This window comes from Antechinus flavipes, chromosome 4 (genome assembly GCF_016432865.1).
Source record: "Antechinus flavipes isolate AdamAnt ecotype Samford, QLD, Australia chromosome 4, AdamAnt_v2, whole genome shotgun sequence".
In the NCBI taxonomy this organism is placed as follows: domain Eukaryota; kingdom Metazoa; phylum Chordata; class Mammalia; order Dasyuromorphia; family Dasyuridae; genus Antechinus; species Antechinus flavipes.
The window spans coordinates 210935717-211079895 of record NC_067401.1 but is presented as its reverse complement, the minus strand read 5'-3'; the positions used below and the strand labels follow the sequence as shown (position 1 = coordinate 211079895).

The 144179-nt window shown below is 35.4% G+C and overlaps 1 protein-coding gene across 2 annotated transcripts; it reads left to right on the top strand.

Annotated features, from left to right (window-relative positions):
• Nucleotides 1-39050: 39050 nt before the first annotated feature.
• Nucleotides 39051-134586, top strand: ADGRF5 (adhesion G protein-coupled receptor F5). Of its 2 annotated transcripts, XM_051997105.1 has the most exons (22): nt 39051-39622; nt 56245-56371; nt 72511-72577; nt 84757-84927; nt 89133-89312; nt 89554-89660; nt 91365-91423; nt 92435-92574; nt 94307-94525; nt 95632-95835; nt 100932-101096; nt 103133-103342; nt 106954-107166; nt 107769-107924; nt 111804-112012; nt 116361-116540; nt 118832-120226; nt 124954-124995; nt 125100-125159; nt 126050-126134; nt 127694-127760; nt 128421-128512. In XM_051997105.1, exons 2-21 carry the CDS (start codon nt 56267-56269, stop codon nt 127750-127752), a joined length of 4026 nt encoding a protein of 1341 aa, XP_051853065.1. In that variant the 5' UTR covers nt 39051-39622; nt 56245-56266; the 3' UTR covers nt 127753-127760; nt 128421-128512. The 2 variants fall into 2 exon arrangements, with proteins under 2 accessions (XP_051853065.1, XP_051853064.1); XM_051997104.1 differs by lacking the exon at nt 127694-127760 and having other exon boundaries at nt 39099-39622; nt 128421-134586.
• Nucleotides 134587-144179: the final 9593 nt, after the last annotated feature.

The window sequence follows — 144179 nt, the reverse complement described above, 5'->3', positions numbered from 1 at the left end:
CTGGGAAGAAAATGCTGTGTTACCTGTGATACAAAGACTCCTCTCCCGGCTTCAATAAGTGAGAGCCTAGACCAGATGTTCTCTAAGGCATATTCTAATATTCTGAGTCCATGATGGTTTTTCCCCTTTTGGTTTTACCTCCACATTTTTTAAACTACAAATTGCCTTGAAACTTAATTGGGCATACAAGGTGGAAAACATAAAAATCGGTTTATTTTTAGACATTCATAAGCCAACCAAAAATCTAAAAGCCACTGTCGAATGTCCGAACTGCAACCCTGAGAATTTCCTTCAACAATGTCTAGTTTCCTCTCATTGTTAAAATACAAAGGACATGCTGAAACACACTGGAGATCCCAGATTAACCCCTCCCACCTTGAAATCTAGGACTTGCCACTGGACTGGTATACACACAGGCTCAAGGTGGTAAGGGTCAATTTGTGGATGACCTGGGATGGCCCTGGTCAGCAGCAAATGGTTGTCTACTTCATCTAAAAATATGCTGAAAGCTAATGAAGAAATTTCAGAAGTAAAGGCTTGACTATTTTCTGCAGTTAAGCATCTGACCTTCACCCTTTGCTATATGAGCAACTTCCTACATAACACGGGAACAGGTCCATCCTAAATGATTCTCAAATGAGAAATTTAGTCTGTTTCCCAAGAATAAAAAATTGTAGAGATTCAGTATCATTAATAGGAAAACACAGATCCATATGCACAGATACACACACACACACACACACACACACACACACACACACACACACTCACTGACCAGGCATCAAGAAACGATTGCTGAGAAAAGATTGTTGCTATTTGTCCTTATTCTAAAAGAGGACCAATCAAATCAGGAAGGTGATGTCTTGGCTTACAAATGAATTGGATTTAAGTGAGGTAAATCTGTGCAAAGACATTAACCTCAATTTTTCCTCTGGAGCCATCTAGGTCCAGTGGCAAGATATAGATCAGGAGAACTGGAGGTGGTCCCCAGATGCAGTGGAGACCTTGCTCTTTTTAAGCTAAGATTTTTCCAAGATTTCAGTTTGTCTGATACAACACACATTCAGTTATTAGGACTAGGTAAGAAATGAGCCAAAAATGACTTCTTTTATCTAACCCCCCTCTTCCCCCAAATCAATCTGGGAGGGGAAAACCCTCAGGATTTCTGGTTAAAACAGAAACAATTGCTATTTACACTCACTTGGAGCCACCAAAACCCAAACAATGACCAATAGAAACTCCGTCTGGGGCATATTGGCCAACAATCCTTGTGCAATGAAAAAACATGATATTTGGAGGCAAAAGACTTGAATTAATTTCCCAGTTATATTATCTGTAAACTTTGTTGATATTCAGTTTTTTAAAGTCACTTTTAACTCTCCATGATCCCATTTAAGATTTTCTTAGAAGGATACTGGAGTAGTTTGCCCTGTCCTTCTCCAGTTCATTTTACAGATGAGGAAACTAAAGCAAACAGAGTTAAGTGACTTACCCAAGGTCCCATAACTAGGAAGTGTCTGAGGTCAGATTTAAACTCAGGAAGATGAATCTTCCTGACTCAAGACCACACTCTGTCCATCACACCACCTAAATGCCCTAGCTTTGACTTTAGGTCAATCATTTAGTCTCTCCAAGCTTTAATTTCTTCATCTGTACAATTAAATCATTAACCTGGATAACCTCTAAGTATCCATCTACTTCTGTCTTTGATGCTATAAAATATGATTTGCATAAAATATTGGAAAATGAGGGAATGCCTATTAATTATATGGATGGTTAAACAAATTGTGGTATATGATTATGATGGAATACTATTGTGCTATACGAAATGACAAAAGGATTATTTAAAAAAAAAACAACTCATATGAACTGATGCAAAGTGAAACAGAAATCAGAAAGCACTGTTCACAGTAACAGTAATATAGTAACAATGATCAACTGAGAAAAACTTGATTACTCTGATCAATACAGTGATCCAAGATTATTCCAAAAGACTCATGGTGAAAAATGCTATTTACCTCCAGAAAGAGAAATGATGACTTCTAAATGCAAATTGAGTAATTTTTTCTCATCTTTATTTTTCTTGCTTTTTGTTTTTTTTTGTTGTTTTTGAAATGTGGCTAATGCAGAAATGTGTTTTACTTGACTCAATAAGTATAATGAATATTGATGAAGTGTGAGAAAGTTGCAAGGCCTAAGAAACCCTAAGGCTATCTGGCCTAGGGAATGTCACAATCAATGCTGGCCAATAATACTAATTTAATACCGATTCTATTGGTCTGTAAGCTATAGGACTCAATGATGGGAACTACCCCATCCTATATGTTTCTAGCTCTTTGCTAAATTCCCTTGGAATTTTAGCTCACTTCAAGTGCTGTCACAATTATTTCCTTGATTGATTCTGTGCTAAATTCCACTGGAATTAGAACATGTCAAGCAGCATAATAAATCTTTGCTCCTTAACTTGGAGACTGAGTGTGCAGATTCTTTCACCAAACTCACCAACCAGGGGACCTTGATCTTGTTGATAATCAGCATTGTCATATTTCTTGCCTTCTCAATGGGTCAAGGAAGAAGTAGAGGGAGACAAAGTATTTGAAACTAAAAATAAAAATTTTATTGTCTTACACATAGGAGGTACTTAATGAATGCTCTCATTCTATAAAACAAGCATTACATGCATCTCCACTGTCTAGTCTTAGGCTCCTGGAAGGAAAGAGAGATTGAACAGTTAAGTACTTTGACCACATAATCATATTGCCAGCACAGACACAGGATTCAAACTAAGACTTTCCTGATTTCAAAACTTGTTCTCATCTCTCTCAAATGACTAGTCCATTTTTCATCTCTCTCCAATGACTATTAGAACACAGGAGCCACAATTGTAATTTGTGCCAGGAGGCATGAGCTGTCTTGGTAAATAGAATAATTTCATACACATATGGATAGCTCTATCTATCTATCTACATATGTACATATATATATACATATCTATTTGTGTCTTTTTTTTATAGTTTTTTATTTATAAGTTATATGTATGGGTAATTTTACAGCATTGACAATTGCCAAGCCTTTTGTTCCAATTTTTCCCCTCCATCCCTCCTCCTCCCTCCCCTAGATGGCAGGATGACCAGTAGATGTTAAATATATTAAAGTATAAATTAGATACACAATAAGTATACATGACCAAACCATTATTTTGCTGTACAAAAAGACTATTTGTGTCTAATAGTAGCCATCTCTAGGGTAGAGGAGGGAAGAAAAAAAAGAAATTTACATGACAACTTTATTATATATTTTTAAAAATTAGCAGGTTATACATAACAGATTTGCAGTTTCATGTGTAATCATCTTTTTATTATGTTATGGAAATGCTTATTTTATTTCATAAGTTAAAAATATAAAAATAAAAGAGGGAGCATACTAGAATAGATAGAATCAAGCTAGGAATCAGGAAGACTGGTTCAAAGTTTGCTTCTTGTAAGTACTGTTCATGTGACTTTGGATAAGCTGCTACATTTTTAGGTGACACAGTCTCCAAGAGAGAAATGTTACTCTTTCCTTCCATCCCATCCCACCTTTCCCATTTCCTTAAAACATTAACTCTCACTATGCAGTAAATGCAGCAATAAGCAGCAAAAAAAATTAAAAAATAAAAGAACATTGAACTTAGACATTCATAGACCTACCTGAGTTGGTTCTTAGTTATGATGCTTACTAGATGGAGTGTCCACAAGCAGCAAATCACTCAATTTCTCCAAGTCTCATTTTCCTCATCTATAAAATGGGAATGGTAATACTTGACTGACCTATCTCACAGGATTCCTATGAGAAAATTCTTTGTATCTTTTAAAGTACCCTATAAATGTGAATCATTGATATCTGCGTTCCCTTAACATAGCAGGTTGCCTCATAATTCCAGAGAAAGCCAGTTGATATGATTACCTCCAGGAGAGTATACTGACCTGCCTGGGATGATAAAATAAGTCATGGCAAAAGCAATGATTAGAACTTATGAGTAATTATATTGGGTAGATACAGATACAGCTGACTTGCAGATGAAAAAATAGCTCAAGAGAGGCAAAATGTTATTGGAGACAAAACAGATTTTGGTGCTAAAAGGTATCTTAGAGATAGTCTAGTCAGTCAATCGTTTGTTTTGTAGATGAAGAATCTGAGGTCCACAGTGTTTAAATGTCTTGCCCAAAGTGACATAGGTCATAAACCACAGATATAGAATCTAAATCCAAGAGGCTGACTATAAATTCAACACAATCACTCCATGACATTGACAAAATCATATAGGATTTAAAACTAAGTCTAATTTTCCAGGCAGCTAAGTGGCACAGACCTGGAGTCAGAATGACTCATCTTCAAGAGTTCAAATCTAGTCTCAAACACTTATTGGATGGGATCCTGGGCAAGTTACTTAATCCTTTTAACCTCAGTTTCCTCATCTCTAAAATAAACGGGAGAAGGAAATGGCAAACTATTACAGTATTTCTGTGAAAAAAAAAAAAAAAACAAAACTCACTATGTGATCATGAATAGTTGGACACAACTGAAAAACAAGTTAACAACAAACTGCTGTCTCCAAACCCAATACTCTGTTCACACTTCAATCAATCATGCAAATACCTGGTAATTCTCAGGATGGTGAATCCCATTTGCACATAGTTCCTTCCTTAGTCTTATGGGGAGGGGGTGGCAAAGGTTAGGAGTGAAATCAAAACTAAAATGGGCAGCATGAATGGATAAGAGGAAAATTTCTTTTTAACCAAAAGAGGATCTCAGGGTCCCTTTCACATTAATTAATGAAGGAAAACTAGTTCTGGTGAAAATGAAATCATAATCTTAAATGGGTGTTGGGGGAGGAGGGCGTCTTTATTGATTGTTTTGTTTTCCAGTGTTTATTATCAAACACCCCACAGGAGTTCACAGGGCACTTTTCTAATGTCCAAAGTCGGGTTCTGGGAATTTCCTTCCACAAAGGCAGAGCTTCCTCTCTTTGTTACCAGTCAAAGGACAAAACTGAAGCTTTACTAGAGATCCTTAACCCTTTATCCCATTCCTGCCACCACCATCCTCAAGTCCCTGGTTGCATCTGAGATGAGAAAATTGTTTCTCAGATTTCAAGACTCTTGTAACTGAATAGAAAGGGGCATTTCTACTAACAAACATGCCTACAAAGTGTCACATTCCATTTTGAGAATAGTCTCTGGCTTTTCTAGGACAGGAAATGAATTTGCTCATATCATACAGGTGAGAGAGAACATTTATAATTTTAGCCACACTATTCAAGACTGTATCCCGATTTAGCAACAGTAGCATTCCCTCCACTCCCAACTCCTAGACCTAATTCCTCAGGGAGATGGTATGATGTGTCCTTCCCAACTCCCAAACACACTCCACTCCTCTACATTGTATCATTGCTGGAGGAGGCTGATGAAGGAATTGAGATATCAACATAACAAATTAAAAAGATTTATTAAATACAAAAGAACAGTGAGGAATAATGGAAATAGCATGGGGGGGGAGGGCAGGCTGGAGCATGATTTTCATTGTGACTACAATAATATAAAGGAAGACCAGGTAAGTTTAAGGCCTTCAGAACTCAGATTTTTGCAATTATTGGTCAATAGTAACTTTGTTAAACTGCTGGTAAGGCATGCTTTCTACTGTCAACAGGGAGGAAAGGTTGTAGGTCCAAAATAAGAAGTTTTCTCTCTGCTACCTATATTCCAATCACCATTCACAGCTCCCCCGCATCAAAAACTTGGACTCTGTCCCTGACTCTCAGAGCAGAGCATTGACCTTATCTTGCCAAGAAAAAATTGTCCAAAATGCTTCCTAGCTATCCCGATCCCTATGCAGGGCCCATCTATCCTCTTCTTCTAGTTATCTTTTATGTGTTATCTTGGGGGTAGCTAGGTGGCATGCTGGATCTGAAGGCAGGAAGACCTAAATTCATAATTCTGGCCTCAGACACTAACTGTGTGACCCTATACAAGCCACTTAACCCTATTTGCCTCAGTTTCCTCATCTGTAAAATAAGCTGGAGAAAGAAATAACAGAGCACTCCAATGGCTTTGCCAAAAAATTTTTAAATGGGGTCATGAAGATGACTCATCATTAAAAATGTATTATCTTCCCTCATTAAAATATAAACTCCTTGAGGGCAAAGATTGACTTAAACCATCAGGATCATAGCAAGCACTTAATAAATGCTCACCCATTTGCTCTTTCTCCAGCTCTCTATCTTGGTTTCCTCATTTATCAGAAAGGGCTAATAGTCACACCAACTTCACCAGGCCATAGTGAAGCTCAAATGAGAGGAGAAATTCAAAGTTCTTTGAAAACCCTTAAATGCTCTATAACTGTTTGCTATTGAATGCTATGACTGATGCATTGATTTATTTGTTCAGCTTTATTTCTTTGTTGCAAAGAAAGCTCTACTGCAGCCAGGAGGAAGATTCATTGGGAACTGACAGGGATTTTTTTTTTCAAAATAAAAAATACCAACAAAACATTTACTTAATGCTTTATTTTTTTTTCCTTTCTAAAATAAATACAAGGTAATTTTGGCAGCTAGATATATTTATTTTCTATTTTGTTGTTGTGTGCACTTATATGTCAGAATCATGTTTCTCTCAAGAAAATGTAAGAGATTTGAAGATAGAGTCTGTTTTATTTTTGTCTTTATATAACAAGTGATTGGCATACAGTAGAAACTTAATAAATGGTTGTTAACTGGTTGATTGAGGGAATAAAGCATATGAAAAATTATTAGGGCAGAAAGGCATGTCACATTGGATCTGAAGGTTTGTATAGCAAAGGACAGTTAAGTCTGGGTAGGTGTTAATTGTATTTTTAACTGCTGTAAAGTAAAAAAGTGTGAGGATAGATGGAGAAGTTACTTTAAGAGAATTAATTTCTTAACTCACAAAAAGGATTTAATATATTCAAAGAATTGAAAGAATAGAAGTTATCCTTCTTACCTTAGTCTCTAGTTAATGTCTTATAAACTGATGCATGGGGATGCACTTCAGAGACTCTGAAGCATGTTAAGAAGAAGAAAAAATCTAGTGAATAGAGAGCCAGCTTGAGCTAGGAAGAAATGAGCTGAAATTCAACTCTTGACACATACTGCCTGAGTGACTCTAGGAAAGTCACCTTATTTCTTAGTGTTCCAGGCAATTCCAAGACTGTAAGTTGCAGAAGAGTTGCTGATTTGCCTTGGTAAAGGGGGTTTCCTCATTAGGAGTTACCCCAGACTGAGGAAATCTAATCTAAAAATATAAACCACCATTCCTGTCCTCAATCCTTTCCAGGAATGTGGCACTGTGGTAGAGCACTATTGGTTTCTATTGTCTTTTAGCTAAAACAAATAATTTTCCACGTGTTAGGAAGTTAAGAAGTATTATAGACAGAGTAACAGATATGTTGACAGATAAACAAACATCAAGAGACAGACTTATAGACAGTAATAGACAGATTGACAGACTGACAGACAGATAGGCAAGATTAATAGACAAACATTGACAGAATGACAGATTAATAGAGTAACAGACTCTGACAGATTGATGAACAGACTGACTGATGTAGATCCATACCTTTATCTCATATGGATCTATATAGAAATTTATTGTATATGCATGTATATGTATGTATATGTATGCATATATATGTGTGTATGTATGAATATATATTTGTGCATATATACATATACATATGGGACTATAACTTGGAAATAATGCATCAATTTCTAGTTTTAAAAATTTAGAATATTTTGGCTCTTTTTATAGGTTGATTGCCACTTATTTATAACCATCCACTTTATCACAGGGTCATAAATTTAGAATTACACTAGACCTCTGAGGCCTCTAGTCCAAACTTCCTCATTTTTCGAATTCTTATTGTTTTTGCATTTGTATCTGGGAGCATTTCATACGTGGTGCTCTGAATAGAGCACCCCTGGAGTGAGGAAGACCTGACTTCAAATCCAGCCTCAGATATTTTCTAGCTGTGTGACTCTAAGCAAGTCACTTAACCATGTTTGCCTCAGTTTCCTCATTTATAAAATCAGCTGGAGAAGAAAATGACAAATCACTCCAGTATCTTTGCCAAGAAAAACTCAAATGAGGTCACAGGAGAGATGAACACAACTGAAATGACCAACTAACCTCTGATTCCAGATTCATGGGTTTTCCATTGTACCACATTCTATCTACTATTTGTAAAGCATTGTGTATAAAAATGGCACTTCAAAGATTAAAGCATAACCTATCCCTTAATTTCAGAGGGAGAACACAACAGCTACACAAATAAATAAATATGATATAAGGACATGATGTAGCAAAGGAGCAGCTGAAACAAAATGCACTTAAAAATTAAGGAGAGAAAATTTGCTTTTAGCTGGGAAGATTAGGAAAGGTTTTTTGTAGGAGGTGATACTTGACTTGGACCCTGAAGAAAGGAAAGGAGACCATTAGGCCAATATGTTGTACTGTATTCAAATGAATGGAGATGAGAAAATACAAGGCACATTTAAAGCATGACTAGTTCCATTTTGACTGGATGCTACAAACAATTTGATGAATATGTAAAAAAGTAGAATATTTTAGAATGTAGGTTGGGGTCCAATTGTGGGATGCCTTAAGTGCCAATCTAAAAAAAAAAAATACCTATTTTGTATCATTGAATTCATTGTTGTTGTTCAGTCATTTTTCAGTTGTGCCTGACTCTTCATGACCTCATTTAGGGCTCTCTTGGCAAAGATACTGGAGTAGTTTTCAGTTTCCTTCACCATCTCATTTTATAGCTGAGGAAACTGAGGCAATCAAGGTTAAGTGACTTGCCCAGACTCTCACAATTAGTATCTGAGGTCACATTTGAATCCATGAAGAAGAATCTTCCTGATTTCAGGTTCAGCATTCTATCTACTGTGCCACCTACCTGTCATTTTGGCCTATTGAGATTCATGGAATATTTTTGAACAAAGGAGTAGCAACATGGTCAGTCCTGTACATTAGGAAGATTATTTGGTTATCTATACAAAGAATGGATTACAGATGGGTAAAGATTTGGATTTTTTGTTTGTTTTTTTACCCTTTCTCCAAACCAAAATGGATATAACATACAGTGCCCAAAATTTCCTGATTTTAAAGTCAAAGTCAGAGCATGATGACTATAAAACCAAATTGAACTTTAGATTCATGACTGTATTTAAATCTTTTTATCTTAGAGATTAACATGTAAGAAGCAATTCTTAGATTTTTTGCCAAAATCAGGTTTTCTTTTTTTCTTCTGAAAAATGTGGTTGCTAGGTGTAACAGAACTAATATTTTAGCAAGGAAACCACTTCACCATAGGGAACAGGGTCATAGAAATTGTGCACTGCTTCACCCACAGAACTCGCTCAAACCCTTTTTGATGCTACTCTCATCAATCTGCTAAACTCTCAGGAGAGTTTACAAACCAACCACTAAAAGAACGGATCTAAATCCTTGGGCCAGTTTTAGAATGCCTTCTGTCTCAGTTTCCTCACCTGTAAAATGGGGATAATAATAATAATAACACCAACTCCCAGTTTTATTGGAAGGATAAAATGAGCTGATGTATGTAAAGGCCTTTGCATACCTTAAAGTGGTATTCAAATGCTCGCTATCATTATCATCATCATCATCATTAATAATCTTCTAGAATCTGGAAAAGTAAAGTTGGATTCAACATGATTTAGGCCCTCTTTCCATTTTACCTCTGCCCATCTTATTCTTTTTTCTACTTTCTATTGCTTTGTGGCTCTTTGATAAGAGTATCTTATGCTAGCAAGATATTGGTTCACCCAAAGGTTGAGTAATGCCCTTTCCTTTCTAATTTTTTTTTTCCTGAGGTAATTGGGGTTAAGTGATTTTCCCAGGATGACACAGCTAAGAAGTGTTAAGCGTCTGAGACCACGTTTGAACTTAGGTCCTCCTGACTTCAGGGCTGGTGCTCTATGCACTGTGCCACCCAGCTGCTCCTCTTTCTTTCCTATTTAAAACAGAATATCTTTAAACTCTGTAGTAAAACTAGGAGAACATTATATACAATGACAATAAAACTATAAATTAAAACAATCAACAAACATTTATTAACAAACTTAACTGTATATGTCCAGCACTATTCTAAACACAGGAAAGACAAAGAGAAGGCAAAACTAACTGCTTGCTTGAATTCTAATGTGTGAGACGACATGTACATTTACAGTTATGGACAAGATATAAAATAGAAACAAGTAATTTCGGAGAAAAAGGCACTAGCAGTTGAGAAAACTAAGAAAATCCTTCCTATAGAAAGTGGCATTTGAATTAAGGTTTAAAAAAAGCCAGAGATCCTAAGAGGCAAAGGTGAGGAGAGAAAATATTCTCGAGATAGTGGATAACCAGTAGAAAGACATAAATATGGTATATTCCATATGGAACAGCAAGTAGACCTGTAGTGCATAGAGATGAATAATTTCAGAAGACTGGAAAAATAAGAATGGGCCAAACTGTGAGGAGCCTTGAATACCAAACATAGAAATTCAATATTTGATCTTTGAGGTAATAGGAAGCTACTAGAGTTATAGAGTTGGGAGAATGGCATCTAAAAGAAATCAGAAATTAAATTAAAGTGCAATGACCAATATTGGTTTCAGAAAACCCTCAATAAAACAATGGACTTTTCTAGATAGACAAGTGGGGATGGAAGAGAATGAAGAAAGAAGCAGCATAATATCACACATAATAATAAATAAGTCAGTTTTAGTTAACTGTTTTTCTTTGCTAATCAGGAAAAGTTGTGATGGGGACGAGGGGAGTGAGAAATAATCATTGTGTAAAAAAAAAAAAACATACTCAGAAACATCATTAAAACTTGAAAAAAAAAATTCAGCTCTATCATCAGATGGATGCATCGCATCCAATGCAATTATACTGTTCATTAGTAACTACCTAGGATTTCATTTTTGTTTTATTCAGCACATTAGGGGTACTCCATTAAGCAGCTAGAATACAAAATATTAGCTCATTCACTTCATAACCATAATATATATGTGTATACATATATACATACACTACCTTTTGTTCTCAAAGAGGACCATGACATGGGGAAGCTAAGTGGCACAGTGGATAGAGCACCACCCCTGAAGTCAAGAGGACCTGAGTTCAAATGTGCCCTCAGATGCTTAACACTTCCTAGCTGTGTGACCCTGGGCAAGTCACTTAACCCCAATTGTCTCAGAAAAAAAAAATCATGACATCAGGGAGGTGATGCCATGACATGCAAGTGAATTGGATTTAAGTGAGGAAGGAATGGGCAAGGTCACCTGACTTACTTTCTCCTCCAGGGCCATCTGGGTCCAGTGACCAGATATACAATACCACTGGAGATAACCCTGGATGAAATGGAAGAACATAGCCTTTTTAAGTTAAGGTCCATTGAGGCTGCATCCATTCAGTGATTAAGGCTAAGTATCAATTGAGGCAAGAATGAATCTAAGAAGGAAAGACCTTCAGGGTTTCTGACCAAAGCAGAAAAAAAAAAAAAAAACTGCTATTTACATTTAATCTCAATCAATGAAGACCCAAGCAATGACCCGATGCAGCTTGGCTCTCCTATTGCTAGCCAATTAAAATCAGATTGGTTTGAGTTTAAGTCCTGATCCTTAAGGAAAAAAATCTAGCCAATCAACCCCAAGACATCTTGGGAAGGTTCAGAGGTGCAAAAGATAAAAAAATTGCTTTTACGAATATCTTTAACTAATACCTTATGTGGACAGAAGAAGGAAAAGAGGGAAGGAGGAAAAAAGCAAAGGAGGGAAAGAGGGAAGGAAGGGGGGAAAATCTTTAACCATCTCTAGTCATCCCACCTTTTGTCCTGCTCTTGGATTTTGTTGACTCTGGAAGAGAAAGTCTGATGAATTCATGCTACTCTGATTTATGTAAATTCAATTCACTCTCAAGTCAATCATGATGTCATTGATTTTTTTTTTTTTTTTGAAAACTAAGGATGAACAAGACATACAGTGAGGGAGAGTAAGAAGTCTAAGATGACAATGAGGTTGCAAATCTGTGTGACTAGTAGGACAATCCTATCTTAAAGAGTAATAGAAAAGCTTGGAAAAGGAGTGAGTTTCCTTGAGTGGAACTGACCATTTGGATCTTCAGTGGGGCAGCTGCTATTAGTCACAAATTATTGTTGTCCTTCATTCCCAAAGAGGACCATGACATCAAGAAAGTAATGCCATGACTTGCAAGTGAATTATATGGAAGTGAAAGAGTGAAAGTCCACCAACCTCAATCTGTCATCTGGAATCATCTGGGTTCAGTGCCCAGATATAGATCAGGACAATAGGCAGATGATGGGAAAGAGGTTGTAAAGGGAGAAATAACAAAAAGCTGTAGTATGCACCATGACCATACTTTGATAGCACCATCTTGGCAGGTGGACTAAATGGCTTTGCGGGTAACTGACAAGCCTCAAACCAGTTGATAAATTAGGGTAATGTCTACAGCAAGCATCCAAAGAGGGGGTAAATGAGAATATTCTTTTTTTCTCAGTGGCCATGAAGGTAGAAGAAACTAGTGCCATGGAGCACTTAGAGTTTGGTCAGGCACAGAAGACACCAAGTTCATCTCTGCATCTTTAACCATCTCTAGTCATCCCACCTTTTGTCCTGCTCTTGGATTTTGCTGACTCTGGAAGAGAAAGTCTGATGAACTCATGTTACTCTGATTTATGTAAATTCAATTCACTCTCAAGTCAATCATGATGTCATTTTTTTTTTTTTTGAAAACTAAGGATGAACAAGACATACAGTGAGGGAGAGTAAGAAGTCTAAGATGACAATGAGGTTGCAAATCTGTGTGACTAGTGGGACAATCCTATTTTAAAGAGTAATAGAAAAGCTTGGAAAAGGAGTGAGTTTTGAGGGAAAGATAATGTAATGAGATCTGTTATGTAGATTTCAACTCATCAATGTCTGTTCATTCCATACTATGTACTCTGTTGTACTCAAAGTAAAAACAGAGAAGTAACTCTTGCTTAATGCAACCATGATGTTTCATATGCAGGAGGGGGATTTTCTTAGAGGCACCTACACAGTTACCATTATGAGTAACTGGTAGATAAGATTAGGTTCTAACTGCCCTGAGGGAGTCTTATATAAGAGAAATGAAACAGGAATAAAGAGAGAAGGAAGAAGGGTAGATGTATTTGTATTGGAGATAAGTTTCATAATTGGTTATTATGGGTGGTATAGAATATAATCTACATAAACTTTTACCCCAGATTAGTTGATCAAATTCTTTTTAGGGTCATATCAATGACCCCCAGAGAAGCACAAAGATTTCAGAACACCAAAGTGATCTCTTAGTTAGAAACTACTGCTTTAGGGATAAGGGATAGAGTTGATTGGTCAGCATATATAACAATGAAATACTTTATACATTCAGAAAAAGTTTTAAACAATTAAATTATGTCTAGAGTTTTAATTTTTGAATTTTAAGAAAATTTAGCAAAATTGTTTCCAGTTTTCCAATTTCAATTCATTTTAGGTTTCAAATGCTCTGATTTGACAGATTCTAGAAAGTTCTTTAATCAGCGCTTTTAAACTCTTACAGTTATTGTTTGTAAAGCAGGAAATCATGTTATCCACAGCACACACACTTGACCAGTCAAGGGCTCCTTCCCTGTGGGTACTTCAGGTGGGAATTCTTAACTCATTAGATCTTACTTCTCTTTTGAAATGAACCAGGAATCTGGAAACACAAGGCTTATGCCCCTTTCTACACAAATATAGTCAAATTGATAAACTAAAACATACTCAGAACTTGAACACTTTTAAAAAAATTATATGAGGGAGAAAATTCACACAGCATAATATGCAAGACAAGATTAGAGAAATAGAAATGCCTTAAAGATGATGTCTAATACTATGTCTCTGCTTTTTTGTAAAACCCAATAATCATCCTTCTATTTTTCATCTGACTCTTAACTCTATCTTTCACACTAAAATTACATACATATAAACCTGCCATTGAAATTGGCCTATAGTTTTTTTTTTTTTTTTTAAACAGATAACTTAGCCCAGGGATATAAGGTCATGCCTCAGTTAATCAGAAATCTAAGAAATAGAACCTTCAAATGACTGCAATTCTTTATAATATACCATTTTTGGAAAAATAAGATATATCTTGAAGAAACATGGTCCTATGTAGAATTGTTTTAAAATTCACCGATATGAATTTCTAATTTAGTACTAGCTCCTACGTCTTCTCCTTTGACATGCAATTACACAAAGAAACAGTATTACTTGGTTTGGCAGAATAAGGGCTACTTCAAATATATTTTGATGACACTAAATTAGACAAAAACAAGGAGATGTTTTGTTTCTGCCTAACTAGATTATCATGAAATTCCCTCAGTTCAGAATTGTTGTTGTTGTTGTTTTCTGGATATTCAGGTCCATGTTCAGTCCATCTGCAAATTGACAGATAGATTCTATCCATGGATTAAGGAATGCAATATTTAAAAGTCAATAAAATTCAGCAAGTATTCATTAAGTATCTTCTGGTATCAAATATGATGCCAAAATGAAAAACCAAAAATAAAACTGTCCCTGCCCTCAAGGAACTTGCCTTCTAATCAGGCAAACAAAATGGATATAGAGAAGTAAATATAAAGCATATGGAAAAATGTTTGGGGGAATATAGAAAAATGACAGTTTTAGGAATGATGAAAATCCAAAAGGATAAAGATTTTGGTGCATTGCGAGCTCAATATGAGTCAATAGAGTGATGTCACAACCAAGGGAGTTCATTTCATGTTGGGCTTCTTTAGGAAAGAAATATCTTCCAGTAAAAAGAAAGTAATGATCCTATTGTAGAATGAACTGATTAGACTACTCCTATTACTACTAATTCGACTACTACTACTGCTACTATTACTACTAGTAGTTTCTTCTTTTTCTTCTTCTTCTTCTTTTTCTTCTTCTTCTTCTTCTTCTTCTTCTTCTTCTTCTTCTTCTTCTTCTTCTTCTTCTTCTTCTTCTACTACTACTACTACTACTACTACTACTACTACTACTACTACTACCAATAATACTACTACTTGTTCAATTGTATCAGTCATAGCCATTTCTTCATGACCCCATTTGGGGTTTTCTTGACAAAGATACTGCAGTGATTTGTCATTTCCTTCTTCAACTCATTTTATAGATGAAGAAACTGAGGCAAGCAGGATTAAATGTCACACAATTTGTTTTTATTTTATTACTATTACTAAATAAAAACGAAACTATAAGGAAAAATGTATTAGATTCCTGAATTCATATTGTGTCCTAATAACTCATTATGGTTTCAAATGACTTTTGTGAACTGATATCACTCTAGTTTCAGCTAGAATAACCTCAGCCCTGCCTCAACTTATTATTCTTTTCAAGTGCCTTGACATTGGACAGACCCTCTTTGTTTAAAAGAAGTCTGGTGTCTCTTTCAGTTCCTCGGTGAAGGTTCTTGTAGGGATGCTAGCCAATTCCTGGAGTCAAAAAGGCCTAAATTCAAATGTGACTTTAGATACTAGCTGTGTAATCCTGGGCAAGTTCCTTAACCTCTGTTTACTTCTCTATAGAATATTGATAATAATAATACCTAGCTCACAGGGTTAATATGAGGATCAAATAAGATTATATTTGTGACACATTTAGCCGGGGGGCCTGGCACATAGTAGATGCTTAATAAATACTTATTCCCTCTTTCTTCTTGGGAATGTTATAGAGGAAATTTTTGTTCAGGTCTAGATTGGAATTAGTCTTTGAGATACCTTCCAACTTGAACATTCTGCAATTCAAAAGTATTGAGAGAGACAGACAGAGACAGAGAAACAGAAACAAAGAGAGAAACAGAGACAGAGAGATTGACAAAAAAGAGAGGGGGAGAAAAAGGAAGAGAGACAAATACACAGAGACAGAGGAGATGCAGAGACAGACAGAAACAGAGAGACAGTGGCAAAGGAAAAAGAAGAAAGAAAATTGGAAGAGCAAAGAAAAAGAGAAAGCTTTGGAGAGAAAGATATTATACTAGGCATTTTGCTGGATATAAGATCATAGCTTTGGTCCTCATCAATAAGACAGATAACCAATATTTTCCAGTTTAAAGTATTTAGAAAGCACTTTGAGGTTCTTAAATGCAAGGCATCATATATGCAAATCCCAGTGTGTTTATTAAATTTGTGGATACTATGGGTTTGAGAAGGAAAATCCATGAAGAAAATAGAAACTACAATCAGTGGAGGGAGAAGAAAAAGTAAATGTAGAAATGAAGAAAAAAAGAATATTGACTTTAGAGTCAGGAAATCTGTGTAAAAATCTTGGCTCTGACCCTTGTATAGTTGTTTTTCTGTCATATCAACTCTTTATGACTATTTGAGTTTTCTTGGCAAAGATACTGGTATAATTTTCCATTTCCTCTTTTAACTTATTTTACAGGGAAGAAAACTGAGGCCAATAGGGTTAAATGACTTGCACAGAGTCACACAGCTAGTGTTTGAAGCCAGATTTGAAGTCTAAAAGATGAGTTTTCCTAATTTCCTGCCTAGTGCTCTATCCACTACACCATTTAGCTGCCCCTCAAGATTCTGCCAGAAGTTATATAATCTTATATGAATAGGTTAATCTATCTGGACTTCAGTTTCTTCATTTATATAATAAAAATAGTGTAGATGATCTCTAAATTCCCTTCATCTTTAGTTCTTTAGTTAAGATAATGCTGGATTTGGAATTAGAGAGACATGAATTCAAATATTATGACCTTAGACATTAATTGAATGACTGAACAAAATACAATTTCTATCTACTTTAGTTTTCCTCATCTGTAAAATGAAGGTAATACTAGTGCCCACTTCCCAGGATTGTATTGAGTGTAAAATAAATGAATCTATATGAAGTACTGTTGCAAGCTTTAAAATTCTATATAAATATTATTCTTTTATTATTGTCCTATAATTCTAAGCAAGGAATATATTGAATTCTGCCAATTTCCTGGCAAAGAAATGAGATATAGTGTGCCCCAGTTTGTCTTTAGGTTCTCCAGGAACTAAAGAAAGTACATTCTAGCCACCAAACACACTTATAATGCAAACTGATTATTGCTCATTTGTGTAAATACATATAATTTATAAAATTATGTATTGAATTAGTTTTTAAACAATACTCTATAAATTACTATGGTTTTAAACACAACCAAATGATGAAGACTTTAATAGGTCTTTCCCTCTCTCCTCTATTTGTCTCTCTATTATTTTCTCTCTGTCTATTGTCTCTCTTGTCTTTTTGTCTTTGTCTCTCTCTTCTGTCTTTCCTCTCATCTCCTCCTCCACATCATCCTCTTCCTTCTTTTTCTCCTCCTCTTTCCTGTCTCTGTCTCTTTTCTCTCTGTCTCTGTCTTTCTATCTCTGTCTCTGTCTATCTCTCTCTGTCTGTTTCTCTCCCTCCTTCTCTCTCTCTGTCTGTTTCTCTGTCTTTGTCTCTCTGTATCTCTCTGTGTCTCTCTGTCTATCTCTTTGTCTCTCTCCCTCCCTTTCTCTTTCTGTCTCTCTGTCCCTGTGTCTCTGTTTCTCTGTCTCTGTCTCTGTCTCTCTCTGTTTCTCTCTCTCTCTGTGTCTGTCTTTCCTCTCTATTCTTCTTTCTTCTCCCTTTCCTCCCTCTCCCCCTCATCTTTCCCTTCCCTTTTCCTCTCCTTCCTTCCTTCCAACAGTATGATGTAGTGGACAGACAGACAGATCTGGAGTTAAGTGGCCTTCATTCAGATCCCCAACTCCCTTAAGAAATTAATTGAATAGCCTTAGACAAAGCATTTAACTTTCCTATATCTGTTTCCTCTTATGTAAAATGAGATGAATGGACTAGATGATCTCTTATGTCTTTCCTTAGCTGTCTATATTCAAAGGCTGGAAGAATTTGAAGACTAAAGATTCTACCTGTGCTGCTAAGCACAAGGGTCATCTCAACCACATAAGGAGACTATGCTGATCTATGGTTCTTTTTTGTGAAGCAGTAAATCCTTCTATTTTGTTTATGGTGAAAGTGGGATGAGAGGCATCTTAGGGCAACACACAAACTCAGTTACGTTCAAGCAGTCAAACCAAACAATTAAAAGTAGGTTAAATATACATTCCCAGACTATAATCCTCTTCCTTCCATACTACTCTTAGGCAGTCAGTATAGGGTGGGAGCCTGACATAGAACATTCCTCTAAAAGAAAGATCTAATGGATGCTGGGATAGGGATAGAATTTGATAATATGCCCAATAAGACCAATGAAACTAAACAAGATTTCCCAATGATTTGAAGTTTATATTCTTTTTTTTTCCAATAATATTTTATTTTTCCAAATACATGTAAAGATAGTTTTCAACATTCATTTTTGTAAAACTTTGTGTTTCAAATTTTTCTTCCTTCTACTCCTTTCACCAAGACAGCAGACAATTCAATACAGGTTAAACTGATAAAATTCTTTTAAAAATATTTCCATATTTGTCATATTACACAAGAAAAATTAGACCCAAAGGGGAAAAAATCATGAGAAAGAAAAACAAACAAAAGGTGAAAATACTATACTTCAATCCATATTCAGTCAGCATAGTTCTCTCGCCGGATGTGGATACATTTTCTATCCCAAGAATTAGAATTGTCTTGATTCATCACATTGTTGAGAAGAGCCAAGTCCATCACAGTTGCTCATTACCTAATGTTGTTACTGTATACAATGTTCTTTTGGTTGTGCTTAGTTCACTCAGCATTAGTTCATGTAAGTCTTCCCAGGCTTTTCTGAAATCAGCCTGCTCATTATTTCTTAAGAATAATAATATTCCATTACATTCACACACTCTAGCTTATTCAGCCAATTCACAGAGAGACATGCAGGCATCCACTCAATTTCCAGTTCCTTGCCACTACAAAGAAGCTGCTACAAATATTTTTGCACATATGGGTTCTTTCTCCTCTTTTATAATCTCTTTGAGATACAGATCCATAGTGACACACTATGTTATGTACAGTTTTATAGTCCTCTGGGCATATGGACTCCATATTCTTAAAATGCCATCTACTTCATGAAACTTTCTTTTGTTCTCATTCACTAGCCAAAAGTGATTCCCCCTTCTCACTTTGATAAAGAAACAGCATGGTTTAAGGAATTATATCAGAGACACTGAGAGATTCAAATTAATTAATTGATATAAAGCTTTGCAAAACTTAAAGTGCTATATAAATAGCAATGAGGTGGTGATAATGATGATGATGTACTGCATAGTCACTAGGCCTCCTTGTAACTTCTTTCCCTGAGCCTTTTATAACACTCCTGCTGAATTCAAGCCAAATTTACAGAGGCTTATGGAGTGGCCAGAAAAAAAATGCATGTGCGCACATCTTTATAGTTTAATTTGGATTATTTATACTTTCTTAAATTGAGACAATTGGCAAAATAAAAAATGAAGTCCTGATTTGAAGCAACAGAATGAAGTTCTGAGATGGGTAGACTCACACTGAAAATTTTATAGTGAGTTGTCCCAACTCAGGCACAGTTGATTCCAAAATAGGTTTGGATTAGCTTGAAGTCAAGAAGAACTGAGTTCATATTTCAGAACTCAGTTTCCTCTTCTGTAAAATGGAAATAAAAATAGTTTCTGTCTTGCAGAGAAAATTCACAACAAAACAACCCTTTTAAAACTCTTTGTGTATCTTAAAATATCATACAAATGAAAGCTTTTATTCTTTGACTTCCAAAGTACTTTGAATCTCTTGTGTACCATTCTATCTTTTATTATATTTATTTGTGTGTGCAAATTTAAAGTGCAAATACAGTAAATGTTCAATGAATATTTCATGAATAAATTAAATGACATTAATGTCTCTCTTCTCAGTATTATTAATAACCAATGATTTGGGAAGATACAGAGCTCTCCATTTTTCTGAAGTCTTATTTCAAAAGTTCAGTCTCAGAAGAATCTTGAAGGTAATGAGATTGGATTAACTTTGTAAACAATCTTGTTCAGACCCTACTGAGGTGGAGAAGTCCATTGTGCTCTGCTCAGGTTTGGGTGGAGACAAATTATTTAATTAGATTATCAAAATAATTTGTGTTACAAATGTTTCTCCCTCTTCCCTTCCTCCCCCACCAACCAGCAAGCAATCCAATATAGGTTAAACATATGCAATCCTTTTGAATATGTTTACATATTTGTTATGTTGTGCAAGAAAAATTAGACCCCAAATGAGGAAGGGGAAACATGAGAAAGAAAAACAGACAAACAAAAGGTGAATATACTATGCTTCAATCCACTTCAGTCTCCATAGTTCTCTCTCTGGATGTGGATGAATTTTCTATCCCAAGTCTATTGGAATTGCCTTGGGTATTGTCTGGGAGTAATTCAGAAAGAAATGACATAATCAAAGGTCATTACATTAGCTCATATAATATTCATTCATCATTGATTGTTAACCAATCAGAGTTGATTGCTACCCCTCTTTCAAGTGCATATAATCATCCCACCATAAAGGTCTTTGACGTTTGAGAATGCCACTGACTTCTTTAATTAATAATATGCTAGTTTTACTAATAAAATGATTAAATTACCAGAAATTATATTTATTGAACTTTTTAAACATAATATTTTGTACAGTGCTTTGTACTTTGTAACTGTTTGTTGATAAATTAACTGAAAGAAAAAAAATCCTATGAGAACCCAACAGAAAGACCCCTGATTTCTTCAGGAAGTTATTCCCTTTGTGCTCCCCTCTACATAGAGGTTCTATTTGCAAAACACCTTGTTCCCATTCTGGGATCCTTTTCATACAACTCTCTAACCAAGAAGTAGACCAACAGGTGTTGTCAAAAAACCAATCCCAGACTGCAGCTTCCCCCTGTTGAGGCATTTCCTGCTTCCTTCCTTCAAGGCTGAGTGTAGTCAAGGCACGTTTCCCTTCTGACCTAGGGTCAACCCACCATACTACATGCTCATTATAAGGAACAGAGGACTCATGGGCTCTAAAATATGCTGAAGGAAAAGAACTTGCTTTTCACCTTGAAGAGTTCTTCCTTTGTTGGGGACTGAGAGGTGTGCCCAGATGCTGAAGACAAAAGTGCACGTGGGGAAGTTGGGGGAGGAGGAGACAGACTTTAGTTTTCTGTGTTTTTTAATAGTATTTTATTTTTCCAAATACTTGCAAAGATACTTAAATTAACATTCATTTTTGCAAAACTTTGTGTTCCAAATATTTTCCCCTCTCTCTCCAAGACAGTAAGCATGTTAAACATGCATAATTCTTCTAGACATCTACATTTCGCATGTTGTGCAAGAAAAATCAGATCAAAAGGGAAAAAAAATGAGAAAGAAAAAACTAACAAGCAAACAAACAACAACAATAAAAAAGGTAACAGTCCTTTGCATTAATCTGCATTCAGTCTCCATAGTTCTCTCTGGATGCAGATGGTACTTTCCATCACAAGTCTATTAGAATTCAAGCATTATTTGTCTCTAAAGAAAATGAAGATTGAGTCAATGATTTTTATATTTAATAAAATGAATTTGACTCCTATTCCTTAGATTTTTTTCTCTTTTCATTCCAAAGAAATGCCCACCTTCCTGAGGATTTTTCTCTATCTAGAATTACACTAAATAGGAAATGGCCACTTCAGTGAGATCAAAAAATAGATCCATGTCAATTGAGGAACTTCCTAGGAAAATGATATACAGGAATTTGAGCTTTTGCTAAACAGATATGTGTATGTGGGTTTATGAGACATTTATGGCATATTAAGTGTGATTCTAGATGAGAAAAATCCTCTAGAAGGTGCACGTCTTGCCCCAAGAAAACATGATAGTAACATCCTAAACAACGCTACAATGTAGTCTCAGAGTAGGGCTTCTTAATGTTAGTCAAATCTATAAATTTAATGGACCATCCTATTGATCACAAAGAACACTACACATAGTCAGATTTTTTTCAATATATTAATTTGTTTTTGCCAATTTTTTTTTTTTCTGTTTTTCTTGTTGAAATAGCTCAAGGAGCTTTCTGGGAGCTTTCTGGGAGAAAGAAGAATACATGAGGAAATGTAGGCAATGTTAAAACAAATGATATTGCTTTCCTTTTTCCCTTCCCCTTATCAATAATTTTGTTTCAATTTTTTTTAAAAAAGTGAGTCACCTTGCAATATTTGTCATGGACCATATAGATATAATTGGGCAGTCAGGTAGTACAGTGGGTAGAATACTGATTTGGAGTCAGGAAAGCTCATCTTCCTGAGTTCAAAACTAGCCTCAGACACTTACTAGCTCTGTGATGCTGGACAAGTCTCTTCACCCTGTTTTCCTCAGTTCCCTTCTATGTAAAATGAGCTGTAGAAGAAAATGACAAATCACTCCAGCATCTTGGCCAAGAAAACTCCAAGTGGAGTCATAGAGAGTTTGGTAGAACTGAAACACTTGAATAATAATATAGAAAATATCTGAGTTTGAAATCTCTCACTAGTTAATACAAAAAGCATCAAAAACACATTCCCTCCTTTCTTTGTCCATTGCCACCACTATTGTACAGGATCTGATCACCACATTTCTTGGACTGTCTAAGCCTTGTAGAGTCTCTGGAGTAATTTTCCTTATGCATAGGTCTAATCCGGGCACTTCTTGGCTCCAAAAACCTGTGATTTCAGGGAGAGTGTTAATCTGTTAATTACCTTTTAATTAATTTTAATTAGTCAGTGAACAAAAATATGTTAAATATCTATTATGCACAAGGGGAAGGTTAGTTGGTACATGCACAGAGTGCTAGGTCTGAGATCAGGAAGCCTCATCTTAATGAGTTCAAATCTGGCTTCAGACATTTATTAATTGTGTGACCCTGAGTAAGTCAGTTAATCCTGTTTGTCTAAATTTCTTCATCTGTCAATGCTGGAGAAGGAAATGGCAAACATCTCCAGTATCTTTGCCAAGAAAACCTTAAATGGGGTCATGAAGATTTGAATGTAACTTAAATGACTCAACAACAATAACAACACAGCTTCCAAAAAAAATTTACTGAGAAGTGCCCATGGTGGCAATAACTTCACTTTCTAAAGGTTCAAATAAAGAGTCCCAGGTAGAGGGATGTCTAGAGACAGATTATATGCCCACTGTATTTGCCTCCCCCAATTAAAATGTGACCAAAGTCTGTTTCCCTTTTCTGTTTGTATCTTCAGTACAAGCTTAGCAAGTAGTAAGAAATTAATAAATGCTTTTTCCATTTCATTCCATTTCTATTTTATGTACTTTCTTAGGATGTGAAGACTTGCTAATTGTAATTCTGGGCAATTTCTTAATCCATCTGTACCTCAGTTTCCACATCTATGAAGTGGAATAATATCACCTCTCTCAGTCTTATAATAAGGATTAAAATGAGATAATGTTTTTAATTGTTTTGCAAATCATACTACTCTACCTGTAGCTATTATTATTATAATATCTCTTATCACTAATAAAATGCAAAAAGAGGGAAATAAATACACAGATCACTCACCTGGTACGTGCCATCCATTACTAATACTGTCTCCAGATTGGTTGGACAACCAATGGAAATAATAGATCTAGATTTATTGATCCAGAATAATGAAAATAATAGATCAATCATCAATATTGAAATAAACTATTAACATGGATTATTAACATTATTAATAAATAGTAATTTCTATAACAATTCAAGGTGCCTTCCACTTGTGGTATCAAACTCCAACAAAAATGGAGGTGGCTGATCCACATATAAGGGATAGAGCACCAAGCTTAGTATCCAGAAGACTTGAGTTCAAATCTGAACTCAGACACTTGCTGACTTTGGGCAAGTCACTTAACCCTGTTTGCCTCAGTTTCCACATGTGTAAAATGAGTTAGAGAAGAAAATGGAAACCTACTCTAGTATCTTTGCTAAGAACCAAATGAGGTCACAGAGAGCCAGATGTGACTAAAGTGACTGAAAAACAGATCCATATATAAGGATATCTGTAGCCTCATAATAACAGCTTTCAAAAAATATTATCTATGTTTCTATTATTTTTATTTTATTATATAAATATGTATTTTGTTATTTATAACATATATATTTATATGTATTTTTATTTTGTTAATATCTTACAATTACATTTTAATCTGGTTCAGACTGAATGGGAGTATTTTAATCCTAACAACAACTCTGGGAGGTAACTGCTAGAGTTATTACAATCCTCATTTTACAGCTAAAACTGAGGGAGATTAACAAGGAAGAAAAATTGAATATAGGATATGAAACCATCTTTTTGATCTGATTCTAACACACTAACTTCTATATTAAACTAGATGTAGATTGAATAATGGCATATGTGAGAGAACTATACAGTAGCATAGAACTGTTCTGAGAAGTCTTCTATTCAGTGAAAAATCAACCAATCAACCAACAAGAATTTATTAAATCTATATTATATGCCAAGGCAATATGCTAGGCTTTGGGCATGCAAAATGATTCCTAATCAAGGGTGGGATAACTGAATGAAACAATGAAGGATTTTTTTTTTTCAGTATTGAAAGGAACAGTTAGTGCTTTGGGGGTAAAATCCCAGGATTGTAGTTCTAGAAAGAACTTTAAAGGCCTCTGATCCAACCCCATCATTTTATAGATGAGACACATAAAGAGGAAATATCTTGCCTGAGGTTACACATTTGATATGAAGTGCTTTCCTTTGGGATAATAAAATAATGTCTCTAAAACACATCATTGGCCAGCAGTAAGAGTTCAATGCTGTTTATCTAAAAGGGATATGGGGGTTCTGCCTCAGCAATATTGATTTCCTTTTTTAAAAAATTCTGACTGCTTTTTTAAAATAGTATTTTGTTTTTCCAAATGCATGCAAAAATAGTTTTCAACATTTACCTTTGTAAAACCTTGTGTTCCAAATTTTTCTCCCTTTACTCCTCTTCTCTCTCCCCAAGACAGCAAGCAATCTGATGTAGATTAAACATATGCAGTTCTTCTAAACATATTTCCATATTCACCAACACAGAATTCATTAAAAGCTCATGTATATTCATGTATTTTCTCAGGATGAATCTTTGTCTCTCTGTGCTACTAAAGGCATTTTCACTCTTCCTTTCCTACAAGTTGAATTTTAGGGTTTTTGATTAATTTTCATTTGTGTTGTGATTTTCCCCTCATCTCAACCACTCCTCATTTTACAATGTGCTCATAAATCTTATATTGAATCCTCTGAGTACTGGTTTCATCTCATAGTGCACTTTCAAAGGCTTTGTTCCTCCATAGTGATGTGAGCATCATCAAGTTGGTCATTAACTTCATCCTGAAGCAAAGATTATCCTTGTCCCTGAATACTATGTACTCTTGAAAGGTCATGTTTTTTCTACAATTCCTCAATCCATAATAAAGAGGCATGTGTGTGTTTGTGTGAGTGGGTGGTTGTAAGTGTGGGTAGGTATCTGTGTATGTCTATGTTCTCTGTGTTCCACATATATGTATTTGACATGCAAAAAAGTCATCCTGAATGAGAATCTGGCTGGTAGTTGGAAGAATTGAAGAATAAATGAAAATGAATTTAAAAATTACTAAAATTTGACTTCTATAAAGAAAGAAGTAGGAAACTTTTTCAATAACTTTCAAATAGAAAAAGAGATTTGTTATGAGAAAATATTACAAGTACTTAATCCAAGAACTTTTGGAAAATGAAATATTGAACCAGTTGCTACTTTGTCTTCTCCTGCTCTAGATGCTGATCCTAATAATTTACACTGTATAAATACAAGAATTTATGAATGGGTATGTGGAGGGGAGTGGGGGGGTGTATTGATGATGATGATGATGATATGATACCAATAGATCACTGGACTAGAAATTGTTTTAGGTATGAGGAAATCTGAACCTAATCCTTCAGGTCTACCATTAACCTGTAAATAGCAGAAACTGTATTCTCATCTAGAACCTCTGACTGCATGTTCTTCACTATGCCACAAATATATTACTAATAAGAAATTTGAAGTAATGAGACCATCTTTCAAGGGATATCAGAAGCCATCTCATTTACCTTCTCATTATTCAGTGAAAACATTAAGGCCCAAGGAGATTAAATGATTTGTCACAAGTCAAATGGATAATGACTATCAGAGGAAGAACTTGAACTCAGTGCCTTTGATTCAGAGCCAATACTCTTTGTCCTGCATTATGCACCAGAGGAAGCTAGATGACATCGTGAATAGAGCACCAAGTCTGAAAATAATGAAGACTCATCTTTCTGAATTCAAATCTGACCTCAAACACTTAGTGGTATATGACCCTGAATAAGTCACTTAACCTGCTTGCCTCAATTTCCTCATCTGTAAAATGAGCTGAAGAAGGAAATGGCAAACCGCTCTAGTGTCTTTGCCAAAGAAACCAAAATTGGTATTATGAAGAGTCAGACTTAATTGAACAACAACATACTCCCAAGAACTGGAAGTCAAGTTCTATTGCCTCTTGTCTGGGGGACATTGGACAAATCATTTCATTTCTCTAGTTTTTAGTTTCATCATCTGGTAAATGATAACATAACCTCCTAGAGTCTTTCCTGTTCTAGTTCTAGGGTTCTATGGAAGCCAAAGGGAAAAGGGTCAAAGAGTAAACAAATACTGATGAAATGAAACCAAAGAGCACAGACTTTTTTTCTAGAAGTTTGATGAAGGAAAGGATAGCTAAAGGTCATTAGTTTGAGAGGATGTCAGTGAAAGGTTCTTCTTTTTGTTTTTTAATTATATGGAGAAGCTTAGCAGAAGCACTCTGTGGTAAGGAGTAAGTTGAAGATTCATAGAGACAGAAAAATATCATTAAAGCAAGATTTAAGAGTTCTGCAGGAATCCTTAACCCTGAATCCAAAGCTTAGTCCTAGTCTCCTACCCAGTTCCTTCCTACTCTCGCTTGCCCTACCCCCCATTCTTCAGCTCCAGCATCACCTCATGTCCTGGTTTCTGTTTGTTCCTATGGCTAACTGAGGTTTTTCCCATCATAGCTCATGATGCTATTTCATCTGGTAGAGTAGGAAACACACACCAAAGAGGGGCGGGGAGAGGAAGGAGAAGGAGGGGGAAGGAGGGTTTGCTCCTTGAACATGTAGCTATGATGGGAATGCTCGTTGTTTGTTGACATGTTGAGAGGGAGCAATGACTAAAGTTTGTTTATGGGTGTAGGCTATTGAAAAGGAAGCTACAATCCACCACCACCCATCATGGGGCTCTGCTGACCTAAGGATTCCATACAAGTCCATCCCAGTGGAGGGGTGGTGTCTTTAACCTAGAGCTTGCTGAAAAGAACTCTGTATTCCTTACAAGAAGAGACAGCATTCAGGGAAACAAATATTGATTTGCCACCGACTTAGATTATTGACTAGATATAGATATAGACTTAGATCCTTGACTCTTAAAAAAAATTTTGGAGGCAATTAGATGTTAAGTGATAAATAAAGGTTAAGTTGGTCCTCTTTGAAAATGAAGGATAAACACAACAATTCTGTACAAGTATCTTTATCCTCATTTTATAGATAAGGAAAATGAATCTTAGAAATCATAAGCTAAGCTCATTTATTTGAAGTTCAAAAGGGTTCATTAAGGATTCTATCTACCACCAATGCCTAGTAATTATCAGAAATAGGACTCATATGTAAATGAAGGGGTTCAACTAGATGATTCAGAAGGTCTCTTCTAGCTTCTGAATCTCTAAGGTTTTCTAGAAAATCTTATGAAAGGCCTTTATGTTAAATTTTCCTCACCTTCCTCTTCCCTGACCCATAAACCACTCCAATGTTTTAAATCTTTTAAGTCAAGTTCTTCCTTTCATCCTGTGGGACTCAGAAATCAGGCCTTTTCCCATTATATCCTGTTTCCTCAATAAAACAACGAGGTTAAAGTTGACATATATTTGAATAATATTATTCTCAGTTTAGACATAAGTTTTATGAGGGCTCAGAATTTGGTTTTGAATCTTCAACCAAGTCATCAAATATCTTTTTACCTCAACCTTCTCATTTATTAAATGGGGATAATAATGCTTATGCTATGCATTACACAATTGCCATGAGGCTCAAAATGCTGTGAGCTTGGATTTAGCAATATCAGGGTTCAAGGGGCAATTAGATGGTTCAGTAACTATCTGACCAGAACAGACCAGAGTCAGAAAGACTCATAAAAAAAAATCTAACCTCAGATCCTTATTAGCTATGTAACCCTGGAAAAGTCACTTAAACCTGTTTACCTCAGTTTCCTCATCTATAAAATGAGCTGGAGAAGGAAATGGCAAACCACTCTGATATCTTTGCCAATAAAACCCCAAATGGGTCATAAAGAATTAGACATGACTCAACAACAACAAAGCTGAAATCCCATCTCAGCCACTTACTGATTGTGTAACCTTAGGCAAGTCACTAAATTTTCTCAGTCTCATTTTTTTTCATCAGTAAGTGAGGATAAAAATAGTACCTACATCACAGGGTTATTGTGAGATTCCAATGATATAATATCTGTAAATATCTTTGTAAATCTTAAAGTATTATTTAAATGTTAGTAATTGTTATTAATGAATGTGGAGTCCATGAATTTAAATAAAAATTCATTCATATTCAAAAAATAGAATATTTCTATTCTTCTGACTAGTCTGTTAGAAAGTGAACCATATTTCCCTACCAGAAGTTAGGGAGGAAATATGATATAAACATAGACTTATGTAACAGTGGATCCAGGAATACCCTAACACTGATTACTCCACCATCTTGGTTCCCAAAATTGAAAGTATTGTTGTTAAGTCATTTCAGTCAGTTCTTCTTCCAGTTCATTTTAAAGATGAGGAAGCTGAGTCAGACAGGAGTAAGTGTCTTGCCAGGGTTACACAGCTAGTAAGTGTCTGAGGTCAGATTTGACGAGTTAGTCTGACTTCAGACTTAACAGTATCCATTGCACCATCAAGCTGCCCATTTCTTCTCACTGAAGATCTTCAAGTAGAATCTGTATGACCAATTGTTAGGTATATTGTAGTGAGAAATTCATTTTCTCATCTGGTTTGATTAAATGGCTGTTAGCACTTCTTTCTCACTCTAAAATTCTGTAATTTTAGGTTTCACTGATCCTAACAAAAGCAAGATTCAAACCTTTGAGATCCAGAGATCCTTAGAATGAAATTGAAGGTTTCCATCTTTTCAGATATTCTTTCCCACTTGACAAAGATTAAAAGGAAGAATGAGAAACATGATCTGATCATCAATGCTGATGCCGGCATCTCTATATACTCTAAGAAAAATCTATATAAACAACACACCACTAGATAGGGGACATCAATAACATCTTGATGATTAATGGATAGATTGACTAACCCATGCCCAGTTCCTAGTTATGAGTAACTAGAGTGTTCCTCATTGACTATTTGTAGTTCTGAGATGAATAAGATGAATAATAATTTAGACCTGAGCATTTTTCAGCCACAGATCAGGTGGAAGCAGCATTTCAAAAGTAAAGTTTCAAATTAGCCCCATTTTCCTGGTGTGCCCTATAAGCTGGAGGAAGTTTTAGAATTCACTAGCAACAACTCCACATGGTAGGAGGTAGCCATGGTAGCTAACATTAGGTAGAATCCTTATTGATTGGTTTCATCTATAGGAAGACATAATTCAAATTGATGTAATCTCTTCTGTAGCCCTTTCTTTTTCCATAATAATAGGATATAGAATTAGAATCATTCTAGAACCTTAAGGAATTATCTAGTTCAATTTTTACCTAGTTCAGTTCATTTCAAATAAGTTCACTTCATTTTATAGAGAGACGATACCTAACACATAGTAGCTTTTTTTTTTTTTTTTTTTGATATGACAACTTGGAAGCAACCAAGTCCCAAAGGAATAAAGTGACTTTCCCAATGCTATATATGTAGCAAGTGACAGGTCTAGTTGAGGATTAGATGAGTGAATAAAAATCCTTTGATTCCAGCTTTTAGACTCTTTCCATGTTAGCATGCTAAGAAAAGGTATAAATGATGACATTGGAAGTATAGTAAAAATTTTTATTAGTCATATTATGACTTTCTACTAGGTATAAAGTCTTAATTTCCTCCCTCCTATACATCTTTACTAATGTGTATATGTGCCTCCATATATAAATACATTCCAGTCACACTAGAAAAACAGCTTAAATGTAGTGGGGAAAGCTCTGGATTTGAAATCTAAGGACCTTGAGATTCTACTTCCAGGAATCAAGGTGATGGAGTAAACATTGAATCCCTGCTATCTTTAGTACCAGACAACATAAAATAGTTTCCCAAGTCAGGTACTGAAGCAGTAGAACCAGCAAAAAGACTGGATGAACCAATATTTTAGCACAGAACATTTGGAGAATCAGCAGGAAGGTTCAGCTCATCTGAGGAAGATACACAGACCAAATCAGGAAGTTTCCCAATGAATGGGCAGCAAATCCTACCTCAGCTTACCAGTAGGTGATCCTGAACTCCATTGTGGTTGGAGCAGGCAAATGCCATCATTAGGATCCCAACCCCAGGACCCCACCATATACCTTTTTACATTGCCAGAGAAACCAGTGGACTCCAGCTTCTGGAACCAGCATGTGTTTTGGTGTAGCCCCTGCTAAACAGGTATCCTCCAGAGAACAGACCTCCACATGCCTCAGCACAGTTCCAAGCAAACAAACTTCCTCCAGACCACCATATAATTCAGCATAGTCCCCAAAAACCTTTCACATGGTCTCAGCGCATGCCAGACATTATCACTAGGACCCCAGCTCAGTACCAGGTAAACTGACAGATCCCTCACCAATAGCACATTAGTGTTTTACTTTTCCCATATCCTCTCAAACATTTGTAATTTTCCTTTTCTGCCAAATGTAAGGTAGTAGCTCAGACTTGTTTTAATATTCATTTCTTTCATCAATAGTGATTTAGAACATATTTATATGACTATAGATAGCTTTGATTACCTTGTCTGAAAACTAACTTTTCATATCCTTTGACCATTTCTCAATTAAAGAATGACTCTCATTTCTAGTAATTTGACTCAATTTTATATATGTTTGAGAAATTAAGTCTTTATCAGAGAAACTCACTGTAAAAACTTTTTTCTACAGTAATGTCTACCAACTATGTATTTCCCTCCATCCTATTTCCTCCCTTCCTACTCTTTCTCTCTCCTTTTATTCTGCACATTTTCAAGTGTTTTGCTTCTTACTTTGCCTTCCTCAAACTATTTTCTCTTCTATCAGCTCCCCTAACTCTTCTGTTATATCATTTCCTTCCTACTTTACTGTATGACAAAATAAATTTCTACTCCTAAATGAGAGTAGGTATTATTCTCTCTGAGCCAATTCTGTTGAGAGTAAGGTTCATGTACTCATTCCCCTCATTTTCTTCTCTACTCTAAAATCTCTTCCAGGACTCTTTAATGTCAGATAATTTAACCAATTTTACCTCTCCCTTTCCCCTTCTCCCAATGCATTCTTCCTCCCCATCTCTTAATTTAATTTTTTAGAAAATCATAGCATCGCATTCAACTCACATCTCTGGTTTTCTCTCTATGCATACTCCTTCTAATTTCATTAATGAGAAACTTTTTAGGAATTGTAAATATCATTTTCCCAGGTAGGAATATAAATAGTTCAACTTTATTGAATCTTTTAGCTTCTTTTTTTTCTAGTTTACCTTTTTGTGGTTTTTTTTTTGCATCTTGTATTTGAAAATCAAATTTTCCATTCTATTTTGGTTTTATCATCAGGAATACTTGAAAGTCCTCTATTTCATTGAATACTCACTTTTTATTCTGAAGGATTATACTCAGTTTTGCTGGATAGGTGACTCTTGGTTACAATCCTAGCTGCCCCTCCAGAAAATCATATTCTAAACCCTCTGATTCTTTAATATAGAAGTTATTAAATCTTGTAAATTATGATAGTGTTTTCACTATATTTGAATTGTTTCTTTTTGGCTGCATGCAGTAATTTCTCCTTGACCTGGGAAATCTGAAATTTGGCTACAATATTCTTGGGAGTTTTCATTTTGGTATCTCTTTCAGTGTTAGTGGATTCTTTCAAGTTCTTTTTTATCCTCTGGGTTCTAGGATGTCAGGAAGTTTCTCTTGATATTTTTTTTTCTTTTTATTTTTAAAATATATGCACAGATAGTTTTAATACTCACCCTTGAAAAACCTTGTATTCCAAATATTTTTCTCCCCCTTCCCTTCACCCCTTATTCTGATGAGCATTTCTTATAGAAATATAGCCCTCCCCTAGACAACAAGTACTGAACTGGATTTTTTTCTAAATTATCTTAAGCTGGAAAATTATTCCACTCTGTCTTTTTGTGGATTCTGCCACTCTAGAATTTATTTAGAATTATTATTTAAAGGGATTTGAAGGGATTTGGGGGAGAGCTCAGACAAGACCTGCCTCTACTCTGCCATCTTGGCCCTGACTGACCATTGCTATATTAACTTAGGAGTGATCCAAGTTTTGAAGAGGTAGAGAAGGGGAGAAGAAAAGATTAGAGGCAAAAAGGCAAAAAGGAAATTAAATGTTGGAGAGAATAAAAAAGAAAGAATAGGAGAGAACAAAGAAGGAAAGGGGAAAAAAGGAAAGGAAAGGAAAGGAAAGGAAAGGAGAGGAAAGGAGAGGAAAGGAAAGGAAAAGGAAGGAAAGGAAAGGAGAGGAAAGGAGAGGAGAGGAGAGGAGAGGAGAAGAGAGGAGAGGAGAGGAAAAAGGAAAGGAAAGGAAAAAGGAAAGGAAAGGAAAGGAAAAAGGAAAGGAAAGGAAAGGAAAGGAGTGGAGCCTCTTCTGGGTCTCAGTTTCCTTTTATGTAAAATGAGGGAGTTGCATTAGATCCTTTAGAGGCCCCTTTCTATACATATGATCCTCTGAAAATGAAGTTCCAGAGAAACACATACACTCTCAGAACAATGTGCAGCCTATGTCAATGGCACTCATCCAGGAACGGTGTGTCCAAGTCAAACCTAGGCTGTTGCAGCCTCATAGAAATATGACTGATTCCTATTAACAGAGGCTTTTTGCCAAAATATACACATGAAAGATAAGAACAAGACTGGATACTGTAAAAATTGCTAAATTATTCGCTGGTTCCTTCCTTATGTAAAGTCAGTTCGGTGCCAGATGAGAGCTTTCCAGGCCTCAATATGGCAACATCAAAATAGAGCTAACCAAAGGTCTTTGTTCCATAAAGATTATCAGCATCCATCCATGTACTCATCCAGGCCAAGTTGGCTTATTGGCCGAGTAGAGGTTTGGGAGGGTTAGAGATCTCCCCTATTTAAAGGATTATATATTCTTCATAGACACTCTTCACAGGCTATTATTATCTTTCATATCTATGCAGATGTATACCTGTTTTTGTAATTAACTATGATTTTATAATTAACTTTGATTTAATGCTCAAAAGACATTGCAGAAGAAAAGATTTAAAATATTGAGAAAGGCAGAAAAGTGTACTCATAAGAATATTAAGGTTCAGAAGCAGTAGACCTGGCTTTGAGCCCCAGTTCTACCACTTACCAACACTATGACTTTAGGAAGTCACTTCCCCTATTTTGAGACTTACTGGTAAAAGGAGGTTAAAAAAATCATTAAGGCCCTTTTCAAAGTTGAAATTCTATAAATCCATGGAATTCAATTCAAGTCAATGAATGCCTAATAAATTTTTGTATATTAGGCACTATACCAGACCCTGGAGATATAAAGACAAAAAACCAAAGTTATGTCTTCCCTAAAAGAGATGACCTTGTACTAGATAGAAACAACATATGCATGAATTAATAAAACAAAGTAAATATGAACTAACTCTGATGAGTGGAGGGAATGCTAACTTCTGAGGAGTTCTGGAAGGGTTAAATGGGTTGCACTTGATCTGAATCTTAAAGGGACCCAGGGATTCCCAGAGAGTGAGGTCACTCAGTCAAGTCATTTGTTAAGCATTTATTATGTACTATGTGCCCTATGCTGCGCAAGAACTGGGGATACAAAGAAAGGCAGGCAAACACCAATCTTTGCTTTTAAGGAACTGATATTCTAAAAGGGGAGACAGCAAGTAATTATGTGCAAATAAGCAACAAATAGGATCAACTGAAAATAATTAGTGGAGATGAGGCACTAGTATTAGAAAGGACTGGGAAAGCCTTCTTACAGAAGAAAGGGAGAGGGAGTATTGAGGCACACCTTTGCCAAGGAGATATGTCACGTACAGAACATAATATGTAACTCATTTTGTTTGGAATATAGAATACATGAGGGAGAGTATTTGGCATAATCAATCTGGAAAAGCACATTGTAGCCAAACTCAGGTGGGCTTTAAAGGTAAAAATTGAGGAATGCATATTTTTTCCTAGAAGCACTTAGGATAATGTCTGTATGCATTATTATTATTATTTATTAATTATTTTTCACTAATATATTACCTCATGGATTATGAGTAGGAACATAGTGGAAGTATTTTATAATTATAAAATACTATTTAAAAACAAAATATCAAATGTTTCAAATGACATGATAGTAAATAAACATTTATTAGGCAACTGTTCTATATACTGTGAAGAGCACTAAGGACACAAATAGAAATAAACACAGTCACTGCCTTAGAGGAGTTTATAATTTAATGGGAGGAGACAGCATACAAAAGGAAAAAGGGGAAAGAGTGGGGAGTGAGGAAAGGAAGAAACTGGCAGAGGAGTATGATGGAGAGGTCCAAAGAAGTCTAAAAGCAGTGTAACTGGTAGGAAATGGAGAGAAAAGTTTTGCTAACCCTGCCTTAAAATAGAGATCCAAAAGCCCATTGTGCTGCTTTCTAAGCAAAGAATCCAATCAGAGGGAGGTCCTGATGAGATGTGAATGCAAGGCAGATTCAATCTTACAGCACAATTCTTGGTGCATAGTAGGTGCTTAATAAATGTTCAAACTCTCTTTTCATAAGACATTTTTAAAATCATACAAGATATTTGGAATTTCCTGTATTACACTCATACTTTTCATGATAAATAAGATTTATTTTTAAATCTTTCTGGGGAAGGCTGATTTTAATATATTTCAATATCCAGGAATAATATCTACTTAGGTAAGCTATATAATAATAGAGAAAGAACTATTCTTGGAACAGGAAAAAAAATTCTCAAATGGATATCAGTTTGAAGTTGCTATTTAGGACCAACTTTAAAGATGACATAGATATTGATTGCTTTTGTCCTTGTATTTTTTTTTATTTCAACTTGGCCTGAGGTTAAAAATAATTATTAAATCTTCTTTTGCTATTGAATATGGTTTCTCCCAAAAGAAGTAAATACCCTGACAGCAATTGACTGAAAGATTGGGATCCTCTTGAAGTCCAAACTTCTCATTCTTAAATGGAGATTGGGAGAGGTGCCATAAAAGAAATATCAACCAATAACTTATTCTCATTTAAAATATTTTTGGGTTTTTCATTTGTGTAAGATACAATTAATAATGAAATGAATAATTATTCATTTTCAGGGATCTTCTTTTTCTTTTTCATAAACAATTCTCTCATCCCATCATTTCCAATTTAAATTTGTTGGGCACCTTCTATGAAGCACCATTTGGTACAACTTTCCAAATATTTCCAATTAAAAAAAAAACAACTTAAACATGACTACAGGATTGAATTTGTCTCTTTCATCTATTTATCTATCTATTATCTATCTATATCTCTCTATATTTATTATATATAGATACACGTATGTATATATGTATTCCCAATCTCTTCTTACCAAAGAACAATTCTTTAAAATAAGGAATAAAAAAGATGGGGTAGGGGAGAAATCAGTTCAACACAAGTAACCAATACATAAACTAAGTTAACTAGTACATGCAATATTCCACATATAATGTTTCACCTTTGCTAAGAAGGTAGTGGGGAGCATTTTCAACTCTCTTCTTTAAGGTCTACCTTCTTCATTATAATTTCACAGTATTCCATTTCCAATTTGATATTCCATTTGATATTTGTATAGTTTCAGTCCTATATTTTTCCTTTTTGCACTTAACTTTGAATCAATTCATTTAATACTTCTCATGTTTCTCTATATTCCTCATATTAATGTTTCTTACAAAACAGCAGTATTACATTATATTCATGTAGTAATTTATTTGGTCATATTTTAATCGATAATTAACTACTTTGTTTTTATCTCCTCAGCACTACAAAAAACACTGATATAAATACATATTGCATGCATATGGATTCTTTTTTTTATCATTGACCTCTTTGGGTCAATACTTAGCAATGGGATCTGAACAATATACATAATGCCAAAATGCTCTGCATAATGCTTATATCAATTCATAAATCTTGCAAAGGTATATTAGTGTACTTGTCTTCCCACAACTCCTCCAAAATTAATCTTTTTTTCCATCTTTGCCAGTTTACTGAGATATGAATGAAACCTCAGAGTAGTTTTGAATTCCATGCCTCTTATTATTAATGATTTGTAACATTTTAGCATGCTTTTTACTAGTTTATAATTCTTTTTAGAACTTATTTTCATAAGCTTTAATCCTTTTTCTATTGTGGAATGGATTTTGGTTATATAGTTTTGCATTGTAGTATTGTATATATATTTTTGTAAATTATATATCTATATATCTCATATTGTATATATCTTGGAATCATATTGATATCAAAGAAATGTGATGCAAATATTTTCCCTTATCATTCTGGTATGCTGATTATTTTATTTGATCAAAAGTTTATCAATTTCAGTCACTACAATTAACTTTAACTGTTTATCCTTTGTTTGGTCAATGATTTTCTTCTACACATGCTTGTGAATGGTACTGCATTCAATTCTTTTAATTGTTGCAATCTTTACTATTCAGATCAAACATCTGTCCGTGTTTATTGTGCTATATGGTTTGAGACTAGAATAAACTTGTTTTGTTTTTTTTGTCAAACTGCTTTCCATTTTTCCCAGCAAGTAATTTGTTTTGAGAATTACTTTTCAAATTTACCTATCCAGAATTTACATGTGCAGTGAAAAAAGCCTTAGATTTGTAATCAAAGGTTTCAAAATCCTTCCTATACTATTTACTAGTAGTGTGTTCTTGGGAAGTGTGTTCCTCTCTGAGACTCATCTGTAAAATGTGGGATTTGGGTTAAATGATGTCCTAAGTCTTCTGAATTTTCAATTTAAAAACCCATGATCACGCGCATGCTTAAAGTCCAGTGATAGAAGGCAAAGGTGGAGAATACAAAACATTACTAGCAGACTGGGAAAACCCCAAAGTCAGAAAACTCCAGAAGGTAGTGCGATAAAGCTTTTTGCAGTAACATTGACATCTAGTTAAGTTTGTAAAAAGCAAAGGATTTTAAATACACACTTGAAAGACTTTTACCTGGTTCTACTTGATTGTCTCATTGATTGTGCCAAATATTTATGGTGATTCTAATTTAGATTAAGCAGTGATTGATAACAGTTGTCTCAATAAGAGAGCTGATTGACTAAACCTAATTGTTAAGTGTGTTTCAACTAGGAACTCTCTTTTTATGTCAACAAGCATATGTTAAGCACCACAATGTAACAGACACTGTACTTTACCCTGACAAAAATCGAAATTGGCAAAAAACCATAAAATCCAAGCCATAAGCAGCTCAGTCAGTGCCTCTAAATGCATTTTAATAGTGGTTGCTAATATTGGCTAATGTTTGCAGTAAGTTGCCATAATATTTATCTATCTAAACCACATTCTATATGCAATTACCTTAAATCAAGGCATTTTACAATTTTGAAGTCAAGAAGACCTCAGTTTAAATCTAATTTCTGTATGACCCGGAGCAGGTCACCAAATGTCTCCCTAAAATTGTTCTACTCTAAGTCATAGACTTGGTAAAGGAATTTCCCTGAAATCCACAATTCATAAGTTTTTTCCCCCTCAAGTAGTCACATACTAATAATTCTCATTTATAGAAGATGTCCCAAAAGCTTTAGTTCATTTTAAGGACATTTAAACTTAATTATAATTAACTTGTTTAATACTTTAAGAATAAAAAAATTCTCACAATAATCTTGTAAGATAGGCAAACATAAATATTAATATTCCCATTTTACAGATGAGAAATCTGAAATACAGAAAAGTTAAGTAACTTGGCCAAAATAACTAATACAGATGGTGAAGAAGAGGAGACTGTAATAAACTCCTTCCTCATATAGACTTAAGAAAGTGATGAAAAAAAATATTAATGACAAAGATGAAATTTTAGAATGTGTCTAATGTACATTTTTCCCAACCTAGAGAGTCGGTTGTTAAACATTTACCAGCATGCCTCTAGTTCTTTTTCTGGCTCTAATAGCTTTAATGGTATCATTCTGGGCAAATCATTTCCTCTCTTCTAGCCTCAACTTTCTTCTTTGTAAAATGAGGAAGTTGAATCAGACAACCTTTAAGACCTCTTTGCTTTCTAAAATTCTAGTCCTCTGACTGGAAAATGGCATTTTCTTGCCTTTCCAAATATATGCTCTTGTGTCAGGAGTCTCACTTCTGGAATTATGTCTCATCTTACAAACTGTCTAAAGCACCAGAAAGCAACTTGGCCATGACTTTTGAGTAACCTTGTATTTCTCATCTATAAATAAGAATGGGTTGAGAATTTGGACTTAACTTCCTTAAAAACAACAAAAAACACAAATAGATGGAAGATTACCAACTCTTTATGATGATACTTCCTTATCTTTTAGTATCAGTGATAAGAAATTAGTCTTTAAAATGTGGATAGTTTCCAGTCTCTTCCCCAGAGACCTCAAAGAAAAGGCCCTCCTCCTCTGGTCCAATTTAAGGACCACTCTACCTAGAGATAAGGGACAAGACTAAATGATCCCTGGGTATTTCCTCATAGATCTTACATTCATTTATTCTGTGTTATCCTGCAGAATGAATAAATTTATGTGTGAGCATAGGGCAGCCAGCCAGCTTTGCCTTCTCATTGTTTTTTCCTTTTTCTACCTCCTGGAAATCCGAGTCAAAGTTAGGAGGTATCACTTGACTTAAAGCATTCTCCACTGAACCTCTCTGCCATAGCCCAGCCCTCTTTTGGGGGGTTGGTCTGGGTTACATTCTTCTGACATTTTACTTGGAGAGAAGAAAAGTAAAGAAAGGGGCATCGGCTGAACAAGTTGAACCACTCAGTGGAAGAGGCATTGCAGATAAGAAGAAACTGAAGGACTTCTCATAGGCGTGAGGGAAATTGCATACGCCATCCGGAGAAGGGGGCCAGGAAATGGCTTCTTGTTTTCCAGACAGCTCCTGATCTCCCTTCTATGGCACTGTGAAAGCCAGAGGGCTGGCTGCACAGCCAGGGGAGACACCCAGTTCGAAACTGGTCTTTTGCCGGAGGAGATTTTTACTGCTGAAAATTGTAGCCATGAGCCCTACAAGGAATTCTTATTGTCAGTGATTTCCTCTGAGGAGGAAACAGAGCAAATGACATCTTAGTTGAAAACAGGACTTAGATCAACACCAACGAAGATTAAGAATCTCATTTTGGCCCAGCAACAGTGTTGGACAGGTAAAGTGAATTCCTGTTATTTGTCTTTTTCTTCTCAAGAGAACCTAAGAATTACAATATTTGATGGATCATAGGATATAGATCTCAAAGGGTTATTAGAGAGCATTTAATAAAATGCCTTCATTTTATGGTGGAGAAAACTGAGGCAAGAGGAAGAAAATGATTTCTCCATGATCTTGCAGCTTTTAATAAAAGTAGAGGATTCAGCAGAAAGCTAAGCAGAAAGACTCACTCATTTTAGAATTATTTTCCCTTTGATTTGCCTATTTGTCTCAATTAATTTTGTTAGGAATTTTATGGAAGGAATGCAAATTATTTGAGTCTAATATACTGTATAGAAACCAGCACAATATAATGAATAAAGTGATGTGCCTGGAATTAGGAGCTGAGATCTTACTTCAGATCTATAATGGCTATGAGATCATAGGCAAATCATTTAGTAAAAGAATTAAGCAGCTCTATAAGATTATTAGACATGAACAAGATTACTCATCTGCAGCTTCAACACTAGGAAATCCTTATACCGATGAAATCATACATCTAGAGTGCATTGCATTTCCTGTCTGTGAGATTGTACTTGTGGTGACTTATTCTTTTGGGATTTTCTTTACTCTGACCAAATTGTCACAAGTGAATAGATAATAAAGGGGTTGGGATCCAAGTATTATAGACTTAGAATTGGGAGGGACCTCAAGGTCAATCTAGCCCAACTCTCTCCTTTTACAGATGAGGAAATTGAGGTCTAGGGAGATTAATGACTTGTCCAAGATCACCCAGCGGAAAGTAGCAGGGGTAGGATTTGAAACTCTGATTGTCTGATTCTGGAATCAGGGTGAATTCTCTTGTATCACCTTGATGTTGAGGGTTGCTCAGCAGGTCACTGGCATGACAACCATGCCACTGACTGGGTACAGAGGAAGAAGAAGTACTTGCAGAAGCAGAATGTCTGTTCTGCAATTCAGATTTGAGACAAAACATGAGATGGGTTGAAAGTTTTATCTTAAAAAAAATGGTTGTCTAAAAATGTTAAAACCAGTTTGAAGCTATTCACATTTGGCAAAGTGAAGAAGGCATGTGTAAATTACAGAAAAAAAGGGGCTAGGAATTTTTGAAAACCTGTGAGAGTTGCCTCTGGTAGAATTAGCACATTTTCCACATTGTTCTTTTTGCTGTCCTTTTCTTGCTTTTTGAAAGATTTGACTAAGTTCTTTAAAGGAATGCTGAACTTGGAGTCAAAGGATGTGAATTTAAATTCTCTCTGTCATTTAAGTTAGTTACTTCAGCTCTGTCTATCTCATTATCTATCATCTATAAAATGAGAATATGCTACATCATCTTAAAGGTCATTTCCAACTTTAGGTTCTGGCGTATGCATGTATGAGTGTGTGTTTGATGCACATGTGAGCATGTATATATCCTACATAATACTTGTATGTATCATTCCTATATACATGAATGTATATTTGTTCTTAAAGAGGTCCAATGATATCAAGAGGGTGATATCTTGACTTGAATGGAAATGGAAATTGGATTTAAGTGAGGCAGAATAGTGCAATATCATTAGGATCACTTTCTCCTCCAGAGGTATCAGAAATCCAGTGGTAAGACATAGGTCAAGATAACAAGTGATGGTTCCAGATTCACTGGGAGACCTTGGCTTTTTTCAGCTAAGATCTTTCCCAAGTTTCATTTTGTCTAAGGCAACATCCTTTGAGTGATTAAAGGCTACATAAGAATTGAGACAAAAAATGGCCTAGTTTGCTCTCACAAAAGAAGACAAGGCTGTTGTAGTCTGATTTTTACCAGAACAGAAACAAAATCACCTCCTAATATAGATATGATTAAAAAAGATACTGGACAAAGGGGCCTCCTTCAAGGTTAAGCCATAATCCTTTTTTTGATATGATTTTACTCACTTGCTGCTATCCAATGAACTGTGTATTAACCTGGATCACCTGCTCCATAATTTTACCATGGGCCACCAAAACAGCAGTTGCAAACTTTTGCAAGAGCTATTTGGTGAAGGACAGCCCAAACAGGAAGAAAGTCTTTTCAACCCCACCCAGGACTAATACTGTTGGTAGCTTTTTAAAAGGAAAGAGAGCCCTATGTCCTGCACTGACTTCATGCTTGGTGCTTTGGATTTGTTACTTGCAGATTTTACCAAATCAGATTAAATGTTCTTTGTAAACAGGATATGATCCAAAAGTGCCAAATGATTCTTGTGAAACAAATTAAACTCAAGTTCATCCTTAATATCTTTACTTCCCATTTCCTGGGAAAAGGAGAGCCCTAATCTATGAGAAGGGAACAGAATAAAGCAAGAAAAGTTTTAATCTAAAGTCAGAGGAACTGAGTTTGCATCTTGACTCTTCTAACAACTGCCTTTGTGACCTGGGCAAGTCACCATCTTTCAGGGACTTGATTTTCATACCTGCAAAATGAAGGCACTGAATTAGATGATCTCTGAAGCACTTTTTAGTTCTAAATCAATGACCCTATAATTTATGAATCTTTCTGGTGCTGGAAGGAATACATGTGGAAGCATTTTTAACTATAGTATGTCTTGAATTCTTTAACTTAATGGTAGCTCATCACTTATTATCCCACTGCATAGACTTGCCCTTGTGAAAAATATTGGAGATGGTGATTTGTTCATTCCCCTAATAAGCACTTACTGAGTGCCTACGGTTTATAAAACTCCATATAGAGGAATGCAAAAGGTGTAGAATCATAGGCTTCCACAACTAAAAGAGTACTTACACATCATCACCTGCTCTAATCCTTTCATTTTCCAGATGAAGAAACTGAGGCCGGGAGAGGTTGAAAAATTGCTCAAGGTCGAACAGTTAGTAAGTGTCAGAGAAGGGACTTAGAGCAAAGTCTTCTGACTCCAAGTCTGAACTTTCTTTAATATCACATCTTATGTCCCCAGGATAGATTGTACATAAATTTAGCTTGAGATGTATGCAAGGGAGAAATAAAAAATTAACTTGGAAAAGAATGTTGGGGCTAGATTGTGGAGTACTTTAAATACTAATCTAGACTTTATGCAATGGATATGGGGGGGAGACATTAAAAGTTTTTGAGAAGTTTTTAGAAAGGGTATTTTAGAAACTTTAACCTGTTGAACAATATTCAGGTAGGATTTGAAGTGAAAAGACACTGGAGATAGGATGATCAATTAGGAAGCGATTGTATCTTATAGCAATTGGAATGAAAAGGAAGCAGGATATTATAAAATAGGAATTGACATAATTTGTTGACTAATTAGATTTGGGAAACAAGGGAAATGGGGAAATAAAGAGGAATTCTAGACATTCAGAAGCTAGATAACTGGGGAAATGATGGTGCTTTTGACAGGACTTTTGAAATTTGAAGAAACCAGTTTGAGAGGAAAGATGATGACTTGAGTTTTAGACATGTTGAGTCTGTGGCTGATAGAGGAACATTTAAGGAGAAAGATCTAGCATATCCTTGCATATACAAGTTATAACTTGGAAGAGTTATATATAGCTGAAGATATAAATATGGGGATAATTCTCATTGAAGTTATAGAGGAAACCATGGGAATGGATGATTTTCCAAAGGAAAGGGTATTAAGATAGTAACCAGGTTAACCACAGTTTGGAAATGAGACTAAGCCAAGGAAAGAAATAGATAATCTTAGAGACATGGAGAAAAAACAAACTATTGTAAAAGGAAGAAATAATTCAAGAAGTAAAGGGGAGAATTGCCAGTAGGAATCCTGACTTTTGGGGCAAATTCATTTGTGAATGGAAATGAGGGGCAGGGTTTAATGCTTGTTGGCAGGTGCCATAGATAAAATAGTACTAAGAGGGGGTGACATAGCTTTCAAAGTCTTTATTCCTTGCTGTTATAGTGATTAGAAGAGAAAGGGGCCCTAAAGAGAATGTGCTTTGTTTATAGGATTCTAGTGTTATCCTAGAAGATAGTCATGCTTTATAATAATGCAAACCAGTTGAGAACCACAAAAAGTCAGCAGTCACCAAGGAAGGAAGTAAAGGTGCCCATGGGAATATTTCTTTTTTATTCCCAATACTGGATCTTTGGACAAAGTTCCATTCACCCTGCAAATTTAGGAGAGGGTTAAAAATGAGGGTTGAGAAGAGATCACTGGATTTGACAATCACCATTTATATTCTTTGAGAGTTTTGTTTCGAGTGTACTAAAGACAGTAGACAAATATATCTTTTTTTTTTTTAAGGTAAAATGCATCTGTATGCCTCCTTTTGAACAAGATTAAGGGAAACCTACCAAAGGGTATAGTCAAGTACAGAGATTGATTGATAAGAGTAGATTTAAGAACTTTCTGTTTTTATGAAGATGGAAATCTCTTGTGAAAAGGTTAAAAGTCCCCAGAGAATTACAGTGGGAGAAAGGAGGATAAAATGTTATCAAACTAGCACACATGTTGGATCTGTTTTGGAAAATGTGACTCCATTGTGTACAAATAAATGTTCTGCAGTAATCTGATAAGACTGGGATACCCTGACACAATATGAGGCTAAATGCTATTTCAAGGCCTATGAAAATTAAATAGGAGGAGTGTAGGAAAATTTGTAAAATTAGTATTGTGTTTCTTGTGTGTTTCAAATAAACACAAAGTTTGTTATGCCACATGTGCTAGTGTCACATTATTTAATTGAAAGCAGCAAAATTAAGTGTTCCCCCTATGTCTTCCACCAATGTAGGGGGAGGTTTGAGATTTTTAGGCTGTACATCTGGGAGCCAGGACTTTATGTCATTAATGATGAAACCTTTTCCTCATGTAACACTCTATCTTGTAAGATTGAGAGGAAAATAGAGACATTGTTCTTATTTTTTATTTATTTTTATTTCATTGAATATTTCCCAATTATAAGCACATTCTTCTTATTGGAAGGAATTGTAAGCTAGTCCCTGAATAGAATATGGGTCAAGTTCACTTTCCAAATATAGAATTGGTATTGCCATTCAGTCAGTCTGGCAATTAATTGGTCAATAAGCACTTACTAAATACCTGCTATTTGCCAAGCACTGAGCTAAATACTAGAGAGACAAGGAAAGGCAAAAGATCTGGTTTTCTCATTTATTTCCTAATAATCATAACAATAGAGTAAGTCTCACTCTTGCTCTAGGGTTGTCTATATAGTGCTTTTGCTTATATAATTTTATGTAATCTCAGAACAATCTTGTGATAAAGACAGCCATTATTATCCCATTTTACAGAAAAGGAAATTGACTCTTTGAGGACACTGATATTGTATGTGGAGCTTCTAATTATTTTGTATCTTTCTGCGTCTTTTCAGAAAAAAAAATACTTGAACTCTTACTAAACACGGAGAAATACATGAGGATAAGTGAGTACAAAGAAAGACAAACTAGAGAGGCAAGAGACACAGAGAGATGGCAGTCTTTCTAAACTATTATGATTTTGGTTTTTCCCAAGTCTAGTCCTCCATCCAAAAATAGCTTAGTCAGAAAGGTAATAGAACATAGGTAGACCCAAATGATGCACTTTGAGATGAGATTTAGCACTTGGCTAAAAGCACATCTTTGAGATGAGATGAGATGAGATTTAGCACGTGGCTAAAATCCAAAAAACAAAACTAACAAAAAAAAAAAAAAAACTCCTCATGTTGCATCATTAAATTCAATCCTCAAATTGAAGATGCCTGTTAAAGGATAACTACTTTGACTGAAAAGATGGCAGGAGACCTAGAAATGCTTCATTATTTGCACAAATTAACTTGTCAGATTAACTAATTATCAGTACCAGAGATAGAAGAGAGACAAGTTGAGGGTGGAGAACTTTGGATCTGTAGTCACAAAGTCTTGACTTTACAAGTTTGTATCTATCTATGTGACCTTGTAACAATAATTTCCTCACTCTAAGAATCAGTTTCTCCATATGTAAAAAGAGGAATTGTACTAGATAACTTCTGACTTCCCTTCCAGATTTAGATCTATGATGCTCTGGCTCTTATGGTGTCCAAGGTCTTTTCCAGCTCTCACATTCTATGATTTATTCTCAATCCTACACAGACTGTTTTCATTTCTCTAATGATAAACCCACATAAAAATGTTCAATGAAAACTAGAGAGACATCATAGCAAAGTAGCTAGAGATTTTGACCTTGAGTCAGAAAGACCTGGATTCAATTCTCAAGTCAGGCACTTATCAATAGTAAGACACTTAAAATCTCCATGTCTCATTTTCTTCATCTATGGTAGTGGGGGAAGGGCATGTTATTAGCTTCCAAGTAAGTTCTCTTTTTGCTCTAAATCTATAAACCCATGAACTAGTTGAATTGAATGAAATGGAGTGACTTAAAAAAAAAAAACTCAGCCCATGCTCATTTTTCATTCTAAAGATAGAAACCAGGGACTGCCACATATGTCATTTCAATTTTTTTTTCCTTTCCCAAAACAAGGTAAAAATAGTTCTTACTTCTTTGGTGGCACAGAGGAAAGGTTTCAGGATATGAAGGAAGTTTTCCTTCCAGACTGATCCCCAGGGATATCATGGAGAACAATTCTTTTCCCTAGTACCATTATATGGAATGACTGAAACTTGGGCTGTTCCCTAACAGAGAATGTTAGAGGTTATACAGCAGGTAGGGGATTGGTAGATAAAGTGGGATTTCAAGTCCTTTTTCCATTGTTAAAATTGTCTTTGCCCTGATGGCCTCTTATAATGAAAGAAAACTGCCTAAAATGTCTTGTGCCCATCCCAATATTGCCTCGTACTTCAATGTTCTGTTTCCCCTCCTCCATGTAATGTTGCCTACTCACTCCACTCCACACAGGATAGTCCCACTTCTCTAAACTTCTACAGCATTTAATGCCTAAAATACATAATTTCCAACATGGAATAATGGAGAGAGAGAGCTGGCTGATCTCAGAGTTAGGAAGACTTGGATTCAAATACCATCTTTAATATATATTTCACTTCAATTCAACAAATATTGTCAACTCTATGCCAAGCATGATGCTAGATACTGGAAGTACCAAGAAAACTGAAATAATCTTTGCTCTGAAGGAGCTTAAATTGTTTGAGGACAACAGTATGTTGAACATTTTTTTCTTCAATTGCATTCTTTGATTACAATATAGTCTGTGTGACTCTAAACAAATCACCTAACTTCTCAGTATGCTAGGTAACTTTGTAGGATTACAAATTGCTATAAAGGGGTATTCTCCTTTGAAAATGTTCTATATCAACAAAATCAGAGAAGCAATCCTATCCTTTATATACACATTTTAGCAATGGAAGTGATCTGTTAAACTTGAAGTCAAGAGGTAAACTTGACTTTTTTAAACACAAGCTTTGACCCAACTAAACAAATCACCTGAAATTTCTGATCCATTCTGCTTCCTTCCTTCCCTTCATTCCTTCCTTTCCTTCCTTCCTTCTTTCCTTCCTTTCCTTCCTTCCTTTCCTTCCTTCCTTCTTTCCTTCCTTTCCTTCCTTCCTTTCCTTTCCTTCCTTTCCTTCCTTTCTTTCCTTTCCTTCCTTCCTTCCTTTCCTTCCTTCCTTCCTTCCTTCTTTCCTTCCTTCCTTCCTTCCTTCCTTCCTTCCTTCCTTCCTTCCTTCCTTCCTTCCTTCCTTCCTTCCTTTGTCCCTTTCTCCATCCCTTCCTCTCTCTCTCTCCCTCCCTCCCTCCTACTCTTCCTCTCTCCCAAGATTCTGCAAAAAGCAATGTAGTAAACAAAAAGACAGAACACTGCAATGACCTCCAAGAATATTATAGGAAATGCTCTAAGTGCTAAGTGTTTAGCAAAGTGCCAGGTATATAGTAGGTATCTAATAAATGCTTATTGATTTAACTTGGCTTCACTTCTGCTATAGCATTCCTGGGCTTTGGAGTCCATATAGGTCAATATACATTGATGCTGAAAGCTGCAAATCTGTTAGTCACCCATAGCATTGCTAGTTCTCAGAGCCTATACTTGACCTTATTCTCTATTTTCCAGACTCACTGGAAACTGGGGAAGCCAGAGTTCAAAGTCTAAAATCAGAGGAGATAATAGTGTTAAGCAAAAAAAGAGAGGGTAGAAAAGTGCTTATTTCTATCCTTCCCTATTTAAAGATAAATTATAAAAGAGAAAGAGACAGAGATAGATTGAGGCAGAGACAGAGAGACAGAGGCAGAGAGAGACAGAGATGGAGAAAGAGACAAAGAAATGGAAAAATGGACAAACAGGAAGACAGGCAGATAGATGATAGATACATAGATACATAGATACATAGAAACTGAGGAAAACAGGGTAAAATGACATGCTTTAGGATCGCACAACTAGTAAATGTCTCAGATAGATAGATAGCTGTGTTCAAATTCAGCTTCAAACACTAGCTATGTGACCCTCAGCAAGTCATTTAAATTCTCAACATACTTTCACCTCTAAAATGAAGATATTAATAGCACCTACCTCCCAAGGTTGTTGTAAGGCTCAAGATAATATTTGTGAAGTATTTTGAAAACCTAAAAATGCTACATAATATAATTGTGATGGTGATGATGATAATCACTCACTATATGCCAGGTTCTTTGCTAAATATCTGAGTTGAAAATTCAAGCAAGCAAGCCTTTGCCTTTTTTGAAGCAGATTACATTTTAAAACATGAGGGCCATAAATTGGTGGATTTTGGAAAGGGGCACATATGGTCAGAAGACCATTGGGAAGTGATATTAAGGCAGGAGAAGGCAAGAACTTGGGTCTCAGAGCCTGAAGCCCAGGGAGGAATGTAAGGTTAACATGAGAGGGGAGAAGGATGACAGGCTTAGAGTCATAGTCAAATCTATATTCCTTTTCTCACAATCTTTTTCAAATTCATAAGGAAATATTGAATTTCTATTAGAGAATAGTACAATTAAAGATGTCTTTTTTTCTCAGTCAAGTTGACTAAGAAATAACTAAATATAAACAAAGGGGGATTTGGCATTTCTATATTCAAGACAACAACATCCACCACAGGCAATATCAAATATTTATCAGAATTTTAAGGTTTAAGATTGATTATAACAATACTGTGGGATAGTTACTACCTCTACTATGGCCATTTTATAGATAAGGTAACTGAGGCTCAAAGAGGAAACAGATCCTGCCTATAGTTTGACAGTTAGCAAATAGGACAGTCAGTCTTTGATTATTATTTTTGTAATTGTTGTGCCATTTCAATCAAGTTTGCTTCTTTGTGATCTCATTTGGGCTTTTCTTGGCAAAAATATTAGAGTGTTTTGCCATTTCCTTCTCCAGCTCATTTTATAGATAAGGAAACTGAGGAAAACAGGGTAAAATGACGTGCTTTAGGATCACACAACTAGTAAATGTCTCAGGTTAGATTTGAACTCAGGAAAGTGAGTCTTTCTGACATCAAATCCAGTACTCTATCCACTGTGCTACCTGGCAAGTCACTGTTTTGTTGTCCTGAAATCTTTCCATTTCACTCAGTGGGCCAGAGGAGCTCCAAGAAAGAACTCAGAATAGGTATATAGTGTTTATCCCATATCTCCACCTAAAAACCTCAAGAGGATCTGTATATATGTATGTATGTGTGTGTGTGCACATGTACACACGTGCACCTTCCCCCTGTTCAAATAATTAGGTTTAATTGGAATAAAGTGGATGATTTAGAGCCAAAAGGAATCTTAGAGCTCATTTAGTTCAATCCCTTAATTTTACAGATAAGGATCTAAGTTGTAAAGAGTTCAATTGACTTGCTTGGGGTCACACAACTAGTAAGTGTCAGAGTCAGGAAAAGTCTTGTGCAGAAGGTGAGAATTCTAGCCCACTTATCTCCTTCCTGGAATCTTCTCCTCACTTCCCCCGCATTCCCAGACCCTTATTTTTTTAACTCATCTATTCTCGAACCAACTCTTATTTTTAGTTGACATTAATCTCTTTCAACGCATTAATGGGTAACCAAGAGTAGATATTATTTGAGGCTTAGGATGTACAATACCATAATAGGTTCCTATTAACTGACCAACCTCTCCCAGGTGATAACTGAATTTTAAAAGAGATTCTTGAAAGCTAAAAAGCCATCATTCCCCCAAGGGAGGCTGGTAGAGTGACATAGAGTCAATTTATATTCTAGACATATTTTTCTCACTGATCAATGGCTCATCGATTGAGAATTAGATAGGAACTCAGAAGTAATCCTTAATCCCTTCTTTTTGTGGATGAAGGACCTAAGACACAGGAATGAAGGATATTTCTTCACTAAAAAAGAGAGGAAGTAAGTAACTAGAAGAAGTTATTTGAACCTAGTAACTCTTCGTGATTCAGAATTCTTTCCACTGTACTGCAATGTACTTTTTACAGCATGACTATTATAAATATTGGCTCCCAAATAAATTACTTTGAAGAATGAGCCATGTATTGGTGCAAGATTTCTAGTATATTTGGGGAAATGACCAACCCTTTGTTTTATATCCATGCCTGGTAATTAGCTATCTCTATATTTACAAAGCAGACAGCATGACATAGTGGATAGTTAGGATGATCCTCCTGAAACATTTACTACCTATGTAAACCTGGGCTGGTTTCTTCTTTTTTTTCCTGGGCCAGTTTCTTAATCTCATTTTCTTCATTTGTAAAATTAAGATAATAATAGTATCTACCTCAAAGAGTTATTGTGAGAATCAAATTAGATAATATTTATAAAGTACTATATTTATATTTATATTTATAACGTGCCTGAAACATAGTAGGTACAATATAAATGCTTTTCTTCATTTCCCTTTGTTTTCCAGGGATCCTAGATTCATACATCTAAAGCTAGAAAGGGTCTGAGAGGCCATCAAATCCAACTTTCTCATTTGACAAGTGTAGAAACTGAGGACCGGAGATTAAGGGGTTTGATCAAGATCACACAGTAATCAGCAGAAGTGTTACTTGAATCTAGGTCCTGTGACTTTGAAGTCTAGACTTTTTCCACCCTTACACAATGATGATACAAGTATGCAAAACTGACTTTGCAAATCCTGTCCCTAAGTAAATATAGTACTTTCTGTGACTTTAGTGGCAGAGTACATATGAGTGTCATTACTGAATGGATCAAGAAACAATAACATTTATCACCAAAATATGACGAGACAGAGCATTCCTGCTCATTCCTAGCTTATGATGTCAATATATTCTTCACTTTCCTTTCCTTTCCTTCTTAATTCCCAGACAGGAAAATGAAATCAGAAAAAAATAAGGAAGTTTCTCAGTTACAGACAGACAGGTTCTTAAATCAAGGATGAGAAAACTTATTTCTCTGCTCTGTCTGAGGAATTGTTGGTGCTTTGAGGTTGCTGGGGTTCAAGGTCACTATTTTCCTGTTTATAAAATGGCAAATAGCTGAAAATTTCAGAAGAGTTGTCTTTGAAAAGATCCTTGCCTTTGATAATAATGTATCCTGTTGATCTGAATAACAGAGTAGTGGGTCCACAATGATTTATGCATAATTGACCCCATTTCATTCAACAGATCTATCCCCAGAGCCTTTTATGCTCAGATTCTGACAAAGCTGTAACTAGGACAGAAAAATGGGTTTTGCCAAAATATGGAGCACACAAAAATCTAAAATAATGATTTTAAATGAGTGATTTTGTTACATTTCTATTTTGTTAAAACTTGCAATTGTTGCTTGTTTGCTTGTTTGTTTGTTTTTTTTTTTCATTTCTCATGTTTTTTTTTTTTTCCTTTTGATCTGATATTTTTGGCACAGCATGAGAAATATGGAAATACATTTATAAAAATTGTATATTTAACTTATATTGAATTTCTTGTTGTCTTGGGAAGGGAAGAGAGAAGGAGAGGGAGAAAATTTGGAACACAAGGTTTTGCAAAGGTGAATACTGAAGCAGGGTCACATAGCCAGTAAGTGTCTGAGGTCAGATTTGACTCAGGAAGAGAAGTCTTCTTGATTCCGGGCCTGAAACACTATCCACTTTACTAGCTGGCTGCCCAAATACCAACACACATCTATCTCTAAATAAAAATGGAATGATTACTTCTCTAGTTCATGTATTGCTTGGACTAGATGGCATCTGAGGTCTCATCCAGTTTGACGCTTCTATGATTCTACAAAAATACCATGGTCCACTAAATATGTGCTAGGCTACTCAGAGAAGAAGAAATAGGAATTTGTGGTTAACAGAAATTGGTGCAATGGGAAGAGTACTGACCTTGGAGTAAAAAGATCTAGACTTGAATTCTGACTACTACTTATTAGGAAGCTAATAAATAGCTTTTGGGTCTCAGTTTGAGACCCAAAGTTATAATGTTTACATTAATTATCTCAGTTGTTGAGTATCAAAGGAGATAATAAGAGTGAAAGGGCTTCATAATGATTAAGTGCTATCTAAATGTTAGTTTTCAGTTTTTGAATGAGAAATATTTTAATTTTAAGTCTTGGTGAGAAAAATAAAAATTTAAAATAATTATTAACTTTCTTGCCAATGTAAGTACAATACACTGAACATAATGAGATCATTGTTTGATGAATGGGGATTTTTAAATGACAATAGAGTAATAATTCTGAAATCATTTATCATGGAAAGCTGGTAGAAGAGAATTAGGGAAGTCATCCAGGATGATTAATTTGGCTGAAACATTAAATCTGGTGAGGTATTAGCCAAATACAATATAGATATGGATTAATTTGTTTAATAGAAACTATGTTGATAAAAGAAATTTTATGGATAGTTCCTAAGAAAGAAAGAGGACACAAAAGTTTTTGGTTTCAGAACTTTGAGTTATCCTAAGTACATTGGTTTTCTTCACTCTTTTCATGTATCTCTTTGGAAGATTTCTATATGTGTATGGGCACTGTCCTCAACAGATACTGAATTGCATTAGTGAGAAAGTATGACCCAAATTTATTGTTAATTTTTTATTATGTTAATGATTTGATTATGATTATGTGTGGGTTTTAAGATAGCTATCATTCTGTCATTTGTTTTAATCTATATATACTTATAATATTATTATTAATTCTTATGTCTTATTTTTAAGGAAATGGTAATGTTTAAAGTTTAAATATGTCATCATTCTGAGTAACTGGTTTGTATTAGAGGAATTACATTGTTGGGGACTTGAGAGTCAGCAACATGGTGATTAGGGAGAGTGGTATTTCCCCATAATATTATTATTCAGATGATCTTGGTGACCACTTGGTAGTGATCCTTTTTTAAGAACCTGGCCCTGTCACTTGAGATGGTAGGACAAAATTAGAGGGTCAACCTAGAGTTGAATATTTATGAGTATTGAGTACTAATGAGTAGTCCAAAAGCTGACTGAGAGAAACATAAGTTTCTCATGTCTGACTACCTCCATATATTATTATGCAAAGGAAAAATTAAACAAATTTCTTTATTGATACATTAATATTTTAAGAGAAATTTATGAATTCCTGTTAAACCTAACTGATTCTCTATAGTGTCTCCCTTTGCACCCTACCAAACTTCTCTTCTCAAGTCTCTGACTCAGCTTTCTGATCCTTCCTCTAAGAAAACCATTCTTTATAGTTAACTGAAAAAATAGAAGCCATTAACCTCTTTTTTTTCCTCCATTTCAAAATCCCCTTGACATTATTTCCATTGTTTCTCATTTACTGTAGTCTATGATGAAATAGTGGACTTTTTTCTCAATAAGGCCAATCCTACTTGTACTCCAAGTCTTTCCTCTTTCATCTCTTTTGATAACGTATCTCCATTTTTATTATCTTCTCTAATCTTCAATCTCCCCATCAAGTGTTTCATTTCTTCCTATCTACAAATGGATCTAAGTTTCTACAATCTTTAAAAAAATGTTCACTTGATTCTACTATCTTCTTTCTTTTCCCCTTTAAATAACTAAACCAGCATAGTAAAGTAGCAAGAATTCTGGGTCTAGAATCAAGTGATCTGTGTTCAAATTTCAGCTCTGTTATTTGTTAATTATATTACCTTTGTCATTTCATTTAACTGCTTTGTGCCTTAGTTTCTTTATCTGCAAAATGAAAATGTTGGGCTTGAAGCCCATTAAAGCTGTTTCTCCTATATCTATAAACTGGGAACCTTAGGGGGACAAAAAACTTTTTTTATTCCCAATCTCTACTTTCTCTCCTGCCCATAATATCTGCATCTTTTTGAAGTGTATAGAGTCATGGTTCATAGGAGAATTGCTTTGAATTCTTTTAAACTAAGGTTACAAAAGTGTTTATGCCATAGTTGGTGAACTAGTCTCTAAAAGAAGCAACAGATAAGAAGTCTTAATTGCTCAACATTGCTTAGCAAGATATATAGTTTTTATTGCTCCACATTAATCAGCTAGGTATGCTGTATTGAGTAGACCCTGGGCTGTGACCTCCTTACTCTTTTTTGTAAATATGATGGTCTTTCTCAGTCCCCGTCATTATTGACCTCACTATAACATTTGATAGTTAACTTTAATTTTGATATTTGATGTTGATTCTTTCCACTCTTGAATTCTCTCTCTTTTCTAGGACTTCCTATTTCTACTTTTTTATTCTATTGTTGTTTATTGTCCTTTATTCTTGAAGAGAATCAATGACATTGTGAATTTATGTCTTGATTTTCCCATGAATTGGATTTAAGTGGGGCAGAGTTGCATAAAGTCGTCAGCTTCTTTTCTCCTCCAAAGTCATTAAAGGCCAGTGGCAAGACAAAGGTTAAGATGACTGGCAATAACACAGGATGCAGTGGGTGACAGACCACTCATTTTCAGTCTTTGCTGGGTTATCACCCTCTAGCTGCAGATGTACTACAAGCCTCTGTTGTCCCTCTTTGCTTGTATTTCTCCAATTTCTCTTTTGATGACTTCATCAGTTTTCTTGGGTTCAACTATCATGTTTACAGAGATGACATGCAGGTCTATTTACTGAATTTTCATCTTTCTCATAAACTCTTTGGCCATATCCTCAACTGCCAACTGGAAATTTAAAACTGGCTACCCAGCAGCTATCTTAAACTCAACATGTTCAAAATAATACTCATTTTCTAGCCTCAAAATTCCCACCCCTCTTCCAGACTTCCTTATTTATGCCAAAGGCAAGAGGCAATTGATATACATGTTTGAATGTGCACATATTATTTTCCCTGGTAAAAATATAAATTCTGTAGAACTCAGGAGAGATTGTTTCATTCTTGTTTTCATGTCCCCAGCATCTGACACAGTGTCTAATGTGTGTGTGTGTGTGTGTGTGTGTGTGTGTGTGTGTGTGTGTGTTTAGGTTAATAAAAACTTTTTGATTGATTGGCTTGCCTAAAAAAAAAGTCTGAGAGTTTTAGAAATCCATATTGAGCATTATTGTTTTTGTTGTTTACTTATTTTTCAGTTGTGTCTGGCTTTTCCTGAACCCTTTTGGGGTTTTCTTGGCAAAGATTTTGGAGTGGTTTGCCATTTATTTCTCCAGCTCATTTTATAGATGAGAAACTGAGAAAAACAGAATTAAGTGTGATGCTTGCCCAGGATCACACAGCTAAGAAGTATCTGAGGCCAGATTTCAATTCAGATCTTCCTGATTCCAGGCCTAGTACTCTATTCACTGTGCCCCAATACTGAGCATTAGGGGGGAGTGAAAAGTTGGCGTGAAGGCAGTTTGTCCCTGTGCTCAAATCTCTCCTCGATGGCAAATTAGGATGGTTTAACACTCCTTCAGGTCAGTGGTTCTCAAACTTTTCTTCTCAGTATCTTCATGTTGTTAAAAAAATTATCAAGGATCTGTTCAAAGAGTTTTTGTTCACATTGGGTTATATTTATAGCTATTTACTATGTTAGAAATAAAAAAAATCATTTTGAATTTGTAGACCCTCTGAAAGGGCTTCAGAGACCCCAACAATTCTTTGGACTATACTTTGAGGACCACTGCCCAGGTCTTCAGACTGGATCTCATTTCAGTTCTGCAGAATGACTTATCATGATAGAGTAGACCAAGTTAAAGGATTGAAAAAAATTGAATCACTACCCTAACCTCCCAGGGATTCATTCCCAGGGAGAATCATCCTGAGAGAGCCACAGGGAAAGAGAATTGGGCTCTAATAAAGAAGCAATGTTACCACTTTTTAGATGCAATAGAGATTAATCTGGCCACAAAAATGTGTTCCCTCAATCAAGCATTGCAAAGAGTTTCCAAAAATCACTAGACTGCCAAAAAGATGTATTCAGTTTCTAAAACTACTCTAATATTAATGTCTTTTAGCATGGAGCAATGGAAAGAATTTGGGATTTGAGGTCAGAGAATGTTTCAATCCCATAATGGCCTCTTCTCCACTATATGTATCAGTGTCCTCATATGTCAAATTAGGGGCTTGTACTAAATTTTCTCTCAGGATTTTTTCTTCTCCAAATCTGTCCATGATTGTGTCCTGTCCTGTCTTCTCTTACTTCGTCCTACATTCTCAAATGTTCTATTTCTCTCTATTTCACCAGATGAATTTACAAGGCAAGAATCTAGGAGCCTAGGGAGATATGATTTTTGAGACTTTTCTTTTTTCCATTCCACTTGAAGAAGTCCTTCACAATCATTGTTTTTCAAATAAGATTTGTTAATTTTTCCATGCTATAAATAAGTAACAATTTTATCAATTTACTGCTCTATAAATCATGTTATTCCCATTTTAGGCCATACCACAAACCTGAAGACATGAATTCCCCAGGGGGATCAATTTTCTGTTTTGTGTTCCTGATTGTGACTTACTCTTCTCAAGCTGCACTGAACTTGAATCTTGAATCCATTGTCCATTCTTTGGTGAGTAAACCTAACCCCAGTCCTTCCCTCCCTTGTTTTTGCCTGTTTTTCCGGGAACTTGATGTATTATAAATCTACTCTTATACAAGTTTCAAAGGCACCAAGGGGGCATTCGGAGGGTAGAGTTTGTTGCTCTTAGGAGAGAAGGGTAAGATAAGGGGAAAGTGATATAAGCACATTAGATGGGATATTGTTAGGAGTGTTTTAATGTCAACAATAACTAAAAATAGAATACATTCCAAGCATGGAGTAAAGTGGTCACTATAAACTTAACTCACCAAGAGCAAAAAGAAAACAGAACTAAGTGCTTCCTCAAAGGACAAATTATTACTGATGGCTAAGCTGTGTTAGAGTGTGGACCCAGGAGGTACTTTTGAAGCTCTGAACAATTTTTAGCCCCTTACATAAAGACTCTATATTTCTGGAATTCATTGTGAGGGTATTGATATCCCTATTGAAGATGCTAGGTCATAGTGGGTTAGTATTAAAAAGGAACTTAACAATCAGTTGTTCAGAATTTTAACAAACTGATTCATTCATCCTAATATATTAACTTTTATTCTGAAAAAAGCTTCATTCCTTAAAAACTAAAGCCTTTTAATAGAATATAAGTTCATTGAGACTAGGGTTTATTTTTTATTTTCATTTTTGTATATTCAACACCATCATAATGCAACCAGTACTGGATAAATACTGAGATATTATTAGGTGTTTTTTGATAAATTTGATTCAGTCAAATATTTGATTCATCCAGCATTTCATAATGTTGATTGAATTGAACGGGATGGAATCAAATCAATAAAACCTAATTTAAACTTGTTTCAAGTCACAGTTCAAAATTTGAAGTGACCTTTTAATTCAAATAATGTTGGTGGGAGGTGAGGGAGAATGTCTGTTTTACATAGTTTTTGTTGGAAGGCCTCTAATGAGGAGGATATAAATCAATAAACATTTATTAAAAACCTACTATGTGACAAGCACTGTTGTAAATACAACCTCCTGAGACAGCTCATTCTTTTTCAAGATAGTTCTGGTTGTCATTTCTTCTGCATCATCTTACCATATCTTAACAAAGAGTGGTGAGCTCTCCTTCCTTGCACAAATTTTTCAGAACTCTCCTATGCCCTCATCTCATAACCATTGTCATTAAAGACATTTGTGCATATATCTTATCTTTCAAAGAGATAGCAAGCTTCTTGAGGGCAGGAACTGTGTTCATTCATCCTTAAAATGATAGGCACAGTACCTTACATAAAATAAAAGTCCATTTAATAGAAATTAAAGTGCTTCTTTGCTCACTGCCCTTCACTTACTTCTTCCACCCTTATTTCAGTTACTGTTTCCTAAGCTACCAGAAACTACTGCACTGAGACATTTATATTCTAGAACCCAAATTCTTTGTCTCCCAATTTAATGCACTTTCTAATGCTTTTTGTTACTCATTAGAAAATTAAACTGAAATCTCTGCTTATAAGACAGGCAGTATATTTTTTCCAAAATTCCTGAAAAACTTTTCCCTTGCTCTTTTCATGTCAAAAATTTCTAATAAATCATAACATATTTTGCTGAAAATAAATATTTTCTAAAGTCATTACGAAAAATTTCCTGAGAAAAAGCATATAAAATTTAGTTAGACATCTATATGGAGAAAACTTGATGGTTCTAGACTTAAAGTTGGTTATTTTAATTATGTAATAAAATTTTAAAGCTTGAAATGTTAACTACATTTAGTTAATGTAGCTTAGCTACTGCTTCCAAAGCTATTGAGAGGCAGGCTAGTTTAATGAATAAAGAGCTATATTAGAGGTAAGAAAACTTGATAAGGAACTTGATAAGAGTAGAAGAGTTGAAAGACATGCTTGAGGTAACACATTGCAAATGGAAGAGCAGAGATTTGCCCATTTCTTATAAGATGGGGGGTCAAGTGTAAAATCAAATATAGTATAACATCTATAGAGGTATGGGATATGAGGGATAATCTGATAGTAGATGGTATTTAGGGTTTGAAAATGTTTTATTTCATTCGATTACCATAATTATCTTTTGAGGTAGATGATTTGCCTAGGGTCATATAGCTACTAAGTTTCTGAGACGGGATTTGAAGTCAGGCATTCATACTTAAAGTCTAACACTTTGACCAATATGCCAAATAGCTGCCTCCATACTAAAAACCAGAGTGAATTAATGTGTCTCTCTTTATATTGGCCTAGGTATTTCTCATTATACAAAATCCATTTATCATAAAGTTTTGTTCTAGATAACTTTTAGGCCAAAATATTTTATTTTATTTTTTTTGTGATCACATCATTTGCAAAGTTTTTACATAACTTTTTTGGGTCAGCTAGGTAAACAATTGTGAATTTGATGTACAGTTTATAAATGAGCATCATGCCTTTTTCAGGACTTCTAAGTTGAAGTGCTGCTCTGTTGTGAACTACTTTTTCATCAAAATCTATGGAACAAAAGATTGTACCATGACTCAGCATCAATAATGCACTTACTAGTACAGTGCTCAGGAACTGGTATTTTGCACTCATTGTTGACTGTAAATTAAAAAAAAAAACTTAGTCATAGACCATTTGAGCTTCTTGGAGGTCACGTAGTCCTAACACCTCACCCTCTCTTTATTATAGAGGGTAAAATGAGATCATGTTAAAAGTACAGTGGCTAAGGTCATTTAGCAAGTAAATGGCAAAATGCCAATTTGAACCCTGTTCTCTAGACTCTTGGTCTAGGGGCTCTTTCTATCATCCTATTTTGTTGAATCTTTAAATTACATTTCAAATAACTACAAAATGATGAGAGAATTTATACAATTGTACATGCATTTATTGAGTATCTAAAATATTCTCAGTACTATGTTAGGTACAATAGATACAGAAGGGGATTTTAGAACCCATGACTTTAGTTGTTAACACCAGGTATTTGGATTTCAGTCCATCCATGCTTGCCCATTCTATGTAATTCTTGCCTATGATCTTCCCTAAATTTATCACAGAAAGTCAAACCAACAATCTAGAAGTTTTTCTCAACATCTCCTTATATCACAAACATACCAGTGAAACATTCAGCATGCTTACTTATTTAACAGTAAAGCATTTACAAAAGGAATATTTAATGCAAAACATATAATCACAAAAATAGAAATTTACTCCTCCAACTTATAAAAGGCCTAACCCTCTTTCTCCCCAGTCCCTGAGGAGAAAAAAAATTAGGTCCATCTACATCTCAGCTTACTTGCCATAGAATGCAGTTCTAGTTTCAATGCCAAACCCCACCTCAATTTCACGTCCCAAGCTTTCTGGATTTGCAGTTTCCATACTGTGTCTTTCTGAATGTACTATCTTGCTATGGCTTGAACTTTTAGTCCCATGGAGATCACTTCTGGAACCTGAAAGTGAGGAAACAGAGAGAAACACCCCGAAATCCATTTCTAACATTTGGGGTAAAAGAGCAAGAATAGGGAAAGCATTCCTTCTGTTCTTGTTAATTCAGTTCATTGTGCCCATACCTATGACCATTGTACATAGCTGAAAGATGGTAGAAAAGAGTATGGCCAAAAAAAGAGAGAGAGAAAAAATAGCTGAGTCTTGACAGTTTTAAAGATGTAGACAGACAATCAAAGGCAGCCATCCACATATATGATAAGGGCCACTCTATCTCCAAACTATGTGTGCTCAAAGGTTCCTCAATGGCACCTCCTTGAAAGAGCCAAACTCACTGAGAAACCCTGACTCCATCTGTCTCTCATCTATATCCCTCATTCCTGATGCATTGTCTGCCCTTTTCCCCACTCATACATTTTCTCTAATGAAATTTTTCTTCAAGTTCCTATTTATTGTATCGTTATTGCTGTTGCTGTTTTTCAAATGTTCCTGAGTCTTTGTGACCCCATTTGGGGTTTTCTTGGCAAAAATACTAGAGTAGTCGTCACTTCCTTTTCTGTTCATTTAACAGATGAGACATTTGAGGCAAACAGGGTTAAGTGACTTGTCTAGGATCACACAGCTAGTAAGAAAAGAATGAGTAATCCTCATTTGTCTGAGGCCAGATTTGAACTCTCTATAGCAATTTATCCATTGAGTCACCTAGCTGCTGTCTATTCCTTGGATACTGCAGCCTATTCTTATCTCCTATAAACCTGTTCAATGCCTTACTAACAGTACTCATTTTCAATTCCCCACATTGGAATGTTCCATTTTTTATGACCAAACAATAACAGGGTTAAAAGAGGGTATAAAATACATGAGATTTTATTTATAGGAGAAGTTTAAGGCGGCATTAAAGAAATTTTGCAATTTCTCAAGGGCAATCCAGATTGTTCTTCTGTTTAATTCTGGCCTAACTTGACAAAATGAAAAACTGATTATGTCCTCAAAGAACAAAGAATTTTGAAAATGTATATTACCTAAGACATAAATCCTGAAAGTCAGAATATTACCTTTAAAGTAAAGATATAGGTCAAATTCTTAAGTAAAATTTTCCTTAAAATATCTGAAATACTTATTTCCAAGCAATTAAAAAAAACTTAACAATTTTACAAATATTATTTCACTCTTCCTTTTAGTATACCCCTGAGCTGAACCAAGGTCATTAGTGTTTCATCTATATTTGAAATGTATAAACAAAATAACCGAAAACTTCAGTGACTCATTCAGTTAGTCACCTGTATAGGCAGAAATAGAATTCCTGAATCTTAAAGTAGTGCTTTCCCCATGAGACTATTTCCTTCTCCAAACTAGGAAAAAGGCCTAGGTCAGTAAGTAACATGAGAACTTTCATTAATCAGGATCCTGCTCAGTACAATTTGGAATTTTTGTGACTTGTGACAACCAGGACTTTATTTAAATCTCTCAATCTCTCTAAATTTTATTATACTCTCTTAATATGTAAATGATTTTAAAAATGCTTCCTATTTTCAGGGTTAATATTGGGATAAATTAGAATATGGATGGGGGACACTGCACGATTCCATTGTCTTTACATTCTCACAAAAGACAGATATGGTTAAGTAGCTACTCAGAATAGACCATATTGATCTGATCAGCCACAGTTGACTAACAGTGGTATTATTTTGGTTCTCTTCAAAAACAGAGGGTAACCAACCAACCATTTATGCAAGCCACCAGGGCCTGGGTTATAAACTCAATTAACTGCCTACACGGGTAAGGCCTCCATTGTCTGGTCTCCTAAAGTTTTCCCCTTACAGTCCTACTCTGGATTCCTATTTAGTGTAAAGGTATGATAATTCCCATCAACAATTCATAATTTATCAAATAGTTCTAACTCTCATTCCAACAAGATTTTCATTTTTTCCAGAACTTTGCATGACTCCCATAGTTATTTACTTACTAATGTGTAGATGTATTTATTTACTAAAAGAAAATCAAAATGAACAAAAGTATTGCTTTTTTAAAAAGAATTATAGAAGCAGTGTAGTTCTGTCAAATCCTCCCACTCTCTTCTTAGATATGCTGCATTGCTTTGTTGCTGTCATTGGGAAGGGGTAGAAGAAAACTTCTAAATATCAATTGCAGATAAGAAGGAAAATTCAGTTCACTGCCCTCAACTCTCATAAGGACTGATCTCTATTTCTGAGATAACCAGTCAGCTGCTCAGGGAACACAGATGCAGTATCTTTTGTTGCTTTTCTTTAAAGGGTCTCAATGCGATTCCCCAGGTGACTCAAACTTAAACACATAAAAGGAGCTCTGTGCTCAGTGTCTTCATGGACTGGCCAGCTTTCTACCTAATCTTTAGTCCACAAGGATGACCACATTTGGAGCACAAGCTGCCAGTTGGAACTCCTGGAAGAGCAAGAAACAAAGTCACCTGAGAGATAGGTAGATTGTCCCCACTGAATGATATAAAGCATTTTCTCTATCTTTTTTAAAAAAAATTCTTCTATCTCAGGAAATCTTCAGTGACTATTTTCCTTACATTTACTGTTAACACTCTAAGGCTATATGGCCCCATATTTCCCATCTCTTTATAGCTTCCAGATCTTGCTAATGTAGGGTGACCAAGCAAGCAAGAATTTATTAAGCATTGTCTATGTACCAGATAATATACTAAGCATTGGGGATATAGTTAGGTAAAAATGGTTTCTTCCCTCAAGGAATTTATATTTTAATTGAAACACCCAAATAAGATAGTTTATCCATCTCTGTTAGGGCCTATGCATCTTTAGAAATTCTTTCTTCATAGAAGTACCAATCCAAAGACTTTCTCTACACACTGAGAAGGGATATCTCTCTTTAACTGAATGCTAAGGTCACTCTATAAGATCTTTAGCACATTAGACACTATTCAAAATTGAGAAATGTGAGAAGTTTGGTCTTCAACATCCTTCCCTTCTTGCTCAGGGTCCGAGATTCCTACTTGGGTGTTTTCACCATCCTTTCTCACCCACTCTCATCCAAATACACTTTTTCCTATCCTCAAACTGATCCATCACCTCTAATCAGCTTACTCTGCCCTTTCATGTTGTTCTCTGCTCAAGATATTATAATGTTCTAAAGGGTATTAGTTTGGTGCCTAATGCAATGTATGACATGTAGAACCTGGTGGGGAAAGCACTGTTTATGTCACTTATTATCTGAGTGATTTTAGTCAAACCATTTTACCTTTCTGAGATTTAATTTCCTCACCCTTGAAATGATAAGATTAAGCTAGACATGCTTTAAGGAAGGCCCCTTCTTATTCTTAACCTATGATCCTATGAACAGAAGTAATTTTTCCCAGCCCCACCACTTTTTTTTAATTCCCTTGCATTCCTTTGATTTGATTTATCTTTGTCTTCCTTCTTCTGGGACTTCAACTATGGCAATTAATGTGATCAACTAAAAAAGATTTGGCTCTTAGCAATTAGAATAATTTAACATGGAATTGGGTTACTCTCCTATAGTAGTTAGTTATTACTGGAGATATCCAATGTCATTATAAAAAGGAGAGTGGAAAAGTAGGAAGGGAACAAGCATTTATAAATTCTGTGCTAGGCACTGTGTTTTGACTTTTACAGATATTACCTCATTTAATATTCACAAAACCCTGGAACATGTTCAGAGTCACACAGATAATATAATGGGGGAGGAGGGAAGGGAACTGGATATGAACTCACAAATTCCTCATTCTAGAAACAGGGCTCTATCCAATGTGCTATCTTGCTGTAGGCAAGGATTGGACTAAATTACCTCTATAGTCCCTTATATCTATAAGATCCTATGATGCTAGTCTATCAATCACCTAGGAATGTCCTTCTGGAGACAATTGTCCAACACAGATGTGTATAAATGAATAAAATATGAATTTCAAACCACATGGAACAGGTGCTACCATAACAGGTGGGAGAAGAGAAAAAGAGCATATTGGGAGAACTGATGGGTCTTTTGGGTATAAGCCACTGTCACACATTTGAGGGTATCACTGTTCTGATACCTCCATTTCAAGGGTGGAACTAAGGGATTTTTCTCCATGCTTTCACTACTTTTGTCCCCCTACAATTTGTAGAAGCCATAATGTCCAATAGGTGGGACATTTCCAGGAATTGAAGACCTTGTCTCTTCCAGCTGATACTCTGCCATCAGGAAATCCCCACCCCTAAGCTGGACATTGTCACTTGAGATATTCATCTAGTCCAATCTACATGAGACATGTCAAGGGAAACCTAGGCTGGAGGCACAACTTTATTGGCTGCAGTCCATGAACCAAAGAGTATTATGAGCTCACCAGCAAGGAATGGTGTGTCCCTGTATGTTATGTTCAAAAACACTAGGCACAAAACAAGTTGCTGGTGTGCCCCACCAAGAAGAATAAGCATCCCAATTCCCAGAAATCTGAACTGACATCCCATGTTCTCTAAGGCTATCAGAAGCAGCATGAGGCTTATCATGGCAGGGCATTCTTAGTAACTGATTGGTCCTGAAAAATAATCATCGGTCCCATCCCAACTCCCATTTCTTTTATCAAATGCCATGAAGTTCCATCTGATTCTGTGGCTCTGGTCCAATCAAAGCCTATAAGTATTTTTTGTGAATAGTAGTTTGCGCCATAAATGTTGATGTACATTTATAGTCCTCTGCTATTGGGAAGGTTGAGGCTGGTGGATTTCTTAAGCTCAAGGGTTTTAAGATGTGATAGTGATGAGCTGATCAAATGACCGCACTAATTTTCATGTTCCTATAGTTAGCTCTTGGGAGCAGGATGCCTAAGAAGAGCCAGCCTCAATCAGAAAGAGAACAGGTTTAAGTTTTCATTCTAATCCCCAGTGGGATGAGGCTCAAGAGTGACCATTGCATTTCTAGATTGCATGAGATGGAGAAGTAATAACAAATTAAATAAAATAGTAGCTGTTAATTTTGATTCTATTTTAGTAAACAGTTATATGTGAATGAGAAATCATTTTGAAGTTATACAAAATTCAGAAAACATTAAAATCTAATGAGAATAGGGACTGGAATAATTTAATTCAATAATTCATATTTAATTTAAATAAATATGAATTATTGATGGGAACTAATCATACCCTGAAGGATAGATGGGAGTCCAGAGTATTACCAAGACTGAGAAAAGTTGAGAAGACCTGGCAGGAAAGAGATTCTATCCATTCAGGAACTGAGCTGATAACTTGGTTCATAGCATACCATTCCATGATTTGCGTAGAAAATGGAATCTTAGAATTTGAATCCTTATTCAACCCACTCACAATATAAATCCCCATTATTGGTTGGTGGTTGTCCTTCATGCTCAAAGTGGACCAAACATTGGAGTCAAGATACAGTGTGTCTAACTGTGGATGGTCAAAGATGAGACTTGAAAGCTCTACCACAAATCAGGCACACATGGTCCTTATGAACATTGCCTCTAAAATTGTGCAATTCTGCTGTGCTCATAGAGCACAGTGCCTTCATTGATGTGGGCACGCCATGTTGAGCTGTCCTGTGCCAGTGTCTCCTGTATCATGTAATTGATTCTTGGGAAATGTCCTTGTACTGCTTCTTCTGATCTCCATTTTAAAGGCTTGCCTTGTTTGAGTTCTCCATAAAATAGTCTTCTAGGTAAATGTACATTGGCATCTGAACAATATGATTAGCCCATCAAAGTTGTGTTCTCTGCGATAAAGTTTGAAGGTTTAGCAGCTGAGTTTGAGAAAGGACCTCAGTGTTGAGTACCTTATCTTGTCAGGTGATCTTTAGAGTCTTCTTGAGACAACTGAAATGGAAGTGATTCAGTTTCCCGGCATGGTGTTGGTATACTGGCCAGGTTTCATAGATATACAACAATGAGATTAGCAGATTGGCTTTGTAGACCTTCAGTTTGGTAGGAATTCTAATACTTCCCTCCCATATTTTCTTCCCAAACACTAAACCAGCTCTAACAATGCATGTAGCAAACCTCATCACCTATGTGTAGATTACTAGACCAAGGTAAAGAAACGTATCCATAGCATCCAGAATTTCTCCATTTGATGGTTCTACATATAGATGGTATGGTGCTGGCGAACCTCTGTTTTATTGGTATTCATTGTTAGGCCAAAATTAGCACAAGTGACAGAAAATTGATCGATACTTTCTCACACTCAGTCTGAGAGGCTGACAACAAGTAGTCATCTCTGCTTAAATCTCTCCAAAGGTGGAGGCAAGAGGAACAATCCATCACCTCTTGAGGCAAATCACATTCTATTTTTAGATGGCTCTAATGATTAAAAAGTTTTATACATCCAAAATGGAATGAGAGTGTGGGTTCCCACTCTACCAGACTACCAAATATAAAGGCAATGTTCCTAAATAACAGCCTATGATCCTTTAAATAATATACAAGCAAGTATTAGGCACCAGAAATAGAAAGAAACAAAACTACCTGATTTCAAGGAGTTTACATTCTCTGGGGTAGTGGGAAGGGAATACAAGTAAAGTGTTAAGTATATATGTAATAATTTGAGAAGGAAGAAAATGCTGACAAGTAGGAAGATCAGGGAAAGCTTACCAAAAATTAAAACTTGTCATCAGCTAGCACCAAGGAATGGAAGACTTTCCAGAAGTGGAGAGTAGCCTGTAAAAATATGGATGCAAGAGATCATTTCTAAATTATGGAGTATAGCAAATAGGCCAATTTGCCCAAAATGTAATAAGCTTTAAAAAGTAGGCCATTGGCTGATTGTGAATGACTTTAAATGATAAGTTGAAGAGTCTCTTTTATTCTAGAGGCAATAGGGAGCCATTGAGGTTTCTTGAGCAAGTCAGCAATACAATCATATGAGTTTTAGGCAGATATATGAAAGATGAATAATAGCTTACTCTTCAACCTATTCCCCTTACCTGGGAAGCCTTCCCCTTCTTCTGCATCTTTCCAAATCTTATTTATATTTCTGATCTTATCTCTTCCTTTAAAGCCTCACCTGACTATTCCAACTCACACTTATCTTTATTAATACATGTATTATTATTATTATTGTTATCACTCTGCACCTGCTAATTATTATCTTATAAATTATCTTATAATATCTTCTGGATTATCTCATAAATTATTATCTTATTATCTTATAAAATTATGGTGATTAAAGCAGGAAAAGACCCTAGAGATCATTTAGTCCAACCTCATTTTACAGATGAGAAAACTGAATTTCTAAGTGGAGAAAAGATTTGTCCAAAGTCAGACATGTAATAAGTGGCAGAATCTTTTTATTGTTTATTTATATCTGTTAGTAGTTCCTCCCTAACTTAATTGTAAGAGCCTTAATGGTGAGAATTTTGTTTTATTTTACTTGTATTTCTCAAAGCACATAGGTAGATAATTCTCTCTCATTTTACAGAAAAAGAAAATAAGGTTCAGAAAGGGAAGGCAATATAGTTTAGTGGAAAGAGCTCTAACTTTTTGAAGCTGAGGGCCTGAGTTTAAGTCCTATTTTTAACACTTGTTTCCTATGTGATAAACAGCAAGTTATTTAATCTACCTAAACCTCAGTTTCTTTATGTGTAAAATGTTGAGAAGGGTTAGATGAGATGGCCACTGAAATCTTTTCCACATCTAAAACTGTGTTCCTTATATCCTATGAAGCATTTTAACGAGAAGAACATAGCTAGCAAATGACAGAAGGAGGGTTAAAACTTAGGTTCCTTCCGGAGATATTGTACAGCCACTTGGGACCACTTTGTAGTTGACAGTTAAATTTTCAGTATAATCATTTACACCTCAGAAATAGCCAAATACTATAAATTAAGGTTTGATTTATGATTTCATTGAAGATTGAGAAGAAACATTAGAGAAATTACTAGTAATGCAGATTAATTTAAAAAAAAATATGTCAGGTGTACACCAGGACAGCTATTGGTAGATAGAATACCAGGCCTGGATTCAAGAAGACCTAAGTTAAAATCTGACCCCAGATACTTACAAGCTGTGTGGCTTTGGGCAAGTCACTTAACCCTGCTTGTTTCAGAAATAGCAAATCACTACGGTATCCCAAATGGGTTTCACAAAGAGTTGGTCACAACTGAAAAGACACAACAAGCGTGCATTATTTATTCATTGATTTAGAGAGACAGTTATTAAATATTTAACTAGGTTACCACTGCTAACCTGGCCTTTTTCTCTAAGACCTATGACCTATGACCTATGACCAAGAGAAGAATATTAAATGAATCTTTAGTTTTAGGAAAGGAAGTTTATTCTTGCCTGCGAGGACTGCACCAAATGTTAATTATCAGGAAGCAACATTCCTTTATGATGTCTCTCTTCTCTATCCTAAAGGACCATAACTATATGTTTCCATTCTTAAAACTAGGAAGAGGAACCAGAGACAGGGAGCAGAATGAATAAGAGAGGGGGAGACAGAGACAGACAGACAGACAGACTTAGAGGAAGACAGAGAGAGGAAGAGAGAGAGAAACACACAGAGACAGAGAGACAGAGAGGCACACAGAGAGAGACAGAGGGACAAAGACAGAAACAAAAAGAAAGAAAGAAAGGGAGAGAGAACAAAAAAAAACATAGAGATGGACAGAGACAAAGACAGAAACAGAGACAGAGACAAAAAGACAGAGACAGAGAGACAGCAATAGTGACTGAGACAGAAAGACAGACTGAGACAGAGAGACAGACAGGAACAGAGAGGGACACAGACACAGAGAGAAACAGGGACAGAGACAGACAGATAGAGAGAGAGATAGAAACAGAGTCAGAGAAGACAGACACAGAGAGGCAGAAAGACAAAGATAGAGACAGAGATAGAAACAGCGTGAGATAGAGAGACAGAGACAGAAAGACAGACAGATAGGCACGCACACATAAACAGAGAGACAGAGACAGAGAGCTTCCCATTTCCTATACTTCTCCCACTGCTTACCCAGAAGAATCAGAGAAAGGAATTCAAAGCAGCCTTGTGTTCTGTTCTGCATGAGAATTGGAGCCCCAGAAGGATAGGATTTAGAAAATTAATAGCAGTATATATTGTTTCTTTACTTTCTTTGGCTCCTAAGAATATAAATAAAAATCCAACATGGGGACAATAGCAGAGTTGTGAAAAACATATGATACTATGAAAAGTAGGCATTTGACTGTGTGCCTAAGTGTTCCAGATCCAAGAAAGAAAGAATAGAGGAATGCTGATAAAAAGAAAATACCTTTTCTATCCTATATCTGAAATTCATTTAATGCAGAAGGTTTCTTAATTGTGTGTGTGTGTGTGTGTGTGTGTGTGTGTGTGTGTGTGTGTGTGTGTATAAGAGAGAGAGAGAGAGAGAGAGAGAGAGAGAGACTCTTTCTACAATCTGCTAAAGAAGGCTAAAGACCCTTTCCAGAATAATGTTAATAAAAAATAATTCTGCTCTTGCCTCTTCTCATCTCTTCACAAGTGTAAGAGAACAATCTTAAAATGGTGAGGAAGATCATGCATCATATCTCTCCTAGGAAGGAGATAACATAAAAATCACATTGAGATGATAATCAGGTTCCTTCTAAGTAGAGTTATACTTTGGAGAAAGGAAAGGGAGACAGATTTAAAGGAAGAAGAAAGACTAGATAACTAACCAAAGCAAAAATTCATTAAGTTTTATTATTTGTCTCGGGATCAGACCTAAACTAATTGAAATAAATAAAAATAATTCTAGGCAATTTGTAAGTGATAAATGCTGTGGTATGAACTGAAAATATAAGGAATTCAGAGTTAAAAAAAGTTTTTGTTTTGTTTTGTTTTTTAAGTGGATTTTGTATTTGATCCTGAGGTAATAGGGAATTAGTTGAAGTTTAGGTAGTAACTGAAGTTTATTGAGTAGGACAGAATGACATGTGACATGCACAGATTTGCATTTTAGGAAAATCAATTTTGGCAGCTGGTGAATGACAGGAGCATGGATTAATGTGTAGAAAGCCTTGAGATAGGGAAACTAATCTGTCGTAGGTCAGGTGAGATATGATGCAGGCTTGTACCAGAATGAGAGAGGCTGATACCTTATGAGAATCTGTACCAGACTGAATATCAGAGAGGAATGGTATTTAAGGAAGGTTAATTTAATAGTGGAATTCAGCGTCAAGTCTACCAGTAAAAGACTAGGCCCAGGAAGAAAAATTAGGAGACTATTGAAATTTTCCATATATGAGATAAAAGGAATAAAGACCAGTTTCTTGTACCTATTACTCTGCTATCTACATGGTAGGTATTCAACAAATATTTACTGTTTAAACATTGGCACAGTGGCAGTGAGGCTAGAGAAATAAATGGGAACATCAGAAAGACATTCTGAAGTATGGATCAAGAAAGCTTGGTGATTGATTGAAAGAAGAAAAAGTTTCAAGCCTAGAGAACTAGGGGAAATGTTTGTTCCATTAATATAAAAGTCAGAGTTGATAACATATTTGAGAGGGAGACATTAAAGCTCAGCAATTTGGTTATATTTTGAATTAACATATGACACTCTATAGCTAGCAATTATACAGTGTTCTGGGGTTTTGCAAAATGCTTTATAAATATTATCTCATTTTGTCCTCACAACCATTCTGGAAGATAAATGCTGTTATTATCTGCATTTTACAGAGCAGGAAACTTGAGGCAAATAAGAGGTTAAAGAACTTGCCCAGATGGTTAAGTGTCTGAGTCTACATTTGAACTCATTTTCCCATCTCTGGCTTCAATTATCCACAGAGTTATCTAGGTAACTAAAGATATATGGAATAATAATGGAGAGTGAAATAAGCAGAATCAAGAGAACATTATAGTCACTAACAACAATGACTCTGTAATGGAACATTGTAATCAGGAACAGCAAAGACTTAAAATGACTTTGAGCAAATAAGTTATCTTTCCTATTATAAAGACTCTAACTATAAAGGGCACATGAAGAAAGATGTAGAGAAAGAATTAATAAGTAGAAGTATGTATAGAATAATTTTACGCACACATATATGTATATATGTATATTTATATACATATACACACATGTGTGTGTCTAATGGTACCCATATCTAGGGTAAGATAGGTGGAAGAGAAGAAAAAGGGGGGGATTAACATGATAACCTTTTTGTATATTTAAAAGGAATAGTAAGTTACATAATAGATATTAAATTTCATCAGTAATTATCATTTTTTATTATACTATGTTATGGCTATGCTTGCTTTATTCCATGAAAAAATAATTTTAAAAAAGATATATGAGAAACCTAGAATTCAGGAAAGGGGTCAAAGAATGACTAAAGATACACGTTGAGTTTCATCTACATAGAGGTTTTAGTTAAAGTCTTAGAGTAGATTAGCTTTCCAAACAAGTGAAAGAGAAAGAAGAGTGTGAGGATTGACTCTTGAGGGACATCATTGGGGAAGGAAAAGAGTCACAGAAAGAACAATCAAAGAAAAGGAGATTACAAAGAGGACAACTTTATAAAGTTTAAGGGACAGTGAATGAAAAAATTAGTCTCAAACCAGCCATGTGACCCTGGGCAAGTTATTTAACTCGGTTTGCTTCCATTTTGTTATCAGTAAAATGAGCTGGATAAGGAAATTGCAAACCACTCCAGTGTCTTTGTGAAGAAAACCCCAAAATGGATCATAAAGAGTCTGACATGACTAAAAGAATTGAACACAACTATGCAAGTCAAACCAAAGGATAGAAAAAAATGAGATACTGTTATTAAGTAGCCCTTATTCTAGGCAGCATTATAAATATAGTTTTAAATCTAGAGTCAGGAATACCTGAGTTTAAATCTGGCTTCAAGCATTTACTAACAGTGTGACCAAGGGAAAGTCACTTTACTTTTTATTTGCCTCAGTTTCCTCATCTGTAGGACTGAGAATATAATGAGATAATATTTGTAAAGCACTTTGCAAAGTTTAAATGTTATAAATGCTGTTATTAATGTGGGGAGACTATATCTATATGAAGCTTTAGCTGCAGGTCTTGTGATGCATAAGATAAAGTAGCAAAAGAGATGTCAAGAGCCATGGGTGCTTAGAATACATCTGCACCCTAAGGCCAGATGGCAACGTCTAGGGAGTCTGGAAGGCACAGAAGCAGGATAAATGATAAATGATCTTCCACCTTATTGGAATAATCATAACTATGGCTCCCAGCTCATTCAAACTATGATTGCATCCAGTGGGGTTAAATGGGCCTTTGGTAAGGAAAAAAATGAATCTAAAGGTCAAAATGGAGTGGGAAGTCAGAAATGGAAAAAAAAAAAAAGGAAATTGGGTATTGGTAAGAAAGCAGCTAATAGATAGAGTGCCAGACCTGGAGTTAGAAAGACTCATCTTTTTGAATTCAAATCTGACTTTAGACATTCACTATCTATGATCCAAGGCAAATCACAAAGCCCTGATTTCCTCAGTTTTCTCCTCTGTAAAAAGAGCTGGTGAAGGAAATAGCAAATCATTTCAATATTTCAGCCAAGAAAACTCCAAATGGGGTCATGAAGAGTTGGACAGAAATCACTGAACAGAAACAATGAATAAAAATTACTTTGTAATTGTAACTCACATTTATGTATAATTCAACTAACATTTGATAAATGTATCTAAGTGCCAAACATGCCTTAGTATTCCAGACAGCAGGTACTCTGGAACTTGAGTAGCCAAGTGGGAAGCCAATGGGAAGAAGAAATTTCTGACTCTGTTTTTTTTTTTTTTTATTAATTCTCCATTCTTCTTTCAGATCCACCAAGGCCATGGACTAGAAGGCGAGAACTATAGGGAGGAGTCACTAAGACAGAAACGACATGGTAAATAAGCTTTCAAAGATACACATCCCATAATTCTAATAAAGCATTTGGAATTAGTGAATACTTATTGATCAACTATGATAATATGTGGTAAAGCAGCATGATACAGTGCATAGAGTCCAGAACTGTTATAGTTAGCCTTTATAAAGCACTTCGGTGTAGGAAGCACTTTACAAATATTATCTCATCTAATCTTCACATCAACCTTGAAAAGTCGGTGCTAATATCATCCCAGTTTACAGGTTAGGAAATTGAGACAAACAGGGGTTAAGTCATTTTTCCAGCTAATAAATTTTGGAGACTGGGTTTGAACTTGACTTTTCCTGACTCCAGGTCCCACTCACGAACTCACTGTCCTACTTAATTGCCTAAGGGTTCACGTTTTCCCTCTGATATGTATACTAGTTATGTGACTCCGGTAAAGTCATTTAAACTCTATGACATGTACAGATTCATATAGAATTAGTGCAAACATTGGTGAAACTATAGTTTTGAAACCTGGAGATCCCTAAATTCATGGAATACACGATATACCATGCTACATCCTATATATAGACTATAAATGTGATGCTCTGGGGAGCTCTCTGAATCTTTTCAAGAGATTGAACACTCTAAAACTTTTACCTAGGACAGGTCAAGAGGTGAGGGGGAAGTATACATTTAGTGCAGAGAAGGGAGTGAGGAACGAGAAGAGGAAGGCTACTGAGGGGAGACAGTATCCTGTGGAATAGACACAGATTTCTATTTTTCTCCAAGTGTTTTTGCCAAAAGATCAGATATTATAGGTCTAAAGCTATCAGGGACCTTGGGAATCACCTGGGAGTAATATTGCTTGTGCTATCTGCCAATGGGCACTTAAGTGGTACAGTGGATATAATGGTGGTTTTGGAGTCAGAAAGACTCATCTTCCCTAACTCAAATCCTGCCTCAGATACTTACTAGCTACATGACTGTGGGCAATTCACTTCACCCTATTTGCCTCAGTTTCATCATCTATAAAATTAGCTGGAGAAGGAAATGGCAAAACACTTTAGTATCTTTTCCCAAAAAACTTCAAATGGGATCCCAAAGGGTCAGACATAAAACAATAACAAATCTGCAGAAGTTCAAAAAGCTCACCATTTTATATGAGGATCATAGACCTAGTAAGCATTTAATATGAGATTTGAATTTAGAGCCAATGATTCCTAATTCAGCAGCCTTTTTATAGTTATTAGAGAACAGAGGTAGGCCAATGGAAGAACATGAATGGAGAAGCTCAGCCAAGGATGGCACTACTATTGTCAGGAATGGGGTAGATAGGCCAAGAAAGACAAGCCAAAGTTAAGTGTGCTCTGTGATTGAAACATTTTTTCAACATGAAACAAAGCTCCATTTGCCTCACCCTACTTACAGTTCTACCTTTTAGGTCAATAAGGGTGTATTCAGTCTCACTCTCTTTTCCACCATTTATTCTACAAAAAATATAATTTCTAATGCTCTGAATGGGATATTCCATATTTGCTCAGGCTTGTTACATCCAATACTATTTCAGGCTTAGTGACCTCAAAGTGCCAACTGAACTGTCAAAAGTATACAATGGGTTTAGAGTCTGGTCTGCAGGTCTCTGTCATTAACCTTGAAGTAATGAAGGACAGGCTATATAGACCCTAGAGACTGGAAGGAGTTCATGGAATTCCAGAGAACAGTGCCAGGGGTCCTCAAACTTTTTAAATAGGGGCCAGTTCACTGTACCTCAGACTGTTGGAGGGCCGGACTAGAGTAAAAACAAAAACTTTGTTTTGTGGGCCTTTAAATAAAGAAACTTCGTAGCCCTGGGTGAGGGAGATAAACGTCCTCAGCTGCTGCATCTGGCCACAGGCAGTAGTTTGAGGACCCCTGGACTATTAGCTATGGTAGTTATTGCTGTTGACTCATTTCAGTCATGTCCATTTCTTTGTGACCCTCATTTGGGGTTTTCTTGATGAAGATACAGGAATAATTTGCCATTTCCTTCTCCAGCTCATTTTATAGATAAGGAAACTGAGGCAAATAGGGTTAAATGACTTGCCCAGGGTCACACAGCTAGTGTCTGAGACCACATTTCAACTCATGAAGATGAATCTTCCTATTTCCAAGCCCAGTGCACTATCCTTAGCTGCTTCTGAAGGTATGGCAGAAATCTGTCCAAATATTCTCATGTGCCTAAATGCATTATATTAGGCTACAGTGGTTATATCTCTTTGTGAGCTTTCATTTTGTTCTTTCATTGTCTTACCTCCCCAAGGCACTTAAACCAAAACATGGTTGTCGTCCAGTCTTCTGCCTTTAAAAATAAAACTTCTCCTCCCCAACTTCATCCCACGACCTGACTATCCCATGACAGGAAAAGGATAAGAGATGGGGCCAACCTGGTATTTTCAAACATCTTTGCTTTCCAAATCAAAATATTTGAAGATGAGTTCCTGCTTCAGGTCCCTGCCAAGGCCTTCTTGGGCTCAGGATCCCTGCTTCCTCTAAAGCAATTGGTGACCTTACAGCTGTGAAAGTAATGTTTTCCTGAACTTCCTGTTGAGAGTAGGTTTTCTTTTTTCTTTTTTTTTTTCCTCCTGACTGACACTGTCAATGAAAAAAGTTAGTTCTCCCCATGGAAGGGAAACAGCTTTTTAAGTTGAGAAGTTGACATTCCCAAAGTTTTCCTGGAGTGTTGTTATCAAAAACAGTAATTGTAATGATTAAGAAAAACTATATACATACATACATATATATATATATATATATTTATATATACCCCTTTGCTCTTGAAGTTTTGAGTGGATTAGATGGGTGGCAACAACTCTAGGAAAAAAAATAGCTTTGTTGGATTTAGTATTTTCATGAGATCCCAGGAGTCATATGAAGGTCAGATATTTCCCCCAAGTTAGGTAACACCTTAAAAATAGTCAGGCCTAGGGCAAAGGCATGACTTCAAAAAATGGGACAAAACTTTGAGATATTTCATTTACTAGGGTCCCAGAAAAAGTTTTCTGGGATTGATGTAAGACACTATTTTACATTTACAAAATTACAAAATTTACAAAATTACAGTTTTGCGAAGGGTTCTGATGCACCCTAAATCTGGAGCCATATGTACACATCCCTACCAGATCTCTGATTACACCAGGCTTAGGTTTCCTAATCTATAAAAAATGAGGAAGTTGAATTATGCCAATCAATTAATCAGGAATTGATATTAAGTACCTACTATATGCCAAGCCCTGTATTAAGTCATGGGAATTTAAGAACAAAACTTGGGTCCTTTCAAGAAGGTTGCATCTAATATATACATTATTTTTTATAAATACATAAATTTACATACATACATCAAGTAGAGATTATATACAAAATAGAGGCTCTTAAGAGACACAGTGGATATAGCAAGAGATCTAGAATCAGAAAGCCCTGAGTTCATATCCAACATCAGATATTTATTAGTTATATGACTCTGAGAAAGTCACTTAACTTCTGCTTACTCTTGATTCATTGGAGAAGGAAGTAGAAAATGTGACAAGAAAATCTCACAAACGTTGTTGGCATGCCATGATGGTGTTACAAAGAATTGGACATGACTGAATAAAAGCAGAAATATGTAAAAACATTATGAGGTAGTTTGGGGAGGTTGACTACAATGGATGGGGAACAGGATCAAAAAAGACTTCATGAGAACATTGTACATAGCAACAACAAGATTATGTGGTGATCAACTGTGATGGACTTGGAACAATGAGGTGATTCAAAGCAATTCCAATAGATTTATGATGGAGAGAGCTATCTTCATTCAGAGAGAGGACTATAGGGACCGAATGTGGATCACAGCATAGTATTTTCATCTTTTTGTTGTTGTTTGCTTACTTGCCTTTCTTTTCTTTCTCATTTTCCCCGTTTTGATCTGATTTTTCTTGTGCAGCATGGTAAATGTGGAAATGTGTTTAGAAGGATTTCATATATTAAATTTATATTAGATTACTTGCTGTTTAAGGAAAGGAAGTGGGCAGGGAGGGAGAAAATTTGGAATACAATGTTTTGCAAAGGGGAATGTTGAATACTATCTACTATGAAAAATAAAAAGCTATTATTATTATAAAAAAGACCAGACAGAAGGTAGTATACTGAAGCTAAATTATAAAGAAAACCAAGGATTTTAAGAGAAGAAGATGAGAGGAGAGAGGAAAGGGGGAAATCCTGGAGTCTGGAAGATTACTCAGGAGGATGTTCTAGTAATTCAGATACAAAGTTAGGAGAGTGGAGAAGAAGGGAAAAAGGTAGTAGCAGTGAGAATGAAGAGAGGGAGAAATGGATGGATATAAGAGACATCTTGAAGAATAATGAACAGGATTCAGTGCCTTGTTAGTTGTGAGACATGAAATGAGCCAAGGTTTCAAGCCTGAATGATTGAGAGAATCATGGTCTCCTTGACAGGTGATTCTAGATAGAGATCAATCATAGAATGATGGACTTGGTGTACAGAAAATGTAGATTCAAACTCAGCTTAAAACCAGGAATATCTGAGTTTGAATCCAGACTCAAACATTTATTAGCGATGTGAACCTGGGCAAGTCACTTAATTTCCATTTGCCTCAGTTCCTCATATGTAAATAGGAACACACTGGAGAAGGGAATGGCACACCATTTCAGTATCTTTGTCAAGCAAATCCCCTAGAAAAATCCATGGGATTACACACATGACTAAACAGTGGAACAACAATAACAAATGTGCCAGTCTGTGCTGAGCATTAGGGATAAAAAAAGATACAAGACAGTCCCTGACCTCAAGGAGAAAATAATCTAGTAGTTGAGACAACATGCAAACAAATATATAAATAAAACTATATGCGGCATGTTTAACATGGATTTACTTGGATTACTTCCTACCTAGGCAAAGGGGTAGAGGGAAAAGAGGGAAAAAAATTTGGAACACAAGGTTTTATGAAGGTGAATATTGAAAACTATGTTTGTATGTATTTTGAAAATAAAAAGTTATTATTGAAAAAACTATATGCAAGATAAGTAGAAAATAATTAACAGAAGAACTGCACTAAAATTAAGAAATGTTGGGGGAAAGGCTTCAGGTAAAATATAGGATTTTAGTTGGATTTTAAAAGAAGCCAGAAAAGTCAATGGGCAGAGTTGAAGGACAGAGGTACAGGCATGGGGACAGTAATTTTAGAAATAGGGTTCTTAACTTGGAGTCCATAGAACTTTAAGGGGGATGTGTTTCAGAGGGTCTGCAAAGTTGGAGCGAAAAAATCATATATATATATATATATATATATATATATATATGTGTGTGTGTGTGTGTGTGTGTGTGTGTGTATCATGAGGCTTAGAGTATATATATATATATATGCATATATATATTTGATTTCCTTTGTAATATGATCTTTTTTTCATTTTATGCATTTGAAACATCATTTGAAGAAGGGAGTCTAGAAGCCTCAATAGATTATCAGTGGGTTCCATGACACAAAGGAGGTTTAAAAATTCAATTACTTTAGACAATGCTTGAATACTGATTTTCCTGAATCTCAGCCCCCTATTCTAAGCCTCATAATTATTTAGATCATGCTATTTTGAACAATATCTTCTTTAATGTGGCATGTGGATACAACACTGGACCTAGAATTAGAAGGACTTCTGAGTTGAAGAGCTGCCTCAGACACTTAACTGGCTATGTGTCACTGGCAAATCACTTAACCTGGGTCTGCTTTCTTTTCCTCATCTGTAAAATGGGGATAATAATAGTACTGACTGCTTAGGATTGTTATGAGGATCAAAGAAGATATTATTTACTTTTGCAAATCTCAAAGCTCTCTTTAAATGCTAGCTGTTATTAGAAAAAGATTACTATTATTATAATAAATTGCTATTTAAATACTTATTATATTAACTTATATTTATTATTATAGTTATAATTATCATAAAGAGGATCTCTAGCATATTGTTGTTGTTGTTATTTGTCCTTTGTTCTCAAAGAGGATCATGACATCAGGGAGGTGATGCCATGATGAATGCAAATGAATTAAATTTAAGGAAGGGAGGGCTGTGCAAGATCCAGAGTCATCTGGGCCAAGTGGCAAGGAACAGATTAAGATATGCATAAAGTAGAGAAAGCAGGATGCTTTAATAGAAAATACTTGATCTGAAGTCAAAGAATCTGAGTTTGATTCTCACCTCTAATACTTACTATCTATGTGAATTTGGTCCATTTAATTAACCTCCCTAAGTTTCAGTTTCCCACTCTGTAAATGGAAAGAATTGGGTCTGGGGCCCCAAATATGGGACCCTATTTGTACCAGGTAGAGTTACTGTTTAATATCTTTTCAAATAAGGGCAAGATTCATACCAATCTGAAGTGCCGTACAACAAACTGAATTCCAAGCCCTTTCTGCAAATCTGGCAACCAACGGACTCCAGTCCAGGAAATGTGATCTGTTTATGAGACTGCCAAGAGAATCATTGTGTTCTCATGGTTATAATCTTTGTTACAATGAAATGCAGTGCTTACTGTTGTCCTTGAGGCCGTGGATGATGAAGGGGGTTTGGAGGGAGGGGAGTGCAATGGCTTGATGTTCTCTAGACTTGTTTCTAGGCTTGCAGTCTGTGTTCGAAGAGGTCTATAATGTAGTCACTTGTTCCTTTACTTTTCCAAAGGAGAGAACTTAAGTAGCAATGAAGAGACTAAGAGCTTTCATCCCCCCTAGTGGCCATAACAGTGGCTCAAAAGAAATAATCCCCCTTGTCATTATCCCCTTTCATTCTCATAGATCTTGGGTTCAAATCCCATCTTAAATGTTTTCTACCAGAAGAATTTTGTTTTTTGTTTTGGGAGGTTTTTTACAGGTTAAATATGTGCAGTACTTTTAAACATATTTCCATATTTGTCATGTTATACAAGAAAAATCAGAACAAAAGGGGAAAAATATGAGAAAGGAAAAAAAATAAACAAACAGAAAGGTGAAAATACTTTGCTTTGATCCACATTCATTCTCCACAGGCATTCATCTCTCTGGATGCTGATAGCATTTTCCATTCCAAATCTATTGGAATTGTCCTAAATCACTGTATTGTTGTCAAGAGCCAAGTCCATCACAGCTGATCATCACACAATATTTTTGTCACTGTGTACAATGTTCTCCTGTTTCTGTTTGTTTCATTCAGCATCATTTCACACTAGTGGAATTGTGAACAAATTCTTGGGCTTGTTCCATTAAAATGGATAATTTGACCAAATAGAGCTCCCTCAGCTCCATGAAGCTCTAAAAGGAACCTTAGAGAATACCTAACACAGTCCTTCTCCTACCCCATTTTACAGATGAAAAAACTAAAAACCAGAATAGTTAAATGATTTAGGATTATACTGGTAGGAAATCTCAGCCGGAGGCAGCTTGATACTCTGGAAAGAACACTGCGCTTAGAATTAGAGCACTTGGGTTTAAATTCCATTTATGTTACTTACTATGAGACTTTTACTTTTTTTTTTAAAAAACTTCTCTAGACTTTGATTTCCTTATATGCAAAATAAATGGGATGAATTAATGATCTCTAAGAACCCCAGGTCCTATAATTTCTAATTCAGTACTTTTTCCTCACGACATTGCCATATGAGATGAAAAGTATTATTCTAATTTTACAGATGAGAAAACTGCAATTAAAAGATATTAGGTAAGATATGCCAGAGATCTGTGATGTTTAAAAAGTTTAAGAGACCTAATTTCTGCGTAATTTAATCATTTTATTATTTATCTTTTATTTATTTATATAATCAGTTTATTAATAAGGCTTGCATGTTTACTAATAAATAAAAAGATAACCGACACTCTTAAATGCCAAAGGTCTCTCATGGCAGTAGAATCACAGTTTATCTGTCTTTGGAAGAGCAGATGTTCCTGAGGATGGCAATCAACATTTATTGGTTAATCAGTTAATGAGAAGGTGAATATGACATTGAGATGTGGGCTATCCAGGATTACCCATGTTTTTACCAAGATTTTTCTTTACTACAATTTTTACCACTACCAATAAGGATCTTAAAGTATGTACCTTGGATCACCCAAATCTTGGTCAGAGAGACATCAATTTCCATATCACCTGTCTGACAAAAGGAAGAATCCGCATTTTCCCAGTTTGTGTTTACTCAATGAACAAGAATTCATAGCCTTTGCCCAAGATTTCCCACATTGGTTGATTCTGGCTATGGAAATAAAAAAGGGAAAAATCTTGTTCCTAATTCAATAATTAGTTATTAGTACAAAAAGAGAGAAATAATCGTTTTTCTCTGGTCACATAAGCAGCCATTGTCATTGGAATCAAAACAGTTCCATGAAGTTATCTAGCCTAATTCCACACTTTACAAACAAGTGCTTCATAAAAATTTTTTGACTTGAAAAAAATATATTAAAGATAGGGCTTAGACCTGGCTCTGAGGTCAGCTTTCTACCCATTGATTAAAATTGTTTGTTTTCCTTAAATCATATCAATGAAGTAACTGATAGGATTGGAATCCATCCAAATAAGAGATCAGTTTTGATAAGTTCCTTCCACTGAGAATGGTTTCCATAAGGGAACATGGAAACATTTCTGTTTGGTTGGATATTCACCTGATTTGGGACCAAAGGAAGAACAGAAAAGAAAAAAAGTAATGTTGATAAAGAATTATCTCCTTCTCTCTCCCCACCCTCCAGAGTACTAGGACATCATCTACTAGATGAAGTCAACATGTTTATGTTTGATTCGGTTGGGGAGTGGAAGTTTAATTTATGCCTACTTTTACTGGATGGGACTGGAAGCAGTGGCCCTTCTCAGGACCGCCTGGCAGAATAGTTTTGTTTGCTTAATCCTTTACAACCCAGAAGCCAACATCACTAATTACAGTTTGGGGCCAACTTTCCAGAAATGTTCCTTCAAGATAAGTATGATAGAGCAGGGATTCATGAGAAAGAAGAAGGGAAGTCATTGTTTGCTTATGCCTTCTGGGCCCAGTGATAGATCCACCCTCTCTGGTACTGATGATTATTGGAAGGGACCACATTCCAGATAGGGCATCAAAGTCAGAAAAATTCAAAGAATAGTAATAATTAAAAGGTTACGTGGTCTCTGACTCTGTTTACTCACTTGTAAAAGGAGGAAGTTTGACTAACTTACCTCTGAGTTCAATTTTCAGCTCTGCATCTATGACTCCAAATCTAGTCCTGGCTCTCTTTGGCAAATCAATGAAACTCAGTTTACTCATATGTAAAATGGGGATAATAATGCCATCTACTTTCCAGTTTCATTTATCTGAAAAATGAGGATTTTGAACTAAATGATTTATAAAGTCTCTTTCAATTCTCAGTCCTATGATCCTTTCAACATTGACTTGGTTATCTTCAGTCTCAGTAAAGCAGATGTCCTTGATCATAGAGCATTTATAAAGGTGATTAAGTGGGTAATATTTACTGAATAACTATTGGCACCTTTGCTTCCTGGGGTCTAAAATTGATATAGTAATGACCGTATGCAATCAGAGATCCAATCATTCCTAACTCAATTAAAAATTAAATTAATTAAATCAATTAAAAATATTCTTGCAAGGGTTAACTACAAACTAGGTACTGGAAGTGAAAGACAATTCTGAAATACTAATCAGCAAAGAACTCTTCTGACTAATTTTTTCAAACATCTAGGTCAAATAAAAGTAGAGAATCAAGAGGAGATTCTCCTGTGTGGAATCTGTAGTAATGAGATTGAATCACGTGGGACATCTAGGTGACTCAGTAGGTACAGTGCTTAGCCTGGGGCCAGGAAGACCTGAGTTCAAATTCTGTTTCAGACACTTCCTAACTGTGAGATGTTGGGCAAGTCATTTAATTTCTGTTTGCCTCAGTTTCCTCATCTCTAAAATGGGCATAATAATAATATTTCCAGAGTTATTTTGAGATAATGTTTCCAAAGGGCTTAGTAAAGTAAATAAATATTACCTATTACTATCATTGGGACTTTTCACTTTAGCACTGGGCTCTCCTACCCTTATGTAAAATGTTCTTTCCTTACTTAGAGGAGTTTACCAGTATAATCCCAAATGCTGACTTCTCTCTGTTCTTATTAGATTGGTAAAGGGGCAATGAAGAAAGAGAATGTTTTGTTCCAGGTTACACAAGCAGGGCTAGGATTTAAATCCATTTCCTTTGACTCCTATGTTCCAATGAATCATGTTTGCTCTGTGAAGAAAAATCACTGTTATTTTTCAGAAATAAATGCTTAAAAATAGTAAGATAGACTTTCATGCCACATGTCTCGTCCTTCCAAATGTACTTAGTTCACAAAGTAAAGTTGTTCAATTATTTTAATCATACTCGATTTTTTGTGACCAACTCTTCTTGGCAAATATACTGGGGTGGTTTGCCATTTTCCTTCTCCTGCTTTTTTTACATATCACGAAACTGAGGTCAACAGGGTTAAATGATTTGCCCAGTCACAGATCCAGTATATGAATTTAGATTTGAACTCAGAAAGATGGCTCTTTTTGACTCCAAGTCTGATACTCTATCCACTGTGCCACTTAGTTGCCCATAGGTAGATAGGATTCTGCTTAACAATGCCTGATAGGTATGATTTCAGGCGATCCATAATGCAATGTACTTCCTGTTTCTTGATGGAGAGTAATGGGCTACAGATGCACAATTCTCAGATATGGCCATCAGATTAATTTATTTTACTGGATATTTGTTACAAAGAAGGGCTTGGGATGGGGTAGGGTGAGGATTAGTAGTTTATTATAGATGAATCAAACAAAAAACAAAATATATATATATATTTTAAAATAACTTTTTATTGATAGAACCCATGCCAGGGTAATTTTTTACAGCATTATCCCTTGCATTCACTTCTGTTCTGATTTTTCCCCTCCCTCCCTCCACCCCCTCCCCCAGATGGCAAGCAGTCCTTTACATGTTGAATAGGTTACAGTATATCCTAGATACAATATATGTGTGCAGAACTGAACAGTTTTGTTGTTGCACAGGGAGAATTGAATTCAAAAAAAAAATTTTAGTACACAGAAGAAAAACTATATAAAATGCAATGGGTACAAATGGACATTTATCAAAATATATAGATGATAAGAAAGCTAAAAAGAGTAGTTTCAGTAATATGCCACATATCAGAATCAGGATCCCCCCAAAATTTGCTACTGTCAGAAAGAGAAGGATTTTGGGAAGTGATGGTTAGAGAGGAATACCTCTGAGGCATAAAGGACAGTCTTTACAAATGCATAGAGACAGAAGTGTATAAGGAAAAGAGAGGACTTTGTATCTACATTGTCAAGTGTAGGATGGAAAATATACAATGAAGCTAGAAAGCTAATTAGAAACAAAGTTGTAAAGGCTTTAAAAGCTATGTAGATAACTGCATATTTTATCTTAAAGATGGTAGGGAATCACTGAATTTTATTAACTATGGGTGTGACATGATCAGACCTGTATTTAAGAAAAAAATCACTTTGTCAGTTGGATAAAATGATGAACTGCTGTAGGGAAACATGAGTCATGGAGATCAATTAGGCAGCTCTTGCTTTGGTCTTAAGGAGAGATGATAAAAGCTTGCATTAAGATGATAGTTGAATAAGTACAGAGAATAGGCTGGGGGTGAGAAATGTGGAAACAGAAATAGCAAGATTTGGTGACTGATTAAATGTGAGACAAGGAAAAATGATGACCATCTAGGTGGTGCCATCATACATGGAGTGTCAGTCCTGGAATCAGAAAGATTTATCTTCCTGAGGTCAAATTTGACCTCAGACACTATTGTGTGACTCTAGATAAGTCACTTAACCCAGTTTGCCTCAATTTCCTCATATGCAAAATGAGGTAGAGAAGACAATGGAAAACCATTCCAATATCTCTATCATCCTAAAATGGCATTGCAAAGAATCAGACATGACTGAAATGACTGAGCAACAACATATACATATATGTAAATAGATATGTAGATACATAAATTAGGCTTCTACTAGAAATCCATACTTTTATTTTTCTTGGTAAAAGCCTTATTCAAAGTCACTGATGCAGAATTACACAGCAGCAGTTACCAACTCATTTCATTAGTATCTGTTGACCATGAATAATATTCCATCCATCATTCCCTTTTCCCTTCCTGATGTGTTTCTTCTCATATTTTATTTTCAGTGGCCACAAGCAGCCCTGCACCACAAGAATATGATATTGAAATTGAGATAAGTTTTGAAAATGCATCCTTCCTGGAGTCTTTCAAATCTTACTTAAAACACCTCAGTTTTCCAATTCCGGGGATAAATGCCAACCTGAGCACTGACATTTTAAGCATGAAAGTTACAACAGGTAAGTACCAAGCCATCACTGCATCCTTTGAGGAAGTATATATTAGGATACTAATTCTCAAGAGCTCTTTCGTTTGAGAAAAAAACCATTTAATAAGCAAGTTTTCCCCAGTGACTAAGAAAAGACATAGTTCACATTCTCAGAACTCAGTTCAAGTAGCATAAGACATGTTCTCAAATCAACTTTTTTTAAAAGTTCAATTCTGGTGGGGGGGAGATCTGGAAATGCAAGGGACTATGTGGGAAGAGATCCCAAAATACTACAATCCAAGGGCCATCAGTTTCTAGGGGCAGAAAACTCAGGAACCCACAAAGCTGCTTCCTGGGAATCTGTTTCAGAGTAAAAGTGAAGAAGAGGAGGGCTGGATCAGAGTCCAAAAAAACAAAGTTCAGTAGCTTTTGAGTTTTAGTAAATATTGTTTGTCCGTTGTTCTTGAGGCAGACCATTTCATCAGAGAGGTGGTGCCATAACTTACAAATTAATTGGTTTTAAATAATGGTTATGGGGAGGGGCATCATTGAGGGGAAAATTATGCAAAGTCATCAATCTCATTTTCTCCTCCAGAGAGCTAACCTTGAAATCAATAAGACAAAGATTCAAATTTTGTCCCTGACGTAGAGGCTATACAAGCCTGGAAAATTACTTTATCTCCTAAGGTTCTAGGAAGTTTTCTAAGACTCAAAGTTTCAAGGCAGATGTCAATATACATTGAGAGAAAATGTTTTTCACTAGGAGCTTTCCTAGTCTGGAAACTATATTGCTGAAGGAGGACAATTGTTATCAATATCTAGAAATTCCAAAACCCTATTTCTCCCCCTTCCCTCATCAATTATAGTACTAAATTTAAGATTGTTGTTATTCAGCCATTTCATTCATAATCCCATTTGGGATTTTCTTGGCAAAAATACTGGAGTGACCTGCCATTTCCTTCTCCAGATCATTTTGCAAATGAGGAAATTGAGACAAACAGGGTCAAGTGACTTGTCCAGGTCACACAGCTAGTGAATGTCTGAGGCCAGTTTTGAACTCATTCTAAAATATCCTAAAACCATGCTAAACCTGACCACAGACAGTTACTAGTTGTGTGACTCTGGATAAGTTATTTTACCTTGTTTGCCTTAGTTTCCTTCTCTGTGAAATAAGCTGAAAAGAGAAATGGCAAACCACTCCAATACCCCTGCAAGAAAACCCCAATGGATAGGAAGGGTCAGATGTGACTAAAATGACTCAACAACCAAAAAAAGTTTTGTTTTGTTTTGTTTTTTTAAGCACTCATCACATTTTACATGGTAGTCCCAACTTTCCCCTTCTTTGTCCTCTTTTGAATACTCAGGCTACTTTTTATTGTTCTGAGTTAGCTCCTTCAGTATAGAAGACTCCTCTTTATTACCTTAAAGCACAATACAAACAACATGGGATAGAGCATTTTCATAGATAGATGGGGAATTCTCCACCCAACTACCATTCTGTGAATTACTACATTTACACAGAGAAAGAGAAAGTGTGGGTAATGGATGGTATATACACATAAAAAGACCTAAATTTAAATTCCACACTTTCTAGCTTCTTGGCCCAGAACAAAGTACTTCAACTTTTACATGCTTCAGGCAATTCCAAAGTAATGATTGACCAAGTCAAAGATGGGTTCTGATAGCAGATAAAGTTTCAACATGTTGCTAAATTCCACATTCTTTGCATCTGCTTATATACAGTGGATACCACTACATTTCTGAACATATTTTAACCAATTAATTTTTTTCTTTTTTATTATACTATTTTCTTTTTCCAAATACATGCAAAGATAATTTTCAACATTCTCCTTTGCAAAAACTTGTATTCTTTTTTTTTTCCTTCTGTACTCTCTCTCTCCCTCATCAGACATCAAGTAATCTGACAAAGGTTAAACATATGCAATTCTACTAAACATTTCTGTGTTCTTCATGCTGTGCAAGAAAAATCAGATTAAAAGTGAAAAAAACACAAGCAAACAAAAACAATAATAAAAAAGTGAAAATACTATGCTTTGGTCTGCATTCAGTCTCCATAGTTCTCTCTCTGCATGCAGATGACACTTTCCATCACAAATCTAACCAATTACATTTTAAAAAAATATATATCTTTGCTTTTTTATTACCTTCATTTCCATTCACCCTCTTTCCCCCACCACTTCCCAAAAGAATCATTCCTTGTATTAAAGAATTAAAAAAGGAAAAATAATTCAACAAATTTTACAAACATGTTAACCAAGTCTGAAAGAATGTGCAATGTTCCACACTTATGATACCCCTATGACTGCAAAAAAGAAAAAGAGGCATTTTTTTTCCTTTGAAGCCACACTTGATACTCCTAATTATTTTTATTCAACTTTGGTTGTTTGTAACAATTTCTAATGATGAAATTTCAGGGCAGAGGAGAGGCATTTTTGAACACAGGAAGAGAGCCTAGGCATTGCCTCTCAAGTTACTTTGGACAGGCATTTCTATTCAAGTTGTATATAAAGCCAACACAGTCTATTTCCCTTCCAAAACACAGATCTGATTTTCCTGGCTTGGTTTACTCAGTGATCATGTAAAGCCTAAATACATCTTCTGCACCACAATCTGAAAGTCTAATCAAGAGCCTGGTTATTTTTTTCTCTTTCACTGAAAGTTTTAAGAAATCATTTTTTTCTGGATACCAGTCCTAGGAAAAATCTAACCAGCTTTTGTTTGCAAGGCTCCTTCAGTACTCTTCCAGTACAACCCGGTTTCAAAGAACTGGCCAAGTTTGACTTGAAATGTGCATAGCCTAAACCTATTTACACTTGCATGCAGAAAGACATTTATTGTATTAATTAGGTCAGGCAGCCGGGAGAAAGGATCACAGCATGATATTTTAGCTAATAGTATATGATGCTGTACCAGTATGTTTTTGTGGCTATAGAAAGTATAGTATTAAGACAAATTAAAAACATTTTTGGCTAAAGTCCAGTTTGGATTTCCTACAATGCTGGGGAAATTATATGTAATTAATCAATGAATCAGCAAGCATATATTAAGTACCTGCTATATTCCAGGCACTTTCCAGGTAGGTGCTGGATAGGAAGGAAAGAAGGAAGGAAGGAAGGAAGGAAGGAAGGAAGGAAGGAAGGAAGAAAAAAGAGGGAAAAAAGGAAAAAAAAGAAAAGAGAGGAGGAAGGGAGAAAGAGGAAGAGAAAGAAAGGAAAGAAATAAAGGATAAAGGAAAAGGAAGGAAGGAAGGAAGAAAAAGGAAAGAAGGATGGAAGGAAAGAAGGAAGCAAGGAAGGAAGGAAGGAAGGAAAAAAGGAAGAAAGGAAGGAAGGAAAGAAGGAATAAAGGAAGGAAGGAAGGAAGGAAGGAAGGACGGAAGGAAAAAGAAGGAAGAAAGGGAAGGAGAGAGAAAGGGAGAGAGGCAGGGAAGAAGGGAGGGAGAAAGAGATGGAGGAAGGAAAGAAAGGATGCAGGAAAGGAAGGGCAGAAGGAAGGAAAGCAGGAAGGAAGGAAAGAAGGAAGTATGTGGGACACCAACCCTTACCCAAATTAAAATAAAAAATTCTTAAGGTAAAAAGCAAAAAAAAAAAATATTACTATCTTATGAGAAAAGGCAACTCCCAACAGACAAGGTGTCAATAGAGTAGTGTAAAGCACAAACTGCAAAACACAAGATTATATAGACCCTGAACACAGAAGCGCCCCCCCCCACTTTTCTCCAATTGTCTGGGGGAGTCCAGACTCACACACTAGTAAATAACAAACTATTTTTAGTTTAGAGTTTAGTTTAGTTTAGAGTTTAGTTTTAGTTTAGAGAGATTTAGTACTTAAATGCTAATTAAGAGGTAGGGAGAAACAGGAGGGGAAATAGTCATCCAAAACAATCTGACCACCTGTAGCTTTTTAGCTATAGTTCAGCTTGTTATTGCAAAGTCTCAAGTCACAATTAGGGCATAGGTAAAAGACATCCTTCTGAGAGGTCTTCACTCAGTTTATCCCATTCATAAGGAGACAGGAGAGAGGAAGGGAGGGAGGAAGAAAGGAAGGAAGAAGGAATGAAATCCTTGTGTTCAGGGGACATATAAGATACAGTATCTATACTTTTCATAGATACCTTATTTATACTTGGGTTTGTACTTGGATAACCTATTGAAATGCTTGTGCTACTCCAAAAAAATCACAACTCCCTACCTTTTGTTTTTTGCCTGATGCCAGTATGCAGGCCCAATGGAAATGAGACTTTTTGTTCCTGTGAAAGTGGATATAAGTGGCTCCCCGAAGTGTGCCTCAGTAACCTTACTTGTCAAAGCTATCACAACTCAACCCCAGAAGACTGTAGCTGCCTCAAGGAAATGCCTGCCAAGGGACCCTATTGTCAGCAAGTCATTCTAAAAGGTTAGCAGCAACTCCATTTGTGTCTTTGCTGTTTCTTTGTTTTGCCTAACATTAGCCTGAGGAACTCTCTAGACTATTTAGCATTCTCTATTCTGGTACTGCAGACAATTCTCTTGAGATTTAAAAATGCCCCTCATTCTCACACCTTTTTCATCCCACTCCCCCCACCCCCACCCCCGTTTCTGCTTTATTCATTTTAGTGTAATTTTTATGCTATTTTATTTTTTTCTTCAATTAAAAGATATTACACTAAGGATGTCAGTCGTACTCAAGATGGACTTTCAGGATGACCTCAAGAACTCCTCCTCTGCCCTGTATAGGTCATACAAAACAGATTTGGAAAGAACGGTATGTGCCCACCATGGGAGCCTTTAAAACAGCAAATTTTCTCTCTTTGCCTCACTTTCCAATCTCAGTGAGCAGCGTTAAGGATACATTCAGTAACTTTGCCTTAAGCTGAGCCTGCCCACTCTCCGTTTGTTAAAGTCATTTTCAAATTCTTCTCAAATAGAGAGCAGGTTGAGGTTTTGCTTACACAGATTAAGGCTCAGGAGATAAGCTCCTCTAGACTGTGTAGCTATTAATAGGAATATAGACTATATGGCAGAGTCATAGGAAAAGGTGGAAGGAAAACTGATGCAGACAAAAGTTAGTGATTCTAACTTACTTCATTAAAGCTACATGCAGGTATAAAATGACAGGTTATCAAGCTGACCCCTGACACTTACTAAGCAACAATTAGCAGAGCCAGAGCTAGCAATTCTAATGCTCAGGGCCACAACTACAGAAGGTATTCCAACATCACCTTTTAAGGACAAATTTATTTGCAAATAAGATGAAAACATCAGAAAAGAGCTTGTTCCTTGGGATGGGATTCCCATAAGGCGTATGATCCCATGACACAACCATATCCTGTTCTCCCACTGCCCAACTCCAGAGAAAGACAGAGAGACAGGACAGAGAGAAAAAGAGAGAGACATAGAGACAGAGAGAGAGACAGAGAGAGAGAGAGAGAGAGAGAGAGAGAGAGAGAGAGAGAGAGAGAGAGAGAGAGAGAGAGAGAGAGAGAGAGAGAGAGAGAGAGAGAGAGAGAGATGCATACTAGAGAGATATCCAGTGAGGAAAGTACAAAATGGAAGGCAGATGGATAAGCACTTACCTGGGGATGAAGCTTCCATCTAGCAGCCTTCTAACTCAAAAAATTGTTTTTACTACATGCTAAGTAGTTACTTTGCCCTGGTAAAGAAACACAAACATTGCAAGGATGCTCTAAATTTCAATACTCTAGCAGGGGTCCTCAAACTTTTTAAATAGTTCACTGTCCCTCAGACTGTTGGAGGGCCGGACAATAGTAAAAACAAAAACTTTGTTTTGTGGGCCTTTAAATAAAGAAACTTCATAGCCCTGGGTGAGGGGGATAATCATCCTCAGCTGCCACATCTGGCCAAGGCTCTATTTTGAGGACCCCCAAGTCTAGGGCATGGTTGTATGTGGTTGTCTCACCAAAGTTGTAACTTCCTAAACCCTGAAAAGTGAATTCACAAAATCCTTTGGTTAGAACATTTCCACATCATTGATCCTAATATTACCTCATCCCGGTCCATAGTTAAGATTAGTGTCTTTGGGCATATTCACTCAAGCAAGGGGGAAAGTTACTCCATTGATAGAAAGGTTTGTCAGAGCTCAATGGGCAGACTCGGGCCTTTTCTAGGAAAATGAACTGGTATTCAGAGAAAGAGAGGCTCTCCAGAGGCATATGTAACACAAAGACTTTTCCGGCTCCTTCAGATCTTCAGACCTTCTTAATGAGATGTCAGGCAGTTGGAAACTCTTAGTTATGTCATTAAACAAAGCCTTTTAAATCTCACAGCAGGGCTATCCTCATTAAAGGGGAAATCCCCTTACTATTGACGATGAAAATCAGAGATTACTGACATTAGGCTTTAAAATTTTATGGAATTTCTCCAATTTGAAGTTGCTATATCCAAAACTATATTCCTTGTTGGGAAAAAAATGCAATCTAACTTCTCTTCTAATTTTTTTGTTTTTCAGTTCCGGGAAGGTTACAGTATTTTACCAGGCTTCAAATCAGTGGTGATTACAGGCTTCAGGTAAGCATATTATTATTCTTATTAATAAGAAGAACACTGGATTTAAACATGACACAGCAAGGATTGAATCTGAGTTCCAGAATCCTTAATTGTATGTCTCTAGACAAGGCATTTAATTATTTCAGTCTTGCTTATAAAATGGGGAGAATAACTGGAAACCATGGGACAGTGTAGAGCACACTGAATCTTTTGTTAGGAAGCTTGAAATTTGAATTCTGGCTCAAACTCTTCCTAGCTGTATAACCATAGGCAACTATTTATTCATCTGAACCTCTATTTCTATCTTACAAATATAAGATAGGTAGATTAGCTAGGTAGATACATAGATATATAGGCAGATAGATAAATAAATAAATAGGTAGATACATAGGTGATAGACAAATAGAAAGTTAAGTAGATAAGTGAACAGAAAGATAGACAAATAGAAAGGCAGCTGGATAGGAAAGTAGGTAGGTAGACTGATAGAAAGAAAGATACCTAAACAAATAGGAAGGTAGCTAGATAAATAAATAAATAAATAGGTAGGTAGGTAGGTAGGTAGGTAGTGGGTAGATGGATAAATACATAGAAAGATAGATGAAGAGGTACATAGATACATAGATATTTAGATAAATAGGTAGGTGATAAATATAAATAGACGATTAGAAAGGTAGATAAATAGGCAGATAGATGTATAGATGAAAGAAAAAGAAAGAAAGAGGGGAGGGGAAGGAAAGAGGGGGAGACAGAGAGACACACAGAAAGAGAGAGATGATTGATAGATAGACTTGGCATGAAAGGAGCTGAGGTTTAGACTCAAATAGTCACTTACTTTGTGACCTTGGGCAATTTTGTTCATTTTCCTTGGGTGTCAATTTGACATCTGTAAAATAGGGTTAATAATATTCCCAATAACCCACAGAGTTATGTGAGTCAAGTCAGGTGAGATGATATATATACAATGCTCTTGACTCTCAAGTGCTATATCATTTTCAACTATTATTATTATTTATTATTTTGATGTTTGTACAGGCCTGGGAGTATTGTTATTGACTACAATATCAACACATCAAAACCAACACCAACACAAATGAATGAAGCAAATGAACGAGTCAAGACACTGATCAATTCAACGTATAGAATGGAAGCCCTCTCCTTTGAAGAAACTCATAGTAAGAACTTCAATTCTTTACATTTTCTTGTAAACAGAATAAAATTCACTCCAAAATACAAAATTATATAGATCAAGACTTGGAGAAGTTCTCTATAGGAAGCTTCCCATTCCAAATCCAGCTCTAGCTCTGTGATCCTTGGATCCTAAAAACGATTCAAATTGAATATAATTTCATGTAGAAATATCTTCATCATCGTTCCCCTTTATATAGTAAATTTCCATTGATTTGAAAGTCAAATCACCAGTAAACTCAGATCACTGAAATTCAAATCTCTGCTCTATTGCCTTGAGAAAATCAAATGTGTGGGGTTTATTTTTTTTCAAAACTAATATAAAGAATTTATTTACAAAAGGACATTTTGTCTCCTATACTTTCCTTATCAACAGTACTATGTTGAATTAATATTCAAAATGAGGAATCCCTTCCTCATAGCACTATGAAGTCCTAAAAGCTATACTGAATCATTGGGGAAAAAAAGAGAGATTATTTTGTTTAGAAAAAATGTTTATATTAAGCATATATTTATCATATCCTTATTCTCTTCACATTGACAATCTACATATGATAACTCAATTATCTAGAGCAGCCATTCTCTCAATTATTCCTGATAGTGACTGTTTGCTAAAATCAGAATTGTACCAGTTTTCATTTTCTTGACTATAATATGATAATAACAATAATCATGAGTGGTATCCAAATATAGTCTCTTACTTAAGTAACTAAAAGTCTAATTTTAAATGTATTTTTCATTGTTGTATAAAAGAACATTTAATAATATTTGTAAAGCTATTATAGAGTGAATATTAGATCATTTTGCTGTTTTAAGATGTGCCACAACTCATCGCCAGAAGTATAAGGGTGGAGGATGATATTAAGAAGAAAAGAGATTAGATTTCTTTGGGGTGTTTCTAAAAGCAAAATGTTGAAATGTGTACACTACATACATGCACACGCCATGATACATACATGTACATATATCTAAGCACATGTGTGTCCATATATACATACACATCTATAAGTATGTCTATCTATTAACCTTGTAACAATTATAACTATCCAAAAATGAAATGGGCATACCTAATTAAGTAGGGAGCTCTTCATTGCTGAAAGTACTTGAACAGAATTTGATTGAAGTCCATCAAGAGGCATTAGAAATTCCTATATTGGCTAGGAAGTTGAAGTAAATTAATTCTAAAGTTTATCCTAACATTATTTTTTAAAATTAATTTTTAATGATTTTGTTTAGAATTTATCCTTGCAAGATGATCAGTGATGAGTAGTTTAATCTAAAGGCCTGATAATATTAGAAAAATATCCATTACCTGGCCCTTTGTCTTATACTGAATTCAAAACTCAAGAACAGAATAAAAGGCATAAAAAAAAGAAAAGCTATATAAAGGAACATTAAGTAGGAGGAAAAAAAACAGAATAAATCAATTAGTAACTGATTTTACCCGTGGAAAAACGTTGATGTATATATCTTCTTACTACTTTTAACTATATGTATTTTGATTCAAAGCTTCAATTATCGCAGATAAAATGAAGAATATATATCAAATTTGCCTCATCTTTTACATCTGCAATGTGCCAAAACATTACTAGATAGGCCTTTTAGTAGTTTTGACAGCAATGAGATCCTAGGCAGAGGCTTGCTATTATATAGATATCCACCCAGCATCCTTATTTTTCTTTGTGTTTTGATTGTGACATCTTTCTTTTGGATTTTCAGATGAAACAAAATTCTCCATTGACCCAGAAATCATATATGAAGGGGATAAAGTGATGATGAAGTGTGAAAATGAAGTGCAATCAACAAACGTAACTTGGCGCCATCTTGAAAGGGCTACAGAAATCCAGAACAGCAGTGGATTCTCAATTTACACTTATCTGAACCACCAAGTTTCAATATCAATTCTCACTATTTATAATATTTCTTTAATTGATGCTGGTATGTTTGTTTTCTTCTAGATGTATAAGTTGATTGGGGTGAGAATGTGTTATAAAAATTGATAAACAAAAACATTCTTTAAGCCATCAAAACTGAATTGAAAATTAAGGTGGAATCTGTAGAAGTCACGCAGATCTCTTGGAGACCACAAAGATTTTCTGTGGGTTAGGTTATTTTGACTTGGTTGGTTGATGGTTTGCTTATTTTTGGATAGAGCTTTAAAGTTAACTTCCAGAAATAATACTTTCATTTCATAATTTAAGATACAAAACAAAAAATTTGTAGTAAATGTTGTATGTTGTAATTCCATGATCCCATATGGTGATTAGAGCCAAGAATTATAAACTATAGCAGGGGTTCTTAATCAATTTTGTGCTTCATGGACCACTTTGGCAAGTGACTTGGCCAGGGTCACACAGACTATGTCAGTGGAATCCACCTGGCTTTAAGGATGACTCTCTGTGCTACTATGTTTAGATTCTGCCCAATATATTCTGGCAAATATGCCAAAGAAGATTTATCTGCCATGTCAGGACTCTCTTCATGTTTTCCTAACATAGGGATGAGGGCTTTGGTATCAGTGGTTCATCTGATTTCTGTCAACTCTCCCTCAATCTTACTAAATGATTGCATTATCTCCCCACCCACCCTTATTTCCTGACCCGGATTATTTATTCTTGTGATGATAACCTTTATTCCATTTCTCTGGTCTAACTCCTTATTTGTAATGGTGTGTAACTTAAGCTCATTGATCCTGAATCTGCCATGTAAATATAAAGCTTTTTCCCCAAAGTTTTCTATTTCCCCAATTTTACAACTTGTACCTATTTGCCCCCTTTACTGAACATTGATTCCTATTGCTCACTTGATTTGCTTCCTTTCCCCTACCTTTTTACTTTTGGCATTCAAAGGACCCAAATTGCCCATCTATACCATCCAAAATTTTCCCCAAACTGAGAAGCCCTTTCATTTTTGTTTCTAAAAATTCAACCAAAGATTTCAAATTATTTTAATATTTAAGTATCCACATAGTGATCACAATTACTTTAAAGGCTTTTATTCACATAATAATAACCAATAAGATAATATGTTTTGGATTTTTTCAGGTGAATATGTCTGTACTCTAACATATGACATTTTTGAATATGAGGGCCAGAAAAAAGTCAAAGTAATTTCCACAGAAATTGAAGCATCAGAAGACCTGAAAGTAATGTGTGATAATAATCCTGTATCTTTGAGTTGTTGCACAATGAAAGATTTTAATTTGAGTAATATTGAATGGAATCACAAGGGACTGATAAGCATTCCAGGTAAGTAGGAAGGGTCATTATTTTACATGGCATGACCAGTATAACTTGCAAATAGCTTGATCTGTTCTGAGACAGTACAAATAACTCACATTTATATAGCATTTCAAAGTTTTCCATCCAACAACCCTATGAGGTTCAACTGTTATTAATTCTACTTTACAGATGTAAAAATGAAGCATAAAAAGGATAAATGATTTAGATAGAACCAAAATTCAAAATCAGGTTTCTTGATTCAATATTTTGACCTGCAGCTAAACTCTTACAGGCAGGTAGTGCCATGAATAGAGCACCAGATCTGGAGTCAGAGAAACTTGAGTTCAAATCTGGCATCAAACACTGAGTATCCATGGGCAAGCTATTTGAACTCTTTTTGCTTCAGTTTTCTTTTTTATAAAGGAATAATATTCACAGTTACTTTCTAAGGTTATATGGGGCACCCAGGTGATACAATGGATGCAGAGCTGGACCTGAAATCAAAAAGACTTCTATTTGTGAGTTCAAATCTGACCTCATTCTTATTTGTGTGATCCTATCTCAGTTTCCTCACTTATAAAATAAGCCAGAAAAGGAAATGTCAAACAATTCCAGTATCATTGACAAGAAAACCCAAAATGGAGTCACCAAGAATTGGATATAATTGAAATAACTGAACAGCTATTGTAAGCTATTGTGAGGAACAAATGAGATAATATTTGTAAAACATTTGACACAATGCCTGGCATATAAATAGGTGCATATAAATGTTAGCTGTTATTGTTATTATTATTGTCATCTCCCCCTATTATGTGAGCTGCTTTCAAGGAGAGACTGTCTCTTTCACTATTCCATTTGCATCTTTAGAGCTTAGCACAACTCTTAGCACCTAGGGATTAATAAATGCTTTTTATGCTGCTAATTCATTTATTTCTATTCAACCTGAAAACAAATAATATTGGAAAATAATCTTTCAAATTACATTTTTTTCTTTCCATATTTCCATAGAGAAGTAGGCTAGTATATTCTTTTTTTTAAAGTAATAATTAGTGTGTGAAGACATATTTAAAAAGCAGTCTTATAGGAAGTTCTCAAAGCCTTTCTGCCTTCTGACAGCTTCTTTAGCATGTCTCAAAAATCAGGAGGTGGATCCTTGCTCTTCCTTAAACTAGTTTTATGATTTGGGTAAGTGCCTTTCTGTCCCTGGGCCTCAGTTTCCCTATTTGGAAAATTAGTACATTGGATTAGATGATTTTCAAGGTCTCTTCTAACTCTAATAATCTATGGTTCTTGGAAATGTGACATGAATTAAATTCTTAAACAGAAATAGTAATAATAATTAAGAAATATATTGCACTTTGGTGGTTGCTAAGTGTTTTCCATACATCATCTCATTGAAATTTCATAGCAATCTTTCGAGGGAAATACTTCAGGCTGTTGTTCTTGTTTCTCCTTTGTTCTCAAAGAGAATAATGACATCAGGGAGATGATGACATGACATGCAAGTTAATTGGATTTAAGTGAGGGAGGGCTGGGCCAGGTCACCTCTTCTTATTACATCCATTTCTACATATGACAAAACTGAGGATTGAAAAGTTAAAATGACCACTTATCACTAAACTATTAACAAATTTGGATTAATAGTATATACTACTTCCGAACCATGGATCCAGGACCTTGAGGGAAAAGTCCTAACAGCATGTCACAAGGGTATTACTGGGTTTGTTAATGTTCTCTTTACCATATTTAACAATGAATTTAACATGAAGACATGTAAATCAAAATTGCCCCCAAAATGATCTTGATAAGTTAGAAAAAAAATTCAAGAGGTGAGCATTAATTAAATATAATTATATATTCATCTATAATTAAAATTATATAATATATTATAAAATTTATATTATGTTAAATTTTATTGTTTTATATTATATAATCACATATAATATAATTAAATCATATTAAATTATAATTAAAATATAATATAATTAAATAAATAAACAAAATCCTACACTTAGATTTAGCATTCAGAAAATCAAAAGAAAAAAGATAGATTGAGGAAGACCTCTGTTGTTATTTCAGTCTCTTTGTGTCCCCATTTTGGGGCTTTCCTTGCAGAGTTATTAGAGTAGTTTAACATGTCTTTCTCCAGCTCATTTTATAGATGAGAAAATTGAGGCAAATAAGGTTAAGTCACTTGCCCAGTGTAAGTAAGAATCCCAGATAGTAAAAATGTGAAACTGGACTTGAATTCATAAAGATAAATCTTTGTGATTCCAAGCCCAGTGTTCTATCCACTGTATCACTTTATAGCCTGAGGAAGACCTTAGTTTTTTTATTTATTCTAACTTCAATATAAGTCATCAGTGTGATGTGACTAGAAAAAAAAAAGGTATGGTATTAATCACCATTAATTAAAATATAGAATCTATGAAAAAAATAGATAATCATTCCACTGATTTTTATTATGTTTGAACCATATCGGCAGCATATCTTCAGTTCTAGGAGCCATATTAGAATAGTGTAGACCAGAGTGAGTCAGGGTATAGACAACATTATATGAAAAAAAGTTGAAAGAACTGGAGTTTTTAAATCTAGAAAAGAAAAATTAGATTGAAGGATATGAGAAATGCCACCACATATTACAAGTAAGAAAATAAGAGTAGTTTTTTTGTTTTGTTTTGTTTTGTTTTGTTTTGTTTCTGTATACTATTAAGAGCAAAGTGTTTGTTGCTTATGGGCAAGCATTGTTTCATTTTTTTTTTAATCCTCAGAACCTATCATGGTACCAAATAGTAGGCAAATAATAAAAGTTTGGTGAATTCAAGTGTGATCAATGGGAAGGCAAATTCAGGCTTGATATAATGAAGAGTATTCACTTTAAAATTTTCTTATAAACTTATTAACTACAAACAATACAAATTATTTTAAAATTATGCAACAAATTATAGACTAACTCTGTTTCTACCATCCTCCCCACTCCTGCCTGCTCTTTTTTGATTATAGCAAATTGCCTTTTATATTTTTGTTGAAAAAGTAACAATAATAATTCAATATATCTTTTTTTCTTCTGAAAATAGCATTAGCTATCTATTCCAGGGCCCACTTTTTAATCTGTCTATACTTAATTCTGTTTCCTTTGATAGTTTTAGTTATATATATTGCTATTCAAAAGTAGAATGGACATTTTATGAAGCAGATAGGGACTGAATGACCATCTATCAAGTATGTCTTTATATGACAACAAAATAGTATGACTTCTTAAATTTGAAATAATAACCATGGATTTTTCCCAACTATGATATAACAAAGAGGATTCCTACACTGGGTGAATGCTTTCCAAAATCCTCCCCAAATGATTCTCATGATAGTATATAGTCCAAAGCCAGAATTATTTGATCTGTGACTCCAGGCGTGATAATGGCAGCAGCCTTAAGGGGAAGAGGATAGGGCTATTAGGGCAGAGGGGAATTGCCAAACACCAAAGACATATCCAGATGTGGGGAGATGTTTTTCCCTCTTCTCCGTCCTTGGCAAAAGGTTAGGAAGGAAGTCGGAGTAAAGCATCTTTCTTTATATTCATCAGTGGAAATCTGACATAGCAGCTTGAAAACTGGGCAGGAAAACTTGAGTTCAAACCCTTAATGTGCTTATATGGATGCTAATGGTTATTATTTTCTACTTTCTGTAGTCTGATAAGATATTTCTCATTTCTGAGTCCTTCTTTTACCAATCCACTTGGTAAATGGTAAAAAAAAATTAACTTATATATTTTTGCTCTTGATACTTTTTCCATAGAGAAGCGAAGCAATTTGCCTGAAATCACACAGGTAGGAAGCTAAGGAGGACCAGAACTCAAATCTTCTGACTCCAAACCCAGAGTCAAAGAGAAACAGATAGACCTTGAGACAGCTAGAGAGAAACACAAAACCATAGAATTAGGGAAGAGGGACAGAGACAAATGAGATAAGTAGCCCTGGTATTCGTGCCTCTTTCATCCTTCAGCTACCAGCCACCTGAACCATCTAACCCTTCTTGGTTAACAAAATTGGAAAAAAAAAACTGGTAGAGGTAAAGATAGTTCCTTATGGTAGAAAGAGTTAGGAATAGATATAGGGATGAGAGTCTTATTTTCTTATTTTATTTCTTATTTTATATCCAATAGTTCTTATTTTATTTATTAAATACTTTTTATGTGTTAGGCATGGGAATACAAAGAAAAAGAGAAAAAATACTCCCGGTGCTCCAAGAGTTCAAAGTGTAATGGAAGAGATAGCATACAAATAACTAGGTACAAACAGTAAATTAGAAGACTCAGAGGGAAGTGAGGAAGAACAGGAAAGACTTACAAAAATGTGATTTTAGCTTGAAGGAAACTCAGGAAATTTGGAAACAGAGATGAGGAGAGAGAAAATTCCAGATATAAGGGACAGCCAATACAAATGATAAGAATCAAGTGATGATAAGGAAACCAGTGGACATCAGAGTCCTAGAGAGAGGAGTAAGAAGACTATATAGATAGGAAGAGGCTAAGTTATGAAAGGCTTTAAAAGCCAAGCAAAGAAGTTTATATTTCATCCTAGAGGCAAGAAGGAGCCATTGGAGTAAGCATCTTGTTCAATGATCTTTTTTTCCCAATAGGAAAATTAGTGACTGAGTCTTATTAAGTCAAGAAAAAAGTGTATGCAAAAATTTAAGCAGCCCCTGGGAGGGTAGGAATAAGAAAAGGGACTATTAAAATTCAAATAAAGCAACCAATATATATTTTCTCCCCTTAGAAGACTGGACATACCAAAAAAAATCTCAAAATATAATTTATTTTTTCCCCTTTTATCCAAATCAAAAATATACGTAGCAAATAGAGATCTAAGGTCACAACCACAAAGACTTTAGTTCAAGTTCAGCCTCAGACCCAAATTGGCTGTGTGACCCTGGTTAAGTCACCATTCCAGTCATTTCTTTAAGAGTGTTAAGTTACAGAGATGGTGCTGACCTGCTGTGATATAGGAAATTTCTTCATCTGGGAGTTCCCTATAACAATGAATGAAAGGTCCAATCCTCTCCTCTATTCAAATTAAATCAATGAAACAGTCATTAGTAACAGCCATGTATTTGTTTCTTTACAGGAATCAGCTCCATAGATTCCAGGTGCAGTAAACATACCATCAAGGCTGATGGTACCCAATGTCTAAGTGGGTCAGCTGGAACAGAGGTATTTTACATTTGCAGTTTCCACAGTGGCAATGGAGCCAGTAGCAACAGGAAGATAAAAGTCACATTTACATCTGTGGGTAAGAATTTGTTCTTTGGGATGGTGGGAATTCCAATGTAAACTCTTCATACAAAATGTAATGACTGTCTTTTGGACCAATAGTTAAGTATGTGCTTCCTAACATCATTGATTTCATTTAAAAAAAAGCTATTCCATAATGTCAAATAAAAAAAAAATGTTCCAGGTATTAATGAATCAAGTCACAGTTTCAGGTGTAGGAAGAAGGGGTCAGATTCTCTTTTGTGGTGAGTATAATGGTGTGAATAGTGGAGTTTACAAATTTAAAACTTGTCTTTGACAGTAAAAAGAGCAATCACTTTGGTATCAGATTGGATTTGAATTTCTTTTCTTTTTTAAATTTTTTATTTATTTTGACCATAAATGAAAAAAAATCCATTGTATATAGCACAACACTAAAAAAGATTCAATATGAAACCATGAACCTCCATTTCACTCTGTTTACCTTTTTTGAAAAGTAATAAATATTAACCACCATATTAAAGCTATCCTATCTTTTAATACTTTCTTCTGCATTTTGTTTCTTATTTTATTTTCTGCTGTGATTTTTTTTCACTTTCTCCATCCCCCACACTAGAGAAGGCCACGATTAAACATAGATATTCATGTATACATATTTAGGTAAAATCATACAATCCGTACTTCTATTCATCAGGCTTTTCCTCTGGAGGTGGATAATATCTTCTTGCATAGATCCTTAGTAATTAATTTGAGTAATTCAGTCTTTCACAGTTGTTCTTCAAGCAATGTGGTTCTTACATTATCTAACACTCTCTGTGATTTCATTTAGGATTTTCTTGGCAGAGATATTGGAATAGTTTGCATTTTTTCTCCAGTTCATTTTACAAGTACTGAGGAAAAAGGGTTAAATGACTTGTCCAGGGTTACATAGCTAGTAAGTATGTAAGAGCAGATTTGAACTCAGGAAGATGAGTCTCCCTGACTCCACGCCTGGCACTCTATCCACTGCACACCCTGCTTGACCTAAATTGATGATCCTCCATAAATTCATACAGTCTCTACATCAGAGTGTTTTCTGAAATTACCCACTTCATCATTTCTTATAACACAATAGTATTCCATTATATTTACATACTATAATTTGTTCAACCATTCCTCAATTCATGGATATCCTCTCAAGTTCCAATCCTTTGCCACCATACTTCTTTTTTCTTTATTATAAGAGATGATTTTCTGGGAGAGAGTGGGGGTTTCGGTATGAGTAGAAATTTAGGTAAAATGAAAACCCAATCCAAAGATAAAAACAAATTAATTCTTCACAAAACTATTTGGGATTCTTGTTTAGTTAGAAATAAATTGAAAAGGGGATGCTTTAGAGGGACATTGAAAATCTTATTCCCTGGTGAGATATTCTATTCCATGCAGGGACAGCTATAATTGTTAGAGAGCTTTTCCTTATATAGACCTGAAATCTTCAAATCCATTTCCTATGTCCAACTATAGCATTCACTCATTGCTCTAATTCTCTCTAGATCCAAACAGATTACTCCTCTTTCCTGTGATAGCTCTTTAAATATTTTAATACCATGACTATCTCCCTTCCTCCACTACTTAATCTCACTCCTGAGTCTTTTCTTCTCCCATCCAAATACCTCTATTTCCATCAGCTCAACCTAACAGAGTTAAGAATTTCTTTAGCCACTCAGTCTTTCTCTTCTCTGCTCTGATGTATATATGCTAGATGCTAGGAACAAGTGGTTAGCAGTGTGATTTGTGTTAGAGGTCAACACCTGTGAGTTTTTCAGCCTTTTGTTACTGTTGATTATCAGGATATAATTCTAAGCCATAAGAGGAAGTGAACAAGTTCCGAAGGGATGTGGTGGAAATGTGTGGCTCAAAGTACCATCAGCAACAGACTGGAAACTAATTAAACAACGGAACAATGAGGACCCCAATCTTGTCCAAGGACAGGATGGTTCATTGTATCCATCTTTACTCTAAGAAGCTTTTCCTCTGGATGCTACCAAAAAAGACTGATTTTGGGGCATTGTTTGTATTTTGCCTTTTTCCCCCCAGCCAATCTGACAGTAACACCAGACCGGATTGCTATTTCTGAAGGACAGAATTTCTCCATAAAATGCATCAGTGATGTGAGTAGCTATGACTCTGTGTTCTGGAACACTTCAGCTGGAACCAAAATAAATCCAAAGTTTTATGTCACCAAGAGATATCCTGATAGAGCTGAATCAGTGCTTACTGTAAACACTGCAACAAAAGAATGGAATGGTGAGTGAAAAGGCCAAATATGAGATAGTAATTGTAAATGCTTAGCAAAGTGCTTGGCACACAATAACTACTACATAAATGCTAACTACTACTATTGTAATATCACTTTATTGAAGGTTTTAAAAATTTGTTTATTATTGATATCGTTTGTAGTTATAACATACAGAGATATATTCCACATAATGGAAAAAAATAGAAAACAAAGAGGAAACAAGCAATTCAACAATACTTATTACCAAGTCCAACGTTATATGAAATATTTCACATCCATAGTCCCCCACTTCTGCATAGCAAGGAGAGGGAATAAATATTTCTTAAATGCCTAAATAGTATGTTCCAGGTGCTTTTTAAATATTATCTCATTTGATCCCCACAACAATCTTCAGAGGTATGATTCCCATTTTATAGTTGAGGAAATTGAGGCAGACTGATGACTTAACCAGGGTCATATAGCTAATAAATATCTAAAACCCAGATTTAAACTGATGTTTTCCTTACTCCCAGTGTGTTATTCTACCCCCAACACCACCTCGCTGCCTAGAAAGGAAGAAGGTGTAATTCTTATATCTATTCTTAAGGGTCAAACGTGTTTACATTAATTATCCAGTCTTCAAATTTATTGTTCTTTCCCTTTACAATACTGTAGTCATTATATAAATTGTATTCTAGATTCTACTTCACTTTGTGTCAATTGTTATGCCTTCTCCTGTTTCTGTGTATTCTTTATATTGTTCATTTTTATAGCACAGTAATATCATATTATGTTCATGCATTGCACACTTTGTTTAATCATTCCCCAACTGATGTATATAGCCATAATTCTGCTGGTTGGTGTATGGTATTTGTTTGACTAGCATCTTGATTTGTAAACTAAAGAAAATAACAAGGGATTCAGTTCTTGTAGCTGGATAATCCCATGGAGTACTTGACTGAGTGGAAGCCAAAAAAAATAAAATAAAATAAAAAAATAGAAAAACTTAGTGTAAATGCTCTCCATTGTGAATTCTAGTTGATAGTTTAGTGGGGGGAAGGACAAAGAATATCCAGTTGTCTTGATCTATATTTTGCTACTAGATCTAGATGGCTGTGGAGGAGAAAGTGAGACAGTTGACTTTGCACAGCCCTTCCTCATTTTCCAATTCATTTGCACAATCATGACATCACCTCCCTGAAATCATGGTCCTCTTCGAAAATGAAGGACAAGCAACAACAATTAGAATTTCATACCTCTTGCCCCTAGATAATGAAAAACAGACAAGTCATCAATTAAACTGTTATTTGGGGTATTGTTTACAATGCAAATTTTCTTTAAACTCATTGTAGAAAGGTACTTAAAAAAAGTGTAACAGTATAATTTGCTGGATTTTGCACTCAGCTAAAAGAAAACCTGGGTTCCAAGCCTAATTCTCTAACGTAATTGCTATGTGACCCTGAGAAAATCTTAGCCTCAGTTTCCTTATCTATAAAAGGGAGCAATAATATTTATATAGCAACCTCTTATGGTTTTCATGAGGTAAGTGCATTACAAACTATAAAGCATTATAGTAATATGATGAGTAATTATATTTATTATATCATTCTGTCAATCTTTCTCAATGCTCAGTCATTTCAGTTGTGTTCAACTCTTGATGAGGTTTTCCTAGGAAAGATTCTGGAGTGGTTTGCCATTTCCATCTCCAGCTCATTTACTGATGAGAAAACTGAGGTCAACAGAGTGAAGTGACTTGCTCAGGGTCACACAGCTAGTAACTATCTCTGGTAAGATTTGAACTTCTTGACTCCAGGCCTGGCTCTGTAGTCAATGCACCATCTTACTACCCTGTTCCATCAAGCTTTCAGATAAAAACAGTCCAGGATCAAGTTACTGTCCTGATATTATTTCTATGTATTCAATGCTCTATAGACTGTTGCGCAGGTAGATAACAGCATTCTGTATTTGAAAAAAAATATTATGATGCAAATTTGTCCTCTGTCCCTCTGTAGCATCCTTCATACCAGTCCATGTGCAGATAGGCCAAAAAGGATGGAATATATTTCATCACATTCCACAAGCCAGGTTTATGTGCATTGAAAGTTTTTGTGTCTATGTAAATTGGAAATTATGATTTGGGATGGTCCATTTATTAATATTGATTAATATTTCTCTAAAGAGAAATATAGGCAACTGTGGGCAACATTTCAATGCATGATAATTCCTGTGTTGATTGAATTCTATAGAATATTTTAAAGTCTATCTGTAGTCTGGGGTACTATTGTGGGTTAGTGAATGAGGGAAAATGAGTAACTGAAGTATTATTCTTGCCAACAAGTCTTGCTAGATATTTGACAAGAACTAAATTTTATAATCTGCAGTTATATGATGCACAATTTCTACCATCTCTTTACTTGCTCTATATTGATCACTAAATCCCAATTCTTTAGCGATTACCCTTCTGTAGTATGGAATTGCATTGATTATGAAATCTCTCTATTCCTGCAAGCCATTTGGAATGACTCAGACATTTCTTGGGAGCTACTTTAGCAATATAATGTTAATTGAATTCATGCAAATGGCTTCCATGGAGAGCTTTTGGTTCATTCTTGGATCTTTGAAATTGTATAGGTTGTATTCCAAAATAAGCTGCTTTCAGTTATAGTTGATTCCAATCAGTATTTACTCTTGCTCTGATATTTACTTATTTTTTGAACATTTCTAACTATTTTTACCAGTTTGTTATGATATTATAATTATAATTAGAGTGATTTTATTATTATATTATTGTTAGAGATAAAGTGCTGGATTTGAAGTCAAGGGATCTGGGTTCAGATCTCACCTCTGACTTACTAGCTATATAGATATGGGGAAGTCATTTAAGTTCTCTGAGCCTCAATTTCTTCATCTGTAAAACAGGGATAATGACAGCTAAAATACTTGCTTCACACTGCTGCTTCAAGGTTCAAATGAGGAAATATATCTTAAAGGTCTTGATGATCTTTTAAGCTTATAAAAGCTTTAAGTTTCCATAGCTTAAAACTTAACTAAGTCTCTCAAGACATCATGTATAAGTAAAGTTATTTGTAAACTTTACGTGATGTAAATATCAGATGTCAAATCATCATTATAGTAGTATCCTTTTCACATTGTAGGTATTAAGGGAATGAAGCCCCCATGCTTCGTAAAATATTTTGGCCTTCCCTTTGTACCAGAGAAAAAGTCTGAATTTTTTTTTTTTTACTTTCATAGGGTACCTTCTTGTAAAATTTGGTTTGATAGTATATAATACTACACATATATTTAAGCATTTCTGAGTTTCTAAACTTTTTCTGTATGATTTGATAGCCCTTTACATGTTTTTTGTGGCTCATGCAAAACTCCTCCAAAATTCCAAAAATTATCAAAAAAAAAAAAAAAGAAAATTTAATTTCTTATGTTGATCCACAAAATATCAAAGCAGCAATGGGGAAAGTTGTCATGTGGAAAAGATAACTGTATGATGCACCTGTATCTTTCCTCCTAAATTTATCCAATGGGATGTGATCAATAATGATAATAGACATTGTGAAATGACCTTAGCATAAGAAAAATTGAGTTGATTTTTTTTAATAGCCTATCTCTGCTTATTTCCATCCAGGCGTTTATCACTGCATATTTAGGTATAAGAGCTCATACAGCATAGCCACAAAGAACGTTACAGTTTACCCATTGCCGCTGAAACATGACATCCTGCTCGATCCTTTGGAAGCTGATATTCCCTGTGGGGGAATCTGTCACTTACGTTGTTGCATAAATGAGGATACAGACTACAAAGTTACTTTCCAAATTGATGGCTTGTCTTTTCCTGCTGGTAAGAGCAACTACTACATCATCTGATCATATTGCTTCGTGCACATTGATATATGCAGTACATAAAGATAGTGGTAAGACAACAAGGAAAGTGAAAAAAAAAAGAGCAATGACAATAGGTTCCATAATCCTTGGCTACCATCATGTTTTGCTACATACCTAGATGGAAGGCAAGAGTGGTCTATTTCATTGACCGGATATTATCACTGCATCCCTCTGTGCCAAGAATAGGCAAATTTTTGTCATATTGAAGGCTTGTGCAGCATAAAACAATTCCCCTGCAAAGAATCTAACCCAAGAATCAGTTTAAGGGATTGCCTTTATGTGCAGTCCAAAACTCCATCTGCAACCCCCTCAAAAAGAAAGTGATTTAGGTAGGACAAATGGATAGAGAGGAGCACTGCAATAGGAGAGATAGTGTAAGTTAAAGTTTGGAGTTGGTAATCAGCATATTCCTGAGACGGTGAGGGAAATAGTCTGATTAGAGCAAGTGTTTCATTTTAGAGAGGTGATGATTGACCAAATCCCATCCCTCTCGGATGGAAGGGCATCTTTCATGTTCAAGGCTGCATTGTAAATCTCTGTAAATCTCCTTTTCTTTAGCAAAAGAAGTTCAAGGAAACCGAGTCTGCTACGAATACAGTTTAATGACAAACACAACTGCCTGGTGTTCCAAAACAGTTCAGGCATCTTGTACCTTCATCAATTTAGTCAATGAATCAGTTCAGAGTGCACCTGTGACTCTTCACTTAGTCCCTGGTAAGACCTCATTTTTTTTCTTTTTATAATTACAGCCAGTTCACCTGGAGCCAGCTTCTTGTCACTTTCATAACACTGCTGGGACTTCAATCCAAAGGACACAACTATTGATTTTCTAACTTTTCATCCTCTTGTTGCCTAATAAAATATGTTGCATGTGGTAGGCACTTAATAGAATGATTGATGGATGGCTAGATGAATGAATGAGTGAATCAATGAATATAGTTAGTGCTGAGTTGAAGCATGCTATTGATAGATGATTTTTGGTGACTAAAGCAACCTACCTACCTGCCCAATTACTCTGACACTGGAGCAAGATTATAGAAAATCACCTGACATTCAGATAATGAACTTTCCCCCAAATCCCATCATAGCTGAAGATAGTAGGTAACCATTCCTTTTATCTTCATTCACAAAATCATTAATATATCAATATCTTCAGAACTATTTTCTTTTTTTTTCTTTGAAATCTTTTGGGATGGGAGTAGAGGGTAGAAAACATAATATCATGGAAAGAATGTTGAATTTTAAGTCAAAGATCCTGATTTTAGATCTCTCTATATGCCTCTATAGCTTGGGCAAGTCATTTAATTTCTCTGTGCCTAAGATTTCTTGTTCTATGTCTTTTCCTATCCTCTCAACTCGCCTTCCTATGTTAAAAAAATGAAGTGACCTTTCTCTTTGACAAAGCTAATGTCTTCCAAATCTTCCATCTTTTCTACATCATTGCTTCATGGATATTTTTCTTTTTCTCTTTCTTAATTCTTTTGTTTCTAGTAAATTCTTTTCTGAGCTACAGAATTCTGTAGTAGAAGGAACATTTACTTCAAAGACAATAAAGACCTGGATTTAAATCTTAATTTTACCACTTACCCCTTTTGTTGGAAAAGCCCCTTTTCCTGTCTAGGTTTTTTCAGTTTCCTCTTCTAAAAATGAGGAAATTGAAGAGAAAAACATGTAAGATCATTTCCAGTTCTAAGTCTAGTCATAAATCTTTTAAAATTAATTTTCTTTTTTTTATTATAAACTTGACAATTATCAACAAATGCAAACATTTCAAGATATAAAGAAAAGCATGAGAGAGGTTTTTGATTAAAAAAAAATTACCAACTTCTTTTACATTGGTTTTTAATTATATGTGCAAATATAGAGATGCATCATTTTGCTTTTCTGCCTACAAATTAATTTTCTAGGAAGAGCAGTTATTAGTAACTATCTCTACTTCCTTACCATTCACTCAGACAATCCCTTGTAGCCTGTATCTCATTCTCATTACTAAGGTTGCTCGCCAAATCCAGTGGTCTTTTCACAAACCTTAACATTTTTGCTTCAGGTAACATTGCTGACCACACCCTCCTCCTTGATGCTTTTTTCTTTTTGTCTCTATGCCTAAGATTTCTTGTTCTAAGTCTTTTCCTATCCTCTCAACTCGCTTTCCTATGTTAAAAAAAAATGATTGACCTTTCTCCTTGACAAAGCTAATGTCTTCCAAATCTATTTCTTCCTCATTCTCCTCTTACCTTTCTGACTGGTATTTTTCAGTTTCCTTCATTTCAGTAAATGTACTTGATCCATTCTCTCCTACCCTCTCCTGTACCATGCTGTATGTAGACTGCCTCCACTTTCCTATCCCCTATGACTGAAATATTTTCTCTCTACATTTTTCCATATTACAAAGTCTGGCTCTGATTCCAGCTTCTCCATAAAACCTTCCTTGATCCTTGAAAATGATCCCTCTTCATATTTTTTAAGAGCACTTTGTCTAAACCAATGTTTCTTAAACTTTTTCACTCATAACCCCTTTTCACCCAAGAAATTTTTATGTGACCCAAGGTCACATAAATTTATCACATATAGATTTATAAAATCTGTGTACAAACCAAATATTTATTGACAATAAATATAAAAAATATTTTAAAACAATTCTTTGGTATACATATAATTTTGCCATTTATTAAAGATGAAAGTAAATTTGCATCCTAATGAGCTAGATATGCTTGATTATTTTTACATAAAGAATCAAATCTTTGCAAAAATGGATACCACTTACTGTTGCCAAATTTTTGACTATCTTTACATTCCGTTACATGACCTCATATGGAGTTGTCACCCACAGTTTAGGAAATTTTGGTTTAGACCCTTTCCTTTCTATTTTTTTGCATTCTACTCATACTTCTTCCATTAGATTTCATTTCCTGAGGACAAGAATTTTGTTATTATGAAACTCAGCTCACTTTTAAATATTTATGAAGCATCTTCTATGTGCAAACCAAAGATACAAAGACAAAAATTAAGAAGTCCTTGCTGTCTACAACCCTCCGGAAATACAACAAACATCTAGAAAAGAAAATGCAAGATAACTTTAGGAGAGAGGGAGGAAAATAAACAGAAGAACAATAAATAACCAAGAGACAAAGAGAGCCATAGAAAGGAGAGGAAGGAAGAGAAAGGAAGAACAAACAGAACCAGAGTTAGTGGGAGATGCAAGAGAGAAGAGAGAAATAGAGCCAGAGAGCCAGAGCTAGACAGAAACAAAAACACATCCAGAGATACAGAGACAGAGAAAGACAGAGAGGGGGGAGGAGAGAGGGAGGAAAAGAGAGAGAGGTAGAAAGTCAGAGACAGAGAGACAGGAGGGAGACAAGAAAAAAAAAGACAGAGGCAGAGAGAGAAAGAGAGACAATGAGAGAGACATATACACATACATACACACAGAGAGACATCACAGGAACAGATAGGCAGAGTAGAGAGGGAAGAAAAAAAAACAGAGTGAGAGAGAAAAAGAGAGAGAGAGGAAAGAGAGAGAGAGAGAGAGAGATAAAAAGAGAGAACAAGTATAAGAATCAGGTTATAAGAGATATATTTGAACCAATTGAAGACTATTTTGGTTTTGTCTTTGTAATGAAAACCATGTTTACAGTTTCTAAAAGCTAGAATTTACACAGCATTTTTAGGTTTGCAAAGTATTTTATAGCTATTATCTAATTTGATCCTCACAACAATCTGAGGGGTAAATGATACTATGATCCACATTTTATAGTTGAGGAAACTGAGGCAGACAAAAGTTAAGTGACTTGCCCAGGATCACATGACTAATAAGTTTCTAAAGTTGAATTTGAACTTGGGTTTTTCTGACTTCAGATCCATTCATTGCACCATCCATCCATCCTTCTTATTTCTTTTGGACCAAATGAGAGTTTTGGAAACTCTTCTATCCATGAAGTAGTCCAGCACTAGGAGAATTGCATTTTGGCATGATTTTGTAAGCCCTAAGTACACACTTGATCCTCCATCTATTATGTGACAGCAACAGAAAGAGGACCAAAGGAGCACTCAAAATTTGACTGGTCATACTAAAAACTCCAATGGAATCTAGTGCCTAGTATGATTCCTTATGTAGTTGTTGTTGTTGTTGTTGTTGTTGTTGTTGTTGTTGTTGTTGTTCAGTCATTTCAATTGGGTCCACCTCTTTATGTCCAACTTGCCTGTTTATCAGGGTTTTCTTGGCAAAGATACTGAAGTGATTTGACATTTCATTCTCCAGCTCATTTTATAGATGAGGAAACTGAGGCCAAGATTTCTTGTTCAGGGTCACAACTAGCATTTGAGCATGAATTTAAACTAAAGAAGATGAGTCTTCCTGAATCCAGACCAGTACTCTTAGAATGGATTGGAACTAGAAGAAAAAATGATGTTTCTAAGATGAAGAAATGATAAGAGAGTATTTCTAGTATCTAGCATGGCACCTTCCACATAGCAGGAATTTAACAAATACTTATTGAATTAAATTGAAATAAATTGACAAATATCATTATTTAACAAAGACCATTCCAGGGTCTATTCCTTTTTTCCCATGGCTTCATTTTCTTTCCACTACAGAGGAGAACATCACATGCCAAGATCCCATCATAGGCAATGGTGAGCCAGGGAAAATGATTCAGAAATTGTGCCAGTTTTCAAAGATTCCTAACAAGTCAAACCATCGAGTGGGTGGAACCATCACTTACATATGTGAAGGCTCTACATGGAAAGTAAAGAGCAACAATTGCATTGCTGCACCAATCAATAATTTGCTTGGCTTGGCAAAGGTAATTTCCACATTTTATATATGTTGTATATGTGTCTGTTGTATATATGCATGCGTGTATATATATATTTCCATATTAGATATAATTATTGTATGTGTAATTGTACAATTACCAATTTGCTATTCTAGTCATAAATTACATGCTTATGTATATTTGTTTATAATGTTATCTTTATACTATATATTATGTTATAATATATTAAGTCTATATTATATGTTATTCATATGTAATATTATATGATGTAGTACATATGATATATATTGTTTATATTGCCAGTATTATACATATATAATATCCTCATAATATATATATAAAATGTGCCCATATTACATGAAATATTCTTATGTATGTATATACTGTGACCATGTTATATATATGTGTGTGTGTATATAATATACATATGTATATATACATATAATGTATATATAAAAAATATGATATTAACTATGTGATCATATTATATATGTGTGTGTGTACCTATATACATACAAATATATATACATACACACACATATATAATCATCAGTCTCTGACTATATCTGGAGAAATCTTGGCAAAGGTTCCCTGGAAGAAAGAGAATCTGATTGATCCATTTTTTTTGTTTAATTTTTATTAATAATTTTGTTTCAATATCACGAATAGTTCCAAGTATATCCCCTCTGCCCACTCAGCTACCCAGAACTGTAAACTATAATCAAGAATAAGAAAAAAAAGAGGGAGAGGATGGAAGTATTTAGCAAAATTAATCAACATATCCCCCAGTACTGATAATATATGCAGTGTTCCATATAATCCCTATTCAAAAAGGGGAGGGAGTCAATTTTTTTTCAATTTCTTTGTGTGATCAAACTTCATCATTATAATTATATAGCAACATTTTGTTCTTACAGATTTTTCTACCTCCATTATGGTAGCAATGATGTATTATCTTCCTGAGTCTTCTTACTTTACTTTGCATCCATTTATATATCTTCGCATATATTTCTGAGTTCTGTTTTTATTATATTTCTTCACACATATTATAATTATAATTACTTCCATCATAGATTATAGTGTAATTATCATTCTTCAGACTATGGGTGTCTCCTTCATTTCCGGTTCTTTATGACTACAGAACATGCTACTATACATATTTTGGTACATAAGAAACCTTTCTTTCTGTCTTCATCATACAGTCAGAGGTATGGATTATTTTTTAGTTCATGAGACTCAAAAATTTGTCTTTTAAAAAAATCTGGGGATAGACAAAACTTAAAATGCAAAAAAACTAATATAAATCAATGTGACCCATCAGAGAAGTAGCTTGAGAGAAAAGAGATTCATTTGTGGTGTGACCTTGAAATATTTCTCAAGCTCATCATGTGGCCTTTCCACAGACATGTACAAATCCCATAGGATAAGATCCCTCATGTTGATTAACTCAATGTTTCTTCTTTAAAATCTAATGAAATTCATTCCTGATAAGTCCCCAAAGACAATTTTCTATTAGAGAAGCTTTTTTTTTTCTACTACTCTCTACTACTTCTTCAAAGTTGAGAGAGAAATAAAGAAAAGGGCCTCTTAGAATTCATCTATATTGACCATCTCGTGATGATTTTAATTACTCCTAAGAAGACATGTCAGTACAAATTTTTATAGTGAAAACTGAAAGCAGAGAGTCTTGGGTTGGAATCAACCTCTTTACATATTCATATGTGTGTATATATACACATACACATTGCTAGAAAGTAACAACCTCTCTGTACCTCAATTTCCTCATCTATAAAAAAGGAATCAATCTATAATAGTTGTTTGTGAGGATCAAATGAGATGGGAAAGTACTTTGTAAATCTTGAGGCACTGTATAAACACCAGATATTATACTTATTTTGACCAGAGCTATGAGTTCATCAGTATTAATTCCATAGGAAAAGGAACTCCAGATGTAGAAGTTCCTTCCAACAATGCAGATCAGCAGCTGTTCTGCAACTAAGAACATTCTTGAGTATCTTGGGATTTGTTGTTGAATTATTTTAGTCACATCTGACTCTTTGTGACTCTGTTTGGGGTTTTCTTGGCAAAGATACTATAGTCACTTCACCCTGTTTGCTTCAGTTTCCTCATCTATAAAATGAGTTGGAGAATGAAATGGCAAAACTACTTTAGTATCTTTGCCAAAACAAAACAAAACAAAACAAAAAAATCAAGTGGAGTCCCAAAGAGTAGGACACACCTAAGAAAACCGAACTACAATCAGACAAGTATTTATTAAGCATCTACTATATGCCAGGTACTATGCTGGGTACTGGAGATATAATTATGAATAAATTTTAAATTTTTGTAAATTATAAAATAAGGTACACTTTGGGTAAAATATACTATATATAAAATTCAAGATCACAATATGAAGTGATTTTAACCCCTTCCAAATTAGTACTGCAATAGTCTATTGATATATTGCCTCTAAAAAAGGTTCTAATGAAAGAAAATGTTTACAATTAATGCACAGGTAACTTGTTTAATGAAACTGCTTATACATAAGTGTGCAAAATATTCCCTTAAGTGCAAAAAAATAAATTTTGTATTGATGAAGCAGCTTATATTCCCTTCGTGCACTCTATAGTCTAGTCAAAGTGGACTTTTTTTGATTCCTCACACATGCAACTCTTATTTCTCATCTCCATTTATTATGCTTGAAAGATTCTTGCTCTTTATTTCCATTTTAAACAATCCCAAACCTCTTTCAAGACTCAGTTCAAGGATGCCTTTTCATATGAAGTCTTTCTGGATCTCCCCAGGGGTCAGTTCCCTCCTCATCAAAAATATTTTGTGTGTATGTGTGTGTGTCCCTATAAATGTCCATATTGTCTCTCCTTTAGAATGTAAACTCCTTGAGGGCAGGGATTATTGCCTATGTATTTTCAATAGATAGAATAGTGTTTGTCATATAATAGAGGCTTAATTAATGCTTGCTGATTGATTACTACTATTGTTGTTATCAGGGAGGCAGTATAGCATAGTGGATAGAAGACTACATTAAATTCTGAATTCAAACCCAATTCTTTCATATACTGACTATAATCTCTCTGTGAACCTAGAAAAATTTCTAAGATTTTAAGTTCTAGATCAGATGCTATACTACATTGGTAGGGGAAAGGTACTCATCAAAAGCTGCCCACACCACTAAAGTAATGATTTCATATCAAGAAAAAAAAAAGGAAAATTTTTGTTTTCAACCAATGAGATAAGTTAATCAATCAACAAATATTTGTTGAACTCGAGCAATATATAAGGCAGTCTACTAAGTAACATAGGGAAAGGAAAGAAATGGAAGCCATTTTCCCCTGCCCTCAGGAAATTTTTAGCCCAGATGAGATTAAACAAACATAAAAAAATTCAATCATGTCAGAGATGAGTGACAAATAAGCAGAACAATGTAAAAATCTCATAAAGAAGTTAATAATAGAACTTCATTAGAAAAGGAATATCACTGTACAAGAGATATATGGGAAGCCTTCATGAGCAGAAAGGATTTAAGCTGAATTCCAAAAGACAAATGCTTTGAGGGTAATAAGGTGGCACAATAGATAGAGCTGTAGCCCTGGGGTCAGGAGATCCTGAGTTCAAATTCAGTCTTAGATACTTGGCACTTATAAATTGGGTGACCCTGGGTAATTCACTTCATTTTTATTACCTCGTCAAAAAAAAAAGATAAAAGGTTTGGATGGATAGAAGAGGGGTGAAATTTCAGTCAAGGGCAATATGAGCAGAGCAAAACCAAAGCAGAGTTTTTAGACAATGGACCCACCAGTTTAGTTGAAATAGAGACAATTGGAGATATGCCTGAAAAAATTAGTAAGAGTATCTTGAATGCCATGCGAAGGACTTGACCTTAGTTTATAGATTAGAGATTCTTAACCTGAAGTCCATAAACTTGATATTTTGTTAATATTGTTATGAGTACTTCAATGTAATTGGTTTTATATGTAGTCCTATATATTTTATTTTAGGAATTTGAAAAGATTATTTTGAGAAGAGGTCCATAAACTTCACCAGATTACCAGTGAGATTCATGACACATGCAAAACAATGATAATCTCTGCTTTAACAATAGGGAGCCTTTGAAGGTAATAGGAGAATAACATCATCTAAATAGTGCTTTTAGAAAGTTAATCTTTGATGACATGTTGGAAATATGTAGGGTAAATCTGGAAGGTAAAACAGACTAGTTCAGTAATCTAAGTATGATACAATGAGGATCTGAGTCATGGTTGGTAGCAATGGAAAGGTTAGATAGTGGGATAGATTTTGAGGGGCTTTGTGAAGAAATATGATTCCTTCACTAACTGGTAACTTTTTTTTAACCTAGGCTTTGCTTATGAGCCCTGAGCAAGAAGAAAAATTGTTAACATATGTTCAAGATCTGTCCAGTAGTACTGGGAAGGTGCAAAATGAGATCAAATCATCACCTGGAAACTTGAAGGCCATTATTACCATCCTGGAATTGCTATCAACAGTCCCAACCCAAGTGAATACAGATATAATGACAGTAAGTTATACTTACAATTTTTAAGAGCTTTGTTTGATTTGATGTTCCCAATTCACATGGCATGTTTGCTTCAAATGATTAGGAAGCACTGTAGTACAGAGAAATGAACTCCAAAGTCCTAGGTTCAAATCCTGTCTTTGCTGTTTATTACTCAGAAAACTCATTTCTATTTCATGGCTTCAGTTCCTTACCTGTAAAGGAAAGGGGTTAAACTAAATAATGTCTGATATCCTTTCTAGTTCTTGACATTTATGATTCTATGATTAACTCAGCATCCCTTTTTTTCTTTTCTTTTCTTTTCTTTTTTTTTTTTTAAAGCTGTAACAAATCCCCTCTGGAGATATCATCAAAGTTTCTTGCTCAGATGATCATTGCCAAGGTCATGCTACAAGATGACATTGGTCAAATCCAGTGTTCCAAGTCCTTTGGAATTGTAGTAATTTTTCTCAAATTCGTTTTTTTGTACCAGAAACACTGAGAAGCCACTTCTCAGAGACAAAAGCCATATTGAAAAGCTTCTATGAGGCAATTTAATTCAACAAGCATTTACTTACACATCAAATACTTCTAGATATTGTATACCACTACAAAGATAAACAAACAAAACTTTTCTGCTCCCAAGAAGCTTCCTTTCTACTGGAGAATACAATAGTAAATAGAAATAAATAGATGATCATTTGAAGCTAGTGAGGGTACAAACATCTAATTAGCCAGTGTGGATTTTTCATAGAAAGGAAACACCGGGATTAAGCCTTGAAGGACACCAAAGATTCTAAGTTAATAATGATAATAGAATGTATATAGTTCTTTAAAGTTAGCAAAGCACTTTATTAATGTTATCTCATTAGATTCTCATACCAACCCTTGAAGGTAATAATATTAATGATAATTAGTATTTTATGGATTCATAATTCATAACTAATATTTATATAGCAATATATCTATAGCTATGTCAGGCTGTCTGTCTGTCTATCTATCTGTCTGCCTCTTTGTCTATCTTTCTGACTATCTATTTATTTGTTTGTCTCTCTATCTGTCTGTCTATCTAGACACTGTGCTAAGTGTAACTTCATAAATAGAGTCTGGCCTGTAGTCAGAAAAACTCATCTTCCTAAGTTCAAATCTGGTCTCAGACAGTTACAAGCTGTGTGACTCTGGGTAAGTCACTTAGCCCTGTTTGCCTCAGTTTCCTCATATATAAAATGAACTGGGGAAGCAAATGGCGAACTATTCCAGCATCTTTGCCAAGAAAACCTCAAATGGGGTCATAAAGAATCAGACCTAAGTGAAACAACTGAACAACAATAATCTAGTCTAAATGCTTTGCAATTAATATTTCATTTGATCCTCACAACAATCCTAGGAGATAGATGCTATTATTATTCCCATTCCACAAATGAAGAAACTGAGGCAGAAAGAAATTTATTGACTAGCCCAGAGGTAAGTGTCTGAAGCAAGATTTAAACTCTTGTTTTTCTGACTCAAAAGTCTAATCTTCTATCCACTGTCACTTACTATAATATAGAGTTAAGGGAATTGCACAATCAGCCTTGACAAGACAGTCTGTGCAAAGATGTTGAAGCTTTGGGGCATTTGCAATGAGTGACAAAATATTACATTTGAATATCATAGGTAAAAGGAAAGAGCTCATGAGCAGGGGAGCAAGTGGAATTACTGGGGCAATCTGATTTTCTTATTCTTCTCATATTTAAAGTAAAGAAAACCTTCACAGGCCTAAAAAGAGAGAAAAATAGAATAGTTATCAAAGAATTTTGTCTTCCCATTCCTGCTGCCTGTTGTGGGGTGTTTCAGCTCAAATCTTTTAATTTCTCTATTGTTTCTTCTACCTCTATTTTCTTCTCCACCCATCACTGACTCAAACAATTTCTAGGTTCTTAACTTGTTCATGTACCCTCAAAAAATCTATAGATAGATTTCAGGGTGTCTGTGAACTCAGAAGGGAAAAAATAAATCTTTATTTGATATAATTTCTGTGATTTCCTATGTTATCCTATATATTTTATTTTGCATTTAAAATGTCATTTTAATAAGGGGTCTATAGGCTTTTCTAGCTTAACAAAGAGGTTCATGACAAAAAAAATAAAATAAACTCTGGTTCTCGAGTAATGTTCTGTTTCTTCCTAACTGTATATCCATTTGAATTGAAGTATTTATTAAGGATCTACTATGTGCTATGCATTATACTGGGTATTCAGGATACAAATTCAAAAACTAAATAATACCTGACCTCGAGGAGCTTACATTCTACTGTGTTGGTCTCTCTCTTACAGCACGTGCTCTCTACAGTCAATGTTATTCTTGGCAAACCTATATTGAGTACCTGGCAAGTTCTGCATCAGCAACAGGCCAATGAGAGCTCCAGGTTATTGGATTCTGTGGAGAGATTCTCCAGAGTGCTGCATGAGGGGGTCAGCGCCATTCCTTCCATCACCCATGCTAATGTGCAAATGAGGGGCGTCGTGACTACAGCCGCACACATGACAGACTATGACCAGCATTTTCTCTTTCCCGATTCCAATCTCTGGGGCCAGGTAATCATCGACAGGCATCAGATAGAAAGCCTGGAGCCAAATTCATCCATCGTCACAGTGGCTTACCCAACACTAAAAGCTATCCTGCCCCAGAGCGTCCAGGACAAGAACTATGTGAATGGCTTGGTGATGACCACCACCGTGAGCCAGGGGGTGACAATGCCATTCAAGATTTCTATGAAGTTTAAGAAAAATGACCTGTCATTGGTGGGCCCCCAGTGTGTTTTCTGGAACTATCACCTCTCCAACCATACAGGGGGATGGGACAACAGCGGATGCTATGTTGAACAAATGAAAGATGACAGTGTCTTCTGCACCTGTAATCATTTAACCTCATTTTCCATCCTGATGTCCCCTGATTCTCCTGATCCCAGCTCCCTTCTAAAAATACTGCTGGATATCATTTCTTATATCGGCCTAGGCTTTTCCATCTTGAGTCTAGCAGCCTGTCTTGTTGTTGAAGCTTTTGTGTGGAAATCAGTGACCAAAAACCGAACCTCTTACATGCGCCATGTTTGCATTGTGAATATTGCAGCCTCCCTCATGATTGCTGACTGCTGGTTCATCGTGTCTGCTGCCATTCATGATCAGCGCTACCTATTCAGTGAAACAGCATGTGTGGCTGCCACCTTCTTTATTCACTTTTTTTATCTCAGTGTCTTCTTCTGGATGTTGACCCTGGGTCTCATGCTTTTCTACCGCTTGGTCTTCATCCTCCACGACACAAGCAAGTCTATCCAGAAGACGATTGCCTTCTCCCTGGGCTATGGCTGCCCACTGATCATCTCCATCATTACAGTGGGGGTCACCCAGCCGAAGGATGTGTACATGAGGAAAAACGCTTGCTGGCTCAACTGGGATGACACGAAGGCTCTCCTGGCTTTTGTGATTCCTGCACTGATCATTGTGGTGATAAATGTCACCATAACGTTCGTGGTCATCACCAAAATCCTGAGGCCCTCCATTGGGGACAAGCCAAGCATTCAGGAGAAGAACAGTCTGTTTCAGATCAGCAAGAGTATCGGTGTCCTCACTCCCCTGCTAGGACTCACCTGGGGGTTTGGACTGGCCACTGTGTTCCAGGGAAGCAGTGCTGTGTTCCACATTGTTTTTACCCTACTGAATGCTTTCCAAGTAAGTGCTTTAGTGAATGTGGCTGGGGGGAGGGAAATGGGAAAGAGGGAATTTATCACTGTTAATAGATTATTACTTTATTATAAGAGTTATTGGGATCATTGATAATGGAAAATACTTATGTAGTGTTTTCAAGTTTATACTTTACGCAAATATTTATGCATTGTTTTCAAGTTTACACTTTACATTCTTATTTGATCTTCACAGCAATTCTTAGAATAGAAGCAATTATTATCCCCATTTCACTGATGAGAAAACTGATGTTCAACAATTATCCCCATTTCACTGATGAGAAAACTGATGTTCAGCAAGATTATATCCCCAAGCAACATAGTTAGTTAGTGACCAAGACCAACTTTGAACACAGGTCCTTCTTCTTTTTTCCATTGTGATGACAGTAATGACAGAAACAAAACTAAGAATAGAAATCAGGAAAGTATAATTCAGGAAAGCTGTCTGTCCCAAACTGCAGGAATCCCTAAACTCAGGAAGCCCAGAAAAATTCATTTAAAAAGTGTAGATTCATGCTCGATAGAAAGTTTCCTTCCTATTAATATTACAGAAAAGGAAAATCCTTTCTCTTATCAGAGTTGTTCCTTGCCAGTGTGTTTGTAAAAACTACCTAGGATAAAAACCAGATGTGTGTATATATATATATATATATATATATATATATATATATATATATACCCATATGCATGCATATACATACATATATACATGGAGGTACATGTATATATATCTTGCTTTTATGTTTGTAAAGCATTTTATATACTTTATTCCATTTGAGCTTTGATACAACTCTATCAAATAGGCCCAAATTCAGAAACCTTAAATAAATGGTTAGCTCAATGTCACATGGCTAAACAAATAAGAGATAAGGTTTGAACCCAGGCCTTTCTGATACTAAGTTTAGTATATCATATTGCATTATTTGACTTGCCTCTGATACATGCCATCGAAAAAATATTAAGGAAATCATCTAACTTCTCTGTTTTTCAATTTCCTCATTCATAAAGTGGAGATAATAATGCCTCTATTTTATATAGATGTGTGTATATATATATATATATATGCTATATGCACAATACTATATATATTATATTATATTATATATATAGTTATGAGGTAATACAATATATTGTATTGAGGTAATACAATATACTATATATGTGTGATGACATAATGCAATATTATATATATATATTATATTATATATGTAGTTATGAGATAATACTATATATTGTATTACCTCATAATGCTCTGAAGAATTTAAGCTTTACAGCTTAAATAAGGTAACATATGTATATATAGTATACCTATAGATGTATACAAGGGTATGCATTTATATATACCCACATCATTTGGAAAACTTAAGCATTCTAATTATTAGTTATTATTATATCTAATTTACAGATGAAGAAACTAAAACTCAGATGCTAAATAGTTTACCCATGATCACATAACTAGTATCTGAGTCAGGACTTGAACCCAGTGCAAGTCCAACACTCCACCCATTAACTTACATTCAGTCCCCTTTTCCGTGAAAATACCAAGTCATTCCTATGCCTCCAAAAGCCATGGAATACAAAAAAACCCCATGGAACCTGGAGGTAAACAGAGCATGGACCCATCAAAAGGATGCCCAGGGCTGTGGCAAGGCAAAGCTCAAGTAATAGAATGAAACATTAGAAACGCTGCCACAAGAACAAACCCTACATCTGTCACTCCTTAGGGTCACTCCAACTTCAGGACTAAGTTCCAAAGCAGCAACATGTTCAGTTTGATTAAACATACACACACATACACATACACACAGATAAAAGTTTACTGCATATCATATTCTGATACAAAATTCTTTGGTATACTCTTATGTCTAAGCAATTCTCACCACTTAGATCCTGTTGGTTAAACTGTCCAATTCTTTTATTATTTAAATGTTTAAGAAGTCAGTCTAGGACATATTTCTAAGTAGTGAGAACTGCTTAAACACAAGGGATCTTCAACCTCCTTTAGCCCTTCATTTCAACAGCCCTACCCTCTGATAAAATGCAATCATGTTGGTTAATATATCTAATTCATTTTTGTGTATCACTCAAATAGTTGGGAAATTAGTCTGGATCTAAGTGAAGATGAAGGAGGTTGAAGATACCCTTCCTCAGTTGAATTTATCCTTGTTTAAAAAAATGTTCTCCTCACTTACCAGCACCATCCTCTTTAAGGAGGTTCATTTATTTGACCCCATCTACAATGCGGTAATTATCACAAAGATTTAGAAATCCACAAATGCCATTTTTTCCCCTTCTAACAAACATTGTTCAAAGGACAGTGAATTTGGAATCCAATAACATGAGTTCAAATTTTGACTATTTTTTTTTACTATATGATTTTGATCTAGTCACTTTACCTCTTAACTTCAGTTTCTTCATCTATAAACTAAGATTTGATTTTATATCTTTGAGATTTCTTCCAGATCTAGGGACTGGATTTGAGATTTCATTTCTATAAGGAGTCTCCCTGATAAAGAAATTCCTTGTACTAGAACTGAGTGATAGCTCCTCTATAAATTAGTCTGAAAGAGATTTTTAGAGTTTACCTAGAACATCCAAAGATTATGCTAGTTGCCCAGAACCATTCTACCAGTGTGAGTTGGAATATGTATTTGAACTCTGTTTTTCTATTCTCAAGAGCAGCTCTCTATAAACCCCACCATTCTGTCTCTTGATCATATAAATATAGTTTGAAAAAGAAATTGAGAGACTATGAAATCTCACTGTAGTTGGAAATTTAAAATGAGGAAATTTTTTTTTGTTTCACATTACAAATGTATTCACAGGCTTTTCAAAAAGAATCCATTAACCCCCAAGAGGTTTTTATTTTTTTTAATTCATTCATTTTTTTCATGTCTTTAGCCTCCTATGTCTGTAAGTTCATCTAAGTGCTTCACAGAGCATTAATTCCTTGACACAGTAGCTTAGAAGATAGAATATTAAGCTTAAGTGTTAAAAGATCTTATAAATTGAAGGTTAAGCAAAAATTAAAATGAAGTATCTCTGAAATAGATAATATGAGCTATTAGTAAAATAGGAAGCAGTTCTATACAATAGGAAAGACACTGGACTACCACACCTGCATCTAAATAATGGCTCTGCCTTTATCTTTATCTAACAGAATCTCAAAGGTTCTGTTTTTGACTGAAATAGGATTAGAAAATAATTTTTTAAAAACTCTAGAATCAAAAAGGATCTTAGAGTTCTTCTAGTCTAGGCTCCTCAATTTAGGAAACCTTAATTGATGTTGAATGACTTGCATATAAAGAGAATATATATATATATATATATGCATAACAATATAAATATTTATATAAATATAAATAACAATATAAATCTAAACATACTCTATTTGTGTGTGTATGTATACACACATACAAATTATATATATATACATATATATACATATATATATATATATATATATATATATATATATAATTATCCAAGGTTATCCAGGTAAGCATCAGAGATAGATTTTGAATTTATTTCCTTGAACTCCAGAGCTATTGCTTTTTTATATCATCCTACCTCTAACTATACCACACTTATATCACACTGCCTACACTAATTATTTGTTGTTGTCCAATCATTTCACTCATGTCTGTCACTTCATGATCCCATATGGGGTTTTCTTAGCAAGGATACTAAAGTGGTTTGCTATTGTTGTCTTCAGTTTATTTTGCAGTTTAGGAAACTGAGGCAAACAGGTTAAGTGACTTCCTCAGAGTCACACAGCTAGTGAGGACCGTCTGAGGACCGATTTGAACTCAGGAAGAAGAGTTGTTCTGAATCTAGGCTGGCACTTGATCTACTGAGTCACCTAACTGCTCTCTCTTCTTCTTCTATTTCTTTATATTTCACACAGTGCTTAGCATAGTCCCTTCCACACATTAACAGTTAATAAATATTCTGTTGATTTAATTTAATTGTATTCCAAATTTGTTCTGACACCCAGAATAGTTAGATGTCTATATTGTTATTTTGACTTAGTCATTTTTCCATCTTATCTGACTTTTTGTGACTCCATTTGGGGTTTTCTTGGCAAAGATACTAGAGTGGTTTGCAATTTCCTTCTCGAGCTCATTTTATAGATGAGGAAACTGAGGCAAACAGAGTTAAGTGATTTGCCCAGTGTCATACAGCTAGTAAATATCTGAGGACAGACTCAGGAAAATGTCTTCTCACTTCAGGCCCTGTGCTATATCCACTGTGCTATCCCAATCATATTCTATTTCATTCTTATCACCATAGTAACTAAATGTGGAGATGGTTCAGTATCTTTGAAGCTCTTTGATTTCATTTCTAAGTGGTAAAAGCAAAAAACTAAAAAATTAACCTTAGGATGAAGCATTTCTTTCTTTATTTCTTAACATAGCCTATTTTAAGAAAGAATAAATAGATAGGTAGTTAGAAAGAGATAGAAAGATAGAAAGAGAGATGGTCAGAGAGTCAGACAGGAATATGTCTATGTAGATACAACTATTCTATTTTGATCTATAAATTGATCATTATGCTCTACATTATCTAATTCCAGACTTTGAAAAAAAAAAACAGCACGAAGCAGGGGTACCTACCAGTTAATACAAAGTTCACAAAGTTTTCCATAAAGAGGAAGAGTGCCTACAATCTGCTTAAAGTAAAAGCAAATGTAATTTTCAATTTTTTTCCCCTTAGGGATTATTCATTTTGTTATTTGGATGCCTCTGGGACAAGAAGGTAAGTGTTCTAGTAATTAAATCCCCAAATTTAGGATATCCTGTGATGCTTATGGCTTAGTCTTGCTCAACCAATTCACCATTGACTTCTTTCAAACAATACAGGTACAGGAAGCTCTGCTACATAAATTCTCCCTATCCAGATGGTCTTCACAGCACACAAAGGTAACCATAAACTTTCTGGAGATTTTTCTTTGCTTTTTATAGGTAGCCCCACATGATCAGTGGTCAAGTACAGAGTTAAGCAATGACTTTGATCTAGGGAAATAGATAATAAAAGTCTTTTCAATTAATAAACTTTTATTAAGCATTTACTAAGTTCCAGACACTGTACTAGGCACGAAGGATACACAGACAAAAATAAAACAGCCTCTGCCCTAAAGGAACTAAAATCATTTATCAAGGAAATTGCTTCAGCTTCCCCTTCTCTCCACCACCCATTCTCATTTCTTTGGCCTCTGTAAGCACAGACTTGGAGTTTTAATTAGTATAAATCAGGGCATCTTTAAGCTGGAATATCATGAATGTGGACAGCCTAAGGCAATGATTTTTAATTCAGTTAAAATTAAATTGAATTTCAAACAAAATTGAGTAATTTAAATCAGACTTAAGAAATCAATGTACTTAGGGGAATCCAAGACTCAAAGAAATAATTTAACTTCTAATAGCTATAGTTCTTTCTGGAATAAATAAACCAACGTATTATACATCAATATAATGGGTAACCTTTATGCATAAAGGCCATTTTATGGCCACTAAAGAATTTAGAACACTAAAGAACACTAGTGTTCCAAGATGCCTTGTACTTGATGCTACACTTTAAAACGAAATGAAATGTATGCCTTTCCACACTTTCTCTGTTAATTCCCCTTATGACTAAATGTACATTTGCTTGATTGATGGTTGGAACTAAGGATGCCCCCCACTTTGCTCCTGCCCCCGAATAGACAAAAGCTAATGCATCAGAATTCAACTGTGTTCCTTGACCTTACTAATCTCGTGTTATAAACAAATTTGTGCTGCTTCTAAATGATGTGCTTTTTTCTGCCTTCTAGTCAACATCTCTGGCTTCATCCACTCCTGTGTTTTCCATGAGTTCTCCAATATCAAGAAGATTTAATAATTTGTTTGGTAAAACAGGTATGCAATCGCTTCTGGGTATTCTCAAGTTAGTTAAGCAGATGAGTTTCTTGTCCTGTAGTAACTTCCTTGGCACTTTTAGGATCTATATGTAAAGAATTTATTTAGCCAAGGGCAGGGGGATGGGGATGCTTAGTTTTTAAAATTCACTTAAACGCCTAGTTTTTTAAAAAATCTAATAGTTAACATGAAGGGAAATTTCAGCAGGCAATTATTTGCAATGTGAAAATGCCTATTCCTTGTATGTGGGTTTAAATTAATGTCTTAGGGTTCTAGACATAATTTAAGTAAGTTGTAACTTCAGTGTCATACACACAACACCTCCCTCCCAAGTGATTCTATTTATAAACCAATAAGCACTTTTTGCATTATATAGTATATGTTTATGTTCAAGTCATCTTTGTAAGCCTCAATGCCATCTAGATGATTACCTCAAGAGAATCTGATTCTGCAGCTTTGAAAAACTGAAAATTTTCCATCTGGGCTCCATATTTCTGTCAAGGTTTGCAGTTTGGATGCAAACATGAAAATCTGAATGCTCAACTTTTTCAAGCTACAAAAAGTAAGCTGAATTGCACAGAATATAATGGCATTTAGGACACATTCTGGCAAAATAAATGCTTAGCATTTCTATCTGAAAGCAGGTCCTCTTCATAAAAGGAACGACAAATAATACCAGGAGTAGAGAGCATCCTCAGAACTACTAGCATCCCCCATCTTTCTAAAATCTGACATTTCATGTGTCCAAATCTAGAAAATTATCAGTAGTGTCCATGCTGTGATGTTTTGTTTGAAAACAAGCCCTAGAAAATTCTTTTTATTGATAAATATTTCTAGAAGTATGGTGTTTTCTATATAGATTTTTGGTGGGTTATTTGTTTAAATAAAAAAGAGTACAACCAAATGTCTACTTTGCAAATAAAAAGTAGACTTTTTTTCTCACAGGCTGAATAGAAATGACTAAACCCTCTGAAAATGTTGCCAATAAAACACTTTGCTATTATAAAGACAGTCATTTGTGCGAGTTAGTATAATCACTGGGAGCAAGGGGAAATATGAATAGATTGTCCTATTTGATATTAAAAATAAAATTCTGGGAACTCTGTAAGTCATGTTTGTACAGTTGCATTATCCATATAATTTAAACCAAAAAGAAAACATAGGGGCAGCTAGGTGGCACCGTGGATAAAACATGGACCCTGGAGTCAGGAGGACCTAAATTTAAATCAGGCTTCAGACACTTAATAGCAGTTATGACCTTGGGCAGGACTTAACTCTGATTGCCTGAAAAGAAAAATAAAACTAAAATTAAAAATAATCCTATATAAGCTTTTATTAGAATTATCCAGATTAAATCTTGATTTGAAAGTTGAATTTTTGGATGGGACTATACAGATTATACAGGACAAAGCTAGAAACTGTGAGAATTAATGGAAAATTCAAATGCCCAACGACTGCCAGAACTTCTCTGGATGTTTGTATATACCTCTCTTCCATCATTGGAGTTTTGGTGTTCTTTGGTGTTCAGTAATGACTATTACTTTGGTTTATGTTGTCAGCAGTCACAAAGGGTCCTTTATGCAGTGATGGAAGCCTTGTTGGCTGTTGCAGTCCATGATTTTGATGGTAGGGTGGGCACTTTGTCCCTCCCCTTCCCAACCACACATGTGTGGGTCCCTGCACTCAACTCCAGCTCCCATTCTCTCACCTCACTTTCCCATAGCCCCTCTTCTTCTGAATCCTACCTTCACACTTCCACTTCTTCTTCCCCAGTTTTACCTGGATGTTCCTCCTCTCTTTTTTTTTTTTTTCCTTTCCACTTTTTCCCGGTCACTCTCTGATCCTTCCTTATTTCTGTCCAGATCCCAGAAACCAAAATGGAAAATGGTCAGCTCTGACCAAATCTGCCACTTACTGCAAGCATGGGAACTCCAGCCCCTCCTGTCCTATGCATGTAGTGGCTTTGGATCAAGCTTATGGGGGTATATAGCTACACTCAGAGCTTTGTAGAGATCTGGCTGTTCCTTGGCTGCTAGTGTGGCATGAAATGTAGGTGGGGCTTTTCTGCTGCCATGCATGTTTGAGAGCAATCAACTTGGCTCTAGTCTAGAGAGTTCTGATGGTTGGGTGGAGGACCAGAACCCTCTGACTTACTTTAAGGCATGTTAAAAGTTTGCCCCTACGTTAGAGCAGAGCTCCACCTGGTGGGAAAAATAGGAAGCATCTACTTTCCTCCTTGAGAACAGCTTACTTGATGGGAATCCCTGCTTCTACTTTGTCTTCCAGGAACTTACAACGTGTCAACCCCAGAAACAACCAGCTCATCTGTGGAAAACTCATCCAGTGCTTATTCTTTGCTTAACTGAAAACAGAAAACCAGATTTGCATAACTTCTGGGAACAGTGGACTTTGCCACTCATTGACAAGCTCCAGAAAGGGAGACACCTGTAAAACAGTTCTATGTAAAACATCCTCTCCCTCAAGACCTTATGGCACGGACTTTTGCACTAGCGAAGAGGTCACACTAAATTGTGTAAAGACTTTGACTACAAGTGGTTTTATTGTTTACTTTTGACTTTTTTCTTCTTTGAAATAATCCCCAATTTGTACAGTATTTAAATGATCACATATGTCGCCCAAAACCTAGCTTCTTCTCTGGCTTGAATGTGAATTAAGGTCTTTCAGAGACATTGTCATGGTTCCCAGTTTGGGTCTAATGCTGTTTTGCTTTAAATAATAGGGACTAAAGAATTAACACAAAAAAAATCGTGACTTTTTTTTTTTACTCAATAAGAACAGTTTTATATTCCAATAATAATTGTCCAAGGTAAGCTACCTTGTATGTCATATGCTACAAATATTAGAATTTCAAAAAGACTAGACATTGAAAACAGAAAGTAAGCTTTAGTAATGCTTTCCCAAATCAGTTGCTAATGCAATCTGTCTTAAAAAAAATTAATGGTAAAGAAACAGGAAAAGTAGAACGGAAATGACATTGCAAAAATCCTTTCATTTGGAATATCTAATTTACCAGGAAAAAAGAAGAAATTTATGATTCCCTTAATAGCCTTCTTATGTTTTGAGGTTTTAGGTATGAAGAGAAAAGGGCAAGGGAAACTCTGAGATTATTCTTTTGTAAACCCTAGCACCGAGCTGTAACTAAAGCATGGTGACTGGAGCTTTGTCCCAAGGTGTCAAAATTAGAGGATACTTAGAGTGTCATTCTATGGCATGTTTCTCTACCTTTTTCCTTTCCTGACCTCACTGCCAAAGTTGCAGTTTTTTTGCCCTTCCTCCCATTTCAGCAACTTGCAAAACTTCCTTCCCTCAGGTGAGCCTACCCTCTTCCCAACTTGTCCCAGGTACAGAAATGATTAGTTATAGTTTAACCCAAGCAAAAACTAATTATTGGTCAAATTAAGTAGAGCTTGTAAGACAAGTCAAGTTGTAAAGATGTTCATTGAGACCTTTCTTTGAAATGTGTCCCAATGATCTGGAATTTTCTGATTTCTAAATTTTATTATTGCACTGGAAATAAATTCATATTCTGATTATTTAAGAGCTTTAGCCAGGTACTTCTCTGTGCATTATATAGTAGGTTTTCATAGTGTTGTTGCTCTTTGATGAAGATGATGATAATGATGAATGATATAGGTAATAGTTTCTCTTGATGTATCAGACAGCAGTACATTTTCTCCCCTAGACCTCTTATTCAGACCAGTTTTCATTAAGATGTTTCCTGTTTTTCAGACCCACTACATTCAGCCCCTTAACAAAATCTTCTACAAGAGTTTTATTTATAGCTACCTTCTCTGTGCTCCTAATGACACTTCTGCTTGGTGAACAGATGATGGAGCCTTTCCTAAGGTTTAGGGAATATAATACTCATTTTAATGATTATCATCATCCATAAATATTTATTGACACTCTTGGCATTTTGCTAGGCACAGTGCCTATATAGAATACATAGGGCCTTACCCTCTAAGAAGATGAGACCAATAAGTATAGATTGTTGTCTTTTTGTATTTTAACTTTCCTTCCTTTTCTTATTTTGTTTTGACTTTTCTTTTCATTTTCTTCCTTCTTATTTCTACATTTTCTAACAAGGCTTGAAGATGGAACAGGGGAGTCTGCTAAATTATGCTTAGTAGTAGATGAACTCCTTATTTTTAATCCATTCACAAAAATGAAGAAATCCCACCCCAAGTATACTTAAGAATTGCACAACAGATGGTCCAACTGAGAATTCCATGGCTAACCATCCATTAAAAACAATGGGCTTTGGAGTTAGGGAATTCTGCCTCTGGCACTTCTATGTGACTAAGCATCTAGACTTTTGTTTCCTCATCTCTAAAAAAGAGTTGGATTAGATGACCTTTGGAGTTCCTTAAAGTTCTAGATCTGTGATCCTACTATGTGATCCTATAATAAATTAAAACAGCTTAAGGGGTCCATATAACTCGAACTGAGAGGAAATCTTTCATTTCCATAGACTTAAAGATGTATGGCAGTTTATAAATTACCTAGTTTAGCCTCCTTGTTTTTAATATTTAAAAAACAGAGGTCTTAGGGAAGTTCAAACATGTGCCAAAAATCACACAAGTAATATTCTGGACCCCAAGACTGAGAAGGTTTTGGAAGGCTCTAGGGCAAAAGATGCCTACCAGTGAGAGAACTTGAGTGAAATGGAAGGTTGGTTTGCTCTGGAAAAATGGTAAGAACTCAGCTGATGCCTGCAGCTAGATAAAAAGAGTCATGAGACATAGCTTAATTCCAGGAAGGAAAGTAGGCAAATGAGGAAGAATGAGCCAGAGCAATTCTTACATCTGGATTTTTAATGGAAAGAGATGGGAATCCCTTCATCTATATCCTGCTATTAATTTTATACATTGTGCTTCCACTAGCTTCAATGGAAACGTTAAGGAGATTATTGTGCTTCACAGTATGAACAAGATTTGTGGAATTTCAGGAAATTTTAAAGGGATTACATAGGATGTTTTATTGGCATCATGCCCAAATTCCTGAATGGGAGCACGTCCTCTGAATTCTACATGACAAAATGTATGCACATTCACACACACACACACACACTCCTTCAATACACTCAAGGGCTCCTCTGAAAATAGATCAAGAAATGCAGTTCCAGATTTCCCAGGACAATAAAAGAAAAATAAATTTTCTGATTTTTTTGCCTTAGTCCAGAGGTCAAACACTGATCTTTCAATTGGGTAATGTTTTTCCCAAGAATTCTCCAAAGAATTAAGTGATGAGATCCCAAAGTGTTCATGACAGAAGGCCTAATCTTTAGGAATGTACATCTTCACAGTTGGCTGTGTGGTGAGCATTTTACCCTGTTCAAGAATTAGGAATCATGTGGTAACCTAAAATGACTAATGGCTGATGATAGCTGAGAGATATAGTCTGCTTTATTTGCAGAGAGGAATAGTGTTTGCTTTTGGCTGTTCTGCTCTCATTCTTGAAATATCTGTGAAATTCCTAACAGAATGAGAAATAAAAGTCAAGCTAATTTCTTTATGATGCCACCCTTCCAAAGTGCCACTTTTACCATCTTGGAAGGTTCTAGCTGCATTTAGTAAGTTCCTACTGTTTGTAGAACATTGTGTAAGACATTAGGACAAATAGAGGGAGAAATAACTATCCTTGAAATAGCAGAATTTTTGGAATATAGTAAGCACTTAATAAATGTTGACTTACATAATCAAGGTCCCTATACTTAAGACACTTAAGAGTCTAGTAATGTTACTACTGATATTTATGAAACATAGGAATCATTGAACATGATTCTGCTAAGCCCAAGATAATGATTTAAGGCAGACATCCCCTAGAGATGATAAAACTCAGCATCCTCTGCTCCTTATACTTACCTAGTTATTTAGAGAAAACTGAAAATATTCTTAAGATTTTCAAAGTATGAGAAAGTAAAAGTTTGCCATTATAAGGTCAGAGAAAACACAACATAGAGATTTAAATCAAAGGACTCCTTCTCTCCTTTCTTAAGTGACTTTGAGTAACTCATCTAACCTCTGTATGTTTCTTAATCTATGAAATGACAAGCTAGCTGATTCACCCCAACCTTCTGTGGTCCCTAGAAAGCCTGAAAAAGATAAGAGGTATAACTGGAGTAGGAAAAGAGTAGACAGTACTGAGGAAGTAGGAAAAATGAGGGTAATGAGTAAGGTGAGGAGATAGGAGAGATGAAATCTAGAGAGATGTTTCAAGGTGAAGGCACTTGAAGGTCATGTTTTGGCAGACAGTGGATAAAAGTGGGCTACTAGAATTAATTTGAAGCAAGCAAAAAGCAAAACAAAACAAAAACCCTTGACTTTTTCTTTACCTGTGAAATTTGAGAACAGGGGAATTTGGTTCTGATCTCACAAGGGGCTGGGTAAATGCAATTAGGGGACCTGACCCTATTATGTCATTAACAGATATTTGGGACAAGCAACAACTGCTCAGAAAATGAAGGATTGTAATATCTTTGCCCTGTGTAAGGTTTCAAGGTGATTTAAATGGCAATGCTTCATCTCTGAAATAAGGAGAAAGATCTCAGAGGGCTTGTTACCATGTGAATACAGTCATAATTTTTAATCATATGTTACCAGGATGATTGGAGAGTGGGTTTTTGATCCATGTTTGAGAATAGAAAAAGCAATTAGGACCTTCAAAAGTTTTGGAAATTTTGCTTCTTTGTATTCAAAAATGCTGTTGCTACCAACTAGATCCATGTTAGACTTCCTAACTTCAACCAGATTTCTCAACTTGGAACCAGTGATGATGTCTTATTTTGTACTCTCCTACTACCCCACCTAAATCACTGTAGCTCTACTGGAGACCCCAAGGGAAAAGCTTGGTCAACAGTGCAAAGATTAAACTTGATACACTTAGCTAAAATTTGTGGATTATGAGTGAATCAGTTACCTCCTTTCAGGAACTGCCCTTTCCTGAAATTCAGGGACTCTTGATGGATAATATTTCTACCTACATTTCCACTATCTCTAAGATAGTTTTCAGTGGACTCTTATAAAGAAATTATTTCAATTCAGTAATAAAGTTTAATAGTTACAAGCTTTAATTACAGAAAAATCACTATGTGCCCCAAATAACATGCTATCAGTGGTGTCAGGTATATTTTTAGTCACATGTTGCCTGCCATAAAATTCCTCATTGCATATTGAATAGCTATGATCAGAAAAGATGTTGGGGTTGAGGGAGATTATGGTAGTAAGAGATGACTTGTTTCCCCCTATTCCTTTAGAAAAAGAATTTTTAACAGACTTCCTGTGGATAGATTTCAGAGGGTCTATAAATTGGATAGGGAAAAAGAATTATATATTTTAATATAATTGGTTTCCTTTGTAACTCTACATATTTTATGTATTTAAATTTTTATTTTGAAAAGAGGATATTCAGGGGAAAAATTAATGTCATGGTGCTCCATATAGTCTTTAAGATGCTCATTGCTAAAATGAAGCTCCTCCCTTTTCTTTATTCTGCATTAAGACTCTTTAGAATGGGACCAGTAGCAGAGGTTTCTTCCTGTAAATAAAAAAAAAAAAATTCTTTAGGGCAGGGCTTCTTAAACTTTTTCCATTCTGATCCCTTTTTGCTAGAGAAATTTCTATGTGACCTTGGATATATAAAATAGTTAAATGAATTAAAGATTTATTGGTAATAAATCATAATTTCACAACTCCCTATACTCAGTTAAAAGACCCCATATGGAATCACAACACACAATTTAAGAGGCTGGGCTTTAGGGCAACTGGGTTCTGTGTTTCTTTGGTCTATAAGCAAAAGTGAAAGAAGTCACATTTCCAAAAAAAGAAGCCATCTACAGAAATCCACAAAGGGGATGACATTTAACTATGGTAAAGGAATTCTAAGACTACTGATCTTCTAGGAACCAACTGTCTCTCAATATGGCCTTTCTGGCTAATATGTCCTTCATATATGGGCTGATGTCAGAAGATGTCTGGATAGGCAGGCTGATGTCTAATCCTTGTCCTAAATACTTATATTTTTGTCTCCCTGTTCTTCAAAAACATCTCTTTAGTCCTAAGGCATCCCCTCCCCCCCCATCTCTGCCCAATGCAAAGCAATGAATTTCATGTTCCAGATTATGAGCATTTTCTTATTTCAATTAACCCATGGACTTTCCTCGAGGTTGTTTTTTCTCTATTGTTAAATTTCTCTGTATCATATTGTCCTGTCTGTGATTTTCAGCTTGTTTTCAAATGCTCTGTTCTCTGTAAGATAATGTATACTGTCATGTAAGAGGAAGACATTTATTTTTGTATTTCAGAGTTTTTGCCTTGCCTCATAAATTTTCCACCTTAGATATATAAATAGGAGGGAAGCATTTGTTCTTGCTTTCTATGTGTATTTCATCACCAAGTTCTCTGTCAATAAAAGCTGCCCACACAGGTGTAAAGGGTGACTGCTTATTCTAAGCATTTACACAATACAGACAAGGGATGAGCTGCTTTCCACAAAAAAGACCTGGAGTCTATGAAATTTTAAAAAAGATATATATATAATCATACTTCAGTATAATTGATTGCTTTTGTAATTCTATGTATTTTGTTTCTTTAAAATTATTATTCTATGAAGGGGTCCAGGCGTCACCAGATTGACACCAAAAGAGAAAAAAAATTAGTGACATATCAGATTTCACCAAATCATTACACAAAAGTGAAGGGAATTTTATAAAGTGCCTACTATGTGCCAGGCACTGAGTTATGCACTTTACAGATATTATCTCATTTGATTCTTACAACAAATGCTGGGAGATAGGTTCTATTATTATAGAACCCTTGTTCTATGATGACTTCCAATATGATGAAGAACCTTGAGTCTAACCGAAATGAGAATAGGCAGTATGGTATAGTATAAAGGCCATTAGCTTTGTGACCTTGGACAAGTCATTTTCATTAAATAGAACATTAATTAATTAAATTAAATAGAACAAGATGCTACAAGACTTCAAAGGTCCTTTCCAACACTAGATTTTACAGATGAAAAATAGGTTGGACTGGATGATCTATCAGGGCCTTTCCATCTATGATCCTATGATCCCACTAATTGTGTGACTAGAGAACATCAGTACTTCCAGAAGTTCTCCCAGGAAGTTCTCTCTTCTTTTGGGGTCCTATAACTACTACTCTGAGTCACTACTTTGAGTTAGGCAACAAAGTCAGGGATTCTGTACCCAAAAGGCCACTGCCAAAATGCATATTATATATATTTATACATATATGTGTATATACATACACACACACACACACACACACACACACACATATATATATTTAGAAGGTTAAAGGAGATTCTGGGAGACATGGAGATATCCGTTTAGCCTTCTATTAGAAAAGTAGCTTCAGGAAATTTTAGGTGTCTGGTCCTTAGGGACTGACACTGAGGTTGAGGGTGCAGAAAGAAACCTAAGAATAATATGGTCTTGAGTGGGACATCAATAAATCATTCTACAGAGAACACTAGGCTCTGTGCAAGTGGTGGGGTTTAGAGATTAGAAATCTAATTCATTTACTAGTTCATTCATTCTAGTTTATTTACTTTATCTTCTGAATCATTTTTCCTTGATTAGTACTTCAGGTGATTCATTTAATTGTTCTCATAAGGATCTACAATACCCTGAATAGGTTTTTAACATGTTTGTCCCACAAAAATCCCTTTCTTGGCATATATAATTTATTAGAATGATACATTTTCTGTTGTCTGACCAAGCATTAGTTAGGCACTACACAGCGCCTTCAACTGCCTTTGTGGCCACTGAAACAAATTGTTCTCATTTGCCAAGGAAAGTCTTCTCATGCTTGGAGTGGATATCCTCTAATTCACTAATGGTTTTGAGTCTTCTTGTTTACCCTCAACTTAGTTTAGTCTGTCAAAACAGTTTGACGGGGGTGTAGCCACTGGCAAGTTCTGTAACTTCTTGGAGCCAGGTGAGAACTGGGTAACCATTTGGACACCAAAGATGAATGAGCAGCCCTAAAAAGGGCTTATCAAGCCTTTATACCAGAGGTGCTAGTTCTCCCTGAACACTCTATATATTTCAAGATGAAGACTACAGTTTGATCTTAGAGGAGCCATGCTTTTCACCCACGATCCTAATATGAACTGGGATTTGGGGAAAGAAGAAAGATAATTATTGGAGACCAAACCCTAAGAGAAGTAACCATTTCAGGAGTTGGACTTCAAACTCAGATCAGCCCTATACATATGAAAGAGCCAAGAGGAAGTTTGATAATTTTCAAATGACCCATATCAAGATTAGAATCACAGAAAGAACATTAGGTCTGGACTTAGAAGAATCAGGAGACCTCGGTTCAAATGCTCTCTCTGACATATTACACATGTATCTGAGCAAGTAACAAAGCTCTTGGACTTCAATTTCCTCATTTATAAAAATGAAAAGACTTGAATTTGATGGCCTCTGAAATCTCTTCCAGTTCTAGATCTATGATCCTGAGACAAAATCACTACCCTGTTACTCATTTAATAGTTAATAAATAATTATTAAGCACTGTGCAAAGTGCTGCACATATAAAAAGAGGCAAAAGACAGACCCTTACAATTTAATAGAAGATACAACATGAAAACAAATAGGAAAACTAAGAAATAATTAGTAGAGGGAAGGCACCAGTATTAAGAGGGGAGTTGGGGTGGGAAAGACTTCCTGTAGAAGATGGGATTTTACTTGGGACTTAAAAGAAATCAAAGAAGGCAGTAAGTGGAGACAAAGAAGGAGAACATTTCTGGTAGGAGAGACAGCAAGAGACAACATTTTGAGGTAAGGCATTTTGATTCTTGTTTGTAGAACAGAATAGAGGCCACTGTCATTGGATCTAAGTATACCTAATTAAAAAATAAGGTCTATCAACTCTGAGATACCTCTACACACCTCTCAGATTGACTAAGATGACAGGAAGAGATAATGATGAATGTTGGAGGGGATGTGGGAAAATTGGAACATTAATACATTGTTGGTGGAATTGTGAATGGATCCAACCATTCTGCAGAGAATTTGGAACTATGCCTAGAGGGCTATCAAATTGTGCATACCCTTTGATTCAGTAGCATGTCTACTGGGCCTGTATCCCAAAGAGATCATAAAGGAAGGAAAGGGACCCAAATGTGCAAAAATATTGGTAGCAGCTCCTTTTGTAGTGTCAAAGAACTGGAAATTGAGTGAATGTCCATCATTTGGAGAATGGCTGAATAAGTTCTGGTATATGAACATTATGGAATGTTATTGTTCTGTAAGAAATGACCAGCAGAATGTTTCATAAGAAACAATTAGTAGAACGATTTTAGAAAGGCTTGAAGAGACTTACATGAAGTGATGCTGAATGAAAGGAGTAGAACCAAGAGATTTCTATTGTACACAGTATTGTAAACAGTGTACTATACACAGTAACAACAAGATTATATAATAATCAATTCTGATTGAGGTGGCTCTTTTTAAAAGTGAGTTCCAATGGTTTTGTGATGGAGAGAGCCATCTGCACCCAGAGAAAGGATTGTGGGGACTGAGTGTAGATCACAAAATAGTATTTTCGCTTTTTGTTATTGTTGTTGTTTGCTTGCATTTTGTTTTCTTTTTCATTTTTTTCCTTTTTGTCCTGATTTTTCTTGTGCATTTTGGAAATATGTATAGAAGAATTGCACACTTTTAACATATATCAGAATACTTGCCATCTAGAGGGGGAGGAAGGAAGGGAGAAAAACATTTGGAACACAAGGTTTTTCAAGGATGAATGTTGAAAACTATCTATGCATGTGCTTTGAAAATAAAATGCTTAATTAAAAAAGAAATAAAGTCTAAAAAGACTTTAAGGTAAAAGAGTTAAGCTATGAAAGGTTTAAAATGCCCAAGAGGATCTAGAGGCAATTGGAAACCAATAATTTATTGTGACAGCTAGAGTGTCAGACTGCAGTCAAGAAGATGCATCTTCCTGAATTCAAAATTGGCCTCATATACTAGCTATATGACCCTAGCCAAATCACTTCACCTTGTTTGCCTTAGTTTTCTTATCTGTAAAATGATCTGTAGAAGGAAATGGCAAATCACGCCAGTATCTCTGCTAAAAAAAAAAAAAAAACCCAAATAGGGTCATGAAGAGTCAGACATGATTGAAAAACAACAAAAAGAACACGAAAACGATCATGAACAAACATAAATTGGAGTTAATCACTTAGCAATTAATTAACGGAACACCTCAAGCACGGTGAAGTTAGATAACTTCCCCAAAGGATAATGTTAGGGTAATAGGCACAAAGGAACTAAGGAATTGATCCATTTACAAAGAAAAAGTGCCATTCTGTCACTAAATGGCAAAATGTGTGAATGCTTTTGATTATTTCCTTATGAGGAGTTAGTTCCTTACACCCACGATTCCAGTCGGATACTGATGGGAAGGTATTTACTTAATGCAGATAATTTGTAGCATCCTTTACTGACCTTTTAGACTTGGCTTCTCGGGAACACCAAGTTTTTCCTAGATCCCAGATGGTTGTTGTGACGGGAAGAAACTTAAGAAGTTGTCTCCAGCTGCAGGAGTGAGCGAGTGAACGAGTGACATTCTGCCCCAGCTCAGAATTCATTTCTCCCGGTCGCTCCTGCAACCTTGCCTGGGTACCTATGGCTCTACTGCCATCTAGTGGAGATCTGCAGCATGAGGTCGCCCGCTTTAGTCACTGACATCGTCAAGAAGCTACAAATTGAAAACTTTCTGTCAGAAAAAAAGAAAAAAAAAAAAAAGAAAGAAAGCTTGGTATATTTATTTAGCCCATTTATTTAGAACTGGAAAGAAGATAGCAAGTCTAATCCCTATTTTTACAGATGAGGAAACTGGATAGCAAATAGCCCAAACATTTATTAAATCCTTACTATGCGACATTCTCTGCGTTAAGCACTTGGGAGGTGAGTACCATTATGATTTACATTGTCCGGTTGCGGAAACTGAGGCAGGCAGAGTTTAAGTATCCAGGGTCAGTGTCTGAGATCAGATTTGAACTTCTTGATTTCTATTCTATTGCTTATCACTCAAAGAAATTTAAATAAAAGAGTGAGCCTAAATTCCAATACACTTGTAATGGAAAGTGCCATCTACATCCAGAAAGGGAACTATGGAGACTAAATGTGATCAAAGCATAGTATTCTCTCTTTTTGTTGTTGTTGTTTGCCTGTTGTTGTTTTTTTTCTTTCTCATTTTTTTCTGTTTTGATATGATTTTTCTTGCACAGCCTGACAAAAATGGAAATATACTTAGAAGAATTCTGGAAAATCTGGAACTCCAAGGTCAAGGAGAAAATATTCCTAGTATCCAGAAAGAAATAATTCAAGTATGCTGTAGGAACAGTAAGGATAATGCAAGATTCAGCTGTTTCTATGTTAAAGAATCAAAGCACTTGAAATGTGATGTTCCGAAGACCAAAAAATCTAGGATTACAAGTAAGAATCACCTATCTAGTAAAATCTTCAGGGGAAAAAATGAATATCAAATAAAATAGAGAAATTTCAAGCATTGGTGATGAAAAGACTAGAATTGAAAATTTAACTTTCAAATATAGAATTCTCATACAAGACATATTCATTATTTCTTAAATGCAACATAATAATAATATTTCTATAGAGCTTTAAATAGAAATATTTTACACGTGTTAGCTCTTATCATCAAATTCCCTTATATTCTTGTACAACAATTTGTTTAGTATGATTTAGAGCATAAAGTATTTGATTTGGAATAAGGAAGTCCTGAATTCAAATCCCATCTTTGCCATTTATTACTGGTATGGCTTTGGTTTACACATAGAACTTTTCTGGGTCTCAAGTTTTCTTATCTGTAAGATAAGGAATTAGACTGGATGATAGAGATTAAAGAAGCAAGCAGAAGAAATAATGACATAATGGCATCCATTACATTGTCTGCCTAAGTGTAAGATTTGTATTTCAAAGCTTTAGTAATCTCTCCCTTTTTCTTTTGAAGAAAGAGAGCCAATCCAAAAAGGACCAAGTGTTTCTTTTGTGTTTATTTCCTATCACTTTCCAGGGTTGCTAGGATCATGTTCTGGGATAGCTTAGTCAGATATTAGGGAAAAACAAAAACAAAAGCAAAAGCAAAACCTGTGTTTTCTAGCTGGCTTAAGCTGCTTCTGAATTCCAAGGGCTTAGATGCCCAGTTTTCTTGGCATACACTGTAGAGTTGCCATAGTTTACATGGTAAAAAAAAAAAAAAAGATCGTATGGGAAAACAAGTTGAGCGATATCCCCCAGACAAATATTTCTAAAAGTAGGGAATGGAATGTACTTGGAGGTCATTAAGATGGTGTTGGTAGGGGAGGAGAGAGGTAAGGAACCTTGTGATATAGAGTCTCCTCCTCAAATGCCTAATTAGCTGTGAAATGACCTGTAAATGTGTCTAAGAAATTCTGGAAAATAATTTGGAATTATGCCAAGAAACTGCTAATATTTATACTCTTTGATCTACTGCTGGGGATATATCCCAAGAAGGTCAAAGATGGAAAATAAATGTGTGTGTGTGTGTGTGTGTGTGTGTGTGTACATACACACCTAAATATCATATTTATAGTAAGACTTTTGTGGTTGCAAAGAACTAGAAACAAAGTAAATGTCCATTGATGGCAGATGGTGAAGAAGCCTACATTGGGATAGGGAGATGGTGCAGTAGATAGAGCACTAATCCTGGAGTTAGGAAGACTTTATCAAAGACAGATTTTAAGAGGCAAATACCCCCTAAGAGGGCAACCTTTTAACTTAAAGTCTGGTTAAAGTGTAAATAGCTGATATCAGATGCTTTTCTGGGAACAGTTCTTTATGGGAGGTAGAGAACAGAGTGCCTATAAATGGGACAAGGGCTTAAACAGATGATGGAGGTAGAAAAAGAAGGGAGAAATGAGAGGCTGAGCAGTTGATGAAGTTAACCTACTTCACAGCTTTGCTTAGGCCCACTCTAAATATAAGCATATGAAAAATTACCATGTGGGAATAAACACTGGGTTCATCCAATCTGAGGTTTTATGTATTAAAATTACATCAAAGGAGCAAAGGGAATATGATCCCACTTCTTCTTTTCTGCCTAGTGGCTTTAAAAAGACTTTTTTTTTCAAAACGTATTTATTTAATATTTTCTCCCAGTTACATTCAAAAACTTTTTTTTAACATTTGATTTTAAGATTTTTGAGTTCTCAGTTCTCCCCATTATCCCCACCCACAATTAAGAAACCACATGTGAAGTTATTCAAAACATTTTCATAAAAGTCAAGTTGTAAAAGAAAATATAGCTCTCCCACCCTAATAAAAATAAAAACTTTCAAAAAAATTAAGTTAAAAAGTAAAGAAAGATAGATAGAGAATGCTTCAATCTATATTCAGACTTCATCAATTACTTCTCTGAGTATGAATAGGATTTTTCATCATAAGTCCTTCAGAATAGTAGTGGATGATTGTACTATTGAGAATAACAAAGTAATTTACAGCTGATCATTCCAGAATATTGCTATTACTTTGTATACAGAGGTTTAACTTTGTTCATGGAGGACTTTCCAATTTTTTTTCCGGAGAGCATTCCGCACATCATTTTCAAAAGAACAATAATATTCTATCAGAGAAACTTATTTCAAAAAAAATTTTTTTACAATTATTGCTAATTGTATTTCCCCCATTCATTCTTTCTCCTTTCACACAGTCCTTCCTCAAAAGTGTTTTGCTATCGACCACTTCCTCCTTCAACATACCCTCTCTTTTATCACCACCCCCTTTCCCACATCATATTCCCCTCTTATTTTCCTTCAGAGTAAGATAGATTTCTATATTCCTATCGAGTATGTATGTTATTTCCTGTTTGAGCCAATTCTGATGAGAGTAAGGTTCATTTATTCTTCCTTTTTCTATCCCTATTCCCTTCCACTGTAAAAGCTTTTTTCCTGCCTCTCTATTGTGGGACAGACAATTTGCACCATTCCAGTTTTCCATTTTCCTTTCAGTACATTCCTCTCTCATCCCTTAATTTCATCATTTTCTTTAAAAATATGTTCCTTCATATCCAACTCACAGCCATTACCTCTGTCTGTAAATGTTCCTTCTAACTGCCATAAAATAAGAAAATTCGAATGAATTACAAATATCATACTCCCATGCAGGAATGTAAACAGAAAGATAAACCTTATTAAGTACCTTATGATATCACATTCCTGATAATTATGTTTCTCCAGAATCCTATATTTGAAAATCTAATTTTCCATTCATTTCTGGTCTTTTCATGATGAACACTTGAAAATCTTCTGTTTCACTTTTTTTCTCTGAAGGAATTATACTCAGTTTTGCTGGGTTGGTGATTTTTCATTGCAATCCTAATTCCATTGTTCTCCAAAATATTATATTCCAAGTCCTCTGTTCCTTTAATGTAGAAGTTGTTAAATCTTGTGTTATCCTGACTGTGGTTCCACTACACTTGAATTGTTTCTTTCTGGATGCTAGCAATATTTTCTTTGATTTGGGAGTTCTGGAATTTGGCTATAATATTCCTGGGAGTTTTTATTTGGAAATTTCTATTAGGAGGTGATTGATGGATTCCTTCAATTTCTATTTTACCCTTTTGTACTACAATATCAGAACAGTTTTCCTTGATAATTTCTTGAAAGGTGATGTCCAGGCTCTTCTTTTGATCATGATTTTCAGGTAGACAAATAATTTTAAAATTATATTTCCTATTTCTATTTTCCAAGTCAGTGGTTTTTTCATATGAGATATTTCATGTTTTTCCATTTTTTCTTTTTTTTTTTTTAGTTTTACTTTATTGTATCTTGATTTCTCATAAAGTCATTAGCTTCCATTTGCTCAATTCTATTTTTAAGGAATTATTTTTTCAGTGAGCTTTCATACCTGCTTTTCCACATTGACCAATTTTGCTTTTTAAGGCATTCTTCTCATTAGCTTTTTGTATTTCCTTTTGCATCTCTGTCAATTCTTTCCCTAATTTTTCCTCTATCTCTCTTACTTGATTTTCAAAGTCTCTTTTGAACTCTCCAATGGTCTGAGCCCAATTCTTATTTTTCTTGGAGGCTTTGGATGTAGGAGCTTTGACTTTGTTATCATCTTCTGAGTGTGTGTTTTGGTCCTCCTTGTCACCATAGTAACTTTCAATGGTCAGAAACATTTTTTTGTTTGTTTTCTGCTCATTTTCCTAGCCTATTACTCAGCTTTTTTGTTAAAGTAGGACTCTGTTTCCAGGGTGGAGGGTGCACTATTCCAAGCTTCAGGAGTTTTGTACAACTATTTTCAGAAATTCTTCTGGAAATCTGAACACAAGCATTCTTTTTTTTTTTTTTCCCGGGAGCTGTTAGGGTATCCCCATCCCATAGTATAAGATCTAATGTGCTGGCTGGGGCTGGGGCTCTGCTGGCTGGGGCTACATTGGGACCACACATTGGAGTCCCACCCTATTGCTACAGATCATCTCCACTGACCTTCCTAATCTTTCCCTGTGGTTCCAGGCTGAGAGGTCCAGAAACCTCCTGCACTGCTGATGATTTTGAAACCTCACTGATGCTGGGGTCAGGGCAGGAGCTGGGGCTAAGGCAGGGCCTGTCCTGGGTTTGCTTACTGGGCTCCCACCCTGGTGTCACAGACCTTTTCTGCTGAACCTCTAAGTTGCCTTTGGTTGGAAAATGTTCTAATTCATCTTTTTGATTGTTCTGATGCTCTGAAATTTGTTTAAAGAAGTCATTATTTAAAAGGAATTTGGAACAGTTTGGGAGAGAGATTGGGAAGTTTCTGCTTTACTCTGCCATCTTGGGCCCACCTCCCAAAAAGATTTTTTCTTAAATAAAGTACAGAAAGTGGAATTTGGGGTTGATTTATGTGGAAATTTACCTTGAATTTTTCATTTTACATGTGTAGATACACTTTGAAAGATTTATTTTGTCAAATGTTTAATTTCAGGGCAGCTAAGTTGTGTAGTGGATAGAATCCCAAGACTGGAG

What these genes read in the sequence shown, in the direction of transcription:
- ADGRF5 (XM_051997104.1), top strand. Translation starts at nt 56,267, where the DNA reads ATGAATTCCCCAGGGGGATCAATTTTCTGTTTTGTGTTCCTGATTGTG. An exon ending in AAGCATGAAAGTTACAACAG is followed by an intron (nt 84,928 to 89,132) that starts GTAAGTACCAAG and finishes GCCTGATGCCAG; the next exon opens with TATGCAGGCCCAATGGAAAT. An exon ending in TATTTCTTTAATTGATGCTG is followed by an intron (nt 94,526 to 95,631) that starts GTATGTTTGTTT and finishes GGATTTTTTCAG; the next exon opens with GTGAATATGTCTGTACTCTA.